The 144,179-nt window shown below is 37.9% G+C and overlaps 2 protein-coding genes across 6 annotated transcripts; both read left to right on the top strand.

Annotated features, from left to right (window-relative positions):
- The first annotated feature begins 7,044 nt into the window (after nucleotides 1-7,044).
- eomes.S (eomesodermin S homeolog) lies at nucleotides 7,045-12,769 on the top strand. Of its 2 annotated transcripts, none has more exons than XM_018268755.2 (6): nucleotides 7,045-8,044; nucleotides 9,276-9,430; nucleotides 9,855-9,976; nucleotides 10,288-10,446; nucleotides 10,561-10,622; nucleotides 11,431-12,769. In XM_018268755.2, exons 1-6 carry the CDS (start codon nucleotides 7,275-7,277, stop codon nucleotides 12,110-12,112), a joined length of 1,950 nt encoding a protein of 649 aa, XP_018124244.1. In that variant the 5' UTR covers nucleotides 7,045-7,274; the 3' UTR covers nucleotides 12,113-12,769.
- A 26,935-nt stretch (nucleotides 12,770-39,704) lies between these two features.
- slc4a7.S (solute carrier family 4, sodium bicarbonate cotransporter, member 7 S homeolog) lies at nucleotides 39,705-127,318 on the top strand. 4 transcript variants are annotated; one of them, XM_041567532.1, is made up of 27 exons: nucleotides 39,705-40,108; nucleotides 68,425-68,506; nucleotides 70,554-70,697; nucleotides 73,030-73,168; nucleotides 78,949-79,109; nucleotides 80,790-80,978; nucleotides 85,304-85,636; nucleotides 94,078-94,193; nucleotides 98,636-98,695; nucleotides 100,685-100,842; nucleotides 101,181-101,268; nucleotides 101,819-101,965; nucleotides 102,978-103,081; nucleotides 106,561-106,735; nucleotides 108,435-108,568; nucleotides 109,514-109,759; nucleotides 111,565-111,670; nucleotides 112,237-112,398; nucleotides 112,515-112,628; nucleotides 113,358-113,519; nucleotides 115,506-115,757; nucleotides 117,369-117,437; nucleotides 118,089-118,262; nucleotides 118,451-118,582; nucleotides 119,310-119,407; nucleotides 120,472-120,579; nucleotides 126,286-127,318. In XM_041567532.1, exons 1-27 carry the CDS (start codon nucleotides 40,061-40,063, stop codon nucleotides 126,365-126,367), a joined length of 3,783 nt encoding a protein of 1,260 aa, XP_041423466.1. In that variant the 5' UTR covers nucleotides 39,705-40,060; the 3' UTR covers nucleotides 126,368-127,318. The 4 variants fall into 4 exon arrangements, with proteins under 4 accessions (XP_041423466.1, XP_018124781.1, XP_018124779.1 ...); XM_018269292.2 differs by lacking the exons at nucleotides 85,304-85,636; nucleotides 98,636-98,695 and having other exon boundaries at nucleotides 39,710-40,108; nucleotides 80,790-80,939; XM_018269290.2 differs by lacking the exons at nucleotides 85,304-85,636; nucleotides 98,636-98,695 and having other exon boundaries at nucleotides 39,710-40,108.
- Nucleotides 127,319-144,179: the final 16,861 nt, after the last annotated feature.

Below are 144,179 nucleotides of genomic sequence, written 5' to 3'. Positions count from 1 at the left end.
TATATATATATATATATATATATATATATATATATATATATATATATATATATATATATATATATATATATATATATATATATAAAAATTAGGTAAAGAGAGACCCACACATGCCAGCAATTTCTCATAAACTGCCTATAAAAGGAAAGAATTGGTTAGGCTGTTTTTAAAGGGGCTGTTCACCTTTTAGTATGACGTAGAGAGGGATATTCTGAGACAATTTGTAATTGGTTTTAATTTTTTATTATTTGTGGATTTTGACTTATTTAGCGTTTTGTTTCAGCAGCTCTTTAATTTGCATCTTAACCAATCTGGTAACTAGGGCCCAAATTCCCCTAGCAACCATGCACTGATTTGAATAAGAGGCTGGAATATGAATAGGAGAGGCCTGAATAGAAGGAGCAGTAATAAAAAGTAACAATAACAATACATGTGTAGCCTTACAGAGCATTTGTTTTCAGTAGGGAGTCGGTGGCCCCCATTTGAAAGCTGCAAAGAGTCAGAAGAAAAAGGCAAATGACTATAAAACTATAAAAAAAAAATAATGAAAACCAATTGAAAAGATGCTTAGAATTAGCCATTCTATAACAAAATAAAAGTTACCTTACAGGTGAACCATCCCTTTAATTGAACATATTGAAATACAAGGCCAGAATTCTAGTAGTAACATCATACGTTCGGTTACAAATTAAGACTAAGTAAAATATCTGGCTGTAGAATCCATGACAGTTAAGAGTATCGCATATTGAGTAGGCTGTAAGTTTTAAGCCAAATGAATAAAGTGTGCCATGTCTTCAAAAGCATGGCTTGGTGGTGCCAAAACTCCCTCTCCTGTCTCCCAGGTGGCACATCATCATATAACTAACTTGAGGACATTACTGGCTATCCTGAAGCCTCAAATTGTGACCCCCTGCTGCAGTACAGGTACTTACCTTGGTCAAAATATAAAGAAAATAAAAATAATTTATCAAAAAATGTGATTATTATTTTTTGTCACACTGTTACTAGGGTGGGGATCAGCAGACAAAAAGTTGCAGGTTTTTTTAACCTCTTAGGGGATAGTGCACCATTTTCTATGTTATAGAATGGACAATTCTTAGCAAGGTTTCAATTGGTCTATTTTGCATAGTTTTCAAATTGCATGCCTTCTTCTTCTGACTCAAACCAATGGCTGAAATGCCAAAAATGCTAAGTAATTACAAAAACCACAAATAAAAAATGAAGACCAATTGCAAATTGTCTTAGAATATCACTCTCTGGGTCATACTATTCTTCTGTCATGCTTTTTATGGTGTAATTTTTATTTCTAAATTACATTATTTACACTGCAGGTAATTTACTTTCATTCCTGAACCAGCAAGTGTATTTAGTTGTAATATTGGTGTGTAGGTGCATCTCAGGTCATTTTGCCTGGTCATGTGATTTCAGAAAGAGCCAGCACTTTAGGATGGAACTGCTTTCTGACAGGCTGTTGTTTCTACTACTTAATGTGTTGCAGTGGGACCTGGATTTTACTACTGAGTGCGTTAGGGAGCTGTTATCTGGTTACCTTCCCATTGCTCTGTTGTTAGGCTGCTGGGGCGAAAGGGAGGGGGGTTAAATCACTCCAACTTGCAGTACAGCAATAAAGTGTGATAAAAGGGTTACCTTATTTGTATTGTATGTGCACTTAATTAAAAGGATTCTGATATGCTTTTGTATTTATGACTAATATTTTAATTTAATATTGTCACAGCCATTCCAGTTTTTTTTAAATAAAAATGTTAATTTTTATATTTGCGGGCGATTTTGTACAGGAGGGTGGGCCCTTGAGATGAGGTTTCCTGGTGGGCCCCAGGCACCCCAGTCCGACACTGGTATTCTGTATTGGATCTCTATTTTATTAATACAGCAGATAAGTCACAAGGGAAAACAGCTTTTCCATGTTTGGCAGAAGAACGAGAGTGGAAGTGGCAGTTTGCTCTGCTTTTCGATGAAGCCACTCGGCATTGCCAGTAATGCTGTAATCTGTCACTCACACATTAATAACTGTTAAAATGGAACTCCAACAAACATCATTTTTACACATATGTTCTTCTAGAAATATAAGTAATATAATATGTAAATTCTGATTTTAAAGGAGACATAATCACTTCAGAAAACAGAACTCCGTCCAAACTGCCCTACTAAGACATTAGCCTCTTATTGTTTTGACATTTTAGAGACTCCCCCCCCTCTCTTTAAGTTTACTTACAGGCACTTTTTATTTTTCACCGATACATTTACAGACCTTTATTCTCTGTGTTTTCTGTCTGAAGCTACAAAGGCATTGATTTACATAACTATAGGTATATGTGTGCAGGGCAAGGGAATGACATGTCTCCATTCTGTTGCAGAGGAAGTGAGGGGCAATCCACAATTAGGCAACATGCAGTGTATCTGTCTGAACAAGACCTTGTACCTTTGAATCAATGCATTTGGTACTAAATGGCTACAAGGAAGCCAGTGGGAGTGTATATAGGATATATGTACAGTAGGGTTGATCAGACTTATTGTAACAGAGGAAGTGAGGTCCAATCCACATGCAGCGTACATACGTTATACACAGTGGATATGTCTGAATGGCATTGCCATAGGCCCCCATTGAGTTAATCAGACTTTATACAAAGCAGGCTCTTCCCTGTATATCTCCCAACCTTATTTTTTAAAAGTTGCTTAAGGAGTAACCCTTCCGAGGAAATACAGAATACCTTTTTGATAAAACTGGCAAATTTGTTATTAGGGCACAGTTATTGTGAATAGAGGTAACAGGTTGTAAAATTTGTAACAGATATACAGAGAGGGGTGTGGGGATAACTATCTAGCCATCATTTAATTCTCATATATCTCATATTATCTAACACATATATATACATACACAGTGTCGGACTGGCCTGGCGGGATACCGGGAAAAAACCCGGTGGGCCCCGACCCTCGTGGGCCCCCGCCGGGCCAGTCCCCCTTTCCCAAAATTTAATTTTTAAAAAAAAAAAAAAGTTTTCGGCGCTTCGCCGCTCAAGCATGCGCACAAAGGAACACCGCTCAAGCATGCGCACAAAGGAACACAACTCGCGCATGCGCACAAAGAAACACCACTCGCGCATGCGCACAGAGAAACGCCGCTCGCGTTCTTGCGTGCACACAGAGCGGCACACCTAGCGGCACACAGAGCGGCGGGGGGCCCTGGACCAGCTGTCCCGGTGGGCCCCGGGCCCCCCAGTCCGACCCTGTACATACATTTATGTAACTTATGTAATTTATGTAACATTTATGTATCTATCATCAGGGGGTACGGAATGCACCCCTTTTATGGAGTGAGAGATGATAGAAAGAAACCATTGTTACATACTCTAAAAAGCTATCCTAATGTATCCTACAGGTCACATATATATAGAGTATATATATATATATATATATATATTTATATATATATATATACACATATATATATATATATATAGATAGATAGATATAGATATATATATATAGATAGATAGATATAGATATATATATATAGATATATATATATATATATATAGAGTATATATATATATAAATATATATTTATATATATATATATATATATATACATATATATATATATATAGATAGATATAGATATATATATATATACATATATATATATATATCTATATATATATATATCTATATATATATATAATATCAAAACAGGGGGGGTTGTACAAGTTAGGGACCGCCATTCGGGGTTTACCTTGACGTGGTATGGTGGCTTATCAATTTTATGATCATAACTTTGTAACAAAATAACCCCTGTTTTGGGTACATATGCAATAGCATTTATTATACTTATATATATACTTTAAAGCCTTTAGAGTGCTCCCACAACCCCCCTGTTTTGATATTATATATATATATATATATATATATATAAATATATATATATTATATATATATATAGATATATATATATATATATATAGATATATATATATATATATATCTATAGATATATATATATATATCTATATATATATATATATATGTATATATATATATATATAGAGTATATATATTTATATATATATATATATATATACATATATAGATAGATATAGATATATATATATAGATATATATATATATATATATATTACTGCAAGTGCCATCCAAGAGCAAAAAGCCATGTGCATTGTGTGAAATCTGATTAAGCACTGTGGCTCATGAGCTGACAGATGCACATTGTACGACTACTGCAGTCAGTGTATCAGTGTGGATTGCACTTCCTCTGCAATAGAATGGTTAGAACTTAGAAGACACATCCCCTTGCTCTGCAAACAGACTCATAGTGATGTAAATACATGCCCTTGAGCTTCAGACAGAACATTGGAATAAAAGGCTCTATAGCTGTCAGTCAAGGTAGAAAACATTCTGAAACTGAATCTAAAATAATCAGCTATACAGATTGGGCATTTTTTTAAAGGCCCTGGTTATTTTAGTTGTCTTCCCACAATGAAGAACATAAATGTTTATAAAAAGTATTTGTATTCTAATCTGTATTCTAATCATAATTACCCAAACACCATATGTTGCACCTCATTTGAGCACACCTCTCAGCAAGGATTATGATGCTTTCATTTTATTTGTTAATATGGCAGTATAATAATATTACAGGCATAGCCTTGGACCCTAAGGGAATTATTATTATTGTTGCTGTTATTTTTATTATTATTGCCTCATCTAGGGAAGAGGACTCAAAGGGGGTCATTTATAAAGTTCGCGCAACGCATATTCTTCGCAAATGGTTGTATTGCGCATGTTTTTTCCTGAACGCTAATATATTGCACTGCTCTGCCCGTCTTTCCGGTTTTTGCGAATTCGCAGTGTGAATAAATGTTCGCAAATGGTGCGCAAATGAGAAGGGAGTTTGCGCGAGCGCACCCAATGTGCTAGGTTGTTGTGCGTGAAAATAGCGTTGACAGCAACTTAAATTCGCAGTTTGCAAAACTGTTTTACGAATATTTTATCCGCCAGCAAAGTTGTGGCGCAATTGAGCCACAGAGTGTGCACATAAATATTCGTAATTTGCGAATTGTGTCATATTTAAAAAGCTCCTATAGACATTCACATTGTGAAAAAAAAATTCGCAATTCTGTTTGCACACTCTTATTCAGCTTTATAAATATAACCATGCGCAAGGCAAATATATTCACTTTGCGAACCAATCTGCCCTGCGCGAAGTTTATAAATGACCCCCAAAATGTTCAGAACTATGCTATCATATCCCTAGCTTGGTTTAATAAGAATGTCAAGAGGCTTCTCCTAAATTCAGTCTGATTTCTAATCAATGCCATTACCTGGTTTATCTCTCCCTTGTTCCACCCCCTGCTATTGGCTTAGGAAGAGCTCAGTGGAAGCTGTATCAACACAGCTGATAGTATTGGAACTGCAGATTTGTCCTATACAGTCGGGATACTCCTCACTTTTTCCCAAATCAATAACTGGAAATTGGATCCTTTGGACCCTTATGGCTTCTGGGTTTGATCACCTTGTTAAAAACTATAATAAACAGCTTTCTTAGTTTTATTGGGCTGCTTTGTGTCCATAAGAAAAAACTTACAGATATTCAAACCTCAATGTTTTCTGGTTGTGTACAGTGTGGATAATGCACTACAATGTACCCCCACAAAGCTATGAAATAAGGACTGCTTCCCTCTCAGGGTTTTATGTTTCTATATAATTAGAGATAGATAGATAAATAGATAGAAAGAGATAGATGATAGATAGATAGATAGATAAATAGATAGATAGATAGATAGATAGATAGATAGATAGATAGATAGATAGATAGATAGATAGATAGATAGATAGATAGATAGATAGATAGACACAGATAGAAAGACACAGATAGATAGATAGATAGATAGATAGATAGATAGATAGATAGATAGATAGATAGATAGATAGATAGATAGATAGATAGATAGATAGATAGATGCATAGGGGACATGACTGGAAAGGAAGAGGATGGGGAATCCGAACTGTATAATGTCAGTGCAAGAGAGGGGCAAACTGAAGTGTCTCTTTCACCTCTTCCTACCTTCACCTGAAGCTCTGTGACACCCATTTCTGAAGATCTTTCCCTGTAACTTCACAGCAATAAAAGCCTGATCTGTCCGGCTGTGTAAGTGCCAGGCTCACCCAGCGCCGCTCCCTCAACTACTAAATCGTATACCCCACATAAATGCCATACATGGAAAATGAAAGGGAAGATCCCTTTGGAAAAGGAAATTCTTTTTTTGTTACTTTTCTTTTTTTTTCTGTTTTTAAATAATTGTATCCCACTTTTGAAATTAAAGTTAATGTATTTTCTGTAGTAATTGGTTCTGTTTCAAGAGAACAAGTGCAGCGCTACAGAAGCTAACAAATTTTCTGAAAGAGATAACATAACAGGGTGAAATTGTGTTTTCTTTAAACGAAAATAGCCGGAAATGTCTCTGAACTGACACCAATACAGTGTGTGGCCGAATGTGTTATTATTCTGCTAGAATATTGGATTTTAGCACCATCAGGCTCATTTCATTTTGGGAGGGAGAAAGATTATGTTTTAAACCACTTATTAAAAAAAAACCTTTTTTTTTTTTTGTTTCTGGCCACCGTTGCCATGCTTTCTAAAGGGTGCAAACCCCCCGCAAAGAAAGAAGGAGGGTGCGATGAAACAGAGCAGCTTTGTGAGGTGAAGTTCAGTTGCCTCCAGTGTTCCCTTTGAGACAAGGCTAAAAATAATTGCTAGCAGGGCATGTGGTGTTTAATGCTCGGTAGCCAGTGAGAGAGGCACAGGTAACAAGTTCCAATTAGGAGTTGTCTAATTAAATTACTGTCACTGAAAGCAACCAATAAGCCAAGGACTAGAAAAGCTTTTTCTTCTCCCTTTTTTTTTCTCCTTTTCTCTCCACCTCTTGCCTTGAAAGAAAGAACAAGCCCCTCCCCGAAATCATTAAGCCTAATGGGGGTGTGAAAAAGGGGACAGTATATAAAGTCTCCCAAGCTGCCTGCTGACACATTTGATTTGGCACTTGCAAAGACAGAGGAGGTTGGTGTGTGGTCTTTCTCTTCAGCAGCACCCCTTCATCTGGAGACATCTATGGAACAACTACCTCACTGAAAACTATCTCCTCCTTCCTGAGAGTAAGTGAAGCCCCACAGTGCATGGTGCCAGGCTCTCCCTATTTACTACAAGTTCTGCCTCAGAAGAAGAAGAGAATCTCAGTCAGAGGATGCAGCTGGGAGAGCAGTTACTGACCAGCTCTGCTCCTAATCTGCCCCACACCTTCTACCCTCTGCCAGGCGACCCCAGCAGTGCTGCCCATAGTCCCAGTTTGGAGTTCAGCGTGGGGCAGCAGCACAAGGGCCAACAGCAACAGCACAAGAAATACAGCAGCAGGGATCTCCAGTTAGACAGTCCCAGAGAACCCATCACTGCCTCTAGCACAATGCTCAGTGAAACTGGCGAAGGCTTCTCTGTAGCCAAAACGTTACCGGACAATGGGTGCAAAGGCTCCCCTTCAGTAGAGGAGGAACTCAACAGCACGGTACCGACTATAGCTCCTCGTTACTTGGACAGCAGCCTACAGGCGGCCTCTGATCGCTACTACCTACAGCCCCACGGGCAACAGCCACAGCAAACTGCCACAGAACTCGGCTCCCCATGTTCCATCTTCCCTTATGCTCCCCCACAGCACAGCGCAGTGTATCCTGCAGGAGGGGCGGCAAGGTACCCACCATACGGCAGCATGTTGCCCCCAGCCGGCTTCTCCCCTCCAGTGTGCCCATCCCGGCCCCAGTATTCCTCAGGCTACCAGTACAGCCAGGCCCCAGGGACCATGTACAGCCCATACCCACCAGCAGGTACAGGCAGTGGACTCAGTGCACTTGGGCTACCAGGCGGCAGTGCAGGAGTTCGTGCCCAGGTGTTCCTCTGCAACCGACCCCTCTGGCTGAAATTCCACCGGTTCCAGACCGAGATGATCATCACCAAGCAGGGCAGGTAAGGGCACTACTGCAACTACTTGCTAACTTTATCTACCAACTGGAGACTGAGTTTTACTACTGCAAATAGTAGTTATTCAATTACCGTAGTAGGCATCAGTCTGCACAGGCTAGGAGTAGTACAAGCACACCTATGGTGGTCATTATTAGTAGCATTTGAGTTGTATGTGGGGAGGGACAGAGAAGAAATATTATTACTGCAACATCTGAAGAATTATTCCAGTCTGATGCTACTGTTATATGAATGGCCAGGGAATTAGGGGGTTATTAATATAAATATAGATATATATGGACACAATATCTGTCGGCAATCTGGTTAGGGGGTTATTCAGAGTATAAAAATACTGTTATTGTAATCAGAAGGATAGGGAAAGAGTATTATTTGTCAGCAGGGCAGGTGAAGAGTAATATTAGTTACTACTTTCAGCAGGGCAGATAGTACAACTGTATTTATCAGCAGGCAGTCAAAATGTATTAAATTCATATAACAATCATCACAGCAAGTAAGGAGTATTATTATATTTTCTACTAGACCTAGGCCATGTGAGTGTTATACTATTATTATATCTATTAGCAGTGCTCTGGAGGTCTGGCACTATTTTAGTAAATAAAACAATTTAAATATATAATGAAAACTTTTGAGACAGGACAGCCCATTGGGTTCAGTACTCCTGAATAAATAATTAAATTAAAATCATTCGTTCAATTCATTAGTCTAGAAACGAGTGTAAAGTAGAAATATTTGGTCTCTATAGTACTGAAGGAATAATATAATTATTTTATTAACTGGGCACTAATTTGATCCATGCATTTGAGGGCAATTTTATCAGTACTGCATACTAGGTTTTGAACCTGAACTTATATGAGTTTCTTTTCTTTATCGGATTTGCTTATGTACCAAATGGGGAGCCACAGAGAGCGATATATTAAATAGGTTTACAGATTTTAACCAGCATACGGGTGCTTTTACCTTTATGTGAGCCTGTGCTAAACTTGCCCCTGCTCCAATCCCAAGCCCCTCTGCCCTACTATCTGTTCTAATTACTATCTTGTTGAGCCCCCACCTACACCTTGCTTATAAATGCCCTTAATTCTTGCTTAGATTGGCTGCAATCACACTGCCCAGAGCTTTATACTGCCATCAAAAACCAACCCCTGCAATTTCTGCATAATTTCTCCGACCCCCACCAAGTCGATCTCCCTTTTCTCACACTGTCTTTGTTTTACAGGAGGATGTTTCCTTTCCTAAGTTTTAACATCACGGGCCTGAACCCCACGGCCCATTACAATGTGTTTGTAGAGGTGGTTCTGGCTGACCCCAACCACTGGCGATTCCAAGGGGGCAAGTGGGTGACCTGTGGCAAAGCCGACAACAATATGCAAGGTGGGTACTGCTCCAGCACCTTGTGAGATTCCTATTCATTGTTCTTAATTCCTGTCTTGGCGGGGCAACAATTGTAACTGGAGAGTTTGCATACCGGGTCCCATATAGAAAATGGAATTTCGTTATAACAAAATGATAGATTATTCTGCATTATGTTCTCTGCAAATCCAGTCCTTCAGCATTGCCCTTCTGTATGTCTTGTATTTAGTTTTTCGTTTGTGCATACAGTATATCATAAATATGAAGCAGCGATTTATTTGGGTGGGAAGCCAATAATGATTTTTTTCTTTTTAATGTATATTCTTTATTTTCAGTTTTTGAAATAAACAAAAATTAAACAAGAGAGATACAGAAAACAAAGGGGGGGGGTACTAGTAATCATATAACTTATAACTAAAGATTATTTTCCATGTTTCTTCCACAGGGAACAAGGTTTATGTGCACCCAGAGTCTCCCAACACTGGCGCCCACTGGATGAGGCAGGAGATCTCCTTTGGAAAACTCAAACTCACCAACAACAAAGGCGCTAATAACAACAGCACCCAGGTGAGCAACTACTCCCCAATAAATTGAGGCGAGGGGGTAACACCCAACTCTAAATTGAGAGGGTATGGACTATTGCCCATAACACAAATATTTAAGCATGGGAGGGGGGGTAATAATAATGCCAATAATGTGGGGAGTCAATAGTTACAGTAGTCGGTGAGAGGGAGCTTGTACCAATTACACCTGTGTGAATTAAATAAAGTCCACACTCGTATAAGATGAAGCTTATATTTGGAGTAATTAGAGACAACCTGCCGGAATTGATACAAAACACTAAAGTGATGAGTTAATAAATATACCTCTCTCCGTAGATGATAGTGCTACAGTCTCTGCACAAGTACCAGCCACGTCTGCACATAGTGGAAGTGAGTGAGGATGGAGTGGAAGATCTGAACGACTCTGCTAAAAGCCAGACCTTTACCTTCCCAGAAACCCAGTTCATCGCAGTGACAGCCTATCAGAACACAGATGTAAGTAGTCGGCGGCCCACCAGTGATTTCTGGCCTGACAGTAGTAGTAGTGGAAGGTTTCTCCATCAATAACTCTGCTCCTGACATTTCCTTTTATTCTCCTTCTGGTTTCAGATTACTCAATTGAAGATTGATCACAACCCATTCGCAAAAGGCTTCAGGGATAATTATGATTCGTAAGTATTTATACAATGTTGCAAAATATTGTTTCACAAATGGGGTGTGTGTTTGTGCACTGCATTTGCCTGTGTGAATGAATTAAATATCTGACACACAGGGACATCCCATTCCCCCAGATCCCCTGCTACTTTGCACGCTGATCATATGAGAACTTGCATATGGGAATTTGCACCTATGCAGAGCTATCTTCATCAGAACTTTATTTCTGAATTTGGTGAAACAGGCACTATGGGTAGAGTAGGAGTTCCTTACCCATAGGTGGATAGGTGGAAACCCCTAGCAATATATATTATTTCAAAGATCTCCTTTCTCTGTTTGGTTTTACAGGTTTGGTGACCCTTGATAATAATTACAGAATAGGGGGGGACATGCTGGATTAGATATGAGGACCAAATTTTGGTTTATTTAAATCTTAGTGCCCCATTAAGGTTTATTTTTTATATATGACACATCACATTAATAGGCTGATTTCCCAGGGATTGGCAGTCAGATTTCTACAGCATTGTCTGCACGTCAGCAATTCCATCAGAGCCAGAGTGATGAATAGGTAGAGTTATTATTGGATAATATTCATTGATAGTGTTATTTGACCACTCCCTGTGCATTGAACTTTGCATTGGATAAAGCTTTATTAAGGCAGTCTGTCCACTGTGCACATGATCAGAAGTAAATCCTTGGTATCCCATATGGGCCCCAAGTCATTACTCATAGCTTGGTCATGTTTGACTCTTATTTCTTCTATTATAGCATGTACACAGCATCAGAAAGTGACAGATTAACGCCATCTCCTGCGGATTCTCCTAGATCTCACCAGATAGTCCCTGGGACCCGCTACAGTATGCAACCTTTCTTCCAGGACCAGTTTGTCAACAACCTGCCCCCTGCCAGATACTACAGTGGGGAGAGGACTGTCCCCCAAGCAAATGGCCTCCTGTCCCCACAGACTAATGAAGAAGTGGTAAATGCTCCCCCACAGAGGTGGTTTGTTACCCCAGTCCAACAAGCTGCTACAAATAAACTGGACATGGGGTCCTATGAAACAGACTACTCCTCAGGTTCTTTCCTCACCTATGGTATTAAGTCTCTGCCCATCCAAACCTCCCACCCAATGGCCTACTACCCAGATGCTGCCTTTGCCTCCATGGCAAGCTGGGGAAGCAGAGGTTCTACCTATCAAAGGAAAATGACAACAAGTATACCTTGGTCCTCAAGGTCAAGTCCTTCAGGTTTCTCAGAAGATCTCCTACCCAAGGACAAGGTCAAGGAAGAGATGAGCTCTTCCTGGGTAGAAACCCCTCCCTCCATTAAATCACTAGACTCTAATGATTCAGGGGTGTATACAAGTGCTTGCAAGAGAAGGAGACTCTCCCCTAGCACCTCAAGCAATGAAAACTCCCCTCCTATAAAGTGTGAAGACATTGGCACTGAGGACTATAAAGATGGCACAAAGGGACTTGGGTATTACTCTTTCTACTCTAGTTCTTAAAGAAAGGTTCATTTGCTGTAATAATATAACCTTGGGGATGGACTATTGTATATGCCAAAAAGTGGGTTTGCCTTTCATTCGGCATCCTCACTCAGCCATGAAAGTGTTAAAGCCTCTGTATTATTTTTTTGTTTTCAAAAAATGTAATAAGCTGTAATAAGCTTGGCACTAAAGAGCAAAGCAGGTTTTATGAATATATATATATGTATATAGTTGTTTTTATATATATTTATAAATGTATAAATATATACAGTATAATTATTATTATGTTTTATTTATGGCACAAAAAGCCACTGTACATTTATTGTATATACACCTGCATATTGTGGAGTATAAGATATTGTATAAATAGCAGCGTCTCTGTTTGGAAAGCTGTACCTGACATAAAATGCACTGGTGGGCTGTATATTGTATAAGTGGCACAAAGCTGTATATTTGTAGAGTTAGGTGGCAATGTCAGAATGTATTTTCCACTTTGTCTTGAAAGATTTCTATTTAAAACTTGTCTCTTAGGGCAAATCTTGTACAAATGTAAAGTCCAATATTGAATGTTCCAGAATGGGAATGCATTGTGCATTTACCTTGCTTTCTCTTTCCTTTTTGTTATGTACATATTGCTGTTATTTTTAATAAATGTGGTGCCTCTTGGGAAATCTATACCTGTTCTTTGCCAGATTTTCTTAGTGTATACCAGCTCTGACCATTAATGCATTAAATGGTTAAATCCTCTCTACTCCTAACATACTGTTCATTCTCCAGGTCAGCACACTCGCACAGTCACACTCATAAACAGCAAAAAGAGACAAGTTCACACGCACAAATAGATGCAGTTGCACCAATATATACACACACGCATTCGCTCAATTAAATACCCAGGTGCAGATCCGAACATATTTAGTATAAATTAGTACAGATTCAATACGCAGTGCCATTTTCATGACAATTTGCGCTTTTGCACTAAACAATATGATCAGTTCAGCCTGTTTCCTAGCATACCTCATGTGTCACCCCGTGTCTCATTCAATTTGTGTGTAATTACAAGCTGTGCTGGTTCAGTTGTATAGGTCTTGGTGAAGGGTGCAAAGGATGCAGAAATCTGTGGCACCCCATATTTATCGTGGCCAAGGGCAGCAAGTGTGGGATTAGCTCCTGAGTGCAGCCAATTCACTCCATAGCAATGATCATTTTCCACCCAAATGCAATAATCCTCTTTTGGCCCTTGGGGCAATGACACATGAAGTTTCAGTTATGGGGAGACACTTGGTAATTTAATATTAACAGAAAACTATCAGTAGTTAGGATCCATAATCAAACTACCAATTATGACACAGTGAACCCCACTCTAACATAATATTGGGACAATGTTCACATGTTAGCTAGGTTAGGCTAGAGTAATTCAAGCACATTTACCCTGGGATGATTGCTATGGCTTATTGCAGTTTTATTCCCAAGAAGATAAATGAACACCCACACAATATTATTCTCCTTTTTATTGTATAATTTCATCTTTTATCTCCACTGAATTAATATTGCCCATCTCTGTGCCTATTTTCTATCACTCTTATCCCCACATCTCATTGTCTATTTTTTTTTTAATTGCCCATAACTGGGAACGCAATTTTCTCTCTGTAGGAAAAAAAAATACAAATAGGCAAAAAAAGTAAGGTTTGCATTGCTAAAAAATTGCTAAAATGTTCATTTGTTGATATTAATTTAGAACTGTCGTTTCCTGCTTGTATTTAATAAGAAACAATTATTTTAATGCATTTATTTTTATCAAAAGAGAAAAAAAGGAACCTTACATCATTTCTATAAATGTTCTAAATTGTGCCAACAAAATGTTTTTTTTTTAATTGCCCATAACTGGGAATGCAATACATTCTCTCTCTGAAAGAAAAAAAAATTACAAAAAGGGTGCATTGCTAAAAAATTGCTAAAATGTTCATTTGTTTATATTAATTTAAAACTGTTGTTTCCTACTTGTATTTAATAAGAAACGATTATTTTAATGCATTTATTTTTATCAAAAGATAAAAAAGGGAACCTTGTATAATTTCTATAAATGTTTTAAATTATGCCCACAAAATAGAAGCAGCCCTTTTATATTCCTGCCTAAAAGTGAAAACGGCATTTTGGGGTAATAACTAGTTACTATAATAAAGAAAATTCGATTTAGGGAAAAATAGAGATCAATTACAGGAAAGTTAATTCAATGTCTTGTTATTGGTAACTATAGAATAATGAAAGGAAATAAAACATAGAACATTATTCATATATATATATATATATATATATATATATATATATATATATATATATATATATATATATATATATATATTTACACCAATAGTTTCCAAACCAGCACTCCCTTTAGTGAAAAAAATTAAATTTTTATTATTACATAGTATCTATTTCCATACTCATTGGAGAATTATATATATATATATATATATATATATATATATATATATATATATATATATATATATTAGATTAGTATTTTAATATATATATATATATATATATATATATATATATATATATATATATATTATAAAATATATGTGTGTGTGTGCAAATAAAATAAGTAAAAGTATATATATAATCATATATATATACCTATATATGTGTGTGTAAGTTGTGAAACTTAAAAATAATAATGGAAAATAAAATTATTGATTTATTTTATAATTTCACTTTATTTTAACCTGAAGAAATTATTTAGATTTCTGAACTATCTGTTTGATCTCAGTGAACCCCATTAATACAGTCAATTTCCTCTAACAATTAATATGCAAGCTTAAGGAATGCAAAAGAAGATGAATTTTTGCATAGGATAATTATTGAAAGAAAAACTAACAAACCCCTCATTGTCTCCTAAGGACTGTAATTTAATTTACTTATTTTAGGCAAACTTTACAAATGGAGTGCTTAGATATTTTAAGCACAAAATTCAGAACAATCCTCCCAGAAAGTTGTATTTGTATTATTCTAATTGAATCACAGTTCAATGTGGATTGAACCCACAGCTCAGTCGCTGTAGACTTTGCATAAATGTATTTTTTTTACAAGGACCAAAGTGGCTTTTTGTAGGAAATGCAAATGTATTTGCAGGGCAAATAGAACCTGCCAGGGGAGGCAAATACTCAGGGACCCCATTCCTTTGTCCCACAGTGCATTTATAATGAAATTAACCTGCTCGTTTGCAGCAGAGCCAGTAATACAGCTGCCCTTTCTTTATTTACTCCAGTGAATTCTGTGACTAAACATTGTACTTCATCTACAACATCATTCTCTTTGAACTCCGTTTAACAAATTCAAAGCTCATTGCTTTGCTGATTTCCAGAACACGGCTTTTGTATCTCTTGCATCAAGAAAACAATCCATTTAAATCCATTTTTTTGCATCTAAAATATATTTACAAATGTATAAGTTTGGGCACATTTTATTTTTGTAGGGCTAGAGAAGATTTAAAAATGTCCACGGTTTCCTCTTGGCTACATATAATATTTTGTGTTAAAAAGGTGAACCTTCCTGGACAACAATAGTACAGTAAGCTTGTTGTATTTAAAGCTTGATGTGATTATTATCTGCTTATAGATATACACACATACCACTACCTGCATGTGTAAGGCACACACATGCTCGATATACTCAGTTTCAGTGGTTGCAGAACTTGCAGAATAGAACACAACAGTGTGCTGCTGGCCATCTGCAATTGTTTGTCAAATTAAGAACATATTCTTTATTATATCTGACTTAGCAGTGGGTGTGCTTAACCCTAATGTTGCTGTGAAGTTATACCAATTTCTAAATAATCAAGTTATTTTATTTTGAACATATGAAATATGTCTATTAGCTATATTTTCGTATTTACATGATAATAATCTATCTATCTATTATCTATCTATCTAGTCTCTGTTTGTTTGTTTGTTTGTCTGCCTATCTGTCTGATGATTTCTAGATGTATATGGCTAAATGTTGGGTTCCTGTACAGTCCTTCAGATCACCTCTTTTCTTCTCTAACTGCAATGAATAAAGGATCATTATTATTATTATTGTTGTTATTATTATTATGGTAGGAGGAGAGCAGGATTTAGAAAAAACTCTCACACTGTTTAATAGAAACATAAGAGCCTGCCTGGCCCCAATTAACACCTTGTGATTATAAGGCATTCCTAAACTGTGGTGTCAGACACCGAATTGTGAATAAATGTATCTAATTAATCCTCCTAGGATGACACTGATAAACAAGTTTATATTGAGAGAGTGATGAAGGCTGTGTGTGGCAGAAGGGATTGTTTGCTGTTCTCTTCAAACAAGGTTAGAAGTCACCTGCTGGCCCCATTCTAAAGGCAAGTACAGAGATCAGGATCCAGATCAGGATCCAGCCCAGGCTCTGCCTGCCGCTCGCTAACAAAGAGTCCCAGCACTGCTGCTGCTAATGCTGCTACTACTACAAGCACCCCGGCAGGAAGGAAAAGCCACGGCACTGAGAATAACTCAAGCCACCATGCACCCAACAGCACAACAGCAATGGGCAATAATAGAGGCAGGCTGTTATTGGAAAAAGAGACATCTGTGTCTGTCTGTATATACTGTATGTTTGTCTGTGTATGTTTGTGCAATCTCCTGAGATACTGGGTATTGTCAGCAAACTCACACAAAGTAGAAGCGTCTGCAGCTGGCATGAGGATGCTTTCTGTTCAGCATGGAGGAGAGTTAGAGCAGGGGTGCCCAAACTTTTTGCAACGAGGGCCAGATTTGGTGAGGTGAAAATGTGTGGGGGCCGACCATTTGAACCATTAACAGTAAATGACAGGAATCGAATAGCTGTAGCAGTGCTGAAGGTGTTAGCGATAGACACATACTGGAACATAGTGACGCCATACTTCTTTAGTTCACTGTATTGGCACGTCAGTTCGTCTATTGACACCTCCAGCCCTAATGAAGTATGCGAAAACAGCGCGTCTCTACGTGCCAGTACGTGTCTATTGCTAACACCTTTAGCACACAGGCAACAGTATAGACCAAGTGGCAGATCATTTCACTAATGTGCCCAAATATTACTGCTATGGAATTCCTGATTGCACTGTGCTGGGGGCCTCATTATTATTAATTTCCTGACTGAGGGCCGGTGTAAATTTGACAACAGGCTGCAATTGGCCCCCGGGCTGCACTTTGCACATGCCTGGGTTAGAGGGACTTCGCTAGCTACTCCCATTGAACAATTGCTTAAAGGTCACCTTAAATAATTAATAAAGTGCAGACTTTGGTTGGGGAAAACAATAGTTTATGTTTTCTTTAAATTTCCCCAGCCAGTGCTAGTCTGCCCACACAATGGGAGGGAGTTCAGACAGCCATGTCGGGGCAAATGCATGCGCATAATGAGTGAGTGAGCCTATGATTAAGTGTTGTGAGAACACGAAATGCGTAAGGCTGTGATACACACTTGTACCTCAATAAAAGACCTGTTTTTACTACTACTGCCAGAGGACTGCTTTTTGAGTGCCTACCCTACGAAACAATACAGTGACGCATAATGAGTGAGTGCCATAACTCAATATGCGCATGCACAAGTGTTTGGAGCCTACTCCAGAAGCTCATTACACACATGCATGCTACACAACATGGCTGCTTGCACCTAATGCTTTTTTAGAAACAAATATTGTTTTCTCTCTATTATCCCATTCTATTAGTCTCTATTAGTCCTCTATTATTGTCCACACCTCTGGTGGGCAAACTATTTTAGGGTGGCAGGTGCCCTTTAAATTGGTCCCTTTAAATCAGTGAAGGCATCCTAACTGGCTGTCATATTATTTCACTTTATTGAAAAGCAATAATTTTTGTTAAACAAATATATCTGAGAATATTAATATTCCTTTTCCTTTTCAGAAGGGCAGATATAGTGCTATTCGTATGTTTTGAGGCTGAATTTATATATTTCATGTAATTACTGATGAACACATAGACAACAAACAAGGAGTAAGGTGTAAACCAAGCAGAGTGGATCTTCATTGCCCTCACTTATCCACTGTGCCAGAGCTCATATTGCTAGACAATAGTCTGGAGAATGTTGGGAGTTGTGAACAGCACTGTAGTGGTTTATTTTGTGAAGACAAAAAGGTCACACTTCAAGATAGGATAGACTCAACATTCAGTAATTATTCATTCTAACTTTTATTTAGAACATTTAGGGGGTTATTTATCAAAGTCCGAATTTATCTCAATATTTTCTGAAAAAAACTCCAACCAAATCTGCATGGGTTTTTTGTGCTAATACAGTATTAATACACTTTCCCAAAAAATTTGTTTTTGGGAAAAAAACCATAAAAAATAAGATTTTCAAAATTTTTTCGAATTTTTCATCTGATTTTCACGATGTTTTCAGATTTTTCACCCTAAAACTCAGAATTTTGACTGAAAACTTTGGGGCATTGCCAAAAACCCAGAGCACATCAAAAAATCATTGAGACTTCTCCCATTGACTTATATGCAACCTCAACAGGTCTGAGTTGCCGGATTTTCAGATTCGGACTTTTCTAATCTGATTAGTCTGGCCCGAGCCAGTGGTGATTGGGAAATGGGGATATTACTAAACGTTACATACACAAGGCTCACAAGGGGAAGATAAGCTTTCTAAGGGTGGGTATACTGCTAGGCAGGCTTCAGCTCAGTAGCTCCAGAGTAGGGTTACCAGATCACTTGAAAATTCTGGGACTTGTCTAGAAAATCCAGCTATATTGATTGCAATTTAATTTAAATGCAAGCATTATGGGGGTTATTTATCAAGGTCTGAATTTATCTCGATATCGGCTGCTTCAAACTCCGATCTAACCTGCTCGGGTTTTTAACGCTTATTTATTATTACATTTTCCTGAAAATTTGTTTTGCAGGAAAAGCTCAGATTTTCACGATTTTTTCATGAATTTTCCCCGAAAACTCAGAATTTTTCTGAGTTTTCACCCGAAAGCTCTGAAAACATTGTGAAATTGCCCGAAACCCCCGATACAACCAAAAATCAATGGGACTCTTCCCATTGACTTTTATGCGACCTAGACAGGTTTGAGATGCCTTTATATTTATATTCGGGCTTTTTAGCCCTCGGGGTTTAATAAATTCTGGGGAAAAAAACAAGAATTTTCGGATTTCGGGGAATTTCAGGTATTCAGAGCTTAGTACATAATAGAGAACACCTACATGCCCACCTATTTCTTAAAGTAGATTTTATTTTGGAGTTACTGTCCTTTCTTAACAAAACAGTTGCACGATAAGAGGGGGTTCAGATTGCACAACATTCACAACATTCAGGGGAAAGATGGCAGCTGTTTTTAGGATGCTGTTCAGAACAGATCCTGGGGCAGGACTGCATATGGTACCCATAAACACACACATTTGTGGCTTGAGGGTCAAAGTGACCATTAAATACATCTCTGTTCATTCCATGTACGTATTTCTTTCGGAATCTCATAAACATTTTAAATTAGATTTAAACAACAAATATTTAAGCAATAGATATTAATAAAGTGCAAAAACTCTGGATTGAAAAAAAATATATCTGTGACTCTCCTATGCCATCTAGTGGTGAAACTATTAAATCACTAGTGCCCTACTGAACCCAGTTTGCTACTTTTCAGCACGTTCTGGTGCAAACAGTGCAGAAAGCTACAAGCAGTGCCTGCAGCTTCTCAGCTTCTCAATTATCATTTTACTTACATTTTTACTTTGCCCTGCTTCTGAACACCTTCATTAAATAATGAGAAAGAAAAAATTAGGGCACAAATTTTCATCATTATAAATGCCATGAAAGGAGCACTTGAGTCATGCCACTGTAAATTGTAGCCTTTATATTTTAGTAAGTCTTAGTGCAGGGGTGTCCAAACCTTTGGCTTACCTGGGCCACATTGGAAGAAGAAAAATTTTCTGGGGCCACACTCGAAATACACACTAACGCTAACGCTAACTTTTGATTTATTTTATTGTAAAAGTAAAAGAAAAGAGGGTATCATAAACCTAGTGGGATTTTTGACATTGTGTTTGAGAAACTAATGTATCAATATCTGATTCAATGAAAGTAGTTGCAATTCTCAGTGAATTTTCAAGGTGCTCATCAGATAATTTGGTCCGAATTTTACTCTTAGTGTGTTCATTCTTGAAAAAAGTTGCTCACAAATGTAGGCTCTGCATATATCCCTAGCATAGCGGGCAATACCGTTGAAGAATGCTTACCTGCCTTTGTAAGTAACCGAACGCACACTTGTTAACTGCTTTTCCAGCTCTAGGAAGCCACACACACCGCACACCCCATGTAAAATTGAAACCACACATGCACACAATTAGCGAACGCGTACATACACTCTCTGTGCGTGACATTGCAACATGACGTTTCCTGGATTGGCGGCAGTTCAAGCTGGGCCACATTCATATTCATCCTGGGCCGCATGTGGCCCTCGGGCCGCAGGTTGGACACCCCTGTCTTAGTGTCTGTATTATGGTTGAGGTGCATTTGCAGTGTGTAGACCTGGGCACAAGTAAACTCTGTACTTTACACCTACCTTTAAAGTGGTTCCTTTTGCCACAATGTAAATTTTCTTTTGCTCTTATGAATGATATGTATAAGAGAATGCCTCCTCCTAAATCACACCTAAGCAACATCTATAACAAAACATACAGAAAGCGAGACAAATCTTGCTCCTATATTAACACAATGGGGGGAATTCACAAAAGTGTCGGGAACGAAAAAATGTCTTTAAAATGTCGTAGAAAGTGTCGTAGCAACAGCCGACAAATTCCCAGAGCATTTCTCCGCCAATTTCCCATCATGTACGTCACTTTTGAATTTGTGTCGTTAAAAGTGGGCGTGTTTTTTTCGGCACCACTTTTCCCGACATTTTTATGAATTACTCGTAAACTCATATTTTTTTACAGACAATTTTTCAGACACTTTAGGCTCTCCAAAATGAAAATGTCGGTCAAATTGTCTTTTGAAAAGTCTTGGTAAATGTCGTTTGTACGATGAAAAGATATATGGCATTTCAGAAAATTGTCAGACTTACGAGACATTCAGAGATGGTAACATCTGCCTTTGTGAATTTGCCGTTCGTACGACATTTTACAAATTTGTCGACCGCCACTTCTGGGTTACTTATTTTACTGATACTTTTGTGAATTCCCCCCATGAGTCATTTGCGACCAGTTTTCAGCTGCACAAATTTTCCCACAGTTGGTATACTATATGCAAAGATTCTGTTCATTAAAGGTATATGTGTGAACAGTTGCACTTGGCACCACGTGGTCTATCCTGCCTCCTGAATTTCACACAGTTGTGCCGCAGGGGGACCATGGCACCTCCAGTTGTAGCTCAAGGCTTCCTATAGCAGCCTGAGTCAATCGCAACAATGCTGTTGAGCCAATAGAAGAGTGCACATATCACTCTCATGCTGATTACTTGGAATTATGTCTACCAGACCATTTCTAAGGCCAATTGCACCCACAAATGAGTCAATCAGTGTCAAATTCATGTATTTAGAAGCAGCTGCTAAACGTTGCACCATATGCAGTTGCACAAGAAATGTGACATAACTTTACCCAAGGGACCTGTTATCTTATATTGCTACAATTACTTATTTGTTTATTTCAAAATTGTTACAAAAGTATCTTATATGCAGCTGTGGCTGTTCTGGGCTCTCTGCCAAAAAGCCAGTTAAGTTAGAAACTTTGTTTCTTTTTCTGGCTGTTCAGTGCAGAGAAAATCGGGACTTTACAGTATAAACGAGGGACTGTGGGTTGAGCTGTCAAAAGAGGGACTGTATCGCTAAAAACGGGACAGTTATGAGCAGGCCCGGACTGGCAATCTGTGGGTTCTGGCAAATGCCAGAGGGGCTGCTAAAACGTGCCATAGAAAATCAGTATTTATTGGGCTGGTGGGGTCTGTTTGGGCCTCTATATGGGCTGATTGGGCCTCGGTGTACCTGAAATGCTAGGGCCTATTTTAATTCTCAGTCCGGACCTATTTGGGAGGTATGTTGGTGGTTTGTCTATTGTTACTAAATGGTAGTGGTAGGATTTATCCAAGCTCCACACAACACAAACAATAATGATGATTTTGGGTATATTCCTCCTTTTTCCCAAAAATGTGTAAATTGATTTTATTAGTCCACATGACTAGTCCCAGGACAGAAGGAGTTTGGATGACCAGTAACAGTAGGTACTGCATTTAACTGCTAAGCTAGAATGTCTATTATGTATAAAAAGGAATGTTGATCATGTATCTATAATTCCTTGAGTTGCTATTTACCAGCTATAGCACAAGCCATATCTTAAATGTATTCAAAAGAGTGTCGGTTGACTGTCCCTGGAGCTGACTACATTGCAAATACTGGATCAATGGTGTTTTGCTGACTACATTGTAAATACTGGATCAATGGTGTTTTGTTGTATTATATCTTTATTGCCATTGACTTTCCATCACATCACTATATACCTGGAATGAGCAACAGTGACCTGGCACACCCGTGTTGGTCAGCCATTATGCTAGGCCATTGTACAAGTTGTACATGCTTCTTGTAATATTCCTGATATTGTACATGTCACATATAATCTTCTACATGTTGTATTCGCCTGGATTGTCTACATTCCTATAATTATGTTACACTTACATACAGATCTCATACTCATCCTACCCTTACTGTTATCCTGCTGCTATACATACTGTACATCTTAGAACTGCTTTAATTCATACTTTTTATACATACCAACAAACTACTTTTATATATAATCATTCTGCTCTTGTACCTGCTAAACATAGTCACACTGCTTTTGAATAGGGTCATGATCACTTTGCTGTTTGTACTCATCCTGTTCTTCTATATATAATTTATGATGACACTCCGTTCTTGCAATAATTACCCTGCTCAAGTATAGTGCGTACCCCAACATGGAGCAAGGTGCCTATGAGCAGCATATAGAAAGCCAGGGTGCCACGAGGCAGCTTTCTTCTGCCCCCCCAAAAGGTGAACGTTGGGGGGGGAGGGGCAGTGACAGAACAAAAGCTGCCTCAGGGCACCCTGGCTTTCTATATGCTGTTCCTAGGCACCTTGCTATTTATATGCTGCTCATAATCCCTCTCCTTTGTGTTTTGTCTAATAGCAGTGTCCAATAAAGACCCACACATACTATTTTAGTGCCCTGCCCTGGCACATGCCCTTTGCCCATATGACTTTTTTATTATTTTCTTTAGTACATGCTTTTCATGATATGCTGGTCATAGATGTACTGATCATATTACACACACTATTTCTAATTTGTGATAGGTTGAAATTAAAAGAACTCAGCTGATTTAAGCAAAACTTATGTTATCAATGGTTTTAATCACAATTCAGTATACTCTGGCTTTTCACGATCTGGGCCAACACATGCCCTGCCTCCCGTGGTTCTTCAGAGACTTCTCTGTCAAGAAAGCCAACGCTCACCCCCCTCTTCCTCTCACATATATCACACAGCTGTCAAACCCCCCAAAGAAGTTTGAGGATTTTTTGGGATTTTAGCCCCCTTGCTCCAGTCTCCTGTCACCATAGCGATTTCTCCAGACTTTTCAAGATTCTTGGTAAACACTACGGTGCACACGCACGACTTCAGATTTGTGCATGTGTGATGATGTTGCTTCTGGTCAAGTGTACGTACTGTGTGACGTCACATCCAGCAGCCCAGTGAGACCCATCGGCTTTCTTATTACCAAGGTTGACAAATTTGATATCATCTTCAATTATTATCAGTGGAAACCAAGGCAGCTTCAAAGCAGGAAGTAGTGTTCTGGCTATTATGTTAGACATCCAGTCACTCCAGCCTTTATACATTACATTTTTGGCTAACTAACTATATTGAAAACATTTTATATTTTGTACAGCCTATCTATTTACCCAGTTTTAATTTTTAGACTGAAAATATCCTTTAAAGTGGAGGGCTACTACATATATTTGACTTCCTGTATCATGCTGTCAATGAAATGTTCATTGCTCCTGCATTATCTGAATGTAACCTCCAAAGTACCATCCACAGTAACGCACGTGCTATATGTAATCCCCAAATAAAAGATTATTATACTTTCAACTTTAAAGCTGCCCCTAGTTCTCTAGAGTAGTTGACAAAACAACTTACACAGAGAAAACAATTCACCATTGAAAATTCTACTGATCAAAATCTCAATTACAGATGCAGGAGAATTCACCAGTGAGCATGAGCATTTCCTGTACTTTGCCGTCTTTCTATTTTCTTACATACAATGATTATTATAAAATATTGGAGTCATTAAATGACACTGCAATCAGACATTGGGATAAAAGACACATTTGTTCAGTGCTAAGAAACACTCCTTAAAGGGATACTGTCATGGGAAAAAAAAATTTTTTCAAAATGAATCAGTTAATAGTGCTGCTCCAGCAGAATTCTGCACTGAAATCCATTTCTCAAAAGAGCAAACAGATTTTTTTATATTCAATTTTGAAATCTGACATGGGGCTATACATATTGTCAATTTCCCAGCTGCCTTGTGCCTGCACTTTAGGAGAGAAATGCTTTCTGGCAGGCTGCTGTTTTTCCTTCTCAATGAAACTGAATGTGTCTCAGTGGGACATGGGTTTTTACTAATGAGTGCTGTTCTTAGATCTACCAGGCAGCTGTTATCTTGTGTTAGCTGGACCTGGCATGTAGTTCTGCTTATTGGCAAATATTATTAAGTTAGGGAGGGAGTTAGGATCATTGGGATGCTGTTCTTGCCCCCTGATGCTGAACCTGCACTTTGCTCCAGTGCAGAACATTGTCAGACCCTGGACAGAAGTGCTCACTGCATGAGCAATAAGGGGCATGCTCTTGCACTTTTGTCTGGGGTTGTTGTAAATGAATATCTCCCACAGGAAAAGCAGTTGCAATGCCATTACATTCCTAGCTGTACATATGATTCCCTTGTTTCCCTCCAGCAGGGAACAAATTGCACTAAATGATCACTTCTTTCATCTGAAATAGCAAATATCCCTACATCAGCAGGACACATTTCTACAGCGCAAGTTCTATGTTGGGGTTAGTTTCCAAATATTGCCTCATATAATTAAGCACGTAATTCATTATATGTTGTAGCCTGTGCCAAGAAAAAAAACTACTGCCACTTTTCACACACTTTATATTGGTTGTACATATTGCATGACATGGATTTACAGCCTCCCCTCCAGAGAATTATATTTTTATTGGTTTCCCTTGTTCTGTCCTTTCTGGGCAACCTACAAAAGACAACTCCAACCATGATAGAAAGTGTGATTCCAAGTCAAGTTTTTTGTCCAATTCTGTTCTCCCCACTGCACCCTGACTACCATTCAAATAATGTAGCAGTCAAGGTACTTTAATAAATAGTCAAATGGGACATTTGCCAATGGCCAATAGGAAAAGTAGCCCACCTTCAGACCTGTTATCTGCTATACATTTTAAAAGAAGCACCCCCCCCCAGAATAGTAGATCCCTCATATTAATCTAAAATAACTCATTAATATGAACAATTTAAATGTAATGCTGGTATGTTTAGGTTTTGTTGTGGTAAAACAGAGAATGATAGAAATAGAATGATAGAATGATAACTGTTGTTCAAAATATAAAGCACAATTTAAAGAAAGTCATGTCAAATACAGGTATGGGATCCGTTATTTTGGATCGCATTATCCAGAAAGCTCCAAATTACAGGAAGGCCATCTCACATTCAAATAATTCACATTTTAAACATTGTTTCCTTTTTCACTGTAATAAAAACCAGTATGTTGTACTTGATCCTGACTGAGGTCCATGAACCCATATTGGTGGCAAACACTCCTATTGGGCCTATTTACTGTTCAATTATTTTCCCGCAGACTTGAGATCCCAAGCATTCTTCTGACTAACAGGTGCCATATCCATACACTGAACATGTATTTAAAATAAATCTTTGTTACTTTAATAAACATAAATGACCACTTGGTGTCACTGCAGTACCGCAGCACAAACCACAGGATAAGAGCAAACAGAACGCAGAGAGTCTTGAGAAGCTCTTGTAGAAAAATGCTATATGGTAGAGTCCGAAACAACACAGAAGGCTGAATAATACTTTTGGTTAGCTAAATAACAGAAAATAAAAGGTAAACATTTTTGGTTGACCCCTGCTCTCACCTTCACTTAAAGCCAATGTTTCTACAATTACTTGTAAATGTAATTACTTTTGAAAGCAATATCTGTATGTTTTTTTTATATTTCTTCTCTGTTGATTCTGACTCAGTGCAGAAGCAAGCATATTAACAGACCTGGATAATTAAGTATATTATTTCAAGAGTCAGAAGCAAGAGCAAGTAGATAATTTAAAAGCATAAACAGTAACGGAACTAGGTGGGGGCGGGCCCTGGTGCGGGCCGTGCAGCCGGGCCCGCCCCCACCCTCGTCCGTGTGATTTTTCTCTGCGGTTGCAGCCGATCTGCCGGGGGGCCCTGCAGGGGTGCGGGCCCTGGCCATGTTGCACCCCTGCTCCCCCGGTAGTTACGCCACTGAGCATAAACAAATACTGCTTCCCACTGTAGTTACATTTACAATTTTTTTAAAAACCCATCCCACGTAGCCCTTTTAGTAGTTGAGATGAATACTGAATTCTGTACTCACAGATGGATGAAATATACTCCTATAACCTTTCTAGATAAAGAACTTTTCACTGACGATTTCTGGTTAGCTGGGCCTATGTTGTATTTCTCTGTGCCCACCCACTGGTCTGTAGGACTACAATGTGGCAACATTTAATCCAGTCACTCTACCTTGGACCTGGTATTAGTATGTGTTTTGGATGTTATGACAGTTCTTCAGTAAACAGCAGCAGCATGATAGCAGGTATGCAGGTCCCTAGACAGGAGCCTAGGCCCTGTGCTTGCTGACAAGACAAAGGCAGCTCAGGTACACAAGAAAGTCATGAGAATATTTTAAGAGTGGTCTTATGGAATTGTTATTCACTGTTCCTTTACCAATGTGTAAATAAAATGCACCTATAGTTTACCCTAATTTCTAATTGAATTGAATGAATGATTGATTGAATGAAGGTGACTAAGTGCCGCACAATTCAGCCTTTTAATTTCCAGTACACACCCCACCACAGGTGTAGACATCAAATGCAAATCTCCAAGGAAAAAAACCAAAAGGCAGATCTTGCTGCAAAAGTGTTTAATCCCACAACATGATTCGGGCTAAAAGCCCTTTATCAAATGTTATATAACACTTGATGAAGGGGGATTAAACACTTTTGCAGCAAGATTTGCCTTTTGGCTTTTTTCCTAGTTAACCCTGGAGATTTGCACTTACCCTGATTTCTAGTCATGTTGGGTGCATGGTGGGTAGGGATGTATCAAATCCAGGATTCAACCAGTATTCATCTTTTTTCAGATTTAGCCGAATCCAAGTTCATGGCCAAACTGAACCCAAATCCTTAAAATCATGTGACTTGTCACACAAACAAGAAAGTACAAAATATGTTAACAGTGTGCAGCACACAGTTGTCTTAAACCCTTCCTGGCCCTATTTTGAATATGCAAATTCTATTCAGTTTAACTATTCCAAAATAGTGGATTTTTGGGAAATACCTAATGATGGGAACCATATTTGGTTGGTAAATTCTTTTCTTGGGACTAGCACACCTTTTCCATGTCTTCTTCAGTTTTGGGGATTTTGATGATGCATTGTATCAGATTGTCTTTAAACTTGTTCATTCTGACTTCTACCTAAACATGTTCATTCAAACTTCTACCTGAATCCTAGGAAAATTAATCACTGGCAACCAGACACAGTTCTAACGCGAGAGCTGAAGGACAGAAAATGTATATATATATATATATATATATATATATCAATAAACAAAAAAATCAAAAATTAAGGCCAATTGCAGATTGTCATAGAATAATGCTGTCTACATCATACAAACCGTTTAATCCCAAAATTAACTGCCCCTCTAAACCAGAGTGGTTTATCAGGTACACAGATATGTGTGTGTGTGTATATATCTCTTTAGAATTTTTTTTTGAGTGGATTTCTTTGATCTATCCAATAATTCCCCCTTGCCTGGCTGTAGCATTTTGATGAGAGCTGGACAGTGTCTTTCTGATGCTGAAGTCAATTTCCCATGTCAGTTTTCCTCTTAATCTGTAGTGCCCGCTGAGAGTCTTATTTGAACACTGGGATTATGTTTTTATAGACATACAATCTCTTCCTGTATAGGTCTGCAGAACTTTTGACTATGATCACACTATTATTTCCTGCTAAAAGTTTGGCTTTTTATGAAATGACGTTTACCCGTTTCCTTTGACCTTTGCAGGATGCCCCAATAATTATTTACAGCTGCTTCACACCTTTCTTTTGTCCTGTTATCAGGGAAAATATTACTTTTTGTTCTATCCAGCTGGGTGCCTGGGGATTCCTAACATCATCCTTTCTTTGGAAAATGTAATAGAAGGGCCTAATTCCTTACCTTTTGTTTCCCTGCCTCATCTAGTAATGTCTCTTGTGTTCCATCTTCTTCTGTGCAGTGCTCATCTAATCTCAAATTTGTTTTATGAAATATTACACAAAACATAACAGTCAGGAATTAGGGTATCTTACCTCTCTCCCATTTGCCAGCATACACTACTGAATAACTGGGGTTGGGGGAAATGTTTTATGTAATAAGGGTAAAACAAACTGTCAAAATAAGTGTAGGAATAAGGGAAAGAGGAATGGAAGCCAGATATTTTGAAAGGCAGGTAGAAATAAAATCTATAGATATTTACTAAACCCAATATTTTACATTCAGTGGAGTAATTTGCTTACCTCTGCCCCATACATATAGCTTTCTTCTTCAGTAATCACCAGCTGAACCTTTTAGTCTCTTTGTGGTTTATTTAACAAAAGATAAAAGTAAGGTTTACAGCGATTCAGAAATGTATATGTATATTTTGAACTGTGAATTCCTGCTTTGATAAACATGACACTACAGTGGTTATATATTAAGTGTCCAAATTTGTCTAGTCAGAATTTTAAAGGGGAAAATAAAAACTAATTTTTTTTGGAAAATATTAAAGTCTGATGGTGTTAAAAGTCAGATGAAAAAAGTACTCCAATTCAGGCCTGCCAAGAACTTGTAAAAGTCAATGGCAGATGTCCCGTTAACAATTGGAAGATTTTCGGAGAAAAGAATTTTAGCTTTCGGGTGCAAAATCCAAAAAAATTGTAGGATTCAGATTTTTTTTTTACAATTTCGTCACAAGAAAAAGTGAAGAGAGAGCTGTGGAGTTCTCTCTGGTCAACTTTGCTAAACTGTATTTTCACCAATTGATAAATATATCGCTTTCTCTCCACACTGGTGGTTTTCACCTCCTTCCCTCTGTAAGCCTTTCCATAACTGAGTATTAAAGGGGATGTTCTTCTTTATTACACTGTTTGAAAATAGGCAGATTTGGCAATCTAAACAATATTTACAATTTGGTTTTGGTTTAATTACAAAAAATGGATTGTTTTCTAAATATCTGTTATATCAGTAAAAATGGTGTCTTACAGGGGCAGTGGCTTCTTGTAATCTTCTAAACAGAGGTCTATACATAGAATGGGGTACAGATGTTATGTTTTACTGGTCCGTGATGTCAGTGGGCGTGTCTGTGACGTCAGTGGGCGGACCCGTGCCGTCAGTGGACGTGGCTATGACGCGGCGATCAGCGATTGGCCGATCGCCGTGTCAATCAAGGGAATCCCGCCCGGTTTTCGTTATTTGGAAAACCGGGCAGGAAGTATAGACCCGGGCAGCCCCTCAAAATACCGGGCTGTCCAGGTCAAAACCGGACAGGTGGCAACCCTACTGACAGTATTGCTTCACAGAATGGTTATTTTATCTGTTTTGTGAAACAAAACTTTAATTTTGTGGAGAGAATGAATCCTGTACTATAAAATCTTGCTTTCTGTCACAAATATCTATTTTGTCATTCAAATCTAGCTTGGCATGCACTAGTTAGTTACACTATTATATATTATTAAGTTTTTTTTTACATAATTCATTCTGTAAGTAACTTTGCACATAAATGTTCAAAGTTACTTATGTTACATGGAGGTTATATATTTGTGAGACAGATTGCTTGTTAAAATGTACAGAATGGAGTTTGTGATAATGACATCCTTTTGTGCACTAACCAGATTTTGTTCTCATTCTTTAATAGAAATGTCTTTTGTATATTTTTTTCTCTGTGTATGGTCACAAATACTTATATACCATGAGAGATTCATTCTGTGTATAAGAGATAGTTTTGTATACAGATTGTATTTGGGACAAAGGCACCCCATAAAGATGCAGCAGGATATAAACAGATTTCCTATCAATGAGTTATACAAGAAACACTGGGCAGCTTGTGGTTACAACAGAATACTTATAGGGAAGGGGAGTCCCGGCAGGTTGTGTAAGCAGGGTACAGTAATAGAGTACAATTTAAAAGAGGGGGGCAATGTTATCTGCATATTCGTTGCAAGTTGTTTTTACATTGCCACATAGTATTGTGGAATGTTAAGGGCAAGAAATGTTTGTTGATAAAGGGAATTTTTTCTTTGCTTATTTATTATGTTCTATATGTATAACACCAATAAATAGCACAGAGCTTTGTAGCACTTATACAGTCGTGCGTGAAAGTTTGTGAACCCTATAACATTTTTCAACAACTCGTAAAAGTAGATGAAGAAACTAGGTAAACAAACAAACTCATATATATATTAAGGCTTCCATCACATTCACACAGAGATAAACGAGGGGGTGAACATGATTGTGTATAGAGGCAAGATGGACACAGCAGATAGACAGACAGATGACTAGGACTCATGTCAGGACACTGTAGTAATTTAAGTAACACAAAAAATCATGTAGTACAGGTATGAAACCCATTATCCAGAATGCTAAGGACCTGGGTTATTCCTGATAATGGATATTTCTGTAATTTGGGTATTCAAACCTAAAGACTACTAGAAAATAATTTAAACATTAAATAAACCCAATAGGCTTGTTTTGCTTCCAATAAAGACTAATTATATCTTAGTTTGGATCAAGTACAGGATACTATTTTATTACCGGTATTACAGAGCAAAATAAAATAATAATTTGGACTATTTGAATAAAATAAGGAGACAACTGGTAATCATAGGGAACACAGAACGTTTGCATTAAGAAAATGCAGAGGGCCAAGAGAAAATATTTGTTTACTTAAAAAAAGTAACCTCATATTAGGGGCCCTAATATAATTTTGGTGTGTGTCCCAGCAAAATTTAAGTCAAAACACTGTGGCAGGAAGATGAGCAGAGCAAGTTCCCCTGCCCTCCCACTCAGACTTTACACATAATTAGGTAATACAAGAAATTTGTAATTTTAACATACAGGGAGTTATTTACTAAAATCCGAATATATTTCATTATTTTATTAAAACCATTTCAACTAAACTCCCATCCACATTTTTACTTTTTAAAAGTCTGGTGCGGTAAATGACTTGATAAAACTGTCAAGAAAAATCAGAATTTTCGGATTATCACCCGAAAACCACATATTCTTCGAATTATTGTTATTATTTTAGCAGCCTCTGGGTTTAGTAAATCTTTTTTTTTCACAAAAAAATAGGTTTCCCCTTTAAAACTCAGTCAAGAAAAAAAAAATCACCTTTAGTAAATAACCCCACAGTATTTATTTTGAAAAAAATTAGCCTGAGACAAGGTAACAAGCAAAGCACTATCTAGTATAGGTCAATCTAAAAACAACTGGACTTGCTGAGTAATCAATGAAGACGTTTCACTACTCATCCGAGCAGCTTCTTCAGTTCAATTGACTGGTGTGGGAAGTTCTCGGCATATAAACTCTTCCACTTGTTTACTATTTTCTATTAGTGGAATTTGCTTTATTACACATGTTCTTGCAAAAAAGTAACCATGTTCTGAAATGTAACTGCACCAGTAAAAAGAGAACAAATATTTTGTACCATTCACTGTCATATATTTAGAACTGGAGTAGGAAAGACTGGTGTTAGTCTGAAATGTTGCTTGGGCCCAGGTCAGAACCCTTAGGGTCAGGCCATGCGTTTTGGGGAGATTTGGTCGCCTGGTGACCAATCGCCTTGTTTTTGCGGCGATCAATCTCCCCAAACGCCTTCCCTGAATCTGCGCCAGATAAAACGAAAAGCGCTAATCACACGTGGCGGTTCATTTTCTGAAGCCGCCCGAAGTTGCCTCACAAAGAAACTTCGGGCGACTTCGGAAAACGAATCGCCACGTGTGATTAGAGCCGGCGTTTTTTCATTTTAGCCGGCGCATATTCAGGGAAGGCGTTTGGGGAGATTGGTTGCCACAAAAACGAGGCGATTAGTTGCCAGGTGACCAAATCTCCCCAAAACGCCCTGTGTGGACTAACCCTTAACCTTAATTCAATAAAGGCTTTTAAGAAGATTCCCTTCTGTTGGCATAGTCTATTATTAGTTTGTTGAACAGGGGTAGAAAAGCAGCCAATATAAATAAAGTACCTTTCTGGTACAGATGTGGGATCCTAAAAACAAAAAAAATCTTATTATGTATAATAATCTATTAATAATATTTATATCATTAATGATATATTATTTATCATTCAATTAATAAAGTTTTTCTATGATCAGGTATTAGATATTTAATAACTTATTGGTGATTTCCTAAGCCTAAGGGTAGGACTACACGCACGTTTTCCGCGCAATCCGACGCGTTGCGACAAAGCGATGGGGTCAAATCGCATGCGATGGAAATAAGGTAAGTGAATGCATTGTCGGATGAAGTCGCAACGTTGATCCAACGCGACACAACTGTTGGATGCAGACACTGCACGCTGCGTCTGCATCCGACAGTCATGTCACATCGGATCAATGATGCGACTTCACCCAACATTTCTATCTCTTACCTTATTTCTGTCGCATACGATTTGACACCGGTGTTTTGTCGCAGTGTGTCGGATCGTGCCAAAAACGTCTGTGCATTACAATATCCAATGGGACAGATAAAGTCTGGCCCACAATATCCTGCAAAAATTTCCAATGTTGTTTTGCCCTCAATCACAAAAATGGAGTGAAGACTTTAATAAACTTTTTGGGACAGTCAAATTTTGCATAATTCCCGCTATCCGACGGGATTTTTTACCCTGTCCAACAGGCATCTCGCCGACTTTCGGCCAGATATCGATCAGGGATGCCCGTCGGATGGCCACAAACACGGGCCAATAAGACTTGGTCTGTCGGCAGCTTTTATCGGCCGGTGTATGGGAGCTTTTAGCCTCATTTTCATGCTTGTGTCCCAATACAGACAGCCAGGCCCGGACTGGCAATCTGTGGGTTCTGGCAAATGCCAGAGGGGCTGCTATAAGGTGCCATAGAAAGTCAGTATTTAGTGGGATGGTGGGGGCTGTTTGGGCCTCTGTGTGGGCTGATTGGGCCTCTGTGTACCTGAAATGACAGGGCCTATTTTAATTCTCAGTCCTGGGCCTGCAGCCAGCTGCACAAGGAGCTCCTTCCTGGTGCTTGCACATTAGCACTCTCTAGGTGAACTTTCATGAGCTCTATAACTTTAAATTCATTAACTTTTATAAAAAAAATGATTAAAAGGGGGCAGTAGTATGTTGCCAGAGGAAAAAAAAGATGCAGGTAACTCACCTGGCTTACATTTTGTACCTCTTTTTGGATCCACTGACCAATCCCAGGCAGCTTGGCTAGGCATATCTCAGCGATGGGATTTCTCCCATGGGAAAGAAAGGGGAAATTCTGTAGCTCCCACTGCCAGTGAGTTTATCCCTTTTCACTCCAATATACCGGGTTTAATTAGTCAGAATGATCATATCTCTGAATATGTTGTTCTATTTGTCTGTCAGTTAGGACCAGAGGTCATTGGGAGCATACTGGGAATGTGTGCACTCAAAGATACTTTTTAAAAAACATAAACTGAGTAACACTTCACAGGAAAATGAAATTGCATGGTTTTGTGAGGCCAAGATAAATACTGCTACTATACTACATGTTTGTTTTATTATTTGTTTTGAAATTATGAAAAAACAGCAACATGTGCAATGAATTTATAAACAATAAAACTCACTGCTGTTAGTTTCAAACACAAGATACTGGTGTTATCTGTTGTGTATTTAGACTGCCGTGGATTGTGATTTCTGACGTTTAACACAATTGTGTGACATCTGTCCGCCCCAGGTGACAGAGATCTCATAGCTAATCCTTCCCTCCCCACTTCACTATACTGTATGTTCTGCCTGGTGCATGGCCATCTGCTTTCCACCCTCGCCTTCCTGATACATGGCCAGCTACCTTTCTCCCTGTTCTGGTCTGTTTTTTATCCTTTCCTTCCTCCCCCAGTAAATGCCAGCCTGCTTCCTTCCACCATGCTCCAGTAGAAAGCTGCAAGCCAGCACATCTTTAAGGAGAACTAAACCGTAAAATTGAATAGGGCTAAAAATTCTAATTTTATATTCTGAACTTATTGCACCAGCCTAAAGTTTCAGCTGCTCAATAGCAGCAATGATCCAGGACTTCAAACCTGTCACAGGAGGGTCACCATCTTGGAAAGTGTCTGTGACACGCACATGCTCAGTGGGCTCTGGGCAGCTGTTGAGAAGCTAAGCTTAGGGTTTGTTGCAAATTATCAAGCAGAAAATTAGGTTTGTCTGTAATATAAGGTGATTATTAAATTCTTATGCTAGTTACACTGGTTTCTATGCTGCCATGTAGTAATTATCCATCTTAATTACTAATCAGCCTTATACTGTGACATTTATATTCTGTGTGTACTATATATTTTGATTTGGTCCCTTAGCTCAGTAACTGACAGCAGCACAGAGCATGTGCAGTGAATCAACAGAAAAGAAGATGGGGAGCTACTGGGGCATCTTTGGAGACACCGATTTTTACTGCTAATGGGATGTGGTTGCCTTGGTCTGGTACAGAAGCCTAAGACATAATGTACAACATTTCTAGCTACTTCTTTAGTTTAACTTTCCTTGTCCTTTATATTATACTTTATGGAACTGTTTTTCATAAGTGAAAACTGCATACAGTATGTTTGCAGAAAACAAATATTAAACATTGCAAATGTTACCACTTGAAAACTGGAAATAAAAACATTATTTTTAAAAAATGTATTCTATGCAAATTAAAAATGCAGCTGTATATTGATGTTCCAACACCTGGATTAAAGGGTAAGGTTGCTATACCAATAAATTGCACTGTTCCATATGAGTATGTTGCATCCAAGTGTGGTGAATTGAACCTATACATAAGTCCACATATAAATTTCGCCTATACTGTACATGCTAATCTAACCAGCTGCTTAGTATACTTTGTCCATTAGGCTAGGGCCACACAGGGGGCCAAATATCACTAGCCAAAATCTGCTGCCTGATTTCTGCCCTACCACGGACAGTAGCATCATCACTTTCTGCCCTACCACGGGCAGTAGCATCAAGCAGAAGGGGAGAGAGCTGGAAGGGAATAGAGAGGAAGCGCGAATATGGACTAGGGGTAGGCAGAAGACAGGCACCTGCCCGGTGCCCCCCCCTTTCGTTGCGCCCTAGGTAGGTGCCTCTTCTGCCTACCCCTAGTTCCGGCCCTGTGTGTAACTATAGAGGAAGCAAACCCCTGTGGGAGCTGGACCTGCTGGAGCCACAATAAGTCATATCATGGGTTTAATAAGCTAATTTATCTCTTACTCAGCAGGTGAAAGCTTGGAAATAGTGAGGTTGATCCAACTTGACCACAAAAATATGGCATAAAATGGGGGTACATTTAGGGTATGTAAAATTGAGGGTTCACTGTATTTAAGTTTAACCACATATTGGTGCAAAAATACATATTTTGAGATGTGTTCTTAAAGGGGTGGTTCATCTTTAAATTAACTTTTAGTATGTTTTGAAATGACCAAGTCTAAGCAATTTTTCAATTGGTCGTTATTTTTTTTTTTATAGTTTTTGAATTATTTGCCTTTTTTTCTGACTTTTTCCAGCTTTCAAATGGGGGTCACTGACCCCATCTACAAGCAAGTGCTCTGTAAAGTTACAAATGTATTGTTATTGCTACTTTTTATTACTCACCTCTCTATTTAGGTCCTCACCTATTCATATTCCAGTCTCTTATTCAAATCAATACATGGTTGCTAGGGTAATTTGGACCCCAGCAACCAGATTGCTGAATTTGAAAACTAGAAAGTTACTGAATAAAAAGCTAAATGACTAAAAAAAACAACAAATAATAAAAAATGAAAACCAATTGTCAGAATATCACCATCTTCATCATAATAAAAGTTAACTCAAAGGTGAACAACCCCTTTAATTAGTATAGCCAGTTTACCTATTAATCCAGGTATTAGACCATCAATAGGAAGCTTCATTTTTAATTTACCGTATATACTCGCGTATAAGCCGAGTTTTTCAGCACCCAAAATGTGCTGAAAAACTCGACCTCGGCTTATACGCGGGTCATACGCCAATCCCTCACCGGATCCCTCACCTCCCTCTCCCATAGCGCATCAGGACTCTGTGACTGACGATCGCCGCCCGGAGCAGGTCCAGGAGCTCCGGGCGGCGCGTCCTTCCCTGCCGGCGTCCTTCCAAAATGGCGGCGCCCATGGCCGCCACGTGGGTAGAGGCGCCGGCGCCGCTACCCACGTGGCGGCCATGGGCGCCGCCATTTTGGGAGCGACGCCGGCAGGGAAGGACGCGCCGCCCGGAGCTCCTGGACCTGCTCCGGGCGGCGATCGTCAGTCACAGAGTCCTGATGCGCTATGGGAGAGGGAGGTGAGGGATCCGATATTACGGGATTTGAATTTCTACGCTGGACCTTCCTTACGCCCGGATTTGCTTGCGGCCAGGTAGGCTTTACATTCGGTGCTTTCCTTCTATCTTGGCGCAGTCGCTCTTTATTCTCCCTCGCAGTGCAGGGGAGCCGGCATCGATCGCGTGTAAAAAAACTTTCAGGAGAGATGGTTGGGAAGTAAAAATGGCTCCCCTGCCTCCCTCTAAGCCGCCTTGGGCCCGGTGGTGGAATGTTGTGTGTGCAGTTGAGTTGGTTGGGGGCTAGAAGTAAAGCCGGCACCCCCTGTCGCTACACATGACGGGGCCTGACACCTCCTGACGACGCCTTCTACTTACGGTAACTGGGGGAAGCAGCCACTCTGTATGGTTAGGGGTAGAGTCGCTGGGGAACATGCCTTCTACTGTTTCCCTGTGGCCCCTAACTTTTTGTCTTCCTACTGTCTACTACATACTGTACTATCCTGGCTAGCCCCATATCTATCATCTATCTATCTATCACTGCTGCTCTTAGCACCTGTATTTTATTTATATATGTGGCTATTGAGTGGATCTGTTGGGATGTTTGTTCCCTTTGTTATGAGATGGGTACGACTAGCTGCTGCCTGGCCAATCAATTACATTTTTTTTTAAACTTGTGCTTGTTTTTATGAATTAATGTTTTAAGCATCATGGCTTGATTTTTAACATTAAACCGACTGTTTGATATTTCTGAGACTTTTCTGAGTTGTGTCTAGGCTTATACGCGAGTCAATACGTTTTTCTGGGTTTCATAGGTAAAATTAGGTACCTCGGCTTATACGCGGGTCGGCTTATACACGAGTATATACGGTACATAGGAAAATTCGAAATTTGTATCACTCATATGTATGTAATAAAGGTATTTTAATTCAGAGATAACAGTGTGCATTATTTTTTTTTAAATACAGGTCTTGCAGGGAGGGGTTTGTAGTTTTGTGGTTGTTAGCACTGTTGGACTGGGTTGATGGGACACACAGGAAAAAACCCAGTGGGCCCTGCCGACCCAGACTGTCCCTGACTTCCTCTTCCGATTGTGGTTGCAGCAGATGTGTTCAGTTGACCTCTGTGATTTGACCACAGGTTGGATGGGTTTGGATTGCATTTTCTGTGACCATTGCAGGTTTGGATTGGGTGCGGGTCAGACGTGGAAGTACACTGCTCACAAAGATTTCATGTCTTGGAAACAGAGGCATGCACTCAAGTAGCATACAGAGTGAGAAGACTATCAGTGTTGGACTGGCCCACCGGGAAACCAGGAAAAGTCCCGGTGGGCCCAGGTGTCAGTGGGCCCTCATGTTGCTAAACATTTGGCCTATTTCATGGCCATTCCCTATTTCTATGAGAACAAAGAGGCTAAATAGATGGAAAAATAGAGTATAGTCTGTAAAGAAAAGAGACTAGGAGAATAGAGGTTAAGTGAGGAGAGGAAGAAAAATAGTACTAAGAGTGGGCCCCTGGTCTAAGATTAATTGGTGGGCCCCCGGCCAAAGGTTTTTGGGTGGGCCTATGGTGTCCCAGTCCGACACTGATCACTATTACAAGGTACACATGGGTGAGGGAAAGATTGTGGCTTCGGTTTTACTTTGGAGGACCTGACTTCACAACTGGGGCGGGTTCTCCAAAATAATACTCAAAGCCGCAATTCCCCTGGGGGTGCTGAGGTGGCAGCCCCAATAGGCTGGTTGTCAGTGCTCATGTTGGTGAGCTTTTTTTTCTCTTTTTAAAAGTTTCCCAAATTGACTAGTGACCTCGCCAAACAAGCAGCTTTTTCACCCCTATTGTGAGCCATAGCACATAATTCATGTAATTGCAACAGGTATTCTAGTACCATCGCTCTGTACCACAACAAATAAGATGTACGAGTTTAGAACAACTAAATACACGGGTGCTTCGCCAATGAGGCGAGTTGAGGCTGTCTCCTCAGGCGACACTAGGTACCAGGGGCGGCAAAAATGCTGCTCCTGGTACTTCAAGAGCTGAATTTTTGGTTTTCAAACTGGCCATCTCTGCCGCCTCATGGACCCCCTCAGGCGCAAAAAGGTAAGCGCGCAGGGGAGGGGGCGGCAGCAACTGCTGCTGCCTCAGGCGGCGGAGGGGCCAGGATCGCCCCTGTAAACACACACTGCTATAAGTAACAGGGATGGGACCAGGGGCGTAACTACAGAGGAAGCAAACCCCATGGCTGAAGGGGGACCCAGGAGCTATAGGGGGCCCGTGAGGCCCAGTTTAATGACCTCAGGTCAACCTCTGGATACTTTGGAGTCCCTAAAATAAACTTGCTGTGGGGCCCACTAAAATCTAGTTACACCACTGCATGGGACACTCGCGCACGTCACAGCCGCACTGTTTCTCAAGAGATATCCGTTTCCCGTACTTGGCTTGTTCTGTCAGTCACATAGCCGCTGTCTTACAGAGATGCCACTGACATTCCGGCCACACAAAATCACCCCACCACAGAATAAGAAATAAAAGCAACTTTTGTCGCAAATAAGAAGTCTGTGACAGCACACAGCGCACATTGACGATTTTTGAAAAGTCGCGCCCAAAGGTACAATCGACAAATTCGGTTCTCATAGGAACATAATAATAAACTGCCCTGGATTAACGATGCTCTTATGAAAGTAGAGTAATTGCTGTCACACGATTTACACATAAAGGCAGCAGCAGCCTGTCATATTTAAGTGAAGAGAACGCACAGAGCTTTGAAGGGGGAGGGCGGAGCCGCCAACATGAGACAGACACCTAGAGAGAGAAGGGGCGGACCCAGGCAGAGGAAGAGCTACGCAGGGCCATAGTGAAAGAAAGAGTGTGTAAGGGAGGTGGAGAGCGGGTTAGTGGAGGGAGGATGGGGGGCGGAGAGAGCCAACGACACACACAGCTTTCTTTCCGATAAGAGCCCTAGCCGGGGCTGAGAGTACAGTAACCTAATGGTACAATCTTGGGGGGGATAGAAAGGATTCCCCAAGCACGTGACCCGCCACTGCCTCTTCCACTGTAGCGACCTGTCTGGGCTCTTCCGCTGCTAAACCCGGTGCCGGCGACGTGTCTGTAAGTCTACACTGAGGGCCATGGATGAAGACCGGTATGGGGAACAAATGAGACCTCTGCTCACCACGGTATGGAGATTCCTGTGTAACCTGTAGTCTCACCAGCTGTTGCTTAACTTCAGTTCCTATGGCGCCAATGTTGCAAATTGTGGCGCTACATGGGTTAGAGAGCTGCCGCTTAGTGTTTTCCTAACACGAGATACTACTATAGTGCTGCTGGGCTGAGCAGACAAAAGACTCCGCTGCTGTTCTCATCCTCTGCCTGATTGTTCCTTAGGGACACACAAAAAGTGACCCCACCCCCCAGTACCCACGTCATAATAATACCAGGCGCTAGTGGAAACTATCTAGTGGTCCAAGCAGTATTGTGGTTGGTCTCACTGTTTCTCATGGCCAAACATGTGCTATAGAGAAGCCCTGGCACTTCCTGTATGTGAGTGTAATTATCCGACTCCCGGACAGTGTGGGAAGCCTGAAAGTGCCACGTGACACCGCTGCCTGCCCACAGACTGGAGTTGCCTCCTCATTACTACAGTAGTTGCTTCCAAGGCTGCTTCTCTACCAGTGTCGGACTGGGACACCAGGGGCCCACCAAAGAACCATAGACAAGGGCCCCACTCTCAGTACTATTAATATTCTTCTCCTCACTCAAACTCTATTCTCCTAGTCTCTATTCTTTAAATACTATAATCTATTATTCCATCTATTTAGCCTCTTTGTTCTCAAAGAAATAGCAAATGGCCATGAAAAAGGCCAAATCTTTAGCAGCGAAGGCCAAATCTTTAGCAGCGAATTATCTCCCCGAACTGCCTTCCCACTGGCGGAATGGCACAAGGAGCGATTCGTTTTCAGAAGTCGCATGAAGTTCCCTGACGAGGAAACTACCGGCGACATCAGATAACTAATCGCTCCGAGTGCCATCCCGCCGGCGATTTACATTTTAGCCGGCGGGAAGGCAGGGGATGCAGTTCGGAGAGATTAGTCGCCCTGAAGAAGAGGCGATTTCTGCCGGGCGACTAATCTCCCCAAATCTGCCTGTGTGCCCTGACCCTTAAAAGCAATAAGAAGCAAATGTGTGGGCACAGTGTTACATATGGAGGTTAATAATGATGGAAATGATGATGCTAAGGAGGTTGCACTGTGCCAGTGAGTTAATTACACTAGAATAAACTTGAGGGCACATTTATTATGCAAAAAATGATGGGATAATACACCACACATTGCCCGGCTTTGGCGTGCAAAAAAAATGCACAACATTTTTATTCATTTTTTTCTTGGGACTTCCACTGGAAGCAATGTAAAAGAACAGCAGAAAATGGCATGGCGTAAAGTTACACACACCATGCTATATTTTATAGGGATGCACCGAATCCAGGATTCGGTTCGGGATTCGGCCTTTTTCAGCAGGAATCCTTCTGCCCGGCTGAACCAAATCCTAATTTGCATATGCAAATTAGGGGCAGGGAGGGAAATCACGTGACTTTTTGTCACAAAACAAGGAAGTAAAAAAGTTTTTTCCCCTTCCCACCCCTAATTTGCATATGCAAATTAGGATTCGGTTCAGTATTCTGCAAATCTTTCATGAAGGATTCGGGGGTTCAGCCGAATCCAAAATAGTGGATTCGGTGCATCCCTGATATTTTACACAACTTTTACACCATTTTTTTTTGGTGAATTTAGTTTTACACAGCATAATATAAATGCCCCTACATCTCCTGGAAACATGGGCAAGATGGTGTTCATTCTGGGGAAAGGATAAACTTTTAGACAGGCAATGGGGCAAGTTGACATTGAAGGGGATTTACCCATTGTAGTTAAAAGTGCCCAAAGACGCTTGGCTGGGTCTGCCATAATATATGGGGCTGCACATGTCACATTTAAAGAATGGACTAATGGAAAAAATTGTGTTTAATGGTGGTGTACAGCATCTTCTACTCTTAACATTTTAACATTAACCTCAGCCAGGAAAAGAAGTGTGCTTAAAGCTACATGCGGCGGATTGCCTATGGCTTGGATATTGTCTCGATATGTAACAAATGCATTGTACTGTTTCCTGAATTGAGCACTATAATTGTCTCTCGTACATATACAGATTATATTGATTTCAATGTCCATGCCAAAGCTGATAGAAAGCAAGCACAAGTGGTATAAGGGGTTTCCTTGGTATTGGTAATTTGTATGCTTATGTGAACATCTCTATGTAAATGACTAACATGGAAGTTTAAACCACATTTGCTAGAAAAATTGGTAGAAAGGTTCCTTCCTTGCTAGGATATCTGTAAACAAAAGCTTACTTTTCTGTTTGTTCTTATGCCCACATTCAGCCAGGTGGAGTGTGAATGTGAAATCTGCATGTACACCGCCCAGGCACTGCTAGCTACTGACATCGCAAAGTAGATATGTATGCAAGCATTCCTTTATTTGCGCTACAATTCATATCCTATACTTGTAGTTGTATCATATAAATGGAAAGGCGTGTGTCCTTTGTGAGTTCCCTCAGTTTGTTTTGTATATACAGTCTTATCAACTGGTTTATTCATATATTGTACTATCTGGTATAATATATGAGTGTTTGAGATAAGATATTCTATCGCTACAGATAAGATAAAGGAAGCAAACCACTTCACAGGTCAGCGAGAAAACAGAAGTTTTATTGAATGTTATAAAAATATTTTCATTAAAAAAAAAACTTGTGCAACTACCTGCCTGATTTAAAGGGCACCTGTTGGGTAAAAATGCACCCCGCCAGCGCTACGCTACCTGCACCAGGAGGGAGCTCCCGGTGCGAGCAGCTATGTCCAGTCACTCACATGCGCATAATGAAAAGCTGCCCCGAATTGCTCATTATGTGCAAGCGCATAACGTCACATGTGCGTTACGCGCATGCGAGTGGCCAGACATGGCTGCTTGCACCGGGAGCTCCCTCCCAGTGCAGGTAGCTTAGCGCTGGCTACAAGTCTCCTTTAATATTAATATATGAAGAGGCTTGATTTCTGAGTTGTTGAGACACACCAATATATCAATTTGATAATGGTTATCTAACACAGTTAACGGTTATCTAAGACAGGTGTGGACTAGTTTTAGGTATGTGTGCTGTCCTTTATAAATTGCTCATTCGCTTCAATTCATTTACAGCATGTCTTGAACATGAGCTGAAGCTTGTTTTAGTGTAGGTGAGCTTACGAGTATGATATTCGTATGATCAGCAAAGAGCAAATATCTGAATTATGCAACGTGTGTTTTAATTTGGGTTTAAGTGTGTGGGACCTTGCTGCCTGATTGCTGAGCCACCTTTTGCGTGGAAATACTTCTGTATGTGGGGATTAACCGGCAGTTAGGGGAACAAACCATGTGTCTGAACACAGAAGCCTTGGGGTAGGGCCACACGGACGTTTTCGGCTCGATCTGACGCACTGCAACGAAACGCCAGCGACAAATCGCATGCGACGGAAATAAGGTAAGTGAATGCATTGTCGGATGAAGTCACAGCGTTAATCCTACGCGACACGACTGTCGGATGCAGATGCTGCGCCTGCAGCATGCGATTTGTCGTCTGCGTTTTGTCGCAGCGCGTCGGATCGCCCCCAAAACGTCCCTGTAGTCCTACCCTGAAAGTGTTTAAGTATATGTTGTTTTTTTGTGTATATGTGATCAGATGCTATGAATGGTTTTTGTTCTGAAAAATTTGACTAGGCCTGAATAAAGCTAGGATTGGAGGAAAACACATCGATAATTTCATATTTTTTATGAAAACTTTTTTTTCTGTTTTTTTACCAAACCGTAAGGGGAAATATATGATCTGTACACTTCCCAGGTGAAATCAAAGCAGAGTACTTTCTGGGAAAACGTGAAATCTGTGAAAAAAAGACGTCAGTTGCCTGCAGAGGGCAGTGAAAAAACTGTCCATTCTGAGAAAATGTAAAATTAGGCTTCTGCTGTGCATTTTTTTGTAGTTGGCATGGTATTACCAGGGTTGTAATCTGACATGTTGTTAGATGTTTAAATTTCAGGCCTAAACATGCAATGTAATGAGATCCCGTGCCTCTGTAATGGCTTTCTGCATGCTGGCCTGTTTAATGATGAGTAGCCCAAGACCCTCTAACAGCACAAAGAACCCCCAAAACCCTATATATTTTTGGAAAATACACAAAAATACACTAAATTTTTTTAAAGGAATATTGCCCTGCACTGGTACAACTTGTGTTTACTTCTGAAACGCAAACATAGTTTATATAAATAAGTTGCTGTGTAACCATGGGGCAGCCATTCAAGCACAGGATACACAGCAGATAAGATAAGTCCTGAAGAATTCCATTGTTTAATTCAGAACTTATCTGTTATCTGCAGGGAGGATCAATTCAATTGCTAATAGAACTAGGGATGTACCGAATCCACTATTTTGGATTCGGTCGAAACCCCCAAATCCTTCTCGAAAGATTCGGCCGAATGCCGAATCTGAATCCTAATTTGCATATGCAAAAACACAGTACATATACAAATTAGGGGTGGGAAGGGGAACATTTTTTTTACTTTTGTTTTGTGACAAGCTATTTCCCTTTCCGCCCCTAATTTGCATATGCGATTCGGCTGTGCAGAAGGATTCGACCGAAACCGAAATCCTGCTGAAAAAGGTCGAATCCCAAACCGAATCCTGGATTCGGTGCATACCTAAACAGATCACTGTGTTTACATATGCTGAACAGCTTCTTTAGAAATATGCATTTTCACTCCACAGGACATTTAAACATAGCATTCCTATCTAGTTTTTTAAGTAGTGGCTTTTATACAACCGCAATGTAGACTATGATCTATATCAGTGATCCCCAACCAGTAGCTCGTGAGCAACATGTTGGTCTCCAACCCCTGGATGTTGCTCTCAGGGTCCTCAACGCAGGTCATTATTTTTGAATTCCAAGCTTAATTGCATAAAAACTAAGTATAGTTCCTAGTAGAGCCTCTTGAATAGCCAATCACAGCCCTTATTTGGCACCCCAAGGAACATTTTCATGCTTGTGTTGCTCTCCAACTCTTTTTACATTTGAATGTGGCTCATGGTTTAAAAAGGTTGGGCACCCCTGATCTATATACTTCATAGAATATATTCCCTCACTGGCCAGCTTATCTTTCAGAATTGCAAATGCAGTAGCTTGCTTGACTTTATTGAGCAATACTAAAGTATATAATATGATTTATTGAATATTTCGTTGGTACCGTTATGCATTAAATTTACTCCCTCTATGAAGCTCATGTAAATAGCAAGTGTGCTTTGCTGTGATTTGCATTTCAGTTTGGAGATAGTAGTCTGTGATTATTTATATATTCACATAACTAGTGAACAGAAAGTTGTGTAACTTACTGTACAGAGCATGAATTATTTAAAATGTTTTTAAAATAGTTACTTTCCCAGGCCCTGTTTTGTTTCCTAGGGAAAGCTCTAATCTGGTTTAATGCAATTCTTTCTTTGTTTGTGTAAAAAATGCAGAAGTGGAGTTCCTGCAAATGAATGGCTTAGGTTGAATAAATAATGAACTTCTGAACCTCACTATGATGTTAATTATACAATTAAGATACTTGTGCGTGCAAATGTTTCTGCCCAGTTTCAGATGCCAAGTTTCCAATTTGCTGCTGAGAAGACCTCTTTGGCATCCAGAGACCCGAAAATATTTGAATAAATGCAAATTATAATCAAGTTTGTCCTTTTAGTTTTGTTTTGCTGGTAGAGCTAAGGAACAAATGACCATGCAATACACAGTTGCTATTTCTTTGTGTACATAAAACCATGAAATAGCTTTTTTTTTTGTCTCTAGTTGTTCACTGTTAAAGGTGCAGTATTACCCACTTGTTCAACATTAATGCAGTGAATAGGGCTCCAGCTAAATATATAGTTGCTTTGTTTTCATCATGAGAAATCTGTGGCTTTTGGTATTTCTTCAGCTAAACAAGACAAATGGGGAAAGCTACTCTGTGTTTGGTCCTTGTGAGGTAAATAACTAGATAATCAATATACAACCCATATTTTGTTCTGTTGTTTTCTTAGCACTGGTAATTTAATTATCTACCTTGTAATAAGCAAACATGGAATATCTTCAGTTACACTTTTCTCCAAATGTAGCTTAAAGGAACAGTAACATCAAAAAATGAACCGTTTTAAATTAATACATATACTGTATAATGCAGTGTTGCCCTGCACTGGTAAAACTGCTGTGTTTGATTCAGAAACACTTATTTTCTTTATATAAATAGGGCAGGCTACTGTATAGCAATAGGGGCAGTCATTCAAAGGAGAAAAGGCTCAGGTTACACAGCAGATAAGCTCTGTAGAACATAATGTTACCTGTTATCCACTATTTAACCTGTGACATATAGCCTTTTTTTCAGTTTCTGTCATTGCTACACAGCAGCTTATTTATATGAGCTAAAGTAGTGTTTCTGAAGCCAACAGATCAGTTTCATCAGTGCAGGGCAACAGTACATGATATTTTCATAACTTTAAAACACTTTAATTTTTTTGGTGTTACTGCTTTAAAGCAACAACACTCCACTGAAACTGCCCTAACCCAACTAACTAATGACCTTTTAAAGTGGACCTGTCACCCAGACACAAAAATCTGTATAATAAATGTTCTTTTCAAATTAAAAATTCTATTTTTTATTTAAGCATTCATAGCTGTTGTAAACTCATTTAATAATCTCAGCTGTCAATCAAATATTGTCTGCCCCTCCTCTATGCCCGTGGCATAGAGGCGGGGCAGACAATTACTTTCACTTTCCATTCAGCACTTCCTAGATGTCACTGCTCTCCACACATTCCCCCAGTTCTCTTCACCATTTAATTGTGTAGCCAGGGCATGGGGATGGATATCAGGCCCCCCATTCTGGTGCACAAACAAAATTCTGAGATGATGCAAGGCTTGTCTTAATAACAGTGTCCACAAAATGGCTGCCGCCTGCTTGCTACAATTATGAATTCCCAGACTGAAGGAAACAAGATTCAAATAATTTATATAGTCCCCTTTAACAGCTAAAGCCAACAACCATTTCTCCATAATAATACTGCTTGACCTCTCTGCTGCATTTGACACTGTGGATCACCCTCTCCTCCTCCTTCTAAAGTTGCCTCACAAGGAAACTTGAGGCGACTTCAGAAAGCCAAAATGATCCGAGTGCCATACTGTCGACAAATTACATTCTAGCCACTGGGCAACTAATCTCCCCCAGTAGCTCTGTGTGCCACCACCCTAAGGCTTGTCAGATCATTTTGCTGGGGGGCCATGTCTATCTACAGTAAGTCTTTTGTCTCTTTATAATTCCTTATATGTAACCTGTTTAAAAAATTACATTACAGTATATCATTTACTTTTTAGCATTTATGGTATTTCTTACAAAATATTTGACATAGAGTTTCCTCATGCTATTTAAGTTGCAAATTATTTTAGTGGTCTATTATAAGACGAAACTCTGGGGCAAAGAGGTTGGCTAATGTTTTAAATAATGTACACTTTATTCTTTGGAATGTCCTGCTTTAGAATTATGGCTGCCCACACTGTGGTTTAGCTACTTAATTCTCAACTTCTTATGAATGGAATTCTATACCTACAGTGTAGAAAATTTATTTCAGAAGGTCATGGCTATGTCTTTGGATTTATCACTGACTGAGCTGCCATGTATTTCACATGGTATCAGTGATGTTAGGATTCTGACTTTTATGACACCGGTATCATATTTAGCTAGAAGGCATACAACCCATTCTAACATCTTTTTTTTAGATATATCTATACAAAGTATAATATCCAGGTTTACATTTTTTAATTAATTGCATAGAAGACTTTCTAATTGGCTTAGTGTTTCGAGAAATGTGATCCTGTAAAATCTGCATGTGGCTAATAATTCATCCCTCTATATATTCATGCCTGTAATGAGGCTGAATAGCAGCATTTGCAGTCTAACTCCAATCTTATTTACCCAGCGGGCACTGATCAATCTGGTTTCCATCATACAAGGCATTGACTAAACTGGAGATGAGTTTAAAAATTGTTGCAAATGGCTTTGCTTTTTGTGTGCCAGAAATACCTCATGACTTTTAAATCATATCTGATGGGGTGTTTCATGGGTTTTAAGGTTTCAATTTCTTTTGAACTCATGGATAAAGACTTGGGTATTCCTTCTGCAGATTGGAGAATTCTGGAAATATGCCAGGCATCAGCACATGGGACCTGGGAATTGAAATAACAAGGGCAGAATAAATAACAGAGGGGTAAGTGCCTGTGGGGTGGATATTGGCATAATCACAGACAAGCTCTACAAACATTCAGGCACAGTAGTGCTGTTTAAAGGAGCGGTTCTCCTTATATAAGAAAAATAAATATTAGGCACATAGAAAATTGTTTGTTTAAATGTATCCATGAGTTGTAACTGGCATTCTTCACCAGCTTGCTGTGTATTTAAACCAGTGGTTTTTTTGGAGCTTATATCAGAACAGTGGTATTAGAATCCACTGTCAACTTCTGATATCTGATGCAATTTCCCAAAGTTATACCCATGTTGTAGCATTGTGGCACAGTGGCTGTATTAGATAATGTGACTGCCATAAATTTAATTATGACAATATGCAGATGGCCAAGCATATAGGGAAGCTGAAGCTACTCCATGTTTGGTCCTTGTGAGGTAGATGATTACTAGTGTACAGCCCTTCCCTTTTCCCTGTTTTTTGCTTTTCTTTCGTGACCGTTTTAGATAGCAGTTCATTATGTAGGAAGATGTGCCCTGGTAATCCAGTAATCTCTCTTTCACGGCCATAAAGAAGCTTCATGTTAGCTCTTTAGCTCAAGAAATAAAAAATACGTTCTTCATAATTCAAAATAATAGACAATTTATATTTGTATTCATATTGTACAAGTGGGTATACTGCCCCTTTTAAATAGTAGCCACATCTTACTCTGCTATGTTATTTTCTCTTCCAGCAGTAACTCTGCAGCTCATCTACCCATGTCTTGCTGCATGCTGCAAATCCCACTGAGGCAGGAAGGTCCTTGGGGTTGATTGAGGCTGAAAACATAACACAAGCTGTTATTCATTGGCTGCCAAGGCTTTGATATAGACATGCTAGAAACAATGAAACTCACAGCTCTGCATGTTTAAACTTCCTCTTTAGCGCTTAATTGCATTGCTGTGTGGGAGAAGTGTGTGGAAAATATGCTGCCTGCATATTTCAAGAACATAAGGAACGACAGTATAGCAGATAGGAGACCAGCCTGTTAAGTTACCTAATCAGTTGCATAGGCTGTTACCAGTTATCTTGGGAATTCCACACTGTTGCTTTTATCCCTATAAAATAAAGAGTTTAATTTATTCTTTTATAAAGGGGCAAGGTGAATTTTGTGGCACAGCAGGAGATGTAGTGACACATTCATGACTGGGTGACATTCTATAAAACTGAAGCCTTAAACATAGCATTACATTGTAGGGTACGGTACAGTGAAAAAAATCAAATTTTTACTTTAATCAAAAAGAAACCTATCTCCAATGTACTTTAATTAAAAGCCTACCATTTTTATTAAAAAAAACCTAGCAGTGAAATTTTCACTTCATTTACTTGCTCTGACTGCTGCAGATAGGAAACTTCAGATGGTCCCTAACTGCTCTGCAGGGAAACTATCATAATTTCAAATAGCAGGGGGGAGGGACTTCCCAGAACTCGAGCAGCTTGGTTTGTTTCCCTGTAAAACAGCCAGCGACCATGTAAAGATTCATATCTGCAGCAGTCAGAGCAAGTAAATGAAGTGGGAATTTCACTGCTTACAGTCCGGTTTCTTATAAAAACTGTACAGATTTTTTAATTTAAGTATGTTGGGGATAGGTTTCTTTTTCAGTTAATAAAATAAAAATGGCATTTTATTTTTGCTTTTCTATTCTCTGTAATGTTTCCAACTCCAGCTGCAGGGACAAAGATCATGCAGCCAGATTTACAGATAAACTGAGATTCGTTTTGTAGGATTTTTTTGCTGCAGTAACTGGTTCTGGAGAGTTGGAGAAAGTTTGTAATTAACAATACAAAAACTATAAAATCCACATTAGCTTACATGACAACGCAGGACCCAGTGCAGTCTGAATATTTTGATTATTAATCAGTCTTGCTGTATCTGCTTCTATGGCAGATATTATTTGACTTGTGCTGTTTTGATAATTTATGGCGATCCCTAAGCAGCAGCCCAGACCACGCTGAGCATGTGTATGGTCTTGCAAAGATATTTAACAACGTTACAAGATGGTGACCCCCTGTGACCAACTTTGAAAGCATAAATCATTTGTTTAATTAGGCTACAGGTGCAGTAAATTCATGTTTGTTTACTATACAAAATACAGCATTTCTAGCATTATTCTATTTTAGACTTTAGTTTGCCTTTAAGAAACATCTCTATGGCGTCATTTGGGTTTATTATGGTTTTTGCAAGTCAAAAGGTTGAGCTGTAGTAAGCTTTGTATTTTCTAGTTCTAATAATGGAATTTTCAAATGATTATTTTAGGAAACTGGTATTTTTTAGTAATTATATGCCATTTCTTTTATATATCTATATTTTGTTTGTGTGTACTTGTGAAATGTTGCTATATTAAAGAGAGACAATACATTATTAAAATATCCAAAATAATTATGTGTCAAACTTGGGAATACTTTGACTGGCATACAGTTTTTCATGTTAAGCAAGGGAGTTGTCTAAATTAAAAAAAAAAAGTGCAATTAACATCACTAAGGGAATGGCCAGCAAAACAGGGCTGTCATGTTATACTCTTGCACTTCTGTGTTTGTCTCCCTTCTAGCTTCAATAGAAACCATGCAGGAAGTGATGAGCGCTAAAGGCCTACCTGCTGTGTGAGTAGTATGAATGGCACACAAGTATGGGATCGTATGGGGCAGGGTCGGAGATACCTATGTTAAGATGTACCATTGCAGTTCAAATCTGCTGCTTCTTTAGGGGGTCTGCAGATCAGTCTTGTGTGGCCAGGGAGAAGCCATTTGATTACCTCCATCCTTGTTAAAATACTCTAAATATCTGAAAATGTGGATGTACAATGTACTCTGGGATACACCTTGTTTTATTTATTTATATATTTATTTTTGTGGCAAGAGAATAAATCATGTGAATGCCAATACTGTACATTTATTGTATAAGTATTCTTTATTTTTGAATTACGGGAAGTTTGAAATTAATTTTAATTACTTATTCAACAATATAATATATTTAGTTAACAGACACAGTTAACAGCCAGGTTCTGTTATTTGCTTGCCCTCACTCGTATCTACAACTGTTTTCCATCCAAAGAAATCTATATATTTAGAAAGAACAGGTTTCACTCAGCTGTTACTAAAGGCTTTTTATTTATGCAATGTGAGGTGATATTCTTTTATGCTGTTGAGCTATGTTATGAGTAACTGGCAGCAAACTAAAATAGGATTCATTGTTCTCTGTTTGGAAAAGACATATCGCTTGCAAAAGAGTGTGCCCTAATAAAATCTTTGTAGGCTGTGATGTGCAAACTCGACTTGTATGTTTGTTTGTTTGTTATATATTTGATTCAATGCACCCTACAATGCTTGCAGAATTTAGTTATTAATTGTCCTTATTTCTATGTGCTATTTAATTTCTCAAGTATATCATAGGAAATAAAATACTGAATGGAAAATGCAAAAACATCTCTCTACTTTTACACCTTTAAAATAGCAGTCATGCATTTCCGATTCCTTTTTTGGCATTTGTAGAAGCTATAATTTGAAAGCATTCCAGGCTTCCTGAGTCTTTTCAGTTCAGTGAGGCTGGCAATGTGTCTGCTCAGGGATTGGAGGAAAGCTGTGTTCATCTGTGTAAGAGCCCCATCATAAAGCAGTCACGTACTCCGTCTCGAAGATCGACTAGGCTTGGATTGCGTTACACTGCTGCAGTCAAAGACATGGTTTGTGCTTAGGCAGCCAGCATGGAAAGGAGCTACCCTCGCAAAGTGATGGTGCCTGTAAGTCCTGTCTTTTTCTTGCCGTCATTTCAAAGCAAACATATAAATCTGTTTTATATGAAAGGACCTGATGCCTCTTGCATCGCCATGTCTGCAGCACCAACTGTTGGTGTCTGTAAATGTTCTGCATGCTTTTCATTAAAAGGAGAAGGAAACTAGAATCTATGCAGAATACAAAGCATTTCTCCCTAGTAATTTGTGCTTTTAAACTGTCTTTGTGTTAACGTCGTCATAACCACCAGAATCGCAATGCATAATAATTATCGCAGTCTGAAACAGAAATGTTGCATCTGCCTTTAGGTACCTGATTTCTGGGAATTATCAAGAACAAAAGGCAAAATACTAGATGGGGAACTAACTATTGGCATGTACAAGTACGGCAAAATGACACTCATCCTCTTTAGAATTAAGCTAAACCGGTTTAGATGCTACATGTAATCGGATTACAGATTTCCACCACATATCACCCATGTTGGGTGCTTCTGATTTTCCCCACTTGACACAGCCTGTACTGAGGTTATTTTTATCTCCATCTCATTAAATGCCTTTTTTACCTTGCAGTGTGCTGTACTGAATTTGCAGAGTATGGGAAAGTTTGGCCTTTGTCTCTGAATTGCTAATTATTAATGCATCGTCGGGTTCAGGCACAAAGGGACACAAAGCTTTGTATGTGTTTGAGATTTATTACAGTCTGTATACACTTTCTACACTTCCGCACAGTTACACTAAGACCATTGAGTTAATCCTGCCTCTTCTGATGAATCGTAGCTCCACATTTCCCCTGCATCAGTAGGCACACTATTTATCAGAAGTTGCAATGGAACTACAGACTCCCAGTACATAGGCTGCTGGTGTAGTTATTAACATACGTGCGTTAAGTAGCAAATTGGAATTGCGTCAGAAAACACACTTCTGTTAAAAAAAAAAAAAATGCCTCGGTATTCAGTGACACTATCCCAACTCTGAAAATGGTAGACACAATTGCATGCAAGTCAAGGCAAATTATCACGCAATAGGGTGTGTGTGACACATAGAAGTCAATTGCTTCAGGCATGAGGCCACAGTAATGCTGGAATTCCTTGTGGGAAAATAGTAGTTTGCACACTATCGGGGTTAGGTAATATCAGAATCAAAGTTTGCTACGCTTCTTATCACATCTAGCAACCAGTCAAAAGGTAGCATTTACTGGTCACCTGTTTAAAAGCAAGCATTGTATTGGTTGCTATGAGACACTGCTCCTGGGCAAAAGTAGTACCTTTTTATTACATTTGAGAGAGAGCCTAGTAAACGTGCCTTTACATGTTTATGTACAGGGGCAGAGTACAAATGCCTAACATGTTGTTCTTCAGACTGCAGGTTGGGGTTCACATACTCTTAATACAGTGCTCCTCAACCAGTGTCTGTGAGCAACATGTTGCTTACCAAACCCTTTGATGTTGTTGTTGGGGTTTTTTTAATGGCCTCAAAGCAGGTATTTTCTAAAAAAATTCCTGGCTTAGAGGCAGGTTTTGGTGGCATGAAAACCAGTTGTACTGCCTCCTGTAGGCTGCCAGTCCACATAAGGGCTAACAAATAGCCAATTACAGCCCTTAAACTTGCCATAAATGCAAAGTTATAGTTGTATGAAACGAAGATTCGTATGATTTTCTGATTGTGCGTGGAGTTTCCCGCCATTTTCCGTTCCATGGGAATCCGTCGTTTAGTCAACAGGTTAAAAGATTTATTGTGGCTACCAATAAGATTTCTGCATGTTTTGCCTAACTGGCTATATCATCAGTTGGCGATTGTCATTACTATTTGTCAGACATAACTTTTCTACAATTGCTGTCTGTCAATTTATGGCCAGAACATTGTCTGATTTGTTATTTTTGCTACTTTTTTAATCTGAACGCTTAGTTGTAGATCAGCAGACTGACACAAACATTCGTTTGTCACAGAAACAATAAAATATTCACGTCTATGGCCTGCTTTATTTGGCACCTTCAGGAATATATTTCATATTTATTTTGCTCCCCAACTCTTTACGTTTGAATGTGGCTCACAGTTATAAAAGCTTGGGAACCCCCACTCTTATATGAAGGTTAGTGAATGGTGATATTATGTATAACTTGTATTGCATATAGCAGTGATCCCTAACCAGTAGCTTGTGAGCAACATGTTGCTCCCCAACCCCATGGATGTTGCTCCCAGTGGCCTCAAAGTAGCTGCTTGTTTTTAAATTCCAGGCTTGGATGAAATTTCGTTGGCATCCTCAGGAACTATTTTCATGCTTATGTTGCTCCCCAACCCTTCTTACTTTTGAATGTGGCTCACGGGTGAAAAAGTTTGGGGATTCCTGGCGTATAGTATTGTTTTGTGATTTCTGCAGCTACGTGCTGGACTGGGTTTTGATAAGTCACACAGTAGCTGCATGTGTAGCATTACATTTTTTAATGTCCAAAAAGTTTTAGTGGAGTGGTGCAATAATACTAACCTCCAAGCTTTATACTTGCTAACTAGCCTCTAATTTCTAATTCCTGTTTACTGCATTCCTCTTCATTTTACCTCCACCCCAAACTGTCTGCATTTGTAAAAACCTCACACAAGTGGGCATCCTTGTCCCATTTTATTACTATGTTGCTGTCCTGATGTATTTCAGACAAAATGCCACCAACTGCTAACTCCACTGAATTTAATAACAATTGCCACGCATGTATATTAGGCAGGATTATGATGGAAAACAGATGGGTGGATACACATAAATAGAAGTTTTTATCATGTAAAGAAGGTGATTGTTACCACGAAAGTGCAGTGTGTTTTTTGCAAAATAGCTTTATTGTTATTGGAGAAGCTGCAGGTATATGCTGAATTATTAAATTCCTAATGGTGCTGTCAAAAATCCACTGATGGGCATCCAGGATTACTTTTAATTGTTTCTGAGCAGCAGCAGTCAAAAGTAAATCAGACAGTGGAGCCAATGACTTTACTGACTATATGATCTTTGCAGTATGCATATGAGATCTAAAACCATGAACTAACCAATAAAAAGAGTTGTTTTTCCTGCCATCACATATGCAGTGATATTATTGTATAACCGACCAATGGTTGTAAGACTGATTGTTTGCTACACCGAAAAGTTCATGGACATGGAGGCTGCTGTTTTGGGGAAATCATTCATAGCAAAGATGGTTCAGCGGACTGGCCATGGCTGTAAAAACAAGTGGTCAGGAATCCTTTGTTGGTATCGTAATAAGTTCATGTACCGTTGAGGCAGACTTTTCAACCTTCAAATTAAATTTTTTTACTGCAATTCAAGTTTCCTGAACTCAAAAGCACAGAAAGCTCAAACAAAAGAATCCATGAGTATTGTAGTAGAACATTTACATTTTCTTTGATTTGGGAGGTAGCCTCTCCAATTTATTTCTTTCGAAAATAATTCTTCAGGAGTTTCAAGCACTTATGACGTAAAAAGTAAAACTTGTATATTTGCTTCAGAATGGCAAACATCAGACTGGGTGATATAATCCTTTCTTTTAGATGGAAAACAGCGATGATCAGATCCCTATTCAAGCTGGGCTATAGGGCACATACTGTATATACATATCCAATAAGCTGTATAGAATAAATGTCATCTGTGTCTATAAAACTACAGAATAAAAACTTGTTATAAATAATAGTTTCTTTGTAGGTGCTAGATAAATGATACTTTCATCTATGATGATACTGATCCTTCATCAGAAGGTGTTCCAAAGGCCCACTAACATCATAGATGGAAAATATTGTTTTCACATTTAGGGGCAGGTTTATCAAGGGTCAAATTTAGAGTTCATGGGAGTTTGTAAAAACTCCCATGAACTCGAAATTCGAATAAAAAATGACCAATTGAATTTTTTTCAAAAAATTCGAATTTTTCAAACTCTGGTGAATGGGATCGACCCGCAAACTCGAATCAAATTAGATTGAAATTGAATTTGATTCGATTTTTTTCTTTGAATAAAGCTAATTTTAAAGGGATCCTGTCATCGGAAAACATGTTTTTTTCAAAACGTATCAGTTAATAGTGCTACTCCATCAGAATTCTCCATTGAAATCCATTTCTCAAAAGAGCAAACAGATTTTTTTATATTCAATTCTGAAATCTGACATGGGGCTAGACATTTTATCAATTTCCCAGCTGCCCCTGGTCATTGTGCCTGCACTTTAGGAGAGAAATGCTTTCTGGCAGGCTGCTGTTTTTTCTTCTCAATGTAACTGAAGGAGTCTCAGTGGGACATGGGTTTTTACTATTGAGTGTTGTTCTTAGATCTACCAGGGAGCTCTTATCTTGTGTTAGGGAGCTCTTATCTGCTTACCATCCCATTGTTCTTTTGTTTGGCTGCTGGGGGGGAGGGAGGGGGGTGATATCACTCCAACTTGCAGTACAGCAGTAAAGAGTGATTGAAGTTTATCAGAGCACAAGTCACATGACTTGGGGCAGCTGGGAAATTGACAATATGTATAGCCCCATGTCAGATTTCAAAATTGAATATAAAAAAATGTGTTTGCTCTTTTGAGAAATGGATTTCAGTGCAGAATTCTGCTGGGGCAGCAGTATTAACTGATTCATTTTGAAAAAATGTTTTTCTTCCCATGACCGTATCCCTTTAAGGAAGGCTGCACACAACTCCGAATTTATCCCATGACGTCAAACAAAAGCTAAAACAGCAATTCGGCAGGTTTCAGCTGGCAAATAGTCAGATTCAAATTCTTAAAGGGCCAGTACATGATAAATTTCTAAAATCAAATTAAATTTTTTTTAAAAACTCGAATCAAATTTTAAATATTCCCTAGTCGAAATTTCACAAAAAAACTCAACAATTTTAATTCAAAAATTAGAATTTTCACTTCGACCCTTGATAAATCTGCCCCTAAATCCTTGTGTTTGTTCATCTACAAATACTATTAAAATTTGAAATATTCCATTTTGAATTGAGATTTTCTGCTATGTAAACTTGCCTTGCAGCTCAATTGAAGCTTGAATAGCTGCTTCCATGGCTACACAGTAGCTTATTTATAAAAACTTAAGCAAACACACAGTTTTTATTATTGTATAATTACAGTACATTCAGCGCGTACGAAAACCCCTTTCATCTCTTGTCTTGACTGCCTATTGCTGCAAACTGGATTGAAGGACCAATTACACTAACATGTTATTTCTGTAATGTTAACCTTTGTGCAAGCATCCATGCATTTATAAGGAAATCTTTTTCTTTTGGGCCAGAATTTACTTACAGTAAGGTGATTAGCAAGCCACCCAAGTATGCAAACTGATTAGACTCCTCATGAATAATGTTTTTTTTTTTCTTCTTCAAATTACACTCCAAGCAATGATGCAAAAGGAATGCTGTGCCATATCTGAATGGTCTTGTCCTCATGTTGAAAGATGCCTGTGATTGCAAGTGGTTTTTATTCTTGGAAAGCCTCCTGCATACCCTTTGTGAACAGTGATATACAAGCGCAAGATTTACAGGGCCATTCCTGTGAGTAATCCTATCCAAAAGACATGAAGTTTCCACATGAACAGAGTTTTCTGCTTTGAAACCTGGCACTGAGGTTGCCATTCACTTAAAGGGGACCCGTCACCCAAAATATATTATTCAAAATCCTATTTTATCAGATTAGTCAAGGAAAATGAACTTTAATTACACTATATAAATTATTTGAATCTTGTTTCCTTCAGTCTGGGAATTCATAATTATAGCAAGAAGACGGCAGCCATTTTGTGGACACTGTTATTAAGACAAGCCTTGCATCATCTCAGAATTTTGTTTGTGCACCAGAATGGGGGGCCCGATGTCCATCCCCATGCCCTGGCTACACAGTTAAATGGTGAAGAGAACTGGGGGAATGTGTGGAGAGCAGTGACATCTAGGAAGTGCTGAATGGAAAGTGAAAGTAATTGTGTGCCCCGCCTCTATGCCACGGGCATAGAGGAGTGGCAGACAATATTTGATTGACAGCTGAGATTATTAAAAGAGCTTACAACAGCTATGAATGCTTAAATAAAAAATAGAATTTGGATTTCATGTTTAATTAGAAAAGGACTTTTTTTATACAGATTTTTGTGTCTGGTTGACAGGTCCACTTTAACACCAATGTTTCACTTTTTATTTCCATGGCTGCCCTTACTGCTTGCAATCGCCGAGTACAAAGAAATGAATCCGATAGTACCTATCTAGTTCAGAACACTAGTTTGTACTGAAGCATATTTTCTTTCAGAAACATATTTATTTTGTAATTCAGCATTGATTGCATATATTCATTAACATTTCTTGATGAAAATATCAAAAGGATGACATGAAGGATGACTGGTTTAGATGTTACCAAACAGCAAGTTCCCCACTATAGGAATCTGTTGACTAGTATCCATATAGATAGCTTCACCTGTAGAGTGTGCTTTTCCTTTAAATTGTATTGTGTGACGTGCATTTATTATACTATGTTAAACGTATCTTGAGTATTAGGAGATTTATCATAGATTCACACCTAAGCTTGAGATAAATCATATAAGCTTTCTGAGAACTATAGACATAGCTGGTTTATAGGGCAACTCCGTGTGAACCATCTTTTGCAACTGATAAAGAGACTAATGGGTTTGTAAAAATGAGCATAGTCTTTAGTTGCTATCCTTTCCATGATTTTCCTTTAGCCTTGTTCCTGCATTAGAGCACCACGTTGTTAGCCTTCTCTTTGTTATGTCCTTAATTACTCTAATTAATCTAATGCTAAAGAAAGCCTTGTGCTACAATATAATGATTTTCCCTTCTCCAAGTAAGTCAACTGTGCTGTGTATTAGTGGTGAATTACTGACTTGAGCAGGCAAAATCCGTCTATGACTAACAGCATGAGGGTGTTTTAGCCATAGGAAAAAATGTTAGGTTGAGGAACTTACAAATAAATAGTTAATTACGTTAACTATAGGAAACATTTTTTAAAACTGTGTGAAATACATGTGTATTTAACATCAGCTATAGCTTACTAAATGTAATAGTTATGGTATAGCCTATTAAAGGATTATTGATCCTTCAGGACGAGTAGTCTTAATATTGGTATAATGGCCTGTACCAATAAGTAAATTCTAATGACCCATGTTTCTTTGTACTTCGTAATATATATAATTCCTTAATATAGCCTATTTATTACAAGCCATATGTACAGTCATATGAAAAAGTTTGGGAACCCTTCTCAGTTTGCATAATAATTTACTCCACTTTCAACAAAAAAGATAACAGTGTATGGCTTTCATTTCCCAGGAACATCTGAGTACCGTACTATGATGTTTTCTGAGCAAAGATTTTTAGTGAAGCAGTATTCAGTCACTGTTTTGCTAATTTGAATGCAGGTAACTGCTCAATACTGATTACTGGCAACACCAAAATGGTAGGCAGGTGTGTCCAATCATTCGAAAAGGTATTTAAGGTGGCCAATTGCAAGTTGTGCTTCTGTTTGACTCTCCTCTAAAGAGTGACAATATGGGATCCTCAAAGCAACTCTCAAAATATCTGAAAACAAAGATTGTTCAGTATCAGGGTTTAGGGGATGGCTACAAAAAGCTATCTCAGAGGTTTAAACTGTCAGTTTCAACTGTAAAGTATGTATTCAGGAAATGGAAGGCCACAGGCACAGTTGCTGTAAAATCTAGGTCTGGCAGGCCAAGAAAAATGCAGGAGCTGCATATGTGGAGGATTGTGAGAATGGTTACAGACAACCCAAAGTTCACCTCCAAAGACCTGCAAGAACATCTTGCATCAGATGGTGTATTTGTACATCGTTCTACAATTCAGCGCAATTTGCAAAAGAACATCTGAATGCTTTGGACTGATGAGACAAAAATGTAGTTATTTGGTCACTTACTTACTTCCAGCAGCCCCCCCCCCCACCTGTTGTATTCATATATCACCATAGCATGAATGGATTAGGTTTGGGTTATCCCATCTAATGTTATCTAAAAGAATATTCAACAAACTGATTTTTGAATGGTTCAAACATAATAATGTAAATACAGTTTTGTTGCATACCGCTGCAATGGGCAGCTAAATCAGACTGTGTGCATGTGTTGTTATTTTCAAACTAACTTTCTACCAGGGGCATAACAAAAGTGCGCCGGGGCCCCACAGCCATAAAAATTTTGAGGGCAAGCATAGGCACTGCTGCAAGTGCCCGTCTGTAACTAACCCCCTCCCCCACGGGGAGGCGGATTTTAATGCTATAGAGTAAACCGACCCTGTGGTCCGGGCCCCGCGGGGTCTGCTCCCTCTCTAGTTACGCCACTTCTTTCTACCATTGTCAAGTGCACTTAGCCTGTAGCAAGTGCCTTTTTGTGCAAATGAAGTAGCCAGGTCCAGTAGGTAGTAGTTGGGGCCTGCAAGATGGTCTAGTGATCACAATGATGTGAGGAATTGGCATGTATTTATGCTATAATGTAGGAACAATTGATCTTTTTTATGATCTAGTCTAGGTTGGTTAAAGCATTAGATGTATGTATGTATAACTTTATTTGTAAAGTGGTGATAAGGAGCCATAGTGCTGTACAATGCTTAAAAGTACAATATATATAGTGAATAAAGTACCCCCTCTTGTAAAATATAAGGATATTATAAGTTACTGAGGAGTTTCATGACTATATAAAAACAGGAGGCAGAAGGCCGAGTGTTTTTATACAGGTCATGTAACTCATTTTCAGTGAGTCATGTGACTGGGGGTACTTTATTTATTATAATACACAAGTTTCAGTGAGTTATGTGACAGAAATGACATCAGAACTCACCATTTATAACTGATGACATCAGAACTCACCGTTTATATAGTGAATAAAGTACCCCCTCTTGTAAAATATAAGGATACTATAAGTTATCAATGAGTTCCATGACCATATAAAAACACAAGGCCGAAGGCCATGGAACTCGGAGGTAACTTCTAATATCCTCATATTTTGCAACTGGGGGTACTTTATTTATTATAATACACATGTTTCAGTGAGTCATGTGAATGAAATGACATCAGAACTCACCGTTTATAAGGAAATATTTTACAAGATATTCATGTCTTTTGTGTATTATAAGGATATAATTTACAGGATATTGATGGCTTTTGTGTATTTTATAAAGATATACACTGGGAAGACAAATCACACAATAAATATACACTGAATTCATATCAGGACAAAGCGTTTAAGTGCTATGTGGTAAGAGACATAGTAGAAGGAGGTCCCTGCCCCGTAGAGCTTACATAGAATAAACTATTACCATGTAGGTTGTCTTAAAAGGGAACTATTGTGAAAATGAATTTAATATAAGCATCATACTGAAATAAGAAACTTTCTACATACAATCAATCAAAAAGTTTATTTTCACTATCCCTCATATATTCATTGACAGTTAGATCCAATATATCTCATAGGGGGCTCCTTTTGCCTAAAAGATGTATTTAAGCTCACTTTATTAAAATCACCAGACATCATGTTCCTAAATGCAGGATTTGTGCAAAAGGCAGTTATTTTGTTTGTGCAGGTATAGGATCCCTTATCCGGAAACCCAATATCCAGAAAACTCCGAATTACGGAATGGCTGTTTCCCATAGACTCCATTTTATCCGAATAATCCAAAATTTTAAAAATGATTTCCTTTTTCTCAGTAATAATAAAACAGTAGCTTGTACTTGATCCCAACTAAGATATAATTAATCCTTATTGGAAGCAAAACCAACCTGTTGGGTTTATTTAATGTTTAAATGAATTTCTAGTAGACATAAGGCATGAAGACCCAAATTACGGAAAGATCTGTTATCCGGAAAACCCCAGGTCCCGAGCATTCTGGATAACAGGTCCCATACCTGTACTGGAATCAGTTATTTGAGTGAGCTCTAATTCATCTGATAGGAAAGGAAGCCCTCCCCCATAAGATACTGTATATTAGATCTAACTGTCAATTACACCCAACTGCTGCATAAAAGACAGAATTAAGAAAAACATATGGTTAGAGAGAAATAGTGAAGATAAACTTGATTATTTCAAAAACACTACAGAATATTTAATTGATTGTATTCAGAAAGTTTATTTTTTCAGTATGATGAAACTTAAATTTTCATTTTCACGATAGTTCCCCTTTAAATTATCACTACCTTCAACATAACAAGTTGTCCTATTAGAGATTTATGTCTTTCTATGATTTTGGGCATTGTCACAATTGTTGCTGCATACAATATAGGGTGGCAACCAAAGCTGGCTACTCAATCTGTTTTGGGAAGGTACTGTTAGTCATGCACCTAGACTGGCTGCTAATCAAGACCAACACCTTAAAAACGACTCCAATTTTTTCTGTTTGTTTTAAAATTAATATACTCCTTATTAGTGCACATTGACTGTATCCATATCAAACATCCTTGACCTTTTGTTAACATCACTTGTGCTCTTGTGTTTAGTACCCTGGGCCAAATTACAAGGTGAAATTCCATTTCATAACATAAGTGCCATCTAAAGATCATCAGCTAGAATAACCCTCCAGATGCCTTGATGCTATTTTACAAGTGCCAGAAATGAAATGAGCTGTGCACCAGGCACAAATCCAAATGTATTGTAATAAACACCTGGGATGTCTAGTATGAAGGCGTTAGAGGAACATTCTCTGTGATTCTTTGTTAAAAAAGAAAATATATAAGAACTAACGCTACACTAAGAAAGTAGGGTAGACATTTTGTACATTGTTTTTGGTTTCTATACCAGCCCAATGGGACCACATGGTTTAGTTCTCCTTTAAAGCAGATTTTTAAGTAATTTAGTGTGTATATAGATAGAAATATATGTTTACTATAGTGCAGCTCAAACAATATTACCCATAAAAAAGTATTCTACTTGTGGCAGCTGCAGTTCCAAATACCAGCTTTAATGACCAAACCATATATTTTTGGTGTGCAATGCCATTTTCAGGAGGAACATCAATATTCCCTAGACTACCATAATTAATTACGCACACTGAAATAAACTGCAGTTACCCTTCGTGGATTTATGTGTTTAAAGGCGAACTAAACCCCCCAATGAGAAAAGCCCCATTCACTACACCCATATTCCCCCAACTTCCTCCACGCATATTGCATTAGTACAAAAAGTGTCCCCAAATGTCAATCTCACTTCTTCACGTAGAGTAGCATAGCAGAGTTCCAAGGTTCCATCTTGCGCATCTTCGGTTTTCTTTGGATCCTCTTCCCTTTGGCAATTTACGGCTTTCCGGCACATGGTCAGTTCGGCGTAAATACCGGACTGGCTCCAACTGCAAATGCACCAAAAAGCTCAGTGTCGGTGGTCCCTTTCCAAAGAAAACCGATGATGCAGAAGATAGCTACCTGAAATAGAGTCCTGCAGCGGGTCGCGTACCTGCGGGTTACCCGCAAAGAAAGCGGCCACCCTGCAGAATGAGGGAAGGACTTTCAGGTGTGGGTATACCCGCGGGTCTGCATCTAAATTTCTTATCTTATGTAATATTGTCTATATTTTACTCCTTTTAAAATTTGACAAAACTTGTTTTGGTCCCGCCCAGTTTGCAGCACCATCACTTCCTGTTTGATGGTTGGCGGGTCGGGTTGGGTTGCGGATAAAGCAGTTGCGGGTCCGGGTCATGTAGCAGATCAAAGTGGGTAAATATGCGGGGTCGGGCCCGGGTCTTAGAAATTGGTTCCGTGCAGGACTCTGCCCTACTCTGCATGGAGAAGTGAATGTGACATTTGGTGACACCTTTTGGATTATTGCACTATGCATGGAGGAAGCATGGAGCGGGGACTATGGGGGGTGTAGTGGATGGGGCTTTTTTCATTGGGGGTGGAGTTCTCATTTAACTAAGTGTAACTAAGCCAGTCACAGCTCATCTATATATATATATATATATATATATATATATATATATATATATATATATATATATATATATATATATATATATATATATATATATATATATATATATATATATATATATTGTTGTAGTGTTGGATGGGCCTTTAAATAACAGAAATACAGATATGGTATCTGTTATCTAGAATTGTTATTATATGGGTTTTTGCAATGTAAGGTGAGTTTGAGGAAATGGATCCCAACTGTTTCTGAATCTACATAGAGCATTTGTGAGTCAGCTCCAGGTTAAGAATAGTCTGTAAAAAGCAAGAATAAAAAAAAAAAAAAATAGAAGAATATCCTGTGAAAAGGGTGTCAAACAGTAAATATCTGCATTGGAGCTCATAGTAGAACTCATTGCATGTATCTGTTAATTGGGGGCAGTTTTTGCCCTTTGCTTAGTATGTATAGGGTAGAATAGTTGATCAGTGAAAAAAACATTCTTTGGTTTTAGAAACACAAAGTAACAGCTTGCTGATGCTGGGTCAACTCTTCTGTTGCCATAGTGAATATTTTTTAGGACTGTTTGTTTGAGGCTGGGCTAAAAAAGCCTCCACTATGTCATGCTTTGTTAATGTTATCTGTTAAATATATGAATATAGGATTGCAGCACTATGCAGAGTTGAGCAATGTTTCCTATGTTCCATTGTACATTTCATTTTCTAAAAAATTCCACATAAGTCTGATTTCAAATGGAAGAGTATTCTGAGGATCCCAGTATTTACAGGGGAACAGTTTCCATAGCATGCAAGATCTATTCAAATCTGCTGGCTCTGTGAGCCATATTCTACTCCTACAAACACATGAGTAACCATTCTCTGCCTAAATTCTAAACAAAAACAATATGTGGCATCTTTTATTTCATCATTTGTTTCTCCATTCAGTTTACTTCTACATTTCCACGTTCTATGATTTTATGCAGAATGCAAGGGATCTAATGTTTTCTGGATGGAGGGCATCTTTCTGTAATGTTGGGCACCATGTCTTAAGACTAAGGCTAATTATATATTAAATTACGAAAAATCAAGTTGTTTTAATATTAGCATGGATTGGTGTGCAAATGAATAAAAAGAATTCCTGGGTTACCTCTAAAGCTGTGGTATATGACACTTCTGTCTGATGTGTTGAGACACATAATGTATTTTATCGGCTCTTCATACATGCAATGTAATGTTTGTATAATCACAGTCACTATAGCCAAGTGTAAACAAGGCCTTAAAGGAACAATAACACCAAAAAAGTAAAATGTTTTAAAGTAATGAAAACATCATGCACTGTTTGATCTGTTTGCATCAGAAACACTACTATAGATCATATAAACAAGCAGCTGTGTAGCAATGGTGGAAATATGTTACAGGTTAAATAGTGGATAACAGATTACATCATTATGTTATACAGAGTTTATCTGGTGTGTAACCGGAGCCCTTTCTTTTTTGAATGGCTGCCCCCATTGCTACACATCTGCTTATTTATATAAACAATAGTAGTGTTTCTGAAGCAAACACGGCAGTTTTACCAGTGCAGGGCAACACAGCATTATATTTGTATTACTTTAAAACACTTTCATTTTTTGATGTTACTGTTCCTTTTAAGGAATAGTAGCACCAACAAATGAAAGTGTTTTAAGGTCATGTTGTGTTGTCCTGCACTGGTACAACTGGTGTGTTTGCTTCAGAAACACTACTATGGTGTATATAAACAAGCTGCTGTGTAGCCATGGGGGGCAGCTATTCACAGGATACACAGCAGATAGAAGAATTTTGCAGAATATCATTACCGTATATACTCGAGTATAAGCCGACCCGAGTATAAGCCGAGGTACCTAATTTTACCTATGAAAACTGGGAAAACTTATTGACTCTAGTATAAGCCTAGACACAACTACAGCCCTGTCTCCCAGCAGCGCACATTCTGCCAAAGCAACCCCCCAGCGATCAACCGGACTTCTTTGCAAAGTTGATGGTGACAGAGAATTGCCAAACGGATTACTGTGTGCATTGTCCCACTGTCCCACTACCATGTGCAGAGGGTGCTGTTTGATATTGCCATCACTGTTAATCTTTCGTATAACCAACAGAGGGCGCTGTGTGATATTGCAGTCACTGTTATTCTTTCATATAACCAACAGAGGGCACTGTGTGATATTGCAGTCACTGTTATTCTTTCATATAACCAACAGAGGGTGCTGTGTGATATTGCAGTCACTGTTAATCTTTCATATAACCAACAGAGGGTGCTGTGTGATATTGCAGTCACTGTTAATCTTTCATATAACCAACAGAGGGCGCACTGTTATTCTTTCATATAACCAACAGAGGGCGCTGTGGGATATTGCAGTCACTGTTATTCTTCCATATAACCAACAGATGGGGCTGTGTGATATTGCAGTCACTGTTATTCTTTCATATAACCAACAGAGGGTGCACTGTTATTCTTTCATATAACCAACAGAGGGTGCTGTGTGATATTGCAGTCACTGTTATTCTTTAATATAACCAACAGAGGGCGCACTGTTATTCTTTCATACAACCAACAGATGGCGCTGTGTGATATTGCAGTCACTGTTAATCTTTCATATAACCAACAGAGGGCACTGTGTGATATTGCAGTCACTGTTATTCTTCCATATAACCAACAGAGGGCACTGTGTGATATTGCAGTCACTGTTATTCTTCCATATAACCAACAGAGGGCGCTGTGTGATATTGCAGTCACTGTTAATCTTTCATATAACCAACAGAGGGCACTGTGTGATATTGCAGTCACTGTTATTCTTCCAAATAACCAACAGATGGCGCTGTGTGATATTGCAGTCACTGTTATTCTTTCAGACTTTCATATAACCAACAGAGGGTGCTGTGTGATATTGCAGTCACTGTTATTCTTTCATATAACCAACAGAGAGCGCACTGTTATTCTTTCATATAACCAACAGAGGGCATTGTGGGATACTGCAGTCTCTCCCCAAGTGTACTGTTGGTATAGGAATGATTAAAAGTCAAGTATAGAGGAAAAGGCAAGCACAGCCGGACGTCACTTGGTATGGATAAAACTTCAACTTTATTTCAAATGCATTAAAACCAGAATGTCCTGACGCGTTTCGTATCTAGGCGATATGTAGTCATAGGCATGAGTTCACACAGACCCACAACGGCTTTTTAAAGAAAATTGTCAAAGGAAATGACATCACTAATTTGATTTAATCACAGCGAATTTCAAACAGATGTTAGCGATGTCTTTAACATTATTATAGATCAGACAAAACAAAACAAAGCCTGCCGTATAGAACCTTGCGTGTATGTTAAAACTGGATAAAATATTATTATTTGAAAACAAGTTGAGAAAAAGTTGAGAAAAAGCCATAGGAAAATACCTGAAAGAATAAACAAATATATATGTATTAACTAGTAAAGAAAAAGGACCTTCGATTTCATTAAATAGATCTTAAATTAGATCTTTAAAGGAGGCCATCAATTAAAATTATATTTGGATTCATTAAGTAACTTGGAAAATTTCGGAAAAATTTGGAAAGTTGATTAATTTATGTTTAGTGTGTCAGTACTGTTTGAAATGTATTAAAAATAATTAATTATCTATTCTAATTACCTATTTTATAGGAATGATTAAAAGTGACTGCAATCTCAGCTATTTGGGTCAGGTACCGCTGACCCGAGTATAAGCCGAGGTAGACTTTTTCAGCACATTTTGGATGCTGAAAAACTCTGCTTATACACGGGTATATACGGTATATTCTATCACAGAGCTTATCTGTAATCCACAACGTGACCTGTGCCCTTTCTCCCTTTTCATCTTGAGTGGCTGCCCCCATGGCTACACAACAGTTTTTTTATTATTTTTATATTAACAGTACATTATATTTGAATTACTTTAAAACACTTACATTTTTTGCTGTAACTGTTCTTTAAAGGAGATTTAATTTAATGTATGGTAACTTTTGGTTCATGTCACTAGGAAGAAGTCATGGTTTCAATCACTGCTGCAAGCACACTGTAAATAATAAACCTTAAGGCCTATGGCACATGGGGTGTTGACCACTACTGTATGCAGGCTGATAACTGCTTAACTGCAAATGCCCCTGTCTGCTGGGCATTTGTCACCACCACACATGTTTCCCATATACATTAGCTCTGCAAGAAGAGATGACAAACTGGATATGGCTCTACACTGTTTTCTGCAGCAGCTGCCCCCCTCATATTCCACAGGCCTGATAATTCTTTGGCCCTTATTTGTTAATGTTAATTTTCCTGTATTTAGCTGTAATTCAAGACATTGAATTGAAATACAGTCATTTAAAGGGCAAAAACCGCTTTAGTTATTAAAAAATCAATTTGAAATACTACAAATTCCCTTATTCCTTATAATAACAAAATAAACATTTAAATGAAATATGTATTATTATAATAGTTTCTACATCTTTTTTTTTAGAACATATACAGATTTTCATACCATGTTGTTTTTACAGGGGCACGATGAAGAAGCTATCGTGGACCTGGGAAAGACAAGTTCTTCAGTAAATACCAATTTTGAGAAGGAAGAACTTGAAAGTAAGTGCAGCTTATATATTCTGGAGTAATGTGAAGTGGTGTGCTGTATCTTTATTTTAAGAGCAGCTGCATAAGAACAGGTTTTCCTACAGCAGTTACTAACTACTGTATTTTACCATTCCTCTGTCTGTTTTTTGTTCCCTTTGAAAGTATATACAATACTTTGTCAGTTGACTTCATCAAGCTGACTGCCTAAAATTAGGCTCAGGGTCACCCTAGTGTGCCTAGTATGAGAACTTGTGCTATTATTATATCTAGAGACGGTAGGGTTCAGCTTTTACCATTTTTCTCAGGCAACCCAAAATCTGCTTTGTGTCCCAGGAATTACTTCATAGAGACATTTTAGTGTTTAGATATTGACGGTGAACATCATGAACACCCATTTCAATCCCTGTTCTAAGGCAATGTATTACATATGGGTAGCTTTGCCTCTTCTCTCTAGTTTTTATTCAATAAGTTAATATCTCTTGGCATGATCCTGTCTTTTTTCATTTTGCCATTTCACATTTATAATCTGATTGGAACATTCCTTTGCAGAAACAGCCATTTTTACAGCTTTCCTTTGATTGTTTTCTAGATGTTTAAAAACAGGCTTCAGTGGAGGATTTTAACACTTTGAATAAAGCATGACATTATACATTAAACAGTGTTTAATGAGTCTATACAATTCAGTATGCCACATGAGATTTTATAAAGCTACAACATGCATGAACTGGATGCAAAGGAGAAAGTGATACTTAATGACTTGTGTTTCTCTACTTCTGAGGGCTCATGATTTAAGAATGTATTACATTTCCAAACATTTAATTGATTACACTGCTGACCCAGCCTTACAACAGAACATCTCAAATTCATAATTTTCCATATACAGTCTTATTCTTTGCAGGATATCTGGCAAATATAGTCTGGCAACTGAGCCGTGAACCAAATATAGCTTAATAACTCAAGGAGGGGGTATAGAGCAAGTAAACTGTAACAGTATTGTACCACTTATAACCCAGCTACTTATACTCCTGACTGATATACAGTTGTTTTCAGAATAATAGCAGTCCAACTTCACTAACCTGATCAAACACTGTTTTTGGTAGAAATTATATTTCTACATGGCAAATAATTTACTAGGACGTCTAGTAAAGTAATAGAAAAAAAAAGTTTGCCAAAGAACACATTGACTGGCCTAAAGAGAAATGGTGCAACATTTTGTGGACTGATGAAAGCAAGATTGTTCTTTTTGGGTCTAGGGAACAAAGATGGTTTGTCAGGCGACCCCCAAACACTGAATTTAAGCTACAAAGTACAATGTGAAGCATGGTGGCTTGAGCATCACGATATGGGGATGTTTCTCATATGATGGTGTTGGGTCTATTTATCACATACCAGGGATCATGGATCAGTTTCAGTACATCAAAATAGTTAGAGGTCATGTTGCCTTATGCAGAAGTGGAAATGCCCTTGAAATGGGTGTTTCAAAAAGACAACGACCCCATCTTAAATATATTGCAATATATATGGACAAACAATCCCTGTTTTGTTTAAAGGGTAAGGCAATTTTTAGTAGCTGTATGCACAAAATGTCTCAATGTCATGAATATATTGATAATAGGTTGAGTGCAGAGAACATCTTGTATTTGTCTATATGTATTTTGTGGTCATAGCCTCATTGCACCCCCACCTAATGGTTTTAAAAATTAGTGGTGAGCACAACTTTCCCTTGTTTGTTTATTATTAACTTATTTTGGTATTGTGGTAGTACACTAGAGTACCTGGTGGAAAGAACATTCTTTGTACCATAGCTAGTACCATTCCTGGAATCAATTTTAGGATCCCAGCTCTGCAAGGCAGCAATGTTATCCACTGTTCCACCATTTTGCCCCCTAATGCTTCATATCTCATATGCTGCTTGAGGGCACTACTGATGCTACTCAGAAATGAGCCATTATAAAGGTTATGTGTACTATTAAAATATAAAAAAAAATTGTTGCTTGCTTAACCTTCATGGTTTATAGATTTAATATTACACTCAAACCAAACTCTTTCCAACTTTTAGGTCACAGAGCTGTTTACATTGGTGTTCACGTGCCATTTGCCCGACAGAGTCATAGGCGACATAAACATAGGGGTCACAGGCATCACAGAAGAAGAAGAGAGAAAGAGAACGATAAGGAGGATGGAAGAGAATCTCCCAACTATGGTAAATACTTTTAAATTCTGTTTTAGAGCTTGCTGTAACTAAATGAAGAAACCTCAACATTTTCTCTGATCTCTTCTACTGGTACTTGTATTTCTTGGATAATCAATGGTTTCCTTTATTTAACTAAGAATACTGGAAGCAGTAGGTTCATCTGTGCAACTGTTGCAAGGGTTAATCATATTCTTTAGTTAAATAAATTTAACGAATATGTACTAGATATATAAATGAGGCATTTGAGGTATATTTCAGGAGTGATTCAATGAAAATACCATAATGCGCCAAAATATGTAAATAAAAATGCAGCACAATAGACCAGAATTTTGTTCACAATGGCTAGACAAAGAAGCATCCATGACTGTACAGTTATGGGAACTTGTTATTCAGAATGCTCTGGACCTGGGGTTTTCCGGATAATGGATCTTTCTGTAATTTGGATCTTAATAGCGCAAATCTACTAGAAAATCATGTAAACATTCAATAAACCAAAGGGGCTGGATTTGGTTCCAATAAGGAGTAATTCTATCTTGGTTGGGATCAAGTACAAGGTATGGTTTTATTATTACAGAGAAAAAGGAAATCTTTTGGTTAAAATTAGTCTATGGGAGACAGCCTTTCCGTAATTCTAACTACCGGTAGCTAGAAGTATGTACATGCAAGACAAAGACAAAACACGAGCAATTCTGTCCACTTACTGCAAATACAATTAGTACATGCAGTCTGAAGTTTGAGAAAGATTTTCCAGTTTTTTTTCTTTTGAAAGTGGCCTGTATTAACATGGCGTGATTTGTTTTGTTAAATGACCTTTGCAATTCATTTACCTCACAAATGTGACCTTGATCTCATCTGCTGATAATCCCATGCATAGTGTCACAATCAAATTCAAATCAAAGTACAGCCCATAGTTTCTTTCTTTCTTTCTTTCTTTCTTTCTTTCTTTCTTTCTTTCTTTCTTTCTTTCTTTCTTTCTTTCTTTCTTTCTTTCTTTCTTTCTTTCCTTCCATGTTTACTGTTTTTTATACTGTGTGTGTGTGTGTGTGTGTATATATATATATATATATATATATATATATATACAGTAGTAATGGATCAGCACACTCATTTTAGAAGTGATTAAAGTGTCTTTATTGGTAACACAGCATTGTTATCCGACGTTTCGGTCCCACCTGGGGACCTTTCCTTGAGAAAGGTCGCCAGGTGGGACCGAAACGTCGGATAACAATGCTGTGTTACCAATAAAGACACTTTAATCACTTCTAAAATGAGTGTGCTGATCCATTACTACTGCATATTATGAACATTGATCGTGCACCTCTACTCTATTGGAGATCGAGTGCGGACACCCAAAGCAACTCTATATATATATATATATATATATATATATATATATATATATATATATCTGATATAAAGTCAGCTGCATAACTTAGTATTCAATAATTGGGATAATCTGCATGTAGGAATTTTATTTGTGTTATTTGACTGTATTAATAGTGAAAGGGACAAATTATTTGCACATGGTGGGCAAGAAATAAAAATAACTGCATGTACACAAGAAACCTGTATCTAAAAAAAAATTACTATTACGCCTACTGCTTAACACCTTAGCTCATCACCTTTTCAGCTAACCTTTTGTGTTTTCTGCCTTTGCTTAAAGTCTGAAGTATGTAAAGCTATTTGTCCGATCTACAGCCTTGTTCAACTAAAAAAACACACTATACTATGTACTATAAGAGAAACTCCCATTATGCAACAATTGTTCACTACGACCAAGACCAGCGATTCTGCACACTTTACCAACACTAAGGCAGCGCATGCACATTAAGCAGACCTTGTGAACATGCTTTCTCTAGACTTAGAACATGCACTTCAGCCACAAACCTACTCTAAAGCCCTCCCACTGGTATGCACGTTTGATTCACCCGCGCCATCTTGATTACATCATAAAATAGAAAATGTCGGCTCCAAAAGAGAAGGTATACCATTAGATTCAATGAGGCGGTACAGGACAACAGAGCGAAAAATAAAATTAGCGATCACATACACCATGGGGCACTCTATTAAATAATATGGTAATACTTTCCTTTAAGCATGGTATTTAATTCAATTTCATTTTCTAAAGTGATGCTAATGCATTTTATACATTTATTTACATGAAACAGAATGTCTTTAAAGTGATAATGACACTTTGAAGTCATCTCAAAAGCCCCGCTATCTGTTTGTGTAAATAAAACACAGGCTCCCTTCTAGATGTCTGTAAAAATACTTTAACTGGGAAGTGTTCAAATTCACTAGTGTTCCATTTTGTTAGTATGCATTGTCTGCTGTTTTTTAGACACCCCTTCCCAGCGTGTACAGTTTATTCTTGGCACTGAAGATGATGATGAAGAGCACATTCCTCATGACCTGTTTACAGAAATGGATGAATTGTGTTTCAGAGATGGTGAGGAATGTGAATGGAAGGAAACTGCAAGGTGAGGGTGTTATGCCTCTTGATTTCTAATGGTTATTTAATTTTATTATTAACTTATTTCCTTAATATTCTTACGCTAGTAACACTAGAAAACGATCCCCGCATTAATTCAATCAGTATATACACTGATCAATCGGAAAAATTGAGATTAACACTACCTTCAGGCTTTTGTGATATTCATCATGTCAGAACAGTGGGTCTTTTGAGAAATTCACTTGAATGTGCTGTCCAAATATCTATTGACGTTAAAGGGAAAATATGCCACCCTTTTTGAAATGGGCTAATTTAATTTGGGCTTTTGTAGAAAAGGTGCATAAACACTATCTGACCTTCGAGAAATATATATATTTCTGGTGTTTTGTTTTGTTTTTTTTTAATTCCGATATCCATGATTCCATAGATTCAAAGGAATCTGGTAGTCTGCCTGTGCTTCAGAGACCATTTGCTCTGAATAGTCACACAGCAGAGCTGTGTGACTTACCTTAGCCTGTGTGTGACCACAGATCTTCTTCTCTCAGCCTGCAAAATAGCCTTAGTCTAGCAAAATGCATTTTTGTCCTTCAAAAAATAAAAAAGATTGGCAGGCTAGTATTTTGCTAATGAGCCAAAATTGTTTTGGCCCAATACACAGTTGGTACTGTCCGTTCCGACATGCAGTTACTGCAACATTTGTTGAAAACTATAAGTGACATAAAAAAAAACTATTTTTCATGTAAAGAAGCTGAATTATCTGAAAATGCTGGCAATAAAGCTAATTATACATTGGATTATTTTTAGGTAGCTGAAAAGAACCTAAAATCAACCCTGCTGTCTGCAGGGATTCTGTCATGGTTTTTATTTATAAATTACACTGTTTACACTGCAAATAATTCACTCTACAATATAAAATTCTATTCCTGAACCAGCAAGTGTATATTTTAGTTGTAATATTAGTGTGTAGGCAGCCATGTCGGGTCATTGTGCCTGGTCATGTGCTTTCAGAAAGAGTCAGCACTTTAGAAGGGAACTGCTTTCTGGCAGGTTGTTGTTTCTCCTAATCGATGTAACTGAATATCTAGCAGTGGGACCTGGATTTTACTATTGAGTGCTGTTCTTAGATCTACAAGGGAGCTGTTATCTTGTGTCAGGGAGCTGCTATCTGGTTACCTTCCCATTGTTCTGTTGTTAGGCTGCTGGGGGGAAAGGTAGGGGGGTTGAAATCACTCCAACTTGCAGTACAGCAGTAAAAAGTTTATTAGAGCACAAGTCACATGACTGGGGCAGCTATGAAACTGACAATATGTCTAGCCCCATATCAGATTTCAAAATTAAATATAAAAAAATCTGTTTGTTCTTTTGAAAAAAACTTTTTTTTCCCACGACCATATCGCTTTAAGTTAAAAGGGAAATGCAAACACTGATACTAGGGCTTTTTAGCCATAAGTGATGAGCCAGTAACATAGTAAGACATAGTAACATAGTAAGTAAGGTTGAAAAAAGACACATGTCCATCGAGTTCAACCTTTTTTTTTTTTTTTTTTTTGTTTATTAACTAACTATCTGCCATTTGATCCAGAGGAAGGCAAAAAAACCCATCTGAAACCTCTCCAATTTGCCTTAGAGGGGGAAAAATTCCTTCCTGACTCCAAAATGGCAATCGGACTAGTCCCTGGATCAACTTGGACTATGAGCTATTTCCCATAACCCTGTATTCCCTTACTTGCTAAAAAGCCATCCAACCCCTTCTTAAATCTATCTAATGTATCAGCCTGTACAACTGATTCAGGGAGAGAATTCCACATCTTCACAGCTCTCACTGTAAAAAACCCCTTCCGAATATTTAGGCAGAACCTCTTTTCTTCTAATCGGAATGGGTGACCTCGTGTCAGCTGGAAAGACCTACTGGTAAATAAAGCATTAGAGAGATTGTTATATGATCCCCTTATATATTTATACATAGTCATCATATCACCCCTTAAGCGCCTCTTCTCCAGCGTGAACATCCCCAATTTGGCCAGTCTTTCCTCATAGCTAAGATTTTCAATACCTTTTACCAGCTTAGTTGCCCTTCTCTGTACCCTCTCTAATACAATAATGTCCTGTTTGAGTGATGGAGACCAAAACTGTACGGCATATTCTAGATGGGGCCTTACAAGTGCTCTATACAGTGGAAGAATGACCCCCTCCTCCCGTGACTCTATGCCCCTTTTAATACAGCTCAAGACCTTATTTGCCCTTGATGCTGCTGACTGGCATTGCTTGCTACAGCCAAGTTTATCATCTACAAGGACTCCAAGGTCCTTTTCCATAATGGATTTGCCTAGTGCAGTCCCATTAAGGGTATAAGTGGCTTGGATATTTTTACATCCCAGGTGCATGACTTTACATTTATCAACATTGAATCTCATTTGCCACTTAGCTGCCCAGATTGCCAGTTTGTCAAGATCCTGTTGCAAGGATGCCACATCCTGGATGGAATTAATTGGGCTGGATAATTTTGTGTCATCTGCAAACACTGATACATTACTTACAACACCCTCCCCTAAGTCATTAATGAACAAGTTAAATAAAAGTGGACCCAATACTGAGCCCTGGGGGACCCCACTAAGAACCTTACTCCAAGTAGAGAATGTCCCATTAACAACCACCCTCTGTACCCGATCCTGTAGCCAGTTTCCTATCCATGTGCAAACGACTTCATTAAGCCCAACAGACCTTAGTTTAGAAAGCAGTCGTTTGTGGGGCACAGTATCAAACGCTTTGGCAAAATCCAAATAGATCACATCTACTGCCCCCCCACTATCCAGAATCTTACTTACCACATCATAAAATGCAATCAAATTCGTCTGACATGACCTATCCTTCATAAAGCCATGCTGATTGTTGCTCATAATGCCATTCATTAGGACAAAATTTTGTATGGTATCCCTTAACAAGCCTTCAAATAATTTGCCCACCACAGATGTCAACCTTACTGGCCTATAATTGCCAGGCTGAGATCGTAATCCCTTTTTAAATATTGGAATAACATCAGCTTTTCTCCAATCCATAGGCACCATACCAGATGACAGTGAATCTGAGAAAATCAGAAATAAGGGCTGGTCTAAAACTGAACTAAGCTCTCTTAGAACCCGGGGGTGTATGCCATCAGGCCCTGGAGCCTTGTTTACATTAATTTGTATTAAAGCTTTTTGAATCATATCCTGAGTCAGCCACTGACTAGATTGAGCTGAACCATTCGTGCAGTTATTAAGTGAGCCTGTGAACCCAGACTCCTCTATTGTATACACTGAAGAAAAGAACTGATTTAACACATTTGCCTTATCTGTATCTGTTACAACCATACTGGTACCATTATTTAATGGAGCAACACTCTCAACCTGCATCTTTTTACTATTAATATATTTAAAAAACTTTTTAGGGTTAATTTTCACCTCCACCGCAATTAACTCTTCATTTCTTTCTTAGCCTTCCGGATTGCTGATTTACAACATTTATTACAGTGTTTATATTCATTAAATGCAGCTTCTGTCCCTACAGATTTGTAGTTTTTAAATGCCTTTCTCTTCTTTCCCATTAACATCTTTACCTCTGTATTAAGCCACACAGGATGATTCTTAGAGCTTCTACGTTTAGTCCTTAAGGGAATAAATTGAGAACAGTAATGATTTAATATCATTTTAAAGGACAACCATTTCTGTTCTGTGTTTTTAGCTGAAAACCTAATGCCCCAATCAATGCTCTGTAGGGCAGCCCTCAAGGCACTAAAATTAGCTTTGGCAAAATTCATGGTTTTTGTTGCCCCAGTATATTTTTGTTTTTTGCACCAGACATTAAAAGATATAACATTATGGTCACTATTACCCAGGGGTTCAATGACTTGCACATTTGCTATAAGTTCTGGGTCATTTGAGATCACTAAATCAAGAATAGCATTTTTTCTGGTAGGCTCCTCAACAACCTGTGCTAAAAAATTGTCGTGCAATAAGTTTATAAACTTGTTCCCATTAACTGATCTAGCAGTACCGTTGCTCCAGTCAATATCTGGGTAATTAAAATCCCCCATTATCATTACTTTACCTAAACTAGCAGCCTTTTCTATTTGCATTAGGAGCTTTGTCTCTTCCTCCTCACTTACATTAGGGGGTCTATAGCATACTCCTACAATTAATTTGCTGGATTCTTTACAATTGGTGAAGAACTCCACCCATACGACTTCTGGCCCCTCATTTTCTAACATAACCTCCTCCTTTATATGAGCTTTTAAATCCTGCCTAACATACAGACATACCCCTCCTCCTTTTCTATTGCCTCTGTCCCTCCGAAACAAAGTATAGCCACTGATATTTACTGCCCAGTCATGCGACTCATTCAGCCATGTTTCGGCCACACCAATCACATCATATTTTCCTTCCATCACCAGCAGCTCCAGCTCTCCCATTTTACCAGTCAGACTTCTTGCATTTGTAAACATACATTTAATACTGGCACCATATTGAACATATGACATGTGGTCCTCCCTATCCTTAACAGTATCCCTAGCCAAATCTCCTCCCCCATTTTCCCTTTCTTTGCCCACTATCTCATCTAACCTGTCTACCACTGAATCTTTTACTGAACCCTCCCCCCCCACACCTAGTTTAAAATCTTCTCCAACCCTCTAGCCATCTTCTCTCCCAAAACAGCTGCCCCATCATCATTGATGTGCAGCCCATCCCTAGCAAAGAGCCTGTAGCCGACTGAAAAATCAGCCCAGTTCTCCAAAAACCCAAAACCCTCCTCCCTACACCAATCTTTTAGCCACGCATTAATCTCCCTACGCTCCCGCTGTCTCCTTAGCGTTGCTCGTGGCTCAGGTAATATCTCTGAGAAAATTACCTTGGAAGTCCTCGCCCTCAGCTTTGAACCTAGTTTTTTAAAATCATTTTTGAGGACTTCACCACCTCCTCTAACTTTGTCATTGGTACCTATGTGTACCAAGACCGCTGGGTCTTCCCCAGCCCCTCCCAATAATCTGTCAACTCGTTCCACCACATGCCGAACCCTAGCACCAGGCAAGCAGCAGACTGTTCGGCATGTAGGGGCCTTGCGACAGATTACCCTATCCACCTTTCTAATAATTGAATCCCCTATAACTAGAACCTGCATTTCCTTCCTTGCACTCCCCCCACCACCCGTATTAGAGCCACTGCCTCCCGGGGCGCTCCGAGAGTCAGCCTGCTCCATACACGCCAGTTCGGAGTTTTCCTCCCCAGCATCTTCAGCCAAAACGGCGAATTTGCTGTTTTGGACAAACTGTGGACCAGCCCCCCTACTCTTCTGTCCCCTACTTCCCCTCTTGACTGTCACAAACCTTCCTCCCTCATTAGCCTCCACTGCCCCTTCTCCTCCCCCCACTCCACTAGCCCCTGCCAGTGGTTGCTCTGCGAGCCTCCTCTCCGAGCCAGTATGTCTGGCTTTCCAACTCAAGTCCATAAGAAATGGCAGTGGGTATTTTGGGCACATCCTAACTGTCTGAATCCATGTGTTCCTCATGTGTAAGGCTGATGTGATTTAGGATTTACCACAGAGTGCCATTTGTTTTTTTAGCACCTATGTGTTTACACCCCAAAACTGTGCTGGCTCATGTATTTAGAAAAATAATGGTGCCTGAACCAGCTAAACTGCAAAAGGTCTACATTAACTACTTTCTCTATTGCCATGTATTATAGGAGTCTCCACTGCAACAGTTTACAAATAATCTTAAAAGATTTTAGTAATACTCTCAGCATTAAAAATGTTTGGTAAAATTCAATGTCTTAGGTGGCTCAAATTTGAAGAAGATGTAGAAGATGGTGGAGACCGGTGGAGCAAGCCATACGTGGCTACTCTTTCTTTGCACAGTCTTTTTGAGCTACGCAGCTGCATACTTAATGGCACAATAATGCTGGATATGAGAGCCAACACAATCGAGGACATTTCAGGTAACTGTTGAGAATATTTTGTATTAAACTGTACAATTGCATTACTCCAGTGTGGCTAATTGTTCAATAATACACTCTTCAGTTGCCTAACCTTGAAGAGTGTCATTTTTTTTTAAATATATTGTGTAGGAGCAGCAGTGCAATATCTTGGGCTGTTTGGCATTGACTGCTGTCTGTGCTTTATAGGTTTAAGAAAAAATCAAACAATATTTTTATGTTGTAGTTTTGTGCAGAAAAGCAACGTATACATTTAATAGGTCCAATAGGTTGATGTGCTAACAAAGCATCGTTATTAATAGGATTTGTTTTTTCAGTTATTTCCAGTGTTCTTGGCAATAAATTTGAATATAAATGACTCGGTCTGTTGTTTTTTCTTTGTCATTTGAACAAGAAAAACATTGCATATAGAATATGTATATTTTTTTTACATATACTGTACATTACAGCTGTTTAGCTATATTTGTTAAAGAATACATTTTGAGGAAAGGTATGTACCATGAACATGAATTACAAATATTGAATATAGATGCTCCCACCCAAAAGAAAGGCACTCTCATCTGTATATCATTTCTCTAAATGGGCTGATTTACCAACAAAGATGCTAAATTGTATTGGTGCACTTGGCAGTAGCAACTAATCTGCATTCAGTTTTTATCCGTCTGCTAAAATAAGCAGAGATCCAATTGCTTGCTGTGAGCAACTATAAGGATGCATTTGTACATTTTATTTCCCCTTATTACTTAGAGGGGTGTCATCTGTAAATTTGAGATGGTACCAATTTTTGAAAGATGTCTGGCAGGAGTCGACCCCCCCGCCCATACAAATTTGTATTTGTGGGCTTGGGTACTTGTCCAAATTCAAAATAAGTGTATTAGTGCATTCCTAATAATAAGAGTATTGCTGAATGTATAATGCATTTACTGTAATAAAAATGTAAGCTGTTTGGAAACAATGAAGCATGATTGACTGGAGCTGGAGAACACTTTTTGATGAAAACAATTCTGGGGTAAGGCAATTCTATTGTATAGGTATGGGATGTGTTATCCAGAATGCTCAGGACACGGGGTTTTGCAGCTAATGGATCTTTCTGTAATTTGGATCTTCATACCTTGAGTCTACTAGAAAATTATGTAAACCCAACAGGCTAGTTTTGCTTTCAATTAGGATTCATTATATATTAGTTTGGATCAAGTACAAGGACTGGTTTTTTTTTCATTACAGAGAAAAGGGAAAGGAAATAAAATGGAGTCTATAGGAACCTTCTGGATAACGGGTTTCCGGATAATGGATCCCATACCTGTATAAACAATTGTGCTCATATACACAAAATATCCGTAAAAGGTTAACAAATGTTCTATAAATTAGAACTGCAAGGAAAATGCCAGCTTTCCCAACTTGACCTTTCAGAATTCTCAGCTTAGTGTACCAAACCCCCATTTAAAAATTGTCTACAAAACTTGTGTATATACAAAGAAGTTGTTGAAATTTTTTACCAATTGGGGAAAAATTTGTTATTCGATTAATTTGTCTATCAGTAGCAACAGTGGCTTTTAGAAATGAGGCAGTAGAGTGATAATTCCACGTAACTGTCATTAAATGCAGATTCCTTCATATTAATCAAAAGTTAATTTTCCCTTGACCATGACATTTTTCTGTTTTTGTGTTAATGGTGTTTGGCAGATATGTTGTTGGATAACTTGACTGCATCCGGTCAGATGGATGAATCCATTAGAGAGCAAGTCAGGGAAGCTCTTCTAAAAAGACATCACCATCAAAATGAGAAGAAACTGAGTAACCGCATTCCACTGGTCCGATCCTTCGCTGACATAGGCAAGAAACATTCTGAACCTCACTTGCATGAACGAAACGGTGAGATTAGTTGTGAAAAGCATCTTATTCTAATCTGCCTTGCTTTCACAATCTTTCTTGCCAATTTTGTATCGCTTTAAAGGAGTAGCCCTTTTAAGATTTCTTTAGTCTTGCTTAAATCATTTAATTTCATTGCTTACACATGCTAATCATATCATCTTTGTGGGTTATGGCCGAAAGTTCTCAAAATCATATGAAATTGATCATGAAATAATAAATGTCTTACCCAAAACAGTCCTTATAGCTACTAATTCTGGGCTGCGGCTTTTAATTTCATTACTTTGCTTTTAATGTTGAGATACTGTCGTAACAATTTTGTTTTACAGTTGTGTGTTTTTTTGTTTTTTTTAAAAAAAGTAGTTACACTACTTTAGGAGCTGGCTCCTATACAATTGTATATATTCAAAACTGCTTGCAAAATGTACACTTTTTTTTCCAGAGAAACTTTTCTGTATTGATCTTCAATTATGTTTTTAATATTACAAAGAATCCAGAAAATTTCACGAGAGGCATAAGCCTTAATGTATCATTAGGATAAGCTTACCGCTTTCCCAGTTGGGTCCGGGTGCACATGCCCCAGACCTTCAGCATAGGGGAGTACTTCACATCACATCACATTAGGCAGGCACCAATCCGGAACATCCAACGAAAGTAGATTCCAAGAGCCAAAAATTATATATAAAATATAATACTTTATTTTGCATCACATCTATAAAAGAAGAATGTTTTTAATACACCAACACAAATGTTTTGATGACAGTATTTCAACAAGAATTTGTTTAATACTTTCTACTGCAGGAAGCTTGCCTAGCATGACTTTAATGCTGTGAAATAAGAAAATGAGATGTGCATTTAATCTATGGTAATTGCCTAACTGATTTATTAATGTGGCTTTGACAACTACATGGCATTAATTGTTAGTTGATTAAATGAATGGCTTATGCCTCAAGGGAATTTCACTTTCAGGGTTTTTAAACCATAATGCTGAATCCATTTCTTAGCTGTTGAAGTTTAGTATTAGAACTGGCTTTTTCTTGCACATTCCTATTCACATTTTTTTTGTTTGAATTTTAAAATAACACCTGGATAAAAAGACTTATTATTTTTTTCTTTGTCTAGTGTTTCCAAGGCAGCTTCTTTTTGCTAGGTTTCTCGCATTGTAGTGCAAATAAGCAAACCCAAACTATTAAAGTCGACAATCCATTTTGGGTATTTCAAACTTTTTATGCAATATATGATATTGGTAGCACAGAAGAGAGCATTGCTGTCAACACGAAAACATTCTGTTTGCATGATCTCCTTGGGTTTTGCATTATTTTCCCCTGGGTGCTATGGTTTCCTGGCTCCTGTTGAAATTACTTTGGAGATAAATTAGAATATAGGTTCTCCTGGGACAGGAATTAATGTGAGCAGTTGTGTGTGTGTGTGTATATATATATATATATATATATATATATATATATATATATATATATATATATATATATATATATATATACACATATATATATATTCTCCATAAAGAGCTGCGTAATATGTTTGCACTTTGTATATATTGATTATACTTTAATAAATATATAATGTTTTACAATCTTTTTAATAAGTTAAATAAGTAGGGGCAAGTATATACTAGTCTGTCTACTTTATATAAAATTCTTAAAATTCTTTAATATCTTCCCCCACCATTGCTATGTCTTGCCTCAGGCCTTCCCCTTCCCTGAAGCGAACATTGTATAGGCATCCATAGTTCCTAATTTGTACATGTCTGTAAAACTCTTGAAGGACATGTCTGCAGCATGCTTTGCCTATTTTAAGGTTAGCCATAATAAAGAAATAATGCTGCAGATATATAGGAAATATACCTTGCTGAGTCTCTGACTTTTCCAGTGTTTCCTGGTCTACATATTCTTATACGTACATAATTTTTCTTTGAATTAGATTTCTCAGTCAGCACCTATGCTTCCCAATTCTTAAGCCCTGATGCACGTTCAACGGTTTCCACCATGCGTCCGTTTATTCACAATTTACAGATGTCGACAGCACCAGCCATAGATTATGCTGTTTAAAATGCCTTTATTGAGACATGGGTTTCTGGCCCCAATACACTTGGCAACGTTTCAGACCGCCATCGGTCTTTTATCAAGGCTTGATAAAAGACCGATGGCGGTCTGAAACGTTGCCAAGTGTATTGGGGCCAGAAACCCATGTCTCAATAAAGGCATTTTAAACAGCATAATCTATGGCTGGTGCTGTCGACATCTGTAAATCATAATTTTTCTTTGGCCAGAAGTGACACAGCAACGCCAACACAAGACAAAAGAAAATACATTTTCAGTCTCAATGAAAAAAGGAATCATGGGGGGAGGAGCTCCCCCCATTTGAAAAAGGGTTATATAATTTGATGATCTTATCTACTGTTGGTGTACCAATAAATAAGAAAACCTTGCTCTAAATTTCTTGCTGGCCAACTGATTGTTGTGTGTAGTATACCATACCAGTTTAGTCAAATGCATTAATACCTGTGAATAAATGAATGCAGAAAGCAAAGCTTTGTTTTTTCTGCCCTAACCTGTTTGCAATTGTTTATAGGTATGGGATCCGTTATCTGGTAACCAGTTATCCAGAAAGCTCCAAATTACGGGAAGGCCATATCCATTATAACTGTCATTTTTAAAAAATTATTTTCTCTAATAATAAAACACATAAGAACAACCCTACTCAAAAATTAACGCAGAATAGCTCAGGCCTACTGCTGTCCTATTTCTTATTTTATTGGGGTTGCAATTAGATTAGAGGTTTCATCTATGGGGTGTATTTATGGGAAAAAGAGAAACTAGAGATCTACACAGTCTGACAATTTCACCACTGTTCCTTATTTCAAGGCACATTTATTAAAGGATGAATTCCTACTTTCACCCATTGGTAAATATGCTCCCCAAAATTCCATAGAAATAAATGGATGTGACAGACTATGTTGGGTACTAGTGATAAATAAATACTATGTCTGTATATCACAAACTGCTTTGCCACTGGCGAGATGTACAGGTTGGCAGGAAGGCAGCTAAAAACATTGACCCTGCCAATATACTTGCTGGTCAGGCGATTATCTCTTGGAAATTCATCAGAAAAACATACGCTTAAGTTTATTTGATGTTCAAATGTAGGCCACATTTTGACTACATATAGCAGTAGAGAAACTCACATTAGCAGTTAACTATGTATTTCTATGGTGATCTCAGCCTGTCATGATTAACGCCACATGAGTGTTACATAGTTGTTGAAATCACTCGGGTTACCATTAGGTGAACAGTATTTCTTTTGTTTTTTTCTGACCATTGAAACAGTAATGTGGCTTTCATTTATTGGTAATTAATTCATCAGTATGTTAATTTGAATGCAAAAAAAAAAAACGTTTGTTTTTTTAACCTAAACTGGTTTGCTTATTACAGGTTTGCAATCCAAACATTTATTTTGCCATACACCAATGTGCTTGGCACTATACTACTTCATATGCAGCTCATTCTATCCAGCAGGGTAACCATTACAGACACTATAGCTTCATGACATTCCTAACTGGGAAAATAGGCACTGATCATACTGTGTATATGGTTAGGCATTCCAACACCCTGTACACTACTCTTTGTGCTTTTTTTTATGGTCCAACCATGCAGGCACTTCTTTCGTAGAAATTTGGCACCCACAATACTGGTAATTAACAAGTGCCCATGCTTTCTGGAGATGTTATATATTTTATTATTTGAACAGGTGGTTGCATGATATTGTGGGAGAGGGTCACTAAAAATGTTTTCACTTCTAGATTTAATTCTGGGTCTGATACACGCAGCATTTGAAAAAGCTGTTTGGTTAAAGGGGAACTATCACAAAAATTTAAATTTTATATAAGCTTCAGCATACTGAAATAAGAAACTTAGTAAATACAATCAATTTAATATTCTTCATAGTTTCTGAAATAATGGAGCTTATCTTCACTATCCATCTCTCAGCATCTGTTTCTCATCATTCTATGGAAAGGGATAGTGAAGATGAACTTGATTATTTCAAAAACAGTACAGAATGTTTAAATTGATTCTTATGTCAGTATGCTGAAGCTTATATTAAATTTTCATGTTCACAATAGTTCACATTTAATTTAACTGTTTATAATGTGTGTTGTGCTTAATACATTTTCCTTTGCATGTGTGTGTGCCCAATTCTAGGGTTTCGCATGGGATTTCAATGTATATGTATAAAAGTAAATGTGTATAAACATTAAGTTTCTATTTTATAGATAAATGTTTGTTTTGTTTTTATTTGTTTTACTTCAGGGGAAGGCCTTTCTGCCTCCCGTAACTCGTTGCGAGCAGAATCTCGCCTTTCTCTCCTCCTCAATTATCTTCTTCCTCCTTCGAGAGCTGGGACCCCGGCAGGCTCCAGGCGTTCAACTCCTGTGCCTACCCCCCAAAACACTCCACCCTCCAGCCCTACCCTCAATCGCCTGCCCTCTGCAGTTTTTCAGGAGATTGAGTATTGTGTCCCAAAACCTCTGCCATCCACTATTGATGTTATCCCTACTTTCATAATTCACCCGCCAGAGGAGGATGTGGAGATACAAGAAACCTTGGACATGAAGAAGCAAGATGATGGTGACATTGATTCAGGCAATTATTGCTCCTCTGCCTGTGTGGTGCACATTGCAAGCAAATCACTCACACTGGAATGCTTTTGAGCACATTGCTTAAGCATAAGTAATTGGCATCATTTATTACCAACTTACACAGTTGCCTCAATATGCATGCCTTTTTTGTGCAAACTTCAAACAACGCCTCCTACAAAAGCATTTCTCTGCTAATGCCATGTATATTCATTGTTTCATCTCATTCTGAAATTCCCATCTGTGCAAAGGAAACTTTTAGGGAGGTGTCAGACCCCCTTCCCTTCCATAGATGCACAGTGGTAACCCATTTGAGTTCCTGGGTGTGTTGAAGGTTCTCTTCAATTTTGGTGATTTATACGAGTTTAAAAAATAGAGATCAATTAGAACTTGTATTTTGTCTTTCATCTGCAGATCAGCCTCTGTATGTGTCAGGGATTTCTGACATGCTTAGATAGGAAGCTGAGCTTAAGGTGGTTTTAAATGCTAGTTACACCTGGCAAGAAATGCAACATCAGTCCCGTTCTTTAAAGGGGATATAGCGCTTCATCATACTGAAATATTCTCTTCATTCTCTCTTCATTCTCTCTTCATGCAGGAGTTGGGTGTCAGATATTCATTGACTGTTAGATCCAATATATCTTATAGGGGGGCTACTTTTGCCTAGATGTATTAGAGCTCACTATTACAATCATCAGAAATCCTGTCTCTCTACATGCAGAATGTGTGCAAAAGGCAGTTATTTTGTTAGTTTTTGTTTGTACTGGAATCAATTATTTTAGTTCTAATTCATCTGCTGGGAAAAGAAGCCCCCTATAAGATATATTGGATCTTACATTCAATGAATATCTTACACCTTCCTGCTGCATGAAGAGAGAACAGATGTGTTTTTGCTGTGTTAACTCTGGTGTATGTTTGCATTTCATCTACAATCAAGGATCAGCATGCCTCAGTTAATATAAAGTGTGTGTCTTTCCGAGTAGCTTATAAAAAACTATTTTAAACTGCAGAAAGGCATTTATTTCTCTTAAAGGAGAAGGAAAGGCAAATATAAATACGCCCCTAATCAAAGGCTTGTGGAAAAGGAACTTATGTAGCGTTTTAAAAGTTTTCTCCCTAGTATGATGTGGAAGGAGTAGCGCTCATAGGCAGACTGCAGCGGTGGACTCAGGTGACGTCACGCTGCACGCAGTGTTCTTGTATCCTGCTGTCAGAGGCAGCCTTGATGCGCATTGGGTGTAATATACATCTACTGTGCAAGTCCTTCATGCTGCCACTACTGATCTGCTGGCGCTGTAGTGATGCGCTCCTGGGGTCAAGGTTTTTTTTTTTTTTTGCGCAATACGGAGAAGGAGGATTAGCGTAGACTATGTGACTCGCTACCTTAGCAATTTCAGAGGCCTTGGGGTTCACCGTATATACCCGAGTATAAGCCGAGTTTTTCAGCATCCGAAATGTGCTTAAAAAGTCTACCTCGGTATACTCGGGTCAGCGGTACCCGAGTAGCTGAGATTGCAGTCACTTTTAATCATTCCTATACCAACAGTTCACTTGGGGAGAGACTGCAATATCCCACAATGCCCTCTGTTGGTTATATGAAAGAATAACAGTGCGCCCTCTGTTGGTTATATGAAAGAATAACAGTGACTGCAATATCACACAGCGCCATCTGTTGGTTGTATGAAAGAATAACAGTGCGCCCTCTGTTGGTTATATGAAAGATTAACAGTGACTGCAATATCACACAGCGCCCTCTGTTGGTTATATTAAAGAATAACAGTGACTGCAATATCACACAGCACCCTCTGTTGGTTTTATGAAAGAATAACAGTGCGCCCTCTGTTGGTTATATGAAAGAATAACAGTGACTGCAATATCACACAGCACCCTCTGTTGGTTATATGGAAGAATAACAGTGACTGCAATATCACACAGTGCCCTCTGTTGGTTATATGAAAGAATAACAGTGACTGCAATATCACACAGCGCCCTCTTTTGGTTATACGAAAGATTAACAGTGATGGCAATATCAAACAGCACCCTCTGCACATGGTAGTGGGACAGTGGGACAATGCACACAGTAATCCGTTTGGCAATTCTCTGCCACCATCAACTTTGCAAAGAAGTCCGGTTGATCGCTGGGGGGGTCGCTTTGGCAGAATGTGCGCTGCTGGGAGACAGGGCTGTAGTTGTGTCTAGGCTTATACTAGAGTCAATAAGTTTTCCCAGTTTTCGTAGGTAAAATTAGGTACCTCGGCTTATACTCGGGTCGGCTTATACTCGAATATATACGGTACATTACTGGGAGATAAGTATTTACTTTTGCCTTTCCTTCTCCTTTAACAATAGCAGATGGTAGTTTTTCATGTGGATTCAATGAAGGGCAAGCACTCTTTTTGTTGTGGAAGGTGGAGGACACTTCAGAAACGTAGGCAAGGTGACACCAGCCCTATATATGTATAGTCTTTTAAACGGCTTATTTGAGCATTCATCTATACCAGGAGACCTTGAGGATGTGCAGTTTAAAGCTCTCTTTTGAGCCTATGGCAAAGGCTTTCAGTTTTTTTTTCTTTGATGTCCAGCAATAGGTTTTGCCCCCCCACCAGTGTTAACGATATATGAAAGTACTATTCTATTATGGTTACCATAATTACAAGTTACCAGGGACTGTATATAATAATTTATCCAAAAGTTCACCCTAATTACTCTACAACCTGGGTCATCTGGGGGTATCTAATATCCTTTACTAACCCTCAGACCAGTTAAACACCGCTGCATTCAAACAAGAACATACTGCTGTGCCTAGTTCAGATTCTATAGAAAACAGATTTGGTGGCTAGGTTACTAAAAAGAGCATCCTTTGCTTTGGTTTACTGGACCCAGTACCCATTAGTTTAATGTATTTTCATAGATGTCCTCCAGGATTGGTGAATTTAGGATGTGAACCAGCAGCTTTCATAGGAAATACTGTAGAGGTTTCGGTAGAAGTTTGTGTAAAAAAGGTAGATTTTGTCCATGGTTTATTCCAGGATTTTATGAGTGAGGAGTTTGATCTGCTTGCCTAGATCTGACATTTGCTATTCTAGCTTGACTTGTTGTACAGTGCTGACAAAAATGTTGCTAATAATAATAATAATACTTGTTAATAATAATAATATACAGTAACTATTGTCCCACCTAAAATTAATTTCTTATCGGTTTGTTTGACCTGCATTTTCCTGGGTAATATGCCTGCCCTGTATGACGTTCTGGCTTCTGTGTGAATGCCAATACAGACAATAAGCATTATATTATTATATCTTTAGTGTTAAAATTAGGACTTTATTAATGATGTGGCTAGGAAGCGTTCTAGATGTATGTCTAACCAATTTTGTGGTTGGTTCTGGTGGCTATTTTATTCAATTGTGGAAAACTACAGTGTATATTATCACTCTACTATTTATAGCAACTATATTCCATTACTTTATATCCTTATATACAGTCCACAGAGGACTTCCTAAACATCCAAGTAATTGCTCACCATGTATGATTTTATGTTCAATTTTAACATGTATTTACATATACTGAATCTTTCAGGGTGTTTTTTTTTTATTAAAGGGATACTGTCATGGGAAAAAATTTTTTTCTCAAAATGAATCAGTTAATAGTGCTGCTCCAGCAGAATTCTGCACTGAAATCCATTTCTCAAAAGAGCAAACTGATTTTTTTATATTCAATTTTGAAATCTGACATGGGGCTAGACATTTTGTCAATTTCCCAGCTGCCCCCAGTCATGTGACTTGTGCCTGCACTTTAGGAGAGAAATACTTTCTGGCAGGCTGCTGTTTTTCCCTCTCAATGTAACTGAATGTGTCTCAGTGGGACATGGGTTTTTACTATTGAGTGCTGTTCTTAGATCTACCAGGCAGTTGTTATCTTGTGTTAGGGAGCTGCTATCTGGTTACCTTCCAATTGTTCTTTTGTTTGGCTGCTGGGGGGAAAAAGTTTATCAGAGCACAAGTCACATGATTTGGGGCAGCTGGGAAATTGACAAAATGTCTAGCCCCATGTCAGTTTTCAAAATTGAATATAAAAAAGTTTGCTCTTTTGAGAAATGGATTTCAATGCAGAATGTTGCTGGAGCAGCACTATTAACTGATTAATTTTGGAAAAAAAAAAATTTCCCCATGACAGTATCCCTTTAACCCAATTGCAAAGTGATGCTGAGCCACTTTCCACAGTAAGCCACCCAGTGCTTTATAATTTGCTCCTCCATCACCCCCACCTATTCATTCCCTGTATAAATGTAACTTTTAAATGCCCACAAAATCTGAAGCAAGTTCTGGGGCTTTGGGAAATCTTTTTTTTTTTTTTTTTTAATTGTAATGGCCAGGGCCTGCAACATCTGTAAGCAGAAAACAGATGATATAGATTTTTAGGGGGTTATTTACTAAAACTCAAATTTTTCTGGTCGTGGTTTTAAAGGGGAAAGCCCACATTTTATGGGGAAAAAAAATGATTTGTGGTTTTTCGAGTCTTCCAGCACCAAAGTCAAGTTATTTTATTGATAAATAAGGTAAAATCGTGGATGGGAGTTTGGTCGAATTTGTTTTAATAAAATAATGAGAACATTTTGAGTTTTAATAAATAACCCCCTTAATATTTCTTGTTTATCCTTCTCATCGGGACATTTCCTATACCATCTTCCAGTCTCTCATTCTAGAGAACAATTAAAATGAAGGAGATTCTCTGGGGATCGCTTATATTGTTGAATGTAGACTTGAACTTGTGCCAGACTAAAACTGAAAAAAAAAAAAATCTATTTATTTCTAATGCTCCAGGTCAAAGTTCATGGTGCCCCCAGTGAATGATGGTTTCTTTGTTTAAAAGACAGTTCACCTTGAATTTACATTTTTTGTTTGATGTAGATTGTGACATTTTTAAACCCTTGACAGTTGGGAAAAAAATACAGAAATCGGAATAAAAATGATAATCTAGCCTTAGTAACTGCATTACATAGTTAGTTACATAGTTAAATCAGGTTGAAAAAAGACAAAGGCCATCAAGTTTAACCCCTCCAAATGAAAACCCAGCATCCATACACACACCTCCATACTTTCACATAAATTATATATACCCATATATATACTAACTATAGAGTTTAGTATCACAATAGCCTTTGATATTGTCTTTCCAAAAAAATCATCCATGCCACTCTTAAAGGCATTAACAGAATTAGCCATAACAACATCACCAGGCAGTGCATTCCACAACCTCACTGTGAAGAACCACCTACGTTGCTTCAAATGAAAGCTCTTTTCTTCTAGTCTGAAGGGGTGGCCTCTGGTACGGTGATCCTCTTTATGGGTAAAAAGGTCCCCTGCTATTTGTCTATAATGTACTTGTAAAGTGTAATCATGTCCCCTCGCAAGTGCCTTTTTTTCCTGAGAAAACAACCACAACCTTGACAGTCTACCCTCATAATTTGTCTTCCATCCCTCTAATCAGTTTAGTTGCACGTCTCTGCACTCTCTCCTGCTTATTTTATTTATTTATATCACACTGCCATTTAGTGTATAACTTAACTTGCATTTATATATATATATATATATATATATATATATATATATATATATATATATATATATATATATATATATATATATATATATATATATATATATATATATATATATATATATATATATATATATATATGGAACCTATAGTTCTGCACAATTTACTATCATCTGCAAAAATAGAAACAGTACTTTCAATGCCCACCTCCAGGTCATTAATAAACAAGTTGAAAAGCAAAGGACCTAGTACAGAGCCCTGCGGTACTCCATTAACAACACTAGTCCAATGTTCCAGGCCAACATTCCTTAATTTAAACAGTAACCTTTTGTTTGGCACTGTTTCAAATGGAGGTAAATCACCTCCATTGCCATCCCAGAATCGAGGTCCCTGCTTACCTTTTCATAAAAAGAAATGTAGTTGTCCATGCAGGGGTCACTGGCCCTCTTATCATGTGAAAGACAAATATTTAAATACAAAAATATCACCACACCCAAAAAAGTGGTCCGTTACTGATTCTCAGAGTATCACTCTGTCATACTAAATGTTAATTTTAAGGTGATCATCGCTGCACAATATGATGGCGCTCCAAAATATGATATCACATGATGATAATTATAATAATACTGAAAATAACTGCCAATAAATGAACTCAGAAACCACACTGAATACACCATAAGGAGCAATTACACATTTCCTTAGCACCATGTGCAGCCTACTAATTTGTAACGGTTAAAAATTGGGGCGTGAGATTACTAGTTAATGCAGTTCTCTTTTGAGAGCAATAATGCAGATTTTATAGGTACAATATGAGGCTTTTGGTAACAAAAGTGATTGGCATATCTTCACAGACTAGCTGTGGGCGATTGAAGGCCTGGAGGGCAGGATTAAGACCTTCATAAGAATTGTCTCAAAAGCTCATTTGCACTCCTTGGATTGCATATAGGTAATTTAATTTGAACCCTGAATAAGTTGTGTAATGTGGCCCACTACATGCAAACAGTACTTACTTAGTAAGAATTAATGCTTGGCCAGAAGATAAGCCAGAAACACACTCAGAAATACCTATACTAAGAGCTTTTTAAATTTTTTGGCAAAAAGGGTTTCTCATTGCATTTCTGTAGAAATAAGTCAAATCAACTGCACTTGCTGTGTTTTTTTCCTTGAAGACGTTTCACCAGTCATCCAATTGGCTTTCTAACTTCTGTTATACTGAATTGAGAAAGGCAATTGGATGACTGGTGCAACGTCTTTAAGGGAAAAAAAATACAGCAACTTCAGTTGATTTCACTTATTTCTACAGATATACCATGACCTGGATTAATCAAAATCTTCACAAACCTTTTTCTCATTGCAGTTGGTTGCATGTAACCTTTTCTATCTTAAGTAATATAATCGCTGCTCCTGAGTCACAACAGTCATCAACATTGCCAGTATTTCCTACTAATTTTGGATTTAACAAGAGTAACTTATTACATCTATTACAATATGTTTTTAATTTGGGTAAACTATCTCTATTTACCCCAAATGAGTAAGTGTAGCCTTGTTGCACTCTATCTGAGCATGTTGCTTTTAGATCTTTGCTTCTCTAAGACTGTATGTGGGGAATCTGAATATAAAGACACATTTCCTCAAACCCTTGCTTTCAAGGTAAACCGTATTTTATAAGTAGAGTTTACATCACCACATCCACATGATGTTCATATTTCCCTATATATTTTAGAATATGTGTACCTGCAATGTTTTTCCCATTTACAGTGTGTGTCAATGTTTAGTTTAAAAATAATATACAAGTAGGGAATCTATTATGCAGAAATGCCAGCTTCTAAACAGTATGTTTCTGAAAATGGCACATTTTTTAAAATGTGTTTTTAAAGCAATAGTAACACCAAAAACAAAAAGTATATCAAGGTATTTCAAATAAAATGTGCTGTTGCTGTGCTCTAAAATATAATGTAGCGTTGCTCTGCACTAGTAAAAGCTGTGTTTGTTTGCTTCAGAAAGACTACTGTAGTTCATATAAATAAGCTGATGTGTAGCCATGGAGGCAGCCATTCAAGCTGGAAAAAAGGTGAAAAGACATAAGTTACATAGCGCTTAAAGGAACAGTAAACCCCCCCTCCCTCTCTCTCTCTCTCTCTCTCTCTCTCTCTCTCTCTCTCTCTCTCTCTCTCTCTCTCTCTCTCTCATCATGTTCTAAAGAGCTTATCTAATATCTACTGTCTAACTGGAGCCTTTTCTCCTTTGAATGGCTGCCCATTTTATTTATATAAACAATAGTAGTTTTACTAAAACAATCACAGTAGTTTTACCAGTGCAGGTCAACACTGCTTTATATTTGTATTGCTTTAAAACACTTGTTATTTATGTTACTGTTCCTTTAACTGAAACAAACACACAGCTTTTACCAGTGCATACTAAATTATATGTTAATTACTTTAAAAGCTTTAATTTATTGGTGTTACTGTTCCTGATATATTTCCCATGTTGATTGAAAGAAGTTAAGTGCACAACATACAAGGCATTTCATTACTGCCAAAGCTTAAAGATATAAGCCATATCCGTTGGTAATTTTAAAAGAAAGTCAAAGTTAAACTACATAATCCAAAAACAACTTATAAGTTAACTGAACCTGATATATAGATGTTAAATACAATCCAAAATTAACTAAAGTATTGTTTTTAGAAACAGAATTGCTTCTGCCATATTCTCTTTCATAGATTTCATTATTTTCAGTGCTTGTATTTAAAGATTGTCTGAAAAACGATGGTCATAAGACTTCCAGATAATAGATGCCTTACCTGTATTGGCTTTTGGAGTGCTGTCATCTACAGAGCTTGCCTCACTTTGCTCAAAACTTATGTTTTTCTAACTAGCCAATTCTCTTTGTAGGGCTTCTGTCCTCACCACAGTCTGTATCTGGAAATTTGGATTCTAGCAAATCATCAGAGCTGAAGCGGAATCCAACAGGCGGAAGTCTGGAGAACAGTACAGTTGACTTCAGTAAGGTATGGAATAGAACAATGGTTTATTAAAATTGCCTCTGGTATTATAAGTTGTTGTTTTCGTTTGAAAAGATTTGTCTACCTCTAGTAGAATATTACAAATTGTGTACCAATTATGTACCATTTCTCAAAAATCTCTTTCCCCTTTTAGCAATGTTTCATTCTACATGCTGTAATTGTGTCTGTTTTTTTCCTTATGGACATTTAGTTCTAATAGCACAACTGATGTATTAGAACTAACTGTATTTGCTGGGAAGGAGATAGTGAAGAGTAACTTGATTTCCAGAAACTGTTAATCATTTTGAGTTGATTATGTGTAAAAGTTTTATTTCCATAGGATGCAGCTTGCGCAATTTTTTGTTTTCAAAGTAGGCCACCTTACAGTGTTTTATATGGTCATTAGCTATTCTGTAATAACTAGTTCTGTTTCTGTTCTGAATATGTAACCAAGAGTATAAGTCTTTCCCATGTTTACAGCATCTTTCAACCATTCCCTGCTCCAGCAGGCCCAAGACCAGCTCTTAAAATGCAATATTTTATTAACGTGACAATTAAAGGACAACTGAAGACCAAACTAAATCTCAGATATTCTATTGTTTTACTGAGGCACTGTTATTACTAGATAGAACATGGCCATAACTACTATAGTCCATTCTGGGAGCATAGCATTATTAAATGAAATAATACTGTTAAATATATTGTGGTTCCTAGACTGTGCCTGCTAAACTGTAAGCTGCTTCTCCTCTGTGGGAGTCAGGAGCAGTGGCAAAGGAGGTCTTAGCCAAAGGCCATTTATGATAAGATTTCTCCTTCAAAGCTCATTGATTGATGCAGCAAAGATTTTCTAGATCAGTAACTCTTGTTATGAACTGATAAGCCACTGCTTCAAACTATAAGGCATATGGCTTAAAGGGGAATTCTCCACTAGTTAAAATCACCCATGCTATTTGCTATTTAGCCAGATTGAATTCATCTGTTGCTAGTTGCAACAGGCAGATTCCATGCACAATTCCTTTTGGGTGTGTCTCTAGCAATGTTATAGGCCTAAGGGCTATTCCACACGGGGAGATAGCGACGCGTTTGCGGTCGCGGCGACAAAGCGCCGCGACCGGCGCAGGCGACAGTTTTGTATGGGCGCCTATGTAAAAACGCCTGTGCTAACCACACGAGGCGATGCGCTTTTCAACAGTCGCCTGAAAATGCCTCGCCAGGCTTTTTCAGGCGACTGTTGAAAAGCGCATCGCCTCGTGTGGTTAGCACAGGCGTTTTTACATAGGCGCCCATACAAAACTGTCGCCTGCGCCGGTCGCGGCGACTGTCGCGGCGCTTTGTCGCCGCGACCGCAAACGCGTCGCTATCTCCCCGTGTGGACTAGCCCTAAATGTATAATCATCTTTCTGTATGAAGCATCTTGCTATTCATTATATGTGCTTAAAATAAGCCGGCTAAAAGCTCACTGCTACCAATGAAAAGAGCTTAACACCTAACAACAAACTGCATATATAATTTGGATTGTTTGGACAATTGCAACTGCTTATTCTGGTAATTCTGCTATATCCACATACTGCCATATCCATATACTGCAACTGCTTATTCTGGTAATTCTGCTATATCCATATACTGCCATATCCATATACTGCAACTGCTTATTCTGGTAATTCTGCTATATCCATATACTGCCATATCCATATACTGCAACTGCTTATTCTGGTAATTCTGCTATATCCATATACTGCCATATCCATCTACTGCAACTGTTTATTCTGGTAATTCTGCTATATCCATATACTGCCATATCCATATACTGCAACTGCTTATTCTGGTAATTCTGCTATATCCATACACTGCCATATCCATATACTGCAACTGTTTATTCTGGTAATTCTGCTATATCCATATACTGCAACTGCTTATTCTGGTACTTCTGCTGTATCTCTACTTGTATCTGTTAACCTCAATAACCTTTGTCGTCAGGCCTATTCTACTTTAGTTCTTTGATAAATATCTCAAGCACACATCTGTGTCCACTCCTCCGTGAACTAGAGATATTTTTATAGCCCCAAACCTGGTTCTGGTGTCTGTAAAACTCTGCCCTTTGCTAGCTGTTTAATTGATTAATTAGGCTCTGGTTTTCCCAATCAGCTAGATATAAATTCAGACCCAGTATTGGGGATGGCACTTGTGTCTGGGGCATGGCACTCGTGCTAACATTTCCTAAGTGCTAATATTTCACAAGTGCTTAGAAATGACAGTTAAACAAGGCATTGACAAGGCAAAAGGAACCGGATTCCCCTGCAATCAACAGTGAACCATCTGGGATAAGAAGAAAACAGATTTGTTTGTGCTTCATAAAACATTTTTCACTACCTCCTCCAGCAAATCCCACTTCTATACAAATCTCAGCCTCTCTTCTCTCCTTCCCTCTCCACGCATGAAGTTTATAAAGTACTATGTTTAGCTATTCCACAAAACTCCTCTTTTTTATACAAACTAAGGACTTCTAAATCCCACTCTTAGTCTTTCTTTCCTTTCTATTACTGGCAGCTGGGGACATTTCCCCAAACCCTGGCCCTTACCCTATCCCAGTTATATCACCTTCTCTCCGGAGCAAATTCAAACAGTACAGAACTCTTACTCCTATACCCAAAAACCCACTTCATCTTTCCTGTGCACTCTGGAATGCCAGATCTGTCTGTAATAAACTCACCGCTATACATGACCATTTCATTGCAAATTCCTTTAACCTACTCGCACTTACTGAAACCTGGCTTTCTCCTACTGAGACTGCCTCACCTGCTGCCGTGTCCTATGGGGGCCTACACCTTACTCATACTCCCAGACCTGGTAACAGACCTGGAGGTGGGGTAGGTTTGCTTCTCTCTCTCCGCTGTACTTTTAAAGTTCTTCCACCTGTTCCCTCTCTATCATTCTCCTCATTTGAGGCTCACTGCATTAGGCTCTTTTCTCCTGTTTCACTCTGCATTGCTGTTATATATCGACCACCAGGACCAACTGCAGAATTTCTGGACAACTTTGCTGCCTGGCTTCCTTACTTTCATCTAACATCCCATTCATCATATTAGGTGACTTTAATATACCCGTTAACCACATTAACAACTCTTCTGTCTCTAAACTTCTTTCACTAACCTCCTCCCTAGGCTTATCTTTGTGCTCAGACTCCCCCTCTCACTCCAATGGTAATGTTCTGGATCTCATATTTACCAGACTCAGTTCAACCACCAATTTTACTAACTCACCATTTCCCCTCTCTGATCACAATATGCTCACATTTCGACTCTCACTAACTCCCTCCTCACCCCCTGCTATTCCCCAAACACGTACTTACCGTGTCTTGCAAGCTGTAGGCATGTCACATCTCTCTTCTTCCTTTGACTCTCTTCACTCTAATATCTCAGCCATCTCATGTCCTAATGTGGCTACCTCTGTCTACTATAGTACTCTCACCACTGCCCTAAATGAGCTTGCTCCTATAAAAACTAAACGTTCTAGACCCAAACCACTTCAACCTTGGCATACTGCTCATACAAAAGCGCTCCAAAGACACTCTCGTGCACTTGAGCGTTGCTAAGATGCACCTAAGATGCTGCCAAAATTCTTATTCACTCTCTCATCATATCGCGTCTAGACTACTGTAACTCTCTTTTAATTGGCCTTCCCCTCCATAGACTGTCACCTCTCCAGTCCATAATGAACACTGCTGCGAGGCTCATATACCTCAGCAACCGCTCCTCCTTTGCCTCGCCATTCTGTCAATCCCTGCACTGGCTTCCGTTACCTTTCAGAATCACTTCATAACTCTGCCCCACCCTACATCTCTGAACTCATCTCTATATACTCACCCAATTGCTTACTACGCTCCTTTACTGACCTGCTACTCAACTCTTCCCTCATTACCTCCTCACATGCTCGCATTCAAGACTTTGCAAGGGCTGCACCCCTCCTCTGGAACTCTCTCCCACGGTCTGTCCGACTTTCTCTCAACCTTTCTGCTTTCAAGAAATCTCTGAAAATGCACTTCTTTTCGAGGTTTTCGAGAAGCCTACCCCAACTCTGCGTAGCTACCAAACGCAACACCACATACAATACCACATTTCTCACCCACTTAATTCGATCTTGCCCACTCCCACACCTTGTGTATTACTCCCTTCCCTTTAGAGTGTATGCCTATGCATAGGGCCTTCCTCACCTTTTGTACCTGTGATCTTTGTTACTCCATATGTTCTATGTACAGAATTCATGTGATTTAGTTGTATAATCACATTTACTTTACAGTGCTATGCAATATGTTGGCGCTATATAAATACATGTTAATAATAATAACAACATGCTTTGCAATAGAGTAAATGTTTTGCACTAACCTGTTGCTCTGTTGTACCTGTATGAACTTTGTTTTTCTGCTTGGCCCTTTATTTCCCCATGGGCAGGACCCTGCCTCCTGGCATTGTAGTTGTGGCACACTAATAATGGGACGCAAGAGGTCGGCTGTAAGTTCAGCAGATAGTTGTGTCAATGGTGTTAACATAATGACAATTGTCTGTTAAAAACTCATTTGTGCTGTAGCTCTCCTGGAATGGCACCTCTGTAATTATACACAACTCACCAAAAATTTAACAAAAATCTGAAACGGTAACCATTTCTTTCATGCTAGTGAACCAACCATACTATACAATACTCTGCTCATTCCTATATAATACTTGTGTATAATTCCAGAAGTGTATTGTACCTTATAATTTGTCCGCTGTGAATGTATGTAAGACTGTCTCATTATGTTTGAGGAAATGTGCCTGAATATGCAATGTCATTTTTTTTAACTCCAGTTGAATCTTGTAAAGTGTTGTTTTGTTGTACTTACAGCTGAAAACAGGACAAACACTTCTCCTGCAAAAATGAACATTTCCCTTTCTAGGTTCTGTGACATATGTTTTAGGGTTTTGTAACATGAAGACGCATGGGTCCAAGTACAGTAACTCTCAGCAACCTTTCCTTTAACAACTGGTCTAGCTGTGTTGCTGTGGGTTACTGGACAGCCAAATATTACACGTTGCAGTATAGCTTTTAATGGTTTTAAAGGCAAACTGTATGATGTTTGCATTACAAATTTTAATCTGATTTAACTCTGTCTCGCTTGTCCTAGCACTGCATAAAATTGGAAGAAGCAGCAGCACACTGCAGTTTTGGTACATGACTCGGATGTCGGCTGACATTCTTTTAAAATATAGCTTGTGACTAGCGACACTGACATTTTTATGTTTTTTTTTTTTTTAATCTGATTCAGCTGACTTGCATAAAAATTGCATGCAATTGCATGACAAAAATGGCAAAATTTTATACTCTGTGCCAGAATTGGACAAATGCAGTCTAATCATGTCTGTACAGTAAATGAGTCCTAGTATGAAATACAGTTTGTTTCTATGTGAAAGTGTTTTTTTGTTTTGTTTTTTTAAACGACAAAGAAATCGGTTATCCAGAAAGCTACGAATTACGGAAAGGCCATCTCCCATAGTCTCCATTTTATACAAATAATCCACAAAATTATTTCCTTTTTCTCTGTAATAATAAAACAGTACCTTGTACTTGATCCCAACTAAAATATAATTAATCCACATTGGAAGCAAAAACAGCCTTTGGGGTTTATTTAATATCTGCATGATTTTCTAGTAGACTTAAAGAATGAAGAACTAAATTACAGATGGATCACTTATCCGGAAAACTCCAGGTCCCGAGCATTCTGGATAACCGGTCCCATACCTGTATTTACATCTCTATGGCCCCCTATGTAAGGGGCAGCCATGTCTAACAATTGCCAACTAGCAATGATTACATCAACATATGGTGTAATAAGTCATGTGGAAGGTCAGAATCAGGTTGTTGGATAGAAAGTGTATAGCCAGGCTCTGTCACTCAAACAAAAGAGAAGCATGAGAATTAGCTACAACTGAACCAGGGTAAAAAAAACAAAGCCCACACGGATACTTGGTGACTGAAATCTATTGCACAGAGTTCCGACCGGATGTCAGTTACTTGAGCTGAGGGACCAACACAATATAAAGTTTACAATGCATATATAAAACATATAATATTTCTGATTCACGTTAAACTGTTGGATAGTAACCAGTGATTTCTGTGTCAAAATTGGTCAATATTTACAATGTAGCATCAGAATCTATGGCACATACATCCTCACTTTCTGCTAAAGTTTTGATGATTTCCAATGTCCTTTAACTGTAGCTTCTTAACAGCATTTGCATGAAAGAGGGGGGAGATGCCGTGGACATCTTTCAAGGCATGGCTCATTACTGTTCTGGCTACTGAAAATTAAAGCACGCATACAATACCTGTTACCGGTGCAAATTGCATTTTCACATAGAGGCAGATTGTTTTCATCTATAGTTTAGAACTCCCTTTCTTTGAATATTAATCTTTACTATCCTGTTTGAAAAGCATTTGTAGTTAAAGATACTTTTATTTCATAGGTGGACATGAACTTCATGAGGAAAATTCCAGCTGGAGCTGAGGCATCAAATGTCTTGGTGGGGGAAGTTGATTTTTTGGATCGGCCCATCATTGCATTTGTAAGATTATGTCCGGCAGTCTTGCTTTCTGGACTCACAGAAGTTCCAATTCCTACACGGTACTTTCTTGCTACACTCTTAAGTTGCCCTTTTATTTTGAGTACTGAAGGAATGAAAGACAATATATTTCTACTTATCCATTATCAATGGCCATAATGCAGTTAAATACAGCTATACTATAAAAGCTTTAGTACTGCAAGAGCTGTTCATATAGTGTAGTAAAGAGACATGCTCTGCTTCTGTAATAATACTTTAGTAAATTAACATTACAGTAAATTGCAGTCATCCTATAATTTTAGTTTCCCATTCATTTGAAACTTGAAGCGCTAGTTGTATGAACAACTGTGCCAACCATTATGACAAATTTCACTAGTAAACCATCACTTTGTCCCAACAGGTTTTTGTTTATTTTACTGGGTCCAACCGGAAAAGGGGGACCGTACCATGAAATTGGAAGATCAATTGCTACTCTTATGACTGATGAGGTAAATGCTTGTATGGATAATGATCATTGGTTGGAGTTTGCATATTTATGTTGCTCTTACCCTTACATTAGAATGGTAGCTTAAGAACAGTGTTAGATGAAACTATTTAAGGTATATTAATTTGAAGGTACATCAATTTTAGCCCCTCCTTTGGTTTTATAAAAATGGTGATTTGTACCTAAAGGTTATTTAGAAGTTGGTAGTTTGCTTTTGCTTATTTTACATTCGTACATATCTGCCCAGAGAAACTGGGCAAAATGTCCTCTTAATCAAGACAAACATCCATTATAACAATGTTTAGTGACAAGATGCTTAGGACCTTGACAATGTTTAGAACTTCTTTTCCCCGGACCCATTCTTTTTGATTGTTGTATTCCCCTAAAAACTCCAGTTCTACCCACAACTAGGTCTATCCTTTTTAAAAATGTTTTATCCCCAAGTATCATCAAGTAACTGCAACTACAAATATGCCTAGCCTGCCACGGTACACCAGTTCTTTGTTATCTTGAAACACTGTGAATGCTGAAACTTCATTTTCTTTCTTTTGCAGATATTTCATGATGTTGCTTATAAAGCAAAAGATCGAAATGACCTTCTTGCTGGAATTGATGAATTTCTTGACCAGGTGACAGTCCTACCTCCAGGAGAGTGGGATCCATCCATTCGTATTGAGCCACCAAAAAGTGTTCCCTCCCAGGTCAGGACTATGTACCAAAGTACATTACAGGAACCTCATGTCATTAAACTCTTGTATATTATGGCACATAAATATTTCAAGGAGAGTTTTATTCTCACTACCTAGAAGAAAACAAAAAGTATTCACATTCTGTGTGCTCAGACTTTAAATGTAAGATAATGTTTTTATAAATATTTGTTTTCATAAAGGATTTTTTGGCTTTTTCTGTTAGGGGTATGTTTAAGATTCCTGCATGGCACCTTACGATTGACATTAACCGTTGCTCCAATTCTAGTAACTCATAATAACAAATTGGCAGCAAGCATTTTCTCTCCTGTGTCAAAGATTTTCTACACCTTGAATATATCCCTAAGGATCCTTGACATTGGCATCATTGCTAAAGTTGCCACATACTTACAAACCGATTTTTAGAATTTCCTTAGTGCTTTATTTCTGATTTATGTTATTGCCTATGAACTATATACATAGTTTCTTGATAACAGAAGCCTTAAACTGGGCACACTTGTGGTTTGCCCCCATAGAAGACAGAAACCTGCATTTTTATTCAATGTTCACGCATAGACCAATTCTGTATTGGACCGAAGAGTAATCAAAATATTTAAGAAACGTTACTTAACTTTCTATTTCATAAAATTTATTTTCATTCCATTACATATTAACTGTAATACAAGAAACTGTCAAGAAATGCAGTATATCTAATTAGATATATTAACTGTAATTTGCAGTATGTAGGATAGACTTTGATTAAATAATTAAGGAGCACTTCCTGGAGCACATTGATCTCTGATATTAAGACACTCATGTGGAAACAATACGTTTGGCAAATGTTGTAAAGCACTATTTGCATGCTTAGAATGTAATGCTATGACACACAGTACTACTTTTAGCCATATACCTGTTGCGACTAGAAAACGCCAAAAAATACCCTGTCATAGACAATACAATGTGCGCTAAGCTGTTGAAAATTTTGTAGGCCTGAATATAGTTCTGATTTTTCTAATTGCTCATACAGGAAAAGAGAAAGATCCCAACCATCCCAAATGGGTCAACTCCACCAGGTGAAACCATTAAGGAAGAGCAACATCTCACTGGTCCAGAGCTGCAAAGGACTGGAAGGTGTGTATTTTGTTTTATTCACTTGTTTTTTGAAAAAGTATAAATCAATGTCTTAATGCACTGGCCATTCATGGTGGTATAATATTTTATTGAATGCCACTTTAGATTTGGTGTGATATTTTGACTTGTGGCATATACAGATGAAGCCACTTTGATTTTTGTGTTTGACACAGAATAACTAAACCCAAATAACCCACTTATCCAGTTTAACACAGAAAATTGTGTTGCAGAATCCCATCTAATTAAAGAGTTCACCATTTGTGAACAATGGTACTTTGGTATTCTAATGAAAAGGTTACATGCATTAAACGAGTTAAGATGACTTTAGATAACACAGTTTCTTCAGTTTATCTCGAGTCATGAGGCATTTAACCCACATCCAAGTGGCTTCATCTGTACTAGATATGCGTGTGAAATTAGTATTCATCTCCAGCATCTCCTACCATATTTTATTGTTGCTCTCGTACATCCATTATATATGGTGGCAGTGTATGCAGCTGTCAAATGAAAATTGTGCTGGTTCCTGACATATAATATAATAAAACAATGTATATGTACAACCCCACAAAAAAAGTGGTGAAGTTTTCACCTGTCCAAAGCCTTCTGAGGAGTTTCAAGGTAAAGGCTGGGTTCTTATTATCCTGGACTTATGTGAAAAGTATCCCTATTTATGTTAGTAGATTTTAATAATATTTTATACTAAAATTATAACTTTATGATGTATATTTTTTTAATACCATTTTGGTTCTGAAAATTACCTGAAATTTGTTTACATACAAATTGTTTTTTTATATTCTCTAATGAATTGCCTTAAAATTCTGCTGCTAATGATGAGCCAAAAGAAAAACAATATCTAAGAAAAATATACTAATGCTTATTAATTAAAGAAATTTGAAATGTTAGTTTTTTTTTAAAATTGAAGTTGTTTATAAAAGTTGCAGTTGGATTACACATACCTACATTTGTACCATGAAAATGACTTTGTGTTTGCACATCATGTACATTGTAAGTACACACAGACGTTCTTCTATCAAGAAATCATTAACACAGGATTAAATATTATTTTCTGAACACTGTGTTTAAAAAGAAAATCATGCCAAAATATGTTTGATACTAAAACAATCATCTCTGTGGTTGACATGCACAAGTAAATACTGAAAATTTAAGCAAAGTAAACAAGAAATATGGCAAAGCCACTAGATCCATAAGTACAAAGTATACCTATAATTATGCTGTGATTCTAGATGTTCCCTTAATGTTTCATTTTGCAGATGACCGTTTATTTTAGCATTTTATATCAGTGAAATGCTTTAGAAAGCCTAAGAGCTCATCTTTAGATAACTGGTATGTTTACTTTTGCAGATCCTATGTTAATTCTAGGCAAAACTGTTCTCATGCTTCCTACAAATTACTAATTTTAACCTTCATAAGCATTTTAATCCAGCCACATAGAGAATAGAGTTGCATAGCATTTTGTCTAGAATAACCAACAAGTACCAAATGTTTTACATGTTCATCAGTAGATCACTTTACGGGAGAATAGAGTAAACTGTAAAAAGAGGCAACAAACACAAATGTAAATGTTAAATGGTATCAATTGCATTTCAAAGCTATTCATAGATACAGATACGTAGAAGAGCCTGTATTATAGATATATGTTTCTTTGAACTCTTAATAAGCAAGTTATGTCATAATATCATCTGTTTTATGCCTTCAGTTAACTAAATAAAACTGTTTTTGCACATGCTTTCCATCATGTGGACCACTTGTGTTCAATTTCCATAGCTGTGTTGGGTGAAAGGTAAAGGCACTAGAATCACTGGGGAAAGTACTGGAGAATGCTTAAAGGGATACTGTCATGGGGAAAATGTTTTTTTTCCAAAATGAACCAGTTAATCGTGCTACTCCAGCAGAATTCTGCACTGAAATCCATTTCTCAAAAGAGCAAACAGATGTTTTTATATTCAATTTTGAAATCTGACATGGGGCTAAACATTTTCTCAATTTCCCAGCTGCCCCTGGTCATGTGACTTGTGCCTGCACTTTAGGAGAGAAATGCTTTCTGGCAGGCTGCTGTTTTTCCTTTTCAATGTAACTGAATGTGTCTCAGTGGGACATGGGTTTTTACTATTCAGTGCTGTTCTTAGATGTACCAGGCAGCTGTTATCTTGTGTTAGGGAGCTGCTATCTGGTTACCTTCCCATTGTTCTTTTGTTTGGCTGCTGGGGGGGAAAAGGAGGGGGTGATATCACTCCAACTTGCAGTACAGCAGTAAAGAGTGATTGAAGTTTATCAGAGCACAAGTCACATGACTTGGGTCAGCTGGGAAATTGACAATATGTCTAGCCCCATGTCAGATTTCAAAATTGAATATAAAAAAATCTATTTGCTATTTTGAGAAATGGATTTCAGTGCAGAATTCTGCTGGAGCAGCACTATTAACTGATTCATTTTGAAAAAAATGTTTTTTCCCATGACAGTATCCCTTTAACAACTTGTCACCTCCCACACAATTATTTTAACTTTCTCCTCATTATGGTCTGTAGTGGCAATTTACCTAAACGTACCTGAGCAAGTACTCCGAGGCAAATATTTCTAAGCCTATGCTGCTCACAACTGTGGAAGAAGCTTTAGATACTCTCTGCAAGGTGGGAGTAACACTTTATCCTTTTTTGGGTATTTTTCACCTAGTTTCAATAAATTGTGTATTCAGCATTGTTGTTTTGAAAAGGGTGTAAGTCATTTTAAATGTAAGTGTTTTCCTACTAGTCTTTCCTTTTTTTTTTTTTTAATAAAAAACAGTCTGCACCTAATTTGTGATATTTAACATGTGTTATAACATACCATAATTTCAATCGCAAGAGTTACCCAACAAAGTACGGGAAGACTTCTGATTTCTGCCGTATATACTGAAGTGTTGCTTTTGAAAGCCTACATCTTTTAGGTGGGCCAAACATAGGCCTTAATTTACTAATGAAGGTGAGATTAAAGTAAATTTTAGTTGGAAAGTGTAATTATAAATGAACAAGCAATACATGTCTGATGATAGTATTCCTATGAACAAGTCCAGATGCTATATAAAACCATAACATATGGCAAAAATATAGATGACTTCATTGCATCTAGGTTTTTGCCTGTTAATTTGTGTAGCTGGATATACCAATATCTGTAAGTTTTACAAATTTCTGTCAGTATTACAGTTTCATCAGAAACAGCACAGTGGTAGAAACTGATATATCTCAAAAGATGGGGCTCATATTGCTCCAACTGTGGATTCAGGTCTCCAGGTATTTTGACCCTTTGAGGTTCATCATTAGCCAATGCAATTTAATATAGTCAGGACTAAGAATAGTAACATTGTTTCCCATTTTTAAACTTTAGGCATTAAACCAATTTGCTTTCCAAAGTTTTACAAACTGATCTGAATTAGATAGATTCCTGCCGTGTTCAGTTTGACGAGTTTCATCTCACCTATTTAGGCTTTTTGGTGGCTTGATGCTTGACATCAAAAGGAAAGCACCTTTTTTCTTGAGTGACTTCAAGGATGCATTAAACCTGCAGTGCCTGGCCTCCGTTCTTTTCCTATACTGTGCCTGTATGTCTCCAGTAATCACTTTTGGAGGTCTTCTGGGAGAAGCAACACAAAACAGAATAGTGAGTACAAAGAAAGATTGGTAGTGGTCAGGCTTTAGACCTTCCATGGAAGGTATCCTTGTGTATTTGTCTCATGTGTTCATGCTTGATTCAGAGAGTCCACCCCAACGTATTTGACCCTCCCAAGATCAGGTTAACTGCTGTGGCAAAGTTTGAGGGAGCCCATGAGAACAGAAGATACAAGGTGTGAGGTAAAACAAATTTATCCTGGATTCCAGGATGTTTCATAAGCAAACGGCATCTGCGACCAACTTCTGCAAAGGTCTTCAGTATTTTGCTTTACATTATATCAGTCTGTATGCTTGTTGGGTTAAGCGATAACATATTAAGCATTTTATTTAACCTTATCTCATTAACAAATTAATTTTTTCTGCAGCACTCTTCATATTGCAGCCATAGATTGGATATGCCATGTTTTGTAAATAAGAGAAGATAATTGATCATTTTAGAGAAAGAAAACTTCTATTCCTTTATAGATACATGTTATGTTTTTTGAATATGTATCACATGTGATTTTTTTTTCATTTATGACATTTTGTCTTTTAAACAGACCTAACTTTATCAATCAGTGTTTTGTGACAGTTAAAACATAAAATATATAGCCTGAAACTCAACATTGGATTTTAGTATTTAATACTACAGTATTAGAAGTAAATATTCAATCTGATATGAAAAGTGAATTGTAATTATTCAAGATTTCCGTATCTTTCATGACTGAAGCCTTTTTTAAGTTAAGCTTAAGTCATAGCATACAGTATGGCGTTCTGCATCTTTATAACTTGGTTTAGAATGTTTAATGTGAATTATTGCTCTCCAGAAAATTAACCACACACTTCTGAACTTAGACTTACAGTACCAGACAAGATCTCTAAATCCTTCATGTGTTGCAAGTGTGTTCACCGCATTCATTTGTGGCGATCGCACATCTTGCCTTGCTTTGTTTCAAGCAGCCTGTAGTGCTTTGAGTAACTTTCCTAAACATTTAAACACTTCTGTGTCATCAGTGTGACTTTAGCCCTGTTCACACACATATATTAATCAATACGGTCAAGTCATGGATTCTAGTTTGGTCAGACTTGTTTAAAAATTTGGATTTTGAAAAATAACCCCATAAGTGTGGAGCAGCATTTTTTCGCCATTTCAGTGTAGAACTACACAGGCGTTTTGACATCTGATATCTTCCCTTCCTACGACTGTCTGATGCGAACACTGCATGTTGCGTCTTCACCCGACAGGCATGTTGAATGCACGCTGCGACAGCGCCCGACATTCCTCAGATGTCAAAACGCCCGTGTAGTTCTACCCTTAATCTTTATTAGTTCACCAGTGATAAATGCACAAGCCTTTATTGGCTAACAGTACAGCTTTCTTTGCATTACACATAAAATAACACTCATATGTGGAATTGAATTCTCATTAAACAAACATACCAGAAATATTGTTTTCAATGTATTAACATAGTAATTATATAAATACAAATATTTATTTTAAATTGATATTTTGCTATATCCATGACTGACTGAAATAAAAATGTTCTATTTCTCTAGGGTTATGAGTGGCATTTGGTTTGTTCTTTCATGTATATTGTGGTTTGTAGATAAATGTTTTACAACGTGATTTTTCTTGCTCTGTCAAAGTTTGTGTTGCTGTTGTGCTGTTTCAAATCAATACAACATAATTGTCTTTATCTTTCTCCCAGAGTGCAATAGAGTCTCTCTTTGGAGCATCATTAACGGGAATTGCATATTCTCTGTTTGCTGGGCAACCTCTCACTATACTAGGCAGTACTGGGCCTGTCCTTGTTTTTGAAAAGATTCTGTTTAAATTCTGCAAGTAAGTATGATGTTCTGCAACTTTTTTTCTGTTCATTATTTCTGTTTAGCAATAAAGTAAAGTGTATGGGCTCTGTTTTTGATTGTAAAAGCAAATGTATTTTAATGGTCTATTAAATACACTGTTGTGGGGTACCATGTCTGATGCTTATTAAGAACTTTCGTTTGTAATAGATAAATAATTATATAAATAAGACCCTTATTACAAGATGAATCACATAAATAATGAATTGATGGTGTCTGGGTTCATATGATATTAACAACTTTTGTGCTCCTTTTAAATTATTCTTGAATATGGTCCTATATGTAGTAGAGCTAAACAAGCCAAAGGTTCTTAGTATTATTATTATTTTATGAATTCTAATTAACTCAATGTAGTACAGCTAAAGAAGCCAAAGGTTGTTAGTATTATTATTATTTTATGAATTCTAAAATGTGATTTAGTGACTAGAAGTAGAGTAGGGTATAATGTTTAATATCTATTGCTGTTTAAGCAAACCATGAGTTTATTTTACTATATTATGTAGTGAAGTTTAACACATTTTTTTTACTTGAGAGATTATGGGTGGCCTTTTATTAAGTGGCAGTTTATGCAGTTTATATTTATAGGGCGATGTCCACCCTTTCACTGTTGTATTTAAAAAGTAAAAATCTACAGTAACATCTTGGTCCAGGCTGCTATGGAGAGATTAAATCCAGTGAGCACAGGCCTTTGTGGTGCAGACAATTGTAGAAACTGTTGCAAAATAAACTATAATATGGGCAAACTTGGACAAAAGTACCCAATCCTGCTCAGTGTGCATTATATGAGCTAGAAAAAGTAAGTCAAAAAGTCATAGGGATTAATGGGTATGTTATGGACATGTTGCGTAACTGCTGATATTTTACATGATTTTTAAAACACTATCTTTTTGTTGTTTTTGTATTTTTTCACTTTTCTAAATAGAGATTATGAGCTATCTTACTTATCCTTGCGAACAAGTATTGGTCTATGGACAGCATTTCTATGTCTGTTGCTGGTTGCAACCGACGCAAGCAGTTTAGTGTGCTACATCACTCGATTTACAGAAGAAGCATTTGCTGCACTAATTTGCCTTATATTTATTTATGAAGCATTGGAGAAACTTTTCGATTTAGGAGAGAAATATGCATTCAACATGAACAATGACCTCGACCTTCTGTCAAAATATACGTAAGTATATACTTATGTAAGTGTTCTTTTGTTCAGTGAAGTAATGACATCCATGTTCTGGATACCATTAATTAGACTTTGATGTTTTTAGGTAGATGATGTTTCATTGGGAAGAGATAGATTGTTACTTTAGTGAGTGGTGTTTTCCATCTTAATTTTGAGTTTCAAAAAGTAAAAAACAAGTGGATACTGTTGAAATCTTTCCTCTTTTTGAGTAAAGACCCTCCTTAGCTCATAACAAGATTAACATAATAAGGTTAACAAAGCACTAAAAAACTAGTGGCACTAAATAATACATAATAAAATCATACTGCTGGACTGATTGGATACAAATTAAATGCAGTCATTCCAACCCTTCTAGCTGGATTTTCCAAGCAAGATTACTATAAGGTTACCAGATCAGGGGCACCTACAAAAAAAGTCCATATCCTTTACCTTCTAGACACATTTTTTCAGTGCAATTGTTTTATGATTGGTCACCAGAAATAGACTTTTTTCAATTACTTTCCTTTTTAATTTTTTGACATTTTTCTAAATTTGAACTCTAAAGTTTAATGTTCCTGGTGTTTCAGACTGGCAGAGCTTCTTTAGAAGGTGAAAGATTTAACTTTACACTTCACTGTTAGAAAAAAGAAAGTAATTGGGAAAAAGTATTCATTTCTGGTGAGCAATCTGAAACCAACTGAACTGAAAAAAGTGTTTGAAGGTGAACAACCCCTTTTAAGATGAATTGCCAAAAGCAAACAATCATTCAGGCAGTGAAAACAGATCGAGTATTTTAATTCGAATAGAACAAATTTGTAATTATATGAAGGGCTCACAGAATGGCAAGTCAAGTAACACAAATCACCACTAAGTGCCAATTATAAAGCACAATTTATAAGGATATATTTTACAGCAAGAGTGCCAATACTTGACTAATGGGCGGTCTACTTTTAGTGATGTTGTCCCATTATGATCTACATCCATAAAAGCATTGTAAGCTGTTTCATGGAAAATATTACTTGAATATTATATTGATTTATGAGTGAATTTATATTGCTGTATTTAACAAACAACTATTTCATATGTAACCTTAATAATAATAAATATCTGACATGAAAAGCACGAAATAGGAGGGTAATTTAGACAAGCTGTTCGTTGACCGTGTCTTGAGATCTACGATTTGGACTGTTTTACAGGATATTCATAGATCTTAAATAGTAAATAGTGTGCCCCCTATTTCAAAGCATTATTTCTAAGGATATAAGGATCTATTTTCTGGAATGCTTGGGACCTGGGTGTCTCAGGATAAGTGGTCTCTTTAATTTTTTTTTTTTTTTTAAATGGAGCAATTTTGTTTAAGGTTACTAACAATATATTTATAAAAATAGCCACCAACATGGCATTTAAGTGCATTTTAACTGCAAAATGCAGTCTTATAATTTATCATCAAGAGCAACAAATTGTTTTATTGTTCCAGAGAAACTGATGGTTTAAAGTGGATTCTGGGAATTGTATTAATAGGATAATAATGGGTTTCCATATAATTGTTTCACAATGTTTCTCTTGAAGTCTTTATTTCTCCAAACTCAGACCATGGTAATGTTCCTGGGCAGGAAAGTGTTTTGATGTAAGGTGTGTGTGTGTTTTTTTTTTTTTAAATCAGTTCAGGAAAAATATTGGTTTGAAATATTTTATTTGGTTTTCACAATAAACCATAAGAATTAATATGATAACAAATAGTATGCAGAATAAGAACATTACAGGAAAAATATTCATTCAGTAAATTACAATTAATCTTTTTCTTTTTATAATCTCCCTAGTTGTATGTGTACTGAGCCACTCAACCCCAACAATGAAACCTTAGCTTTGTGGAGTAAAGCTAATATCACAGCAAGTGAGGTACCATGGAACAACCTCACCGTCACTGTAAGTATTCATGCACCATTATGATGCATGCATTTGATATTTATGTTTAATTTTTTTATAAAACCAGCTGTGGTCACAAACAGAACTTTGTGAAACTGCATGGTAGTTAGGATAAACCATATTTGTTTTGCATAGCCAGGTATTTTGAGGGGTGTGTGTGACCACAGCAGCTGTACAGCTTGCAGCTGTGTTTGCAGAATATGGTAGTCAGCAGGTCTCTCTAATCGAATGTTGTGGGCTTAGCTGAAGGAAGGTGTCTGCAGTGCTTGATAGAATAAAAATATATTTCAGTACTACAGTAAACAGTAAGTCTGTTACTTAGGCTGGCCCAGAAAATGTATCAACTGTAGATGCAAATTTTGTAATTGATTTTTCTTTTTTGCCTCACTGTTTCCATTGACAGTAATGGGTAGCAGTTGGCAACAGATCCAGTTGGTCTATGTTTGAGCTTAGTTCAAACAAAGACTAAAAAGAAAATAACATTGTCATGATAATATCCATATAAGAAAACTATTTGTGTCCAAAAGCCCTTATCCGGGTCCTCATGCAGTTTATTTCACCAACAGGATTGTGTACATCTGAATGGTACCTTTGTTGGCTCTGCCTGTGGGCACCATGGTCCATATATACCAGACGTTTTCTTTTGGTCAGTTATTTTATTCTTCACAACTTTCTTCCTGTCATCTTTCCTGAAGCAGTTCAAGACTAAAAATTATTTTCCAACAAAGGTAATCCCTCCTTAAATTCTAAGCTAAAGACATCTCATGCAAACGGTTATGTTGCTTATTCTATTTATATATATTTTTCTTTGTCAACTGCTAAACTTTTTTTCCCTACATTTTAGGTGCGCTCTACTATCAGTGACTTTGCAGTGTTTCTGACAATAGTGATTATGGTTCTTATAGACTATTTGGTGGGGATTCCTTCTCCCAAACTTCACGTTCCTGAGAAATTTGAGGTAGGGGATGTCAAGTTTTCTTCTTAATTATGTGCTGAGAAGATGAAGGTTTTTATTGTCTAAATCATAGTGCAGGCAATGCAAAACCCCTTCATGTCATGTAATGCATACCTAGAAGTAAATAGTAACATGTGGAAGTACAGGTAGGTGGTACTAATACTGTATTACATTTAACCTGACCACCTGCATTTAGCTTTAACTCATAGAACTTTATATATTTTCAACACAGATGTATGAACAAAACAGAAATGGTTTGTGCAGCTACTGTTTATATTAGACAGTGATATCAATATTTTCGATAACCAGGTGACTGTAGAGCAAGTGGCATAGAATCCAAACAATTGGATAAAAAACAGCTCAAACTGCTGGGAATCCTTCTGGATCCCCCAGTTTTATCTTTCATAAATCAGACCCAAAGTCTTGGACAAGGTTTATGTCCCATACTGCACTATGAAGAGGCAGCTCTAAGTAATGTTTTTTTGTTACATTCATGGCATATAAACAATATACTTGACTGCCATATTAATATATTTAAGCTGAACAGGTAATTTTAATTATTTTGGTTACTGATACCTTTATTATAAGGAAAATTATCAAACCCCCTCTCTGTTGGTACCTTCCAGTAATCACAACTTGTATTTTAATGCTGTTTTTAAAAAGTTTTCTTATAAATGTGTAATTTTAGCTGCACATTTTGCACATGTCTAATAAATGTGTTCTTTTTATAAGCCTACTTTAAAAGACAGAGGCTGGATAATTGATCCTTTGGGTAAAAACCCTTGGTGGACATTACTAGCAGCAGCTATTCCAGCCTTGCTTTGTACAATTCTCATCTTCATGGATCAGCAGATTACTGCAGTCATCATAAACCGGAAAGAACATAAGCTGAAGGTATCCTTTGTTTAGTAGTTCACAAACTGTACAATATTGCACCATTATGTATGTTCATATTGCAGACTGTAATGATATCAAAAGTACTGTCTATGTCTTTGAAACTGATAAAGCAGGTATAATATTTCTAGGGTGCAGCTTCTTTGTATGACACTCAAAGACATGACAGCCATAGTGATTGTGCCTTAATTCAGAATGCTTGGGACCTGGGGTTTTCCGGATAACTGGTCCTTCTGTAATTCCGTAATACTATTAGAGAATCATGTAAACTTTAAATAAACCCAATACGCAATGGGTTTGCTTTCAATAAGGAATAATTATATCTTTGTTTGGATTAAGTACATGGTACTGTTTTATTATTACAGAGAAAAAGGTAAAAAACTGGATTATTTGATTATAATGGAGTCTGTGAGAGACTGCCTTTCCGTAATTCTGAGCTTTCCAAATAACAGGTTTCCAGATAACTGATCCCATACCTGTATATTGAATTGTACAGGAATGATGGCTTGTTTAACAACTGTTCATTTCCCCCCACAATGGTTTCTATTGCTGGCCTTCTACTGGCCCAGTGTATTTTCCTGCAGGGCATAAAATCCCTGCACCCCTCTGGCCAGCCCAAGGTCCCCATAACCATTGAGCAGTGGCTACAGGTATATCTGCCTCCAAGGAAGCCACCATTAGCTCCACATTTTGCAGAAATATTAGTCAGAAGGGCCCTGTGAAAGCAGTGTTTGTCCCTTTCTATTCTCTGCCCTGGTGGCTCTGGCTTTTGAAACAATGTAACACAAAAATTTCACCGGCACACAGGATAATGCAAGCAGGATTAACCTTGCTATGTGATTTATTGCAGCATGCAACGTTTCGGGGTTACCCCCTTTGTCAAGCATGCTTGACAAAGGGGGTAACCCCGAAACGTTGCATGCTGTAATAAATCACATAGCAAGGTTAATCCTGCTTGCATTATCCTGTGTGCCGGTGAAATTTTTGTGTTACTGTGACTTGGGAGGTGGCCGTTTCCTTCCTTTGCTGTGCACCAGGAAATCACTATTGAAGGTCCAGGGTGTGCGGGTGTGTTTGGAAATTCCCATTTTTGAAACAATGTAACACAAGCCAAAGGATTGACCGACCTGTCTTGCTGGAGGAGACTGACTTTTGCAGCATCATTTAAAGGAGAAGGAAAGGCTAAAATAAAATAAGTGTGTAATTATTGCCCATTAAATGTATGTATTCTTACCAGCAGGCATTTCCTAATTCAGCTTTTCATGAATTCTTGAGCTGTAATCCTTTTTAAAATAAGTGGCAAGCTGATGTGAAAATGATATCCCTGCTGCAGTCTAGAAATCCGTCTGTTCAGGGCACACGCATGCGTAATTAATCTCAGAGGTCCCTGCGCAAGCTCACAAGGATCTTCAGGCTTCCCTGTAAAGAGATGACGTTCGGGTCACATGATCTACCCGTTAGTCATCCCTGACCTCTTTGCCCCTGCCTGCTCTCACCCGCCAATCAAAGGGCACTTTGTAGCTCCTGCGCTCTCTCTGGATTTAATTTATAGTTTGTCAGTGAGCGGAAGAGCAGAAAACAAGCGAGTACACCCAGCGTTTAGGTCTGTCTGACTGACGTCTGTAGTAATACATCATTCATTTTTTAAATAGTGCAATTTTAAAATTTAGCTAATGGGCCGGAAGTGACGTGCAATTTGAAAATGGCTGCTGCAAAGTTTCAATTACGGACAAATTTTGGAATAGCCATGCACGAAGAGCGTAATAATATTTCACATTTCAATGCAGCGTTCCAGGAGGGGGGGTAATAGCGAACAGGAAGAGAGAGGTTTCTTTTTCAAAGTGTCCTTCTCCTTTAAAAAATCACAAACAGGAGTCAAGCAAATGCTCATCGTTTAAAAAGTCACAAAAAGGAGTTGAGCAAATGCTATTTTCAATAGGAATTACACATGACTTTAATGTTCTTTCTTGTATTTGGCTTCTACAGAAAGGCGGTGGATACCATCTTGATCTATTCGTGGTTGCCATTATGCTTGGAGTGTGTTCAATAATGGGACTACCATGGTTTGTTGCTGCAACTGTGCTATCCATCAGCCATGTTAACAGCTTGAAAGTGGAATCTGAATGCTCTGCCCCCGGAGAGCAGCCAAAATTCTTAGGAATAAGAGAACAGCGAGTAACTGGCCTTCTGATCTTTGTTTTGATGGGGCTCTCAGTTTTCATGACTTCTGTTTTAAAGGTAAGCACTTTATACTTTCAGGCTCCACCGGCATGTTGTCCTCTGCTCCATATTCAGGATTGCATTTATAGTTTTTGCTGCACAAAACCATTACAGAAGATGGCATGCCTATCTTTTAGGAAATGTGCTACCCAGATATTTGCCCTACCTATTTTAGCTCCACAGAAGTCTCCTGGCCTACAATAGATCATGAAACTAGCAAAATAAAGCTAAATAAAGAGAACTGAATCGCCTACTATCTTCTTTGGCCATATTGTAAATAACACCTATATCTGTGAACTGAATTCATTCCATTCCAAATCAAAACATAAAAACGAAATAAGCAAATTTGTGTTACCGTATTTCATTACAGAAATTAAAGAAAGGGGAATATTAGGCTGTTTCAAGAAATAGCAGTGTCTGCATTCTTCTTTACAAACTCAAACATTCGCTGTATAAACTAAAAAATATTTCTATGTTTTGCTTTCCTTTGAATATCTGAACTAATATTTAGTCGACCAACTTCTGGCACCTGATACATTCCACACAATTCTTCTGCATTTCTTGGTTTTGCCTCAGAAACAAATTTTTTTATGTCACCCCACAAGTTTTCTATTGGTTTAAGGTCTAGGGATTTGGCTGGCCACTCCATAACGTCAATCTTGTTGGTCTGGAACCAAGATGTTGCTTGTTTACTGGTGTGTTTGGGGTTGTTGTCTTGTTGAAACCACAATTTCAAGGGCATTTCCTCATCAGTATAAGGCAACATGACCTCTTCAAGTATTTTGACGTTTTGAATCTGATCCATGATCTGGTATGAGATAAATAGGCCCGACACCATAGTATGAGAAACATCCCTATATCATGATGCTTGCACCACCATGTTTCAAAGTGACTTGAATTCGGTGTTTGGCGGTCGTCTGACTGTCTGTGGCTCCTAGACCCAAAAAGAATAACTTGGCTTTCATCAGTCCACAAAATGTTGCACCATTTCTCTTTAGGCCAGTCACTGTGTTCTTTGACAAATTGTAACCTCTAGCATGTCTTTTTTTTCAACAATTGGACTTTGCAAGGGCTTCTTGCTTGGCTTCACATAGGTATCTTCTAATTGTCACAGTATTCATTTTGGCTTTTCTTCTATCCATTCAAATGGTAGTTTTCCATTTTCTACCATGTCTTTCAGGTTTTGGTTGCCTTTTTTAAGCATCATTTTAGCTGAGCAGCCTATAATTTTCTGCACTTCTTTATATTTTTTCCCAATGTCTGGAACAACCCAGATTTTCAGAGAGAAATGCACTATAACCATCATTTATTTGCCTTACTTAAAGAAGGGATGTAATTGACACCTTTTTTCACAGAATGAATGACCTCCACACTGCTATTATTTGGAACAAGCCACAATTAATGATTCAATTACACAGAATCAGCAGTATGCATTTTTATAACTATTGGGTCTGTTGGCTTTCTATTGCTCTTTTACACCTACTAGTAAATCATTAGCTAAGCAGAATTCTGACAAAAACAGTGATGGATCAGGTTAGTGATGTCGGACTGCTATTATTCTGAACACAACTGTAAATGCGTAACATTTAACTTATGAATACAATAATGGTATGGAATATTTCTTTTCAGTTTATACCAATGCCAGTCCTGTATGGCGTTTTCCTTTATATGGGTGCTTCATCTCTCAAGGGCATTCAGGTAATTCCAATTTGTGTACACCATACTCTTACATGGTAATACTCTTGCATGGTTATACATTTTTCATTAAATGATTTGAGAATTGTGCATTAAAATAAGCAGTTCTGCTTTGTGCAGCTATTTAGAAGTTGTGTAAACTAAAGCTGCTCCAGAATTGAAAGCATTAATTTTACACCTCCGTGGACATTAGTGCTTACATGTAGCAAAACTTGCTTAGAAACTAGTGTAATCCTTGCACATTTCTTAGCAATTTTACTTATTGTGCTTCTAGCTATGCATATTTACTATACTATTGGTTTCTCATCCATATATCTAAAGGCTTCATCCGCATTGCTCTGTTTTATTAATAGTACATTTTTTTTTTTTTAAATGGAGAACAGAGGTATAATACTTGGAAGTACATCCATTTAATTGTGCCTTTATACATATTACCCAAGTTAAAGAATTCATAATGGAAAAATAATAAAATAAGTATTAGTAAAGTTTTGGCCCTTCACCATTCCAAACAAATTCACTTTCAGTACTATAAATGCTAATGGATGAAGTCTGGCTTAAGCCTCCCATAGTGTTTCGCAGTGATATCAACCTCAAGGCTCCCTACTATGATTTTAAACAAAGCCCTTGTCTATTTCTGATCTGTTCTTGTTACAGCTTTTTGACAGAATCAAACTGTTTGGAATGCCAGCCAAACATCAGACGGATCTAATCTACTTGCGCTATGTACCTCTCTGGAAGGTTCACGTTTTTACAGTTATTCAGCTTACTTGCCTTGTCCTTCTGTGGGTTATTAAAGCCTCTTCAGCTGCTGTTGTGTTCCCAATGATGGTAAGTGGTTTTGCTCTACTTTCCATGGTTTCATAAAGCTGTACAATATAATCTTATTCAAATGGCACATAACCACATTTCACTAGCTATGACTTGAAAACTGTATTTCCCTAGTATTAAGCAAAGCATACTGCTTGAAACCATACCTGAAATTAGAGCTGTTTTTAAATATTTTGATTTGCATACAGGTCCTTGCTCTTGTTTTCATTCGCAAACTTTTGGACTTCATCTTTACCAAAAGAGAATTGAGCTGGTTAGACGATCTGATGCCTGAGAGTAAAAAGAAGAAGGAAGATGATAAGAAGAAAAAAGCAAAAGAAGTAAGACTGAAATAGAGCATTTCTAATCATTTCAATGGGAATATAAAAAAATGTATTTTGCTTTGTAGAGAAATAGAATTTTGTGTTAAATGAGCACTACGGTTCAGGAACCATTTTTATTCATTCCTCTTGGGTGGCTTTGCACATCCTTTAGCATGTACTCTAACAGTGTTCTGGAGTCTAGTTTGCAGTCACTCGTGTGCTGCAGTTGCCACCAACACAGTTTGGAGGATTGCTCTGCTAGCCAAAACCCAAACAAAAGGGGAGTCAGGTATTCTATTTCATAGTGCAGCTGCTTGCAAATGAGACTGTTAACTCTGGCTGTGGGGAGACATTACATTTTAGTGTTCCCTTTAAAAATGTATCATTAAGGTAATTTTTGCCTACTTGTTTCCCATTATATAAATCTTGAATATATTCCGAGCTCAGCAGCAAAATAAAAAAAAAGCCTATTAACAAAATGCTTGTCTGCTTCAAAAGCATAGTTCTCAAACTGACAGCAAGGGACTGATTTTTAAAAGGGGCTATGTAAATATTTTTCGTTAATTGTGCATGACCGCAAAAATAAATATAACCGGTACTTGCAAAAAAATCTAATTTTTAACTACATTTCATATGGTTCACATTAATTTTAAACTGCTATCCAGAATACTTGAGACCTGGGGTTTTCAGAGTATTATGCTAGGACTTTTATAATTAAGTCAATGCTCTTTATGGTGTTTTTCAGGAAGCCGAAAGAATGCTCCAGGCTGAAGAGAGTGATGTACAAATTGATTTTGAAGGAAGGAACCTCCTTCAGCTTCCAGTCAAGAACTTGAAATACAGGTATGGTTTCTGGGAATTTGTGTATTATTAATTCACATCAATACCAGTAGTGAGTTAGTTAAAGAGTGTTGCCAAAATAACAATTGTAAAATGTAATATTGTAATGCAGTTTGCAGGAAAAAAAAGTTTTACATTACTGCTTGGAAATATTATTGGCACTATTTAAGCTTGCATGGATGAGTCCACTTCCTGGTAATTCTGTTTATTTTAGATTCCTTTCCAGCAAATAAGAGAAGCCTTTACTTCTTTTTATAGCAGGAATGCTAGATATATATTGTACCACAAGCCTAAGCAGGACCAACTATGGTTTCCCTCTCATGTAATAAAAATGTGTCCATGTGCAGTAACCTATAGCAACCAATAAGCTACTGATTATCAGTAACCTGTAAATGCTACTTGCTGATTGGTTGGTATAGGTGATTAGCAGCGGTAGCATACTTTGCGCCATTTATTACATAAATTCCTTAATCTGAAAGATTTATTAACATTAAATGCATTTTGGAATGCCTAATTGTGTGAATAAAATGGATAAGGAGGCTGAAGAAAAGCAAATAGATAAAGTAAACTTATAAGAGACACACACACAAGTTTCTATCTCTACTATTACAGAACACTATTAAAGCTTGTGTAAAAACTTGTACTGTTTATAATAAAATGGGGATAATTGCAACGGACCATAATGGAGGTAAATATGTTGCTTCTGCATGCTGTATCCACAAGAAAGCAATATATGTAACATGCAGCAGCTCTTCCTTCTGAATTTATATCAGGTTCAGGCTCCCAGAGTATTAATCAAGTAATGCTAAATACTCAAAGACAGACTATTTTGCATGTGCAGTAACTTCTGCTAACATCATGCTCAGATTTAGTTGTATATAAAAGTTTACTTACAGGCTCCATGTAAAAGCATTCATTCTAATTCAGAGGCAGTTAACAGCGTAATTTTGTGGCTGAGCAAGCAGTAAACGTGATTTTTTTTTTTTTGTTAATCGCTCAGGTTCAAACAAAAATTAAAATGCTTCTGATGTATTTGCTACTAATCACATCCTATGTTTGTCCTCTAGCCTTGACCCTTCTGTTGTAAACATATCAGATGAAATGGCTAAAACTGCTCAATGGAAGGCTCTTTCCATGAATCCAGAGAGTACCAAAGTAAACAGACCTAACCTAAGGTAGCTACAATTGTTTTACCTGTCTGTTGTATAATGCTTTCAGAATGTGCGCTCATTGGCTTAACTGATAAGCTGGCTCTCTTGAGTTCATATATTTGTAAATTAATTTATTGGTTAAAGGTATGCTACTTCACAAGGAAGTCACATGATTTCTTACAGCACTTCAGCAAGAAATGAAAATTCACTTACTTGCATGTAGGGTGCATTCAATTCCCAGACTGCCTCCAAGTCCAATAGTATCCAAGCTATGTAAGGGGAAGAAGCACACTAATTCTCACGGGCTTAAGCCTTCATCTTGTTTATTGCAGACATTTTGGCTCAAGCTTTCAGGGACAAACCCCTTCCTCAGGTGCAAATAACTGAGGAAGGGAGTTTATCCCCGAAAGCTTATGCCAAAATGTCTGCAATAAACAAGATAAATTAAGCCCACGTGAATTGGTGTGCTTCTTCCCCTTACATAGCTTTCTTACAGCACTTCCCTTTAATAAATAGGCAATAGTCACTACATTACTTTAGCTATAAATATATAGAAGTGTAGCAAGGGCCTGCCCAAAAAGCAGAAATGCCATATAAATAAAAGCTTATAAACTACATCCCTTTGTGCAGTGATATTTGCTGTCCTTTTTCAGTGCTCTGTTCATTTGTTTAGGTGTAAGTCATGTTATCCCTGTTAAAGGGGGCCCGTCACCCAAAAACAATTATTCCAAATCCCGCCTCTATGCCATAAATAGGGTCAGCCAATATAAGATTGACAGCTGAGATTTTTAAATGAGTTTACAACAGTTATGAATGTTTTAATAAAAAAAGAATTTGGATTTCATGTTTAATTTGAAAAGGACTTTTATTATACAGCTTTTTATGTCTGGGTGACAGGTCCACTTTAATAGATGTTAGAATACTTAAAGAACAACTAATGCAGTATTGTTCAATGTACCCTGTGCACATGTATGCTTGGCAACTCAGTGTTAATTGTGTGTGCATGAGTGGGCAAAAGGAAGTGCTGTATATGAAAGTGAAGTTAGACATGGGGTGTCGTTTCTCAATTGAATCCTTAAGCAGCATATACTATTGAATTCCAGGTGTACATTAGCTCTGTACATAAGGTATCTTTTCATTGCGGGCATAACATAGACTTGTTTTGCCCCTAAACTTATGATCTAAATCCAACATAGTTCACCAAAACCCAAAGAAAAGGACACTCTGCAAAATAGGCTATAGTCTTCCTTGTCCATGCAAGTATTTCCTAAAATGTAACTGCTCACATGATTTGTTTTAAAGAAAAGAACATTTACAGGAACCATTCCCCTTTTGTTTGGGACTATAAAAACCATTTCAAATAAGCAGTGTGTGCTTTCAGCTGACAAAGTATAAATAGAAATATTCTATAAAAAGACGCAAGGTTCACTGTGTGGGGCACCCTTTCATTTTTAATGGCCTAGACCTAAAAACAGCACAGCATGCAGCAGATTTACCTTACTCTTTATCTTTTGACATTATACATGTGAAAGAAGATAATACTGTAGGTAACTGTAGGGCTATTGAGAATTGCTTCTTTAAATTTGCCTAATGTATTTTCTTATGTACAGTTGTGTTCAGAAAAAGCAGTCCGACATCACAAACCTGATCAATCACTATTTTTGGTTATATTATATTATTAAATATTATTATTTCTACATGGCAAATAATTTACTACAGTAGTAGGTGTAGTAGAGCAATAGAAAACCAACAGACCCAACAGTCATGCCATGCATGATTCTGTTTAATTGAATCATTAATTGAGGCTTGTTTCAAATAATAGCAGTGTTCAAAATAATAACTGTGTGGAGTTCAATAAGTGAGATAATTCATTCTGTGAAAAAACAGGTGTCAATTATGGCCCTTATTTAAAGGGATACTGTCATGGGAAAAAAAAAATTCAAAATCAGTTATTAGTGCTGGAAATGGAGCAGGAAACAGTGCGCTATTGGAATGTTTCAATTAAGTACCTAAATATAGAAAGCGAAGAGATCCCGATAGTGTATTAACCTTAAATTAAGGATAACTTTCGCTACACATTCTACTCACATATAGTGGTCAGGTTTTATGCATTGAAGGTTCTAGCTGCTTTATCCTTGGTTTCGTCCGTCGGATTTCGGTAGCGTTGCCTAACGGGAAAAGACCAAAGATAGTGCAGAATCGTTGGCACGTGAGTGAAGGAGGGTGAGGGTTCTGCTTACCGGAATGGTTTTCTAACCGAGCGTATAAGGGCCGAAATGTTGTAATTTGGTGCGGCTTCCCTCTCGCTATACTGGTCGGGCAGTGAACGATCCACCAGTTCTTGAGGGCTCCTGTTGCAGGCAGTCGCTGGAATTTCTGCTGTACACCGGAAGTGCGGCTCTTTTCCTCGTGGTGAACGCTGAAAAACTCAGCGCTTGATCTGCAGATGCTTACTTAGGTATTAAGTGAAATCATACAGGGTTTCCGTAGTATTTGCTTTAAAAGGAATTTTTTTATTGTAGTAAACTAGTATAAAAGGACTATTTAGGCCCTTATACGCTCGGTTAGAAAACCATTCCGGTAAGCAGAACCCTCACCCTCCTTCACTCACGTGCCAACGATTCTGCACTATCTTTGGTCTTTTCCCGTTAGGCAACGCTACCGAAATCCGACGGACGAAACCAAGGATAAAGCAGCTAGAACCTTCAATGCATAAAACCTGACCACTATATGTGAGTAGTATGTGTAGCGAAAGTTATCCTTAATTTAAGGTTAATACACTATCGGGATCTCTTCTCTTTCTATATTTAGGTACTTAAGTGAAACATTCCTTTTAGGTACTTAAGTGAAACATTCCAATAGCGCACTGTTTCCTGCTCCATTTTCTGTCATATACCGGTGGACCTGTGGATCCACTTTATCAACGGTGCAGCTTTTAACCCCTGTCATTCATAAGCGCGGTGTATATCTCTTTAACCCACCAGTTATTAGTGCTGCTCCAGCAGAATGCTGCTCTGAAATCCTTTTCTCAAAAGAGCACACAGGTTTTTTTATATTCAATTTTTAAATCTGACATGGGGCTAGACATATTGTCAATTCCCAACTGCCCCAAGTCATGTGACTTGTGCTCTGATAAACTTCAATCACTCTTTACTGCTGTACTGCAAGTTGGAGTGATATCACCCCCCTCCCTTTCTTCCCCAGCATCCAAACAAAAGAACAATGGGAAGGTAACCAGATAGCAGCTCCCTAACACAAGATAACAACTGCCTGGTAGATCTAAGAACAACACTCAATAGTAAAGACCCATGTCCCACTGAGACACATTCAGTTACATTGAGAAGGAAAAACAGCAGCCTGCCAGAAAGCATTTCTCTCCTAAAGTGCAGGCACAAGTCACATGACCAGGGGCAGCTGGGAAATTGACAAAATGTCTAGCCCCATGTCAGATTTCAAAATTGAATATAAAAAAAATCTGTTTGCTCTTTTGAGAAATGGATTTCAGTGCAGAAGTCTGCTGGAGTAGCACTATTAACTGATGCGTTTTGAAAAAAACATGTTTTCTGATGACAGGATCCCTTTAAGGAAGAAAGGCAGGAAATGTTGTGCATGCTGGTTATAATGCATTTCTCTCTGAATATCTGAGGAAAAGGGGTGGTTCAGAAGAACAGCATACTTTGATTTAAAGTTTTATTGGAGAGGGGAAAACATATAAAGAAGTGCAGAAAAGGATAGGCTGTTCAGCTATAATGCTCTTAAATGCTTTAAAATGGCAAACAAAACCTGACAGGCATGGATGAAAATGGAAAACTACCTTTTAAATGGATAAAAGAATAGCCAAAATGGCAAGGACTCAGCCAATGATCAGCTCCAGGAAGATCAAAGAAAGGCTAAAATTACCTGTGAGTACTGGTATCAGCAAGAAGCCTTCGCAAAGTCCTATTGCTGGAAAAAAAGACAAGCTTAAGAGGTTACAATTTGCCACAGAACACATTGACTGGCCTAAAGAGAAATGGGGCAACATTTTGTGGACTGATGAAAGCAAGATTATTCTTTTTGGGTCTAGGGGTCGCAGACAGTTTGTCAGATGACCCCCAGACACCGAATTCAAGTCACAGTACGTTGTGAAGTCATTGAAGCATGGTGGCACAAGCATCATGATATGGGGATGTTTCTCATATTATGGACTATCGGTTTCAATATATCAAAATACTTGAAGAGGTCATGTGGCCTTATGCTGAAGAGGAAATGCGATTAAATTGGTAGTTTCAGTGAGACTGCAACCCCAAAAACACCAGTTAATGAGCAACATCTTGGTTCCAGACCAACAAGATTGACGTTATGGAGTGGCCAGCCCAAACCCCAGACCTTAATCCAAAAGAAAACTTGTGGGGTGACATCAAAAATGCTGTTTCTGAGGCAAAACCAAGAAATGTAGAAGTTGGTGGACTCCATGCAACACAGATGTGCAGCATTTCTCAGAAACCGTGGTTAACCAACTAAATATTCTTTGATTCATTAATTAGTGATGTGTCTTGGCCGGCCAGACACTTGCAGATAAGTGGGTTCAGGCCACTTCCACACTACATCATTGGGCAGCAGGCAGTTTCGGGGTGAACTTTAGCCTCCATTCTTCCCGTCCGCGGCCTTTTTCTGCCCCACTTCTACCTCTGCGTGCAACTTTTTATATACCCGTGGCTATATAAAGAGTGGACCATGCTAGGTTGGGTGTGAGAAGTGAGAAAAACTCGACCCGCACAAAATAAAAGTTATTATAAGTAGCGGTATTTTCTTTTTTAAACACACTGCTATTATTTTGAACACAACTGTAATTAAAGAAATTCCCGGCAGAGAACTAGGGCAGACTGGGGTCCATTAAAGTTTCTTGGAAGGATGCATCTGACTGGCACACCCAAGGACTAGCTGGTCCACTTCCCTTTCTTCATCTTTACTTGACAGACTTCATCTTTGTACTGTAAATGTAGGTGTATTTGGGTTGCTTAGAATGTCACTTCTCAAGAGAAGAAATTGGTACCTTCCTATCATTGGGGCTCATTTATCAACACTGGGCAAATTTGCCCATGGGCAGTTACCTACGGCAACCAATCAGTGATTCGCTTTTTGAAACCAGATGCAAGTAGAACATTGAATGCAGCAATCTGATTTCCATGGGTTACTGCCTATGGGCACATTTGCCCAGTGTTGATAAATGACCCACATTCTTAAAACTTCTCAGGAGTTCCCTTTTTTTCAAAACACTTCTTTATCATACCCATGACCCAGGAATGCCTACATTTTGGCACCATTAACATTCATTTACTGGAGCTGCACTTCTATCGATAACCTTCACCTATTAAATGAGTCTCACAGATGAATGTGGAGCCCCATCCAGCTATGTCAAAATCCCCATAGTCGTGAGGTTTCTTTGCATGGATGCAGGGTTTTTAAACTGCAAAAGGCATTTTGGGTTTTTATTTTGACTGGTACATATTTGCATGACTTTAATATAAATGAGCCTCAGTAAAGAATTGTTACCTCTCAAAAAATTTTTTCCAGGGTAGTAAAAAATATTCATTAGACCAAGAGATGTGCATTATTCTTTTAGTCCTCTTGTTATGTAGCTGCATTCCTTTATGACATTTTAATTGTCTTTTTGTTGGTTTTTTCCCTGTCTGTTACATTAGCACGTGCATTTGTAATGATTATTAATCTTGTGTTTACTTTCTACAGCCCAGATAAACCCGTGAGTGTGAAAGTCACCCTAGAAGACACCTCATCGAGGAAAAATGTGGATGCTGAGACTTCCCTATAGAACTTGGCAAAAAGTGTCTGAGAAAGTATGACTGTAGTGACTATATGTATGATTGTAGTGAATATATGTACTGTATGATTGTAGTGACTATATGTATGATTGAGAAAATATAAGACTGAGTGAAGAAAGAAACCTAAAATACTGTACACCTCGTAAATTATTAGCACTGTAAATACTATATAAGAAATGAACAGGCTCAGGATCAACACTCAAAAATTATTTATTCATTAGGAACTTTTATATAATTTTTACAATGGATTTTATGGTGTATTTAAAAGTCTGTCAGGATGCTAAAGTGTTTTTGAAGGGACATTTTGACAGGAAGTGCTACACACATGACCCGATTTGTCATTCCTGTACTTTATATAACAAAACTATTTTACCATTATATATTTTTTTTATCTTATTTTTTTCTTCTGCCTTCTTTGCACTTCTAATGGATGCTAAAAAAGTTCTCCCTTTGTTCCTGCCCTGGCAATCCAGCAACATGACCATCCTAAAGTCGGCAGCCTTGATATGCTCAGGGTATTGCCCAAGAACTGCATTGGTCCCAGTATGCAGTCGTGGGTCTGTACAGGCCCTCCCAAATTGTTTACCTAACGGTCAGACTATAGGATCAGCCTAATTTAGCCTGCCACTAGTACTGAGTCTCAGCTGTTAAGAAGCCTGCCAAAATGAGCATATAGTACAGCTGTGAGTGCACTTTTCACTGTTACTCATAGATTAACTCGCTATTCCTGATTGTCTACCATATTAGGAGAATCTAAAAATATTCAAGCTAAATTCAAGTTAAGGGAAATAAGTTTCAGTTTCTAGCTATTTTCCTATTCTATCATTTGCCACATGTTTTGCAAATGTGGAACAAGTTTGTGGTTGCCTCTGTGTTACAAGGATTATCCACAGTATTTCTGTTTTTTTGCCCTAAGCAATAATTTGCTCTGTTTTAGTGTTTGTAGCCAAATCTAGCCAATCTAATTAGTAATACACTGCAAGACTAGGCTTTTTTTTAGCAGTAATGTTATGAAATGACAGTCATAAATTTCTCGGTATTCTCTACAGCACCTTTTCACATTAGATAGAATAGTTCAGATGAGGTATCATAGTCTAATGTGATAAAGGTGGCTTTATTTGTTTCAAAAGAAGTGTACAAAGTTAGAGAATTAGAAAATCATTTATATATTTCTTCTGGTACAATACGTTTACAATCAACTTTAGTATAAAGGAAGGCAATTTTGGTTTTTGGAAGGATATGCTTCTATAATTTAAAATATGGTTGGCTTTTACTGTATTGTATCCATAAAGCAAAACTTTGCACCTATCATTTTGCAGACCCAAATATACCCGACATTTATGATTTTCTTTAGTTTCAAAGGTAAAAATATATGTTATATTCATGAAAAAACAGCACACTCGGAGCTTCTCCTCTCTGATCATCGCTGCCTCCAGTACTCCTGCTTCTTCATACATATATATATATGCCCAGATTGGCAATCTGTGAGTTCTGGCAAATGCCAGAGGGGCTGCTGTATGGTTCAATAAAAAGGTACCATATAGTGGGCTGGTAGGGGGCTGTTTGGGCTGGTGGGGGCTGTTTTGGCCTCTGTGTACTTGGAATGGCAGGGCCTATTTTGACTCCCAGGCCTATATATATATATATATATATATATATATATACCTGGGAGTCAAAATAGGCCCTGCCATTCCAAGTACACAGAGGCCAAAACAGCCCCCACCAGCCCAAATATATATATATATATATATATATATAGCATTTTTTATTTATAAATTAGGAAAGTTATGTGATCCCCCATCTCTGACAGCTGCTAAAGTAGGACTCTTAGGGAGCATAATTATAAAGAATTGCATGTTATTTATTTATAAAGCAGTGATCAATGCAAAGCCTATTTTCCCCTTTTATGTAAATTTCAACTGATATAAGTCCTTTGTGCCGTAGTTATGAAAGTATTTTTGTGAAAATTATACTCTTTACTGAATTTGTTCACTTCAAATGTCCTTTACTAAATCAGTAGTGTTCTACTCAGTGATTGGCTGTGTATTTGTATTTGTTTATAAATGTGCTCCTTAGAATGCTTAGGCAACAGACCCAAATATAAGGTACCGAAATGTTTTCTCTAGTGGTGGATAAACACCAGAGAAACTGTTTTCGGGGATGCACAGTGGCAGTCTCTGTTTGTGACATTAACCTTTTAAGCATCTTCAAGGTTCTGCAACAAACTTTCCAGCCTAACCTCCCAGTTCTCCTGTTTATACATGGTTTGACTAAACATGCTACAACAGTCTTCAAGGCACCATTTTAATTATTTTTAATAAATGGTCTTTAACAGGGTTGCCAAACATTCTGCTCAGTTTTTTTTTTAACTTCTGTGGGAGACAGACAACATCCAACTTCAAGGTAACAGGCCCCCCACTGGAGAAACTGTTTAAAAGCTTTGCCTTTAATCCAAATCGTATCCATCTTTTTTATCATCTTTTCTTTTTATTTCTAAAGGTTACCACAATTTGTTATTCCCAAATCATTTCCTAAATGCATTTGTGTTGTCTGCCTGTGTGGTTTTAATTTCTTTGATTTTAGAACTTTTCTTTGAAAATGTTTCAAGCTATTATCTTTTACACCATACAAAAGCTGCCTGCAGTTTTCTTTCCAGCATTGAGTAATTATTTCAAGAGAGGTTAGGTAGTCATCTGAAATACTATTTACATGTCATTTTATTAATATAAATATGGATGTGTATATGGATTTGGCGTTCAAAAGATTTTTTTCCCACATTTTTGTAAAGAAATGGTGTAATTTGTGTATGTATTGAATGAACAATACTTTATTTGTCTGTTTACACTCATGGTTGCTTGAATATAGTTTGGAAGAAATTGCTTTTATACAAAAAGTCATTTTTATTTTGCTGAATAATATATGATAGACGTTATCTTAGTTAAGGAAGCAGGCATCTGCAACACCATTTTACAAGTGCTAATAACAAAATAAGGGCCAGTATGTACACATGGAAATATATATGTGAAGTCAAGTAACATCATAACCACAGTGTACAACCTTTGGCATAACTGTGTTTATTCAAGTAGTAGAGCCAGGAACTGCTGTGGATGCAGCCTGCTCTTGGACACCTTCGCAGCAGAGCATAGCTTTACATGCACCATCATGATGTTGTGCTGTATACGTTGTCTAAATTGGATGAGTGTCCATCGCACTTATAACTGCAGCCACAATGAAGAATCTGCTTTTGGCACATTGCCTTTTACCCTACTACATTATGAGGGATATCTCCAATAACCTGCCTGTTTGTTGCCCTTGTATAATGGAGTTGCATATTTTTGACACAAAAAAAAGAAAGTACATGAGAAGTAAATATTGTTTCCAGCAAAATGTCATTTAAAATTTAGCATTAAAAAGAAGTGCCCACTTTATTTTCAGATGTGTAAAAAAAAAATCTAAATAATTGTGCTTGTTTTCCATTGTTCAGTGAGTTTTTCTGAACAAAGCCAGACCTTTAGGAAACATGTATATTAAATGAATTTACTCAGAGTAGTCCAGCACATCAAAAGCATGTTTTTTTTTACTTTTATTTAGGGGGTGCTTCGGAGGGTCTAGAATTTTGTAACAAATATAATTTCTCTTTCTTACTTTGTGACAGATCCAAAGCAAGTTTGAAAAACATATATTATATTTTGGTTATTTTAATCGCATATGCAAATATGTTAATACTGTGTTCTATTGGAGATTTGAAAAAAAACTGCCTTTATAAGATGTTGAACTTAAAAAACGGAAACAACAAATATGTTTTGTATTGTCAGAAATGGTTAATTGAAAAGCAATAAAAGTCTTAAGAAATTTCTAATAGTGTGCTTCCTAATTTCAAACATTTTGTCAAATTCCGCTTTCAATTTAGCTAGTTGAAAATTCTCTAAAACTGCATTTTAAGATTTGGGGGCAGATATATGAAATTTCTGAAAATGAAAGGTAATATAATGGCAGTTTCTGCTTGATTAAATATTACCATTACTTGAAGATTTCAACTTAAATTTTCTGTCCTGAAATTGTTGTCCAAATCCATTTTCCCCATGTGTAATTTGGATAACAAAGCTAAGCATTACCACCATTGGGTTACACTGCTCAAAGGTGCCAAGAAAATTCTGCCAAACTAACACAGGCATCAACTTTGATAAATGTTTCAATGTATTATATGTTTACCTGTCAGCAACTATTTATTAATTTCAAATTTTCATATTCATTTTGTATAGATTATTACCTCTATGTAGCCCTTGAAATCAAAAATCCCCTGGAAGCTCACTAGTTTGACAGATCACAAATTATAATTTAATTTTAACCACATAGAATGAACAACCTCTTGGATCAATTTGATGGTGTGGGCCATGCACAATCTTTGGACTCGTATGTATCCCTTTTGACTGAGGAGTAGTTTTTGTTAGGTGTCAGTATTGGTTTATAATACACAAAAGCCATGAATATCTTGTAAATTATATCCTTATAAACGGTGAGTAGTGATGTCATCAGTTATAAACGGTGAGTAGTGATGTAATTTCTGTCACATGACTCACTAAAATTTGTGTATTATAATTAATAAAGTTTTAGTGAGTCATGTGACAGAAATTACATCACTACTCACCGTTTATAACTGATGACATCACTACTCACCGTTTATAAGGATATAATTTACAAGATATTCATGGCTTTTGTGTATTATAAACCAATACTGACACCTAACAAAAACTACTCCTCAGTCAAAAGGGATACATACGAGTCCAAAGATTGTGCATGGCCCACACCATCAAATTGATCCAAGAGGTTGTTCATTCTATGTGGTTAAAATTAAATTATAATTTGTGATCTGTCAAACTAGTGAGCTTCCAGGGGATTTTTGATTTCAGTTATAAAATATGAGAATATTATAAGTTACCTCGGAGTTCCATGACCTGTATAAAAACACTCGGCCTTGTTTTTAATGAAAACAAACAGTTTCCTGCCAATTGTTGCAGTTTTTGTGTGTGGCTACCTTAAAGGACAAGGAAAGTATTTTTCTATATCCCCATAATATGAAAGTCCAGCCCAAGATGTACCTGATCGCTAAATTAATTTCTCCCAAATTTGTTCCGTTGACATGTTACGCATCGTTGTAGAAAAGTGTATTTAATCCTATTCCGCGCAAATGTTTTCTTTGTGTTTGCACAATCAATATGGCGCCGGTTGGTCTATTGCGCATGCGACAAAACCATTAGGGCACCACGTACTCGCGCGTGACTGTAATGCTCGTGCACCAATGTCCTATGTTACACCAACAATGCACGAGGGAGAACAGGGTGCACAAGCCTCAGATATAGCTTCAGGTGCCTAAAAAATTTGAATAAAAACATTACACTTTATACAAATTTAATGCAAGTTAATAGGAGGGCTTTAAACCAATTACAAAGTCTATGGAAGTTATTAGGATTGATATAGACAGATTCCATGGCTATCTGAGTTAATATGAGTGCTTTAGGCCAATTATTTTCAAGTATATATTATAGTGAGCTATATCAGTAATACAAATTGATTGTCAAGTACATTTTATGATAGTACAAAGCCATTTCAAAATTAATTACTGGCTAAATTTATTATAAATAAATATTTTTTATGGAAAAATGAATTAATTAATCAAAAAATACATTCAATAAATCAATCTATTTTTTAAAAAATTATTATTTATTCCATTAAATAATAAACCAATTAGTGAATACATTAATTTAATGATTACATAATGAATTTTAAATGTTATTACAGTCTCATAAATGCTTTTAATTAATAAATAATTCATTGATTTTATATTCTATAATTAATTTGCAGTAATAAAATCGATGTTATTTATTTAAACATAAATTTATTTACAGAAAAAAAAAATGTCAGGTGATGATGATACACAGGTGCCTACTACATCCACATCAGATGCAGAACAGGTATTTTTATATGATGAATGAATTATGATGTTATTCACTGCATTATTAATTAATTTATTAACGTGTACAAATTAATTCATGTGGAGCATTGGATGCAAATATTTAACAGACGAGCTTGTGGCTACAACCAAACATGAAACAGTACTATGTTATTCTGTGCACAATTAATCGATATAGTAGAGTGCACAAATATAGGAGAGTGCACAGATTCCTGCAATTTAGAGAGCGATTTCAGTAGGTTTTGTTATTAGTGGAGAATGAACAGTACCTGCGAAGAAGCCTTTATCTACAGACGAGCAATCATAGGAAAGGAGTACTATTCATCAGTAGCTTTAAAACAAAGTTGATCGTAGCTCATAATGGGCAAGTGGGATGCACAATGGTAGATGTAGAACAAGTTATGCTATTTTTTACTTTAGGCACTAGACCTGTACTTGCACTTACTAGACCTCATATAGAAGCAGGTGGTACACTTTTTTTACCTGTGAGCCACATTCAGATGTAAGCGTTATTGGGGGGACGCAAGCATAAAAATTGTTCCTGGGGCTACCAAATAAATGCTGTGATTGGCTGTTTGGTAGCCACTTTGTAGACTGGCAGCTTCCATAAGGCTGATTGGTAGTGCACCTTGGTTTTTATGCCTCCAAGCCTGGAATGCCAAAATAAGCACCTGCTTTGAGGCCACTGGTACAACATCCAATGGGTTGGAGAACAACATGTTGCTTGCAAGCCACTGGTAAGGGATCACTTCTGTAATGATTGTACTGTGCAAAGAATTTTAAAAGCTCTACTTTTTATTTTGCTTGGTAAATGTTCCTGGTTTCGTAAAAAGGTTTGAAAAGCATTTGTTGTCAAATAGGCAAAGTAATTTCAGTTCCTATTTATACTTAAGCTATGTAGAAGTTACTGTTCTAGCATATGGCTAGGAACACAGATGGTGCACAAAATGTAGCTCTTTAGCTTACAGTATGCCTGCTATTCCACATCGGTATACTGTTGCCCACAAATATCTCCATTAGTTTGCCCATTTTAAGATAAAAAATTACTTTATTCAATAACATTGTGCACATTTTCTTACAATGTAATGAGGTTTCTTTTCCGTGGTTCAGTAATAGTATTTAACAATGCAGTTGTTGGGGTAGGCCTTCATTTGACACATAGCTTATTTACTTGGGATGGGAGAATATTTTTTTTTCAAAATGCATCAGTTAATAGTGCTGCTCCAGCAGAATTCTGCACTAAAATCTGTTTCTCAAAAGAGCAAACAGATTTAATATTAATTTTCAAATCTGACTTGGGGCTAGACATATTGTCTATTTCCCGGCTTCCCCCAGTCATGTTACTTGTGCTCTAATAAACTTCAGTCACCCTTTACTGCTGTACTGCAGTTTAAAATAATAAAGATGATTTGCAAAAAAAAAAAAAAAAATTCTCACAGGGGCTATTCAAATGTAGAATATGGCAGTTCTTAATTTTTCTGTGCTGTAAAGCAATATCTCTATGCCCTTGCAATGGTAGCTCCGTTTTATGCCCGTAAGTTCTAATGTCATAGGTTCCCAGGTTTATAAAAACTCAGTGATTTCTTTGTTCTGGGTTCTGACTCTTTGTGAGTTCAGAATCCAAACTGTATCTTTTCACCACAAGTGGTCTCTGGTTCTTGAAGTTCCCAACAGTATATTGGGGAAGGGTGGTTACGTTTAAGCAAAAATGCTATTTCTGAGGCAAAACCAAGAAATGCAGAATAATGTAATAGGTGCCAGTCATGCAAGTCAGGACTGTTCAGTCTGTTGGTTTTCTATTACTCTACTATACCTACTAGTAAATTATGTGCCATGTAGAAATATATTTTCTACCAAAAACGCCGATTGATCAGGGTAGTGATGTTGGACTGCTATTATTCTGAACACAACTAACACAATAATAGACGCATGAACTATTGAACAAAAATGCATACAGAACAAGAGATAACCACAATCATCCTTATCTGTACCCTTCAGTGTTTGTGCCATGATGCAAACGCTGTCCACGGAGAACAATTTTTTTTTTTTTAATAGTAACTTTTTATTAAGTTTTCATGAACAACAAGAAAGAAGGAAATAAGAAGGAAGAAGGGTAGACATGGAGAGAATATGATGAAATTTCTCAGTATACTTATTTGGTTGTCGTTGCGGGTGAATCCAGCCAAGGAGACCATATAAGTTCGAATTTCTGTGGACAGCCTCTGGCAATATACGTTAACTTATAAAGTTCCAGCTGGGAATTAATGAGATTTATCCATTAATTCCCAGCTGGCCCCATCCAGTGTAGGGCTACTGTTTTCTTGGCATAGAACAAAAGTGCTCTCATCAATAATCTTAAATGGATTCTGGGTACCAGAGCATCTGTTACTCCCAGTAGGCAGGTAGCTGGGTTCAATACCTGTGGTAGAGCAAATTCGTCAGCTAAGAATTTCATTACTTTTTTCCAAAATGTCTGTATCTCTGGACAGTACCATATAAGGTGCATAAAATCGGCATCTGGTGAGTTACAGCGAGGACATCTGGAATGCTCTAGGTGGCCCATAAGTTGTAGTTTTCTGGGTGTTAAATATATTTGATGTACAATTTTTGAATGAGCCTGTCTCTTGTACTGATTAGAGGGAGATAGAGGTTGTCCTCTAACTCCTCTCAGTCATCGGGTTCTAACTGAACTCCACTACTTTCCCACTTAAGTTTGACCCTGGGTCCGGGGTCATATTTTTGAGATGCAATGTACATGTATGTTTTGGATACTAGTTTCTGTTTCCCTGGTAAGCTTATTATAGTCTCAGCATTAGTCTGTTGTATTGTGGGTGGGGTGGAATGAGCATGGTATAAATGTTGCAGTTGCAGGTAGCTATACAACGACAGATCCGACAGTTCCAGAGTTTGCTGGAATTGTTCTAGAGTTTTGAAAATGCCCTCTTGTGTTATGTGTTGAAGTTGCTTGACTCCCGCTCTTGCCCAGAAGCCCCTCCTTATAAATTTATCAAAGTTGCTTAGTGAAGCATTATGCCACAGGGGCATATCTGGTGAGAGGGAATTGTCTTTATTGGTAGATTTGTATAATATGTCCCATGGTTTCTTAGTGGCATCTAACAAAGGAATTAATGGTGGTAAGGAGTTTTTAGGCCTGTAAAGAGCATGATGTAGTGATTCAATGGAACGAAAGTATAGAGCTTCCAACAGCGAGGCAGGGTTTTCAGTGTCAAATGTTTTCCAATTAGAGGTGTGTATTGCTTGTGTTGCTAGGTAGTATGATTCATAGTTAGGCATTGCCAAGCCTAGTTGTGCTGCAGGGGCATGAAGTGTAGTTCTAGCTACTGTGGGAGTTTTTTGGGCCCACACAAAATCCGCTTGTGTGCGGTCTATTGTTTGTAGAGTTGATTTTGGTATGTAACAAGGCGAATTAGTGAAGGTATATAAAAATTTGGGAAGAAATACCATCTTACATATATTAATTCTGCAGATTTGAGTTAATGGTAAAGTAGACCATTTTGCAAGAGTAGTTTTCATTTGTTGTATAAGAGGTTATATATTAAGAGAAATATATGAAGTTGGATCTTTATGTATTAAAATACCTTAGTATTTTAATACATAAATAGTATTTGACTGTATACATAATAGTATTTGAATGTATCCACTGTTTTAAGGTTAATTGTCGGGTTTATTGACTGTAGCGCACGTGTGGTAAGTGGAAATATTTGAGATTTATCCCAGTTGATTTGCAGGCCAGAAAATTTCCCGAAAGTAGAGATAGTGTCTAAAGTAATTTCCAATGAGTCCACTTGGTTGGCTAAGTATAAAAGTGTGTCATCTGCGTATAAAGAGATTTTTTCTTCTGATCCTTTGTATAATAGTCCTTGAATCTGGGGGGTTTGTCTAATTACAATGGCCATGGGTTCTATTGCCAACGCAAAAAGTAAGGGAGAAAGAGGGCAACCCTGTCTGGTTCCTCTAGATAGGTTGAAGAGAGTGGATAGGACATCATTTACTTTAAGTCTAGCTGTGGGTTTACTGTACATTAGGCAAACCCATTTAATAAAGCCTGGGCCAATACCGAATCTTGTTAGTACTTCCCATAGATATGGCCATTCAACAGAATCAAACGCTTTGGCTGTGTCTAGGGATACTACTACCCCGGTTTCCCCGTTGTCATGTGATGCTTGCAGGTTAAATTATAGTCTGCGTATGTTAATTGCTGTTGATTTGGATGGTATGAAGCCAGATTTGTCTACATGTATCAGAGAAGTTATAGTTTTAATTAGTCGCCTTGCTAGGATTTTTGCTAATATTTTAACTTCGGAATTTAACAGTAATATTGGTCTATAGGATGCGCATTTAGTGCTATCTTTACCTGGTTTAGGTAACACTATAATAGTTGCTTCTGAGAATGAAGGGGGAAGTGCGAAATTTTCATATGCGTGCATGAATGTGTCTAGGAGTTTGGGGACTAGTTGTTTAATATGAAGTCTATACCATTCAATTCCAAATCCATCCGGACCCGGAAATTTGTCCACGGAGAACAATTTTTAGGTGGAGTTGTAAATATATATGGAAATAAGTTCAAAGAGAAACCCAGAAATGTAGAATCTACAGTGCAATGATCTTTTGCATCAGTGCCACAGTTTCTGTGACGTGTGTGCCAATTAAGGGGTTAAGGAAGAATCTTTCTGTAACCACTGCTTTATAATTCCCAGTGATGCCATGTTGCAGACAAGGATTATCCGAGTCTACCTGGCCTGTGTATGATTCAGAACATTCTGTTCTAAGCTTTATTTTTCAGCCTTGCCTACTAGGACTCTTAAATTAACAAACTCTCCCATTAGGTTTCACAAGAGTGCAGAGTGTACTGTACTTATTCATTTATGTACAATGCTTGGGGGATTGAGCCTTAGAATACACTGTACATATTAACATTCATATCTGTGTACAGTATAACCACACAGTAAATAAGCCTGAAGGGAAATGTATCAATATTTAAAATGTTTTGCACTATTTAAAAACAGTCTTTAATAAATGTACAGAGACTCATTTATATAAAGTATGACTGTCTGCCCTACTGCCGTTCAGTTGAATTTCTACTTGTACATTGGTACTTCTACAATTACTACTTACGAGTTGCACAAATATAGTTACATCATTAATTTGGGCTAAAAGACCAAAATCCATCAATTTCAACCACACATGCTTATATATATACCTATTTATTCACTTACATATATACACTATATATACATATACCTTGAATATTATGCTTGTTCAAGAAATCATCACAGTCACTCTTAAAAGCATTATTAGAATCAGCCATTGAAACATCACCCAGCGGGGCAATCCACAATCTCACTGCCTTCTCTGTGAAGAATCACTTACGCCAAAGAGCCGCTCAGTAGCGATGTGCAGGTCGGGATTTCCCTACCCCTCCCCCATCCACACTTCTGGGTTGCTTTTATAGACCCACACGACCTGCCAATGATGTCACAAAAGGGGCAGGGAAAGCGAGCGAGGTGGGCCCGAACCCACCCGACCGGGCCCCGCGGGTATCGTGCCAGCCCGCGCATCACTACCACTCAGCCATCCATTTTCTGGACATACCTGCTTTTTTTTGGGTTGATGTTTAAGTGACAACAGCTGATGATTTATTTTGAAGGAAGAAAGTCTAATGGTTGAGGCACAATATTTTATGTGTACGCACGTCAAATTTTTGAATTGTTGTTTTTAGAGTTGATATGTAGAACTATGAAATTTTTTAGTCTACCTAGCTATGAATGAGGGGCTGCCTGGGGGGAGGCCCCTAGTGCTTCATCTCCTCTTGGGTGGGCAGTGGTCTGAAATGGCAAAGCTCCAGGTCGGGCAGAGTCAGACTGGGCTGGAAGGACACTGGATAAATCCGAGTGAAAACCGACTGTTCGAATTTTCAAATTAGGAAATCCGGACAGGACATTGGAGATAATGACATGGTAATCAGCCAACGATTCCCATAGGGAGGAAGCACACCAAACATATAATTTTGCCTTTTAGGACATTTATTCAGCAGTGTTGGCACAAGCTTTCGGGGTCAACCCCTTCCTCAGGTGCAAGGACCTGAGGAAGGGGTTGACCCCGAAAGCTTGTGCCAACACTGCTGAATAAATGTCCTAAAAGGCTAAATTATATGTTTGGTGTGCTTCCTCCCTATGGGAATCATTGTATGAAAACCAGGCTTGGAAGTAGCTGGAGGAGTTGAATGCACCCTAAAGAAAAAAGGAAAAGTAAGTGGTGTGCCGAAGAATATGTATGATGGTAATCAGCCAATCACTGATTGGCACATTATCAATCAAGCCTCCGTCATCAGCCCCTCCCACGATGGTGCCACCCCACCTCCATCGTCATCTGCTGCCACCCCTGCCTGTTTTCCCCAAACTGAAAAGGTGGCAACCCTATTCAGTTGGGCTAATATATACAGTAAAATGTGCTCAATGTCTGAGCATCTAAATATATACTGTATATACTCTTAGAAAAAGACGTCATCATCATCGACAAGCGAGCGGATTCTTCCCCAATATGCCCACCAACGGCAGGGCTATATCGGGTAATCCAAACATTCGGCCCTAGGGTGGAACGATCAGATTACAACGAGGAGCAATGGGCTCCGTCGGGTCAGTCGCGGGAAAATCTTCAATATCGTGGCCAGATATCGATCGGGAAGACCCACCGGAAGCCCCCATACATGGGCCGATAAATTGGTCTAAAGGACCGATATCGGCAGCTTTATCTGCCCGTCTATGGCCACCTTTAGTGCACATTGGAATCCTTTTAAAAAATACAACATTTTATTTATCACATATTAAAAAGGGGTCAAAGCTTCGGTCCTTTTGGTGAAACGGTTACCTACCCCCATATAGCCTTAGTTGATTGAATCACTTTATCCAAATAAATGATTCTTGCCAGCAGACTATTCCACTTCCCTCCCTTCTTGAACAAAGGAAGACATTTTCTTTATCAACCTCACTTGCCTCAAGCTGTGTGTGTGCTAATTTCTTAGGGCAATGTAAGCAGGGCCAGAACTAGGGGTAGGCAGAAGAGGCACATGCCTAGGGCACAACAGTGTAGGGGCACCAGGCACTGTACCTCTGTAGCCACCTTCCTCTAGTTCAGTCCCTTGTTTACCCTACCAGCGGCAGCAACCTTGCATCCTGGGCATATATGCTTTTTTTTCTCCTGAATTATTTCCAGGCAGCAGGCAGGCAACAAAACAATTTGAATCTCAAACACAATTTTTAGAAATAAAAACTACACCATAAAAATCATGATAGAATCCAATGAAGTTTACATTTAGCCTTCATTCATTTTCTACACAAAGTCATACTTAGGGGCAAATTTACTTACCTCCGAAATTTCAACGGCTTCGCTGGCATCGCAACACCTCGCCAGGCGTAAGTTCGACAGGACAGCGATAATTCACGAAAATTCAAAATTGCGTCCAGGGTACCGAACACTTGCGAAGTTGCGCTAGCGATAATATGATAAACAGTTCGAAGTTACGCTAGCTATTCCTAATTAGCATACAGCGTAAAGTTAAAGTACAATGGACATATATATATATGTTGCAGCCAATATATGACACTACACAAGACCAGGGAAGCTTAATAAGATAAAATAGAGGCGTTATATTGCCCTACACATGTGCCCACAGTTTAGTTTAGGTGCCAAATGTTAGGAAATGTAGGGGGGAAGGAGGGTACACCCAAAAAAATTTACAATCTTTTTCAGCCTATCAACCTGTAAAAAGTAAAAGATGTCTGCGTTTTTTGGGACTTTTTTCAACTATTTTTGAACAAACTGTTATATACTCGATTGCACTTCAGCTGGTCTGAGCTGGCGAAGTAAACTCTGGCGAAGGTAACGTTCAGAAAAAAACGCATCTTAGTGAATTAGCGTAGTTACGTCCCTTGAGTGCAACTTCACCTGGCGCTAGTGAGCGAAGTACCGCTAGAGTCTATCTACGTTGCTAGAGAATTTACTCCAGGGACCCTTAGTAAATTGGCGAAGTGGTAAAATGACGTCATGCTGGTGAATTTTTGTCAGTGTAAGCCAATCTATGAGATGCCAACAAACATAACATATCCTTTGAAAAGTTGGAAAAACATTCTTGGAAAGTTAAAATTGGAATCATTGCTTTTACATACTTCAGTGAGTAAAAGTATTTGATTTTAGCTTAAATTTAAACAGGTTTTATTATCCCTGTTGGCTGTTCTCCCAGAATATCCATTAATAACTGCTGTCTATAAACAGTTTCACATACCACGTAGCTATTCCACATGTTTAACTGCAATTGGGAAGCTGAAAGTTCTGTAAAACTAAACAGTCAAATGGCAGAAGAAAATGAATTTGGTTTTTGTGAGCTACCATATACTGGAATTGGCTATTTATATATTTTGCACAAAATTTTTAGAACTAAGAATAATTAGTAATGTGGTTTACTAACCATCAAATGTCTATTTTTTACATGACTCTCAAAAAAATTCATTGTTTTCCTATATTTCATAAAAGCTCTTAAAATTTGAGATTTAATAAGTGTGAAAACCACGAAAACTTCTAATGTAGAGTAAGCTTTCGAGGTCCTATAGAAGTCGATGGGAACTGCACTGATCTTATTGGACCGATTTTAATCAATTTGGAATTAGAGGTTTCCGGATTTTTATTTGCTAGAAATTGTCCAAAAAAACCCAAATTATTATAAATTTTCGAGGTATTCAGATTTTTTAGCGCATCGTTCAGGGATACAATATACAGCTTTCAGCCTCCAGTACTAACAGGAAGAATCGAATCACAGCAATATTGTTATAAAAACTGTGGTTCTATAAACTCTAAAGGAATTGTGTAAAAAAGTGTAAAAATAAAAACCGGGTAAATAGGCTGTGCAAAATAAAAAATGTTTTCAATATAGTTAGTCACGCAAAAAATGTAATGTATAAAGTATTGAGTCACTGGATGTCTAATATAATAGCCAGAACACTACTTCCTGCTTTGCAACTCGCTTGGTTTCCACTGATTGGTTACCAGTCAGTAACCAATCAGTGACTTGAAGGGGGGCACATGGGTCATAACTGTTGCTTTTGAATCTGAGCTGAATGCTGAGGATGAATTGCAAACTCACTTAACAGTTATGTACCATTTGGCCCCCCCCTTAGAGTCGCTGTCTAACTGAGTTAGAGGGCTGAAAAGCAGGAAGTAGTGTTCTGACTATTATGTTACACATCCAGTCTCTCTAGACTGTTCACACAAAGGCATAACTTTTGCATTGCGAATCGTTTTTCTGTTACCGACTTTTATTACATTTCCCCGTTAATGCCTAATAATGAAATATGAATGTGCAAATAAAAAAAAGTCATGTGATTTTGTTTTGTTTTTTTTACGAATCATAGGAGGTGTTCCATAAGATCAACGGGGTTTTACCTTGCACAAGTGAAACATTTTATGTGTTAGTGTGTGCATTAAACTTTGTATAATTTATAAAACCATTAGCAGAATCGAATCCTCTTCTGTGTTTGCGTCTGAACGCCTTGTGTCAGCTCTGGCACGAACACACTCGGCGAATTTCAGCTCAAATGTTTCAGCTCTTCTGTTAGCGGCTGGGGCTTAAATCAGCCTGTGGATTTCAGCAGGCTGATTTCGGCAGCCTCTGGCCCTAGCCTAAAGGAATCACTTTTGTGGTATGCGCAGTAATAAGTGAGTCCTTATATGTGCTAGTTCATTTTTAATATTTTAATATTGTGATTGCACCTCAGCAATGCACTGCTATTATTTCTGTAGTTGTTTTTATCCATAGTTTAAATGGAGATTATCATGATTTAGACTTCAGTTCTAAAGCTAGGGCACCACCCAGTGGAATTATTGAGTAGCAACAAATTTATTTTCTCAGATTTTCTCGTTTCTCGCAGTATATGGAGACACAATCTGATACAAATCTTTTGAATGGAGAAGAATATTTTAATGTTGACAAATTGATCAATATGACTTGGAAAAAGCGTTTAGAATGTCTAAGCTGTGGATGCTGACCCTTGCTATTCCTATCCACCATCTAAAGCCTGCCAATTTGGTGTTTTAGCCTATGGGGGACCTCCTACAATCAATTTGGAGTCGTTTGGTGGACTTTTGAAAAAAAAACATTTTTTTTTTTCAAAAAATTGGAAAAGATATAATTATTAAATAAAAAATTATCATTTAATACTAAACTCAGTAGTTTGTTTTTGTATGAAGCCTTCCCTTTAGGCTATGGCCACACAGGGCTAATTCTTGCCCTGGTAGTATAAGCCTACCCATTTCTAGCCTCTTTCTGATGAGCTATAAAAGGGACATATAGTGGTGCTGCTCCCATGTGTTTGACTTAACTTACTACATACTTACTATATTATTTAACGTTTGCTGGGAATTGTAGTCCAGCAATGACCCCCAAGCCTGACACCAACTACAGGTATGGGATCCCTAATTCAGAGTCCATTATCCAGAAATCCATTATCCAATTTCTGCCCCTCTTCTCCTTCTCTTTTGGCTTTGAAGGATAACATCAGATTCTTACTAGATCAAAGATCTTAATACTTGGAGATTTAAGCTGACACTGAAGACATCATTGTTTATTAAACTGTTTCTTTCTTTTTCAGACTCTTGTAAAGCTATTGGCTGCCAGTGACAGCAATGTGTTATTTGGTGTTCTGCTTGCTCTTGAAAGTGAAGCTGAAAGGTGAGATAAAATAAGTAGAGTTTAATTAATTGTATTGGTGAACTTTAGCTATTCTTTATTACAGCAGTAAAAAGGCAGCAGCCAGAATAACTCAAGTCAAACCAATCGAGAACATACATTTTGAGAACAATTTTATTATCCACAGATGTACCCGATCCAAACACAAGCCAAAAGAACAAATGAAAGCAAAATAAATGTATGAAATAATAGAATAGTTTTTTGAATTGCATGAAAGTTAAAAGTTAATCTTTTTTTTTTTTGTAATTGAATTATCAGAGAGAAGGATACAGAAAAGAAATAAAGCACATGCAATAAATGAATGTAATTTGTCATTCAGTCTCAATATATATTGAAATGTTACGTCAAGGGTTTACATCAGTGATCCCCAACCAGAAGCTTGTGAGCAACATGTTGCTCTCCAATCCCTTGGATGTTGCTCTCAGGGTCCTCAAAGCAGGTGCTTTTTTTTTTAATTCCAAACTTTAAACCAAGTTTTAATTGCATAAAAAGTAAGTATAGTGCCAAGTAAAGCCTCTTGTAGGCTACCAGTCCACATAGGGGCTACCAAATAGCCAATCATAGCCCTTATTTGGTACCCCAAGGGACTTTTTCATGCTTGTGTTGCTCCCCAACTCTTTTTACAATGTGGCTCACGGGTTCAAAAGGTTGGGGACCCCTGGTATACATCAAAGGTTTTGCCCTGCGTTACCTCCCAACTAGCTACCGGTAGCTTGACTTTGGCGGGGAATCTCGACCAAAGGTAGCTAAGTGAGAATGGGACCAGGTGAAATAGTGATGTATGGGCTTTTGGTGCCAGAATCGGTTAATTCATGGGGGCATATGTACTAAAGGGCAAAATGACTAAAACTGGCGAAGATTTGCCAGCGTTATCGTTTTCAGGGACTTTTTTTAGACTTACTAACGGGCGCAGGCGTTACTTCACTAGCGAAACAGATAGACGCTAGAGGGGATTCGCACTCTATCGCCAGGCAAATTTTTGCTCTGGCTAATGGACATTACTTTGCAAGTTCATTAAGATGTGGATTTTAGTGAACGTTACCTTTTTCGCCAGACTTGCCTTTGCCAGTTC

This window comes from Xenopus laevis, chromosome 6S (genome assembly GCF_017654675.1).
Source record: "Xenopus laevis strain J_2021 chromosome 6S, Xenopus_laevis_v10.1, whole genome shotgun sequence".
Taxonomy (NCBI): Eukaryota; Metazoa; Chordata; class Amphibia; order Anura; family Pipidae; genus Xenopus; species Xenopus laevis.
This window is presented reverse-complemented; position numbering and strand designations above follow the sequence as displayed.

Coding starts and splice junctions, on each gene's coding strand:
- slc4a7.S (XM_041567532.1), top strand. CDS start 40,061: ATGGATGAAGACCGGTATGGGGAACAAATGAGACCTCTGCTCACCACG. Junction 73,169..78,948: donor GAATGGAAGGAAACTGCAAG/GTGAGGGTGTTA, acceptor TCAATGTCTTAG/GTGGCTCAAATTTGAAGAAG. Junction 98,696..100,684: donor TGGGACGCAAGAGGTCGGCT/GTAAGTTCAGCA, acceptor TTTATTTCATAG/GTGGACATGAACTTCATGAG.
- eomes.S (XM_018268755.2), top strand. CDS start 7,275: ATGCAGCTGGGAGAGCAGTTACTGACCAGCTCTGCTCCTAATCTGCCC. Junction 9,977..10,287: donor CTAATAACAACAGCACCCAG/GTGAGCAACTAC, acceptor CTCTCTCCGTAG/ATGATAGTGCTACAGTCTCT. Junction 10,447..10,560: donor CAGCCTATCAGAACACAGAT/GTAAGTAGTCGG, acceptor TTCTGGTTTCAG/ATTACTCAATTGAAGATTGA.